Source organism: Nomascus leucogenys, chromosome 23 (assembly GCF_006542625.1).
Source record: "Nomascus leucogenys isolate Asia chromosome 23, Asia_NLE_v1, whole genome shotgun sequence".
Lineage (NCBI taxonomy): Eukaryota > Metazoa > Chordata > Mammalia > Primates > Hylobatidae > Nomascus > Nomascus leucogenys.
The window spans coordinates 28,740,899-28,872,399 of NC_044403.1; the positions used below are offsets into that span (position 1 = coordinate 28,740,899).

The 131,501-nt window shown below is 40.3% G+C and overlaps 1 protein-coding gene and 1 pseudogene across 4 annotated transcripts; one reads left to right on the plus strand and one right to left on the minus strand.

Moving 5' to 3' along the window:
* The first annotated feature begins 52,093 nt into the window (after nt 1-52,093).
* PARP11 (poly(ADP-ribose) polymerase family member 11) lies at nt 52,094-119,970 on the plus strand. 3 transcript variants are annotated; one of them, XM_003273698.3, is made up of 8 exons: nt 52,094-52,328; nt 99,108-99,236; nt 100,115-100,235; nt 102,895-102,970; nt 106,656-106,728; nt 106,810-106,940; nt 114,624-114,775; nt 116,362-119,970. In XM_003273698.3, the coding sequence occupies exons 1-8, from the start codon at nt 52,311-52,313 to the stop codon at nt 116,676-116,678; spliced, it is 1,017 nt and encodes a 338-aa protein (XP_003273746.2). In that variant the 5' UTR covers nt 52,094-52,310; the 3' UTR covers nt 116,679-119,970. The 3 variants fall into 3 exon arrangements, with proteins under 3 accessions (XP_003273746.2, XP_012357778.2, XP_030660499.1); XM_030804639.1 differs by lacking the exon at nt 52,094-52,328 and adding an exon at nt 52,916-53,024; XM_012502324.2 differs by lacking the exon at nt 100,115-100,235.
* LOC100603234 lies at nt 86,591-89,891 on the minus strand (annotated as a pseudogene). Its single transcript, XR_004028300.1, has one exon. The product of XR_004028300.1 is annotated as an OTU domain-containing protein 4-like (transcript).
* Nucleotides 119,971-131,501: the final 11,531 nt, after the last annotated feature.

Consider the following 131,501-nt stretch of genomic DNA (forward strand, 5'->3'; position numbering starts at 1 on the left):
CAGTAGTCCCACATTAAGTTGAATAACCTTTTATTATTTGCCAGATCCTATATTAAAAAGTCTTACCTATCCCAAAAGCTGCTGCTTAGGGTTGTGCAGGGTGTATTTAGACTACAATTTGAATGACTCCCCATAGGGTTGGGCAGTACACAAGCTACACAACTGTCCCTCAAGGCCCTCATTATCACTGCCCTCAGGTAGCTCAGGGTCTGGTTGGAGAAATGGTATCTAAACAAGCAACCACAAGTCCGTCTCATCAGCGTGATCACTGAGACACATCCAAAGAGCATAGAGAAGGAGGAAACCAGGACTTATCTTTTTGGGAACTGGGTAAGATTTCACAGCACGAATGTCCTTAAAGCTAAGCATTGAACAATGAATTGGAGTTCTCCAAGCAGAGCAGAAAGAAGGGGCATTCTAGGGGGAGGGACCAGAATGTGGAAAACCATAAGTGCAAGAGGACAGTTCATTGATGGGGAAGTGGGGTGGTGGGGAAGGGTGGGGTGTAGAGAGGGGGTGGGGCTGGTGAAAGTCAGCTCACCATCTTCTCAACCACACTGGTAATGCCTCGGTGGCTGCAGTTCGGTTAGGCCCCTTCCAAGAATCCTCTTGTCTGTGTCGCTCAGGGCTGTCTGGGAAGGAAAAGTCCCCAGAGACAAGCATGTCCAATGCAGAAAGGAGATGAAGAGATTTATTTTTTTTTAAGGCAAAAACCCCAAGCCTCAGCCCCACAGTACATCAGTGTGTAGAAGTGAGAGCAACAATTCACGGCCTGTTTGCACGGGCCAGGGCAGGGAGGCTTTCCGGGAGGGAGGTGAGGGCAAGGCTGCTTCCAGAGGCCCCAGTCCCTGTTTGTGCAGACAGCATGGACTCTTTTCAAGCCATGACCACGTGGTATCCGCTGCTTCCCTCCAGGAAAATCCAAGACATGTGAGGAATGGGCTGGCTTGGTCTGCCAGACATGGGGGCTCCTTGCCCATTGGGTCGGGCAGTCCACTCAAGAGACCACAGAGGTCACAAGGATCTTTCAGCTCAGTCTCAAGCTGAATGTAAAGACAATCTCCAGGGTGAAGAGAGGGAAGGGAGAGAGGGTTTGCAGAGAGCACTCCTTTCTCAAGAAAGCACTCCAAACACAAACCCACCTCTAAGCCAGATAGGTCCCCAGAGCACTAGGCTACAGAGAGAAGAGCCCAGCAAATCTGGCTAGAGTTCTTATTTCTCCTACAGCCTTGGGGAAAAAGTACAGAAAGTACCAGTAACCTTGAGCCACAGGACAAACCCTGGCTGGCCATCGGGGCCAGCACTCTCTTGTCAAAACTAGATGTCAGGTACATGTCACTGTTCCAGAAGCTTCAGTCACTATCCTTTGCCTGTGAGCAGAATCCACCGTCCTCACTGTGGCTTATTAAAATCCATCCCTCACTCCCTCCATATTGGCGCGGTTCATCTGCCAGCACCACGGCTGCCCCTGTGGCTGCTCACCCTTCCTGGAGCTCACCACACCTTCAGTGCTGTGCTTCCAGCCTGCGAAGCCCTTCCCTCCCTTCTCTGTCTATTGAAAAGGCAGCTACCCAGCCAGAGCTGACTCGCACACTGCCTCTTCTTGTACCAATAAGGTGTGATCTCTTTTCCTTTCCCTCCACATGCCTGCACTGTGTTGTCTGAACCTTGTTTTACTCTAAAATAAGAAGCAAATCTATATAATACAATGATAGGGGAATTAGGTATCTTTCATTGGAGTTCAAGCTCTGCAAGGGCAGTAACCATTCCCCCGTGGTGGCTTGTACAGTGCCCCAAGTGTTATTGTGTTCTTGTTGGACAAAGGGAAGGAGGAGGGACCGGACTGGGTGGGAATAGAAGAAAAGGAGGGAGGAAGAGAGGGAGGGAAGCAGGAAGGAGGAAGTCATATGGTTTTTTGAAAACAACTCTGTTTAATGAGGTGATTTCTTATTCTTGAAGGTGGACCTTACAAGTACTGCCTTCTGATGTGGATATAATAAATTCTGTCTGGAAGAGAAACCCTGAAAGCCAGATGCTTTTACAAAGAAATCTACATGTGAGGTGGCATTATGTATTTGAATACAAGAACAATATGAGATACTTTTAATAAAGTTTGTCTTTATTTTTTTCCCAGTGAAGATTTCTCAAGCATGTACCCTGTGACAGTCACTTCACTAAAAATCAGAAACTCAGACATGGAACTGGATGCTAGTTCTGTCCTCAAGAAGCTCAGAGTCTTTCAGAAAAAGGGGAGCTGTGAGACAAATTACCAAGTGCAAGTTCAGAAGCCTTGCGTTTGTGGTGAGAGATGAAGAGGGAGTTTGTGAAGATGTGAAAGCAGGGTCTTTCTGCTTCAAGTTCTGGGGAGGAATTGTAAATCTGTTTGTCTATTGCCAAAGAATACTTGCCTTGGAAACTAGAGAGAGCCTGAGATTCAGTCTCAGTGATAAAGTGCTTCTAAACTGGGTCAGGGACAAAAACAAAGGACAGACGACACCATAAATAATGAACTTATGGGGCAGAAAGTGTCAGCTCAAGTATTTAGAGGCTCTCTACAAGAAAGAGGAAACTAGGAATGTCATGATTTCATGAAAGGTTTTGGAAACCTTCAAAATCAATAAATCAATTATTTAGTTCAGTACTTTTCTTTCTTACCTAGCATATTATGATTTCCCCAACTTCAATCTCTCCCTGGTCTTATCTGTCCTCCACAATATTCCCAGGTTTATCTTCCTGGGATAATATTTTGATCTTGTTACTCTCCTTTTAAGAATAAAGGTAAAATTTGAATGGTCATTCAAGGTCATTTTAACTGTATTCTGTGTTTTAAGAAGCCCTCCAACTGATTCTGATGCATAGTAAGTTTTGGGAATTAATCACTATATGGCTTATCTCTTCCACAAAAGAAGTATATTCTCCCAGGACTAGAGTCTTCCCTGATGCACCCTCAGAGCCCCTCAGCTCAGTGGCTAGGCGCATGGCAGGTGTTCAAGAAATTATGGAAAGGTAAAATGCATCTTCTGAGCAGAGGCTGCTTGTCAAGGGGAAGGCTGGTTGCTGCGAGGAATAGAGGAGAATTAGATGAATTACTGTGCATCAGTTTAGATTCTACTGGAGGCGACAAAACCAAGACATACAGCAAGTGAGAATAACTAAGTGCTGATCCATATCGTGCAGTAACAATGCAACACAAGCACAGAAGAGGGAAAGAGGTGCTGGGGGGTTTAATTGTAGGTCCTTATATGACTGAACCCTTCCTTCGTGGGTGCTTGATCTATTTCTTATCTGCTCAGGAATAAGCAACCAGCAAACTAGAGGTTAATAATAATGATGATGATGATGATGATGATGACAACGACAATCTACTGCTGTTTATGATAATACTAGCTAATATTTACTGAGCTTCCACTACATGTTGGGAACTAGTCTGAGCATTTTATATATTAACTTATTTAATCGTCATGACAACCCAATGATAGAGAATTCTAGGCAGAGATTGAAGTGGGAGAAATCAGTTCAGGAGTTATTCCAATACGTTAGTTAACCCAATGAGATAATTATTAACCGATTTTACATAGTTGAAATTGAGACACAGAGAAATTAGATAGGTATGACTACTCTGAAGTGGCAGAGTCAGGTTTGAACCCCTCTTTGCACTAAGGGGGCTGAGAAAAGAGAGCTAGGGCCCTGTCACCTTGATGTGATCTGCAAAGTGCAGAATGGGATTTTAGATCAAACAGGGACATTCTTGGTGCCTTCAGCAATATCCTTCTTTCTGGATGCCTGCTGCTCCTTATTTGGCCCTCCAAGAGCTTTTTGGCTTGTGATTAGCTTGCTTTCTCACCTACCTGGGAGATTTCTCTTTCTCTTCATCCATTTATCTTTATTTAACATGTTTCCACCATCCTCCTGCCACACAGAAATCTCAGAGGCCCCTTGGAGTAGTTTACTAGTATCTCATCGCCCTCTTCCCTGACCCTGGCTTGGATGGTCTCTCCTATAATACTGAGGATCTTTGAGGTTTGTCCTCCACCCTTGAACATTCTTTTTATTTTCTCCTTCACCCTAGAAGGCATGAAATACGTAGATCATACCGCTCTTTTTAAGGCTAGATTTTAAAACCAGATGCACAGAGTTACAGTTCAGCATGATCCCAGAGGACTAATGCTTTCAGGGACTCACAACAACTAAGTTGTGTACCGTCTCTGACTTACTGTGCGACCTTGGGGCCAGCCACTTGCCCTCTCTGTGTCTCAGTCCCCTGCAGTGGGATCATAATATCTACCGCCAAGCAGTGCGCAGAGCATGAATGAATTATTATCCCGAACGCCCTCTGAGCTTCTGGGACAAAGGTGCTATGTTAATACACAGTATCCCTCTTCTTCTTCTTCTCATTAGTATTATTCAAACCCAGATGGCATTATTATTGTTGTTGATTGACAGCCCCGCATAGCCCCATTCACGGGTGTCAGAGAGCCAGGCGGTAGTTAACACAAGCAAAAACCATGTTTAAAACAAAGCCCAAGGAACACTCCAATAGTGTGTGCCTTGGGTTGCTATTAAAGCCAGAGCAGCTGCGGTGGCAACACGGAGGGACAGGGCAAGGAAATGCATCCCAGAGCACAAAGAGGGGAAAGTGGGTCTTGACACTGATCATATAATCGTGCTGGGCTTTTATAGACACTGGGAGGCCTCAAACAGAATAAATGCTTGAACTTTATCCACGGTTTACAGGCAGCGGCTGTAAAGGTCTTTGTTGCTGTTGCTGCCATGTTAATGACCCAGCTTGGGGCGCTGCCGCCGCCGCCGGCCGCTTCTTCCAAAGAAAACAAATCAAAGTGAGTAACTCGATGTCCGGCAATGAGTTTTCCATTATATAAAAATAAGTATAAATCTTTCGCAGTTGGGCAGCCACACTGCGATGTCGGAGGCTGGTGAAGGGGTCAAGGTAGCTAGACACTTTGAACCTCTGAACCAGCACATCAAAAAGGGGCCCCTTCTCTTTGTTAATTGCAAAATAAACAGATAAAAATAAACCGTGGTGCTCTGGCTCTGGGGATGGTATTTGCACCAAAGGAGAGGGGATCAGGAGGCAGCTGGGGAGGGAGAAGGGGGGCCCTTGATCCTGTTCTGCATTACCTTTTCCAGTCTGCCCACACTGATAAAACTCCATGAGTCATTGACCCTCAACAAGCGGAGACATTCATCTTCAGCTACAAGGTATGCCTTGCAACCTTAGAGGAGATCGGTCAAAGCAGTATCTCGGGTAGATGCAATTTAGTGCCTTGGAGGTTTTAAAAAATGAGTATCCATAAATTCTCTGATTGTCTTAACAGAGCTTGAGAGTCCTTGGGAGTGTTAGGAAATGACAAAGTGGAGGCAGCACATGTTTGGTGGGGGGTTTGGACAAATGGATGAATAATAGCATGAGGTCTTAAGACATGGAAAAATGCAAGAATTGAGCGGTTGGGGTACGGATGGGTGGACATGTGAGGTAAGTCAAGGTGGGAGTGGAGGAAGAAAGTGAGGCCTCTGGAGTAAGAAAAATGACTGAGCGCTTGTTCCTGGTCTTGGGTGATGATTTAGGGATGCATTCAGGGTTGTGTTTGGAACAGAGTTAGCATCAAGGGAGGAAGCTAGACATCCAGAGGTCCAGGAGGGGAGGTCCAGCAGGAGAGGCCCTGCAGATGATTCCTGAGTGGTGTCAGTTGTAGGGTCAGAGACCCCTACCCCCTCCCACCCCCATTTCTCCTTCAGATGCAGCAGAAAAAAAAAAAAAGCAAAACAAACAAACAAACAAAAACAAAACCCAACATTTTGCTTGGATGTGGAGTTTTTCCCACTGAAATAGAAGTTACTACCCCCAGCAAAAGTAAATGTTCCCTCTACCCAAACACTTTGTTTTCTTCTTCATATATTCTCACACTTTTCCTCCTCACCAGACCTCTTTCCTTCACTGGATCTCTTGTGACGGCCTCTTCTTGGCCACCAAGTGAGCATTCATTCATCCATTCATTCACTTGACCAACATTACATAACTCCTCTTACATCTACATTCCAGAAACCACACAAGGCATTCTAGATGCTAATAATTAGGGCCTCTGTCCTGGAGCAGTTCTCTTCCTAGTGCCAGAGACAGAAAAGTGGGTGTCGAGATAAGTGCTGAGACAGAAGTGAGCCCAAGTGTGGCTGGATCAGCTTTGGTGAGAGAAAGGGATGAGAGTGGGAGTAAGAGCTTGTCAGGGGTGTGTGTGTTGGTGGGGTGGGGCAGCAGGGAAGGACTGCAGGAGAAAGAGAGTGGTTGAGAGGGAACATGGAAACTAAATGGGAATTAGATGAAGAAGAGGGAAGGATCTGATAAAAAGAGGAAATACCATGGCCAAAGGCACAGAAGTTGGATTGATGAAAGAGAAAGGACAGCGAGAAAGCCAGAGCAAAAGCAAACAGGTGAGGAAGCAAGGCCAGCTCTGGGAGTGACATGCTGCCTAGAGAGGGGGAGCAGAGAGAGAGGGAGAGAGAGAGAGATGAGGCTAGGAGGGAAGAAACGCACCACCATTATGAGGGCAGACTTGGCCTGAAGGCACAGGGATCTGCCTGTACCTGGGTTTTAAGCTTAGGGGTGGGTCAGGAGCAAGGTCAAACTAAAGAGAGGCCACTTGGGCTATGGAACAAAGAACAGATTGGTGGATCAGGGCTGTGGGGCATGGGGTGGGAGGACCAGTTGGATCAGAGGCTATTGCCCTCTCTAGGACAAGAGACAACATAGCCTGAGCTAAGCTGGAAGGGAGCGAAGAAGACAGAAACAACTATCTAAAAAGGTAGGATCATGTAAAGAGGTGGTGTGGAAAGAGCAAGAAGAGGAAGTTGTGGAGAATTCCAGCAGGTCTCATTAACTCCATCCTCTCAACTCACTCTTTCCACAGCCCTTTTCCGTGAAGCATCCTTCAAACTCTTCTCCTTCAGCCCCTGTGCCTTTGTATCTCTGCTTTCATTCAAGTCTTCCCCATACCTTCCTCTCACATCCACATGCCTCATTGCTTTTCCTCTCTGATATCCTAAAATTTATTCTCCTCCAAATCTCCTTTTCATCTTCATTCTGTCCTTCATCTAATTCCATGTCTTCTTCCAGCTTGACACCACATGGGAGTTGGGGCATGTTTCTTGTGACAGAGGAAGAACTGGCCCTACACTCTTGCAAGGGCTGCTTGGGAGAAAGAGTTGAAGAATTGAAGCTGCATGAGGGAGATCTGGGCTGGGAAAGAGAGAAACCCAGAGAGATTAGATCAAGAGTGGATTTATGGCAGAAATAAAATGAAGTTGATATTGTTTCTTCACTGGAATAGTCAGTTGAGAAAAGACTTAATGGGACCCTGGAGAGTTGCACATTCCGTAGTCCTAAATGTGGGGTTTTTTTTGTTTTGTTTCGTTTCATTTGTTTTTTTTTTTTTCTGTTTTTCTTTTTTTTTTTTTTTTTTTTTTTATGGGAGAGAATCTAATTCCTAAGAGGGCAAGAGGGAAGCTGCCCTTCCTCCTACTCCTTTGTGGCCACCACATCCTCCCCAGGAGAACAGACTTCTGATTCCAAAACCTTCTGAAAAGCCAAATGGAGGCGTCTAGGAAAATACGAGGTTTGGTTTGTATGGTTTCCGTGTTAGTGAGTCCAGGATAATTTATTAATCATATGCTAGATGCTGTGCTTGGCTATTTCACATACATTTCACCTTCTCCAATCCTCACAGTAGCCTTGTGAGGTAGTTATCGTGACCATGTCCACCTTGGGGATGAGAAAGCAGGGCCTCCTGGGGATTAAGAAACTTGCCTGGGCTCATGGTCTAGGTCTGCATGCGTCCTCGGCTCCTGGCCTTTCCCATTTTGCCATGCGTGTCTTCCACTGTTGAGGTAGCAGTGCTTTAAAATAAAACTGGGCCAGGCCCAGTGGCTGACCCCTGTAATCCCAGCACTTTGGGAGGCCAAGGCAGGCAGATCACTTGAGGTCAGGAGTTTGAGACCAGCCTGGCCAACATGGTGAAACTCCGTCTCTATTAAAAATACAAAAATTAGCCAGGTGTGGTGGCAGGTGCCTGTAATCCCAGCTACTCAAGAGGCTGAAGCAGGAGAATCTCTTGAACTCTAGAGGCGGAGGTTGCAGTGAGCCGAGATCACACCACTGCACTGCAGCCTGGGTGAAAGTGTGAGACTCCGTCTTACAATAAATAAATAAATAAAAGCTCATGTTAGCCTAACATAAATTTAATCTCACATTTTTTCCTCTCTTTTAAAAAATATTTCTTGTTAGAAATAGATTTAATTCTCTGGAGCTTGCCCTCAAACAGCAAGTTGAAAATATTTCCCAGAGAATTTTGATACTTTTCTCTGGAGAAAACATTCGGTGTCCTGAAACGTTGTTTGTTTGTTTATCTGTTTTTGAAGACAGCATCGTTAACTTCTTTCTAGAACCCTATCTGTTAGCCCTTTACCAAGACAGCTCCTCTGGGGAACCCACCTTTGGGAGGAGATATTAGAATTATTTTCTGGGACCTTTGGAAGGGGCAGAAGTTTTGGAGAAAATTGCCTACCCTCTGCCTTGATGGGACCAGAGTGTGCCTGGTGGGCTATAGCTGGAGATGTAAATGGGCAGGGGGCTCTGAAGTGGGGGTGCAGAAGGCAAGAGGTGAGTGAGTTGCTGCTGTAACAGAGACCCCAAAATATGGAAGTGGCTTTGGGACTGTGGTGGGCAGATGCCAGAAGGTCCTTGAGGAGAATATTTAGTAAAAATCTATCAAGTATCTCATAGAGACTGTGAGCAGAAGACTGATGTCCCTCAAGAAGGCTGTTTGTCAAGGATTAAAGAAAAGTGAGGAAATCAGAGAAAAGAGGCTCCATGAAGAGGCAGAAAGTTTAGCAAGACTCTTGCCTGCCCTATTAGTCTGTTTTCATGCTGCTGATAAGGACATACCTGAGACTGGGTAATTTATAAAGAAAAGAGTTTAACTGACTCACAGTTCCACATGGCTGGGGATGCCTCACAATCATGGCAGAAGACGAAGGAAAGGATGTCTTACACAGCAGCTAGCAAAGAGACAAGGAGAGTCCAGTGAAGGGGTTTCCCCTTAAAAAACCATCAGATCTCACGAGCCTCACTCACCACCACAAGAACAGTATAGGGGAACTGCCCCAGTGATTCAATTATCTCCTGCTGGGACCCTCCCACAACACATGGGAATTACGGGAGCCACAATTCAAGATGAGATTTGGGTGGTGACACAGCCAAACCACATCACCTGGTAACCTGCAAAACAGATGTATCTAATGGACAGGTTGCTCTAGCTCAGGAAATTTCCAGGCAGTGTTAAAGACGCCCCTGGCTTTGTATTTTTGTTTATATTAACATTGGAGGGGACAGGGACAATTTCAAGAAAAAAATGGTTTACATACCTGTCTGTCTCCCACTGCCCAGTCAGTTCAAAAATGTCTTATCACTTTTATTTATTTTTAAATTTTTGCTTATCCAAACTCATTGAAACTCATTGAAAATGAATACAGGTACTCGATAAACACCTGATGGTAAACAAATTAATGTATACATTTTTATATAGATAGTACAAAAACCTTCAGAGGGGAGAGTGAATTAAGAAAACCTGGCCGGGCGCGGTGGCTCACGCCTGTAATCCCAGCACTTTGGGAGGCCGAGGTGGGCGGATCACGAGGTCAGGAGATCGAGACCATCCTGGCTAACATGGTAAAACCCCGTCTCTACTAAAAATACAAAAAATTAGCTGGGCGTGGTGGCGGGCGCCTGTAGTCCCAGCTACTCAGGAGCCTGAGGCAGGAGAATGGAGTGAATCTGGGAGGCGGAGCTCGCAGTGAGCCGAGGTCATGCAACTGCACTTCAACCTGGGCGACAGAGCGAGACTCCGTTTTTTGTTTTGTTTTGATTTGTTTTGTTTTTTTTTGGTGTTTGGGAAATCCAGATGCATTTTTCTAGTGAAAAGAGAACATGGAAAAGAAACAGCTTCATTCCTTTCGAGGAGGACTGGGCACTTTGTTCTCCTTGATATATAATTAGTGACCTTAGAACTAAGTCTCTTCAGCATTTAAGGACATTTTACAGAACATGCGGAGGAAACCAGTGATTTCTGAGAACCTGAACATCAAATTCCTAGAGACCATCTCAGACCTCAACTTTTCTGTTGAGAGAAATTCACCTAGAAACCCATGATAAGCTCTATGAGACCACAGAGCTTTTGTCACTCTCTCTTTTGTCACTGCTGGCACAGAGAATGCGCTAAAAAAAAAAAAAAAAAAATGGTTGATTATTGGCATATGGTAAGGAGGAGAAAGGGAGGGGAGATGAGTAGGGGATATTCTGGATTTTATAAGGGTATTTAATGAGTTTCTCTTTTAATTGACAGTGTGTTTATAGAGTGGGGGTAATATTGTGAGGAAGATTTTATAGCACCTGGACAGCAGTCTGCAATGGCCGTGTCCCTCAGACCTTTCTACAGAAGACCTCCTACATCTGGACATGACTCTGTTCTCCCCCAGTCCTTAGTAAGGATCACCCCTGAGATAGCATGAGACAGACGCCCCAGCCTCCTGCTGTCATGAAAAACTCCCACCTGAATGCCAGCAAAGCAGAGTCCTGAGGAGAGATGATTCACATTGGGCCCAAAAGAAGATTTATTGAAATGATTGATGTTTCTGTTCTTTTTCTGTTTCTCTTTGTAAGAATCTCATAGTCAGCACCTAAAATGGTGACAAATATGCACATTCCAGACTAAAAGATGTGTTTTGTTTTGTTTTGTTGAGAGATAGGGCCTTGCTCTGTTGCCCAGGCTGGAGGGCACTTGCACGATCACGGCTCACTGCAGCTCCAAACTCCTGGGCTCAAAAGATCCTCCCACTTCAGCTTCTGAGTATCTGAGGCTGCAAGTGCAGATCACCACAACTGGCTAAGTTTTTGTTTTTTGCTTTTTTTTAGAGATGGGGGTCTTGCTATGTTGCCCAGTCTGGTCTTGAATTCCTGGCTTCAAGAGATCCTCCTACCTCAGCCTTCTGAGTGGCTGGGATTACAGGCATGAGCCTGTAAAATGAGTTTTAAAAGGTTAAGTCTTCTTCTACCCAAAGCCCCCTTAAGCATAAAGCAGTACTAGAGTAGTTTTATGAAAATCGGCAAAGGGTACTCTTTCCTTCAGTGGGACACAGTTCTGTGTCAGGGTGTGTGGCTTGGTGAGTAGATCTCCTGACCTCGTGATCCTCCCGCTTTGGCCTCTCAAAGTGCTGGGATTACAGGCGTGAGCCACCACGCCCAGCGCTTTGTGTTCTTATAGTCTTCCTCACTACTATGAATTAGTTCCTCTATTAGGAATTATCAGCTGCTTAAAAATATTTGATAGTCTCCATTGACCTTATGATAAAGTCCTGATATCTTAGCATAAATTTTTAGGAACGCCATCATCTGACACCAGATAAACCTTCAGCCTCAGTTCCTCCCCTGTTGCTGTAGTTCACTTTGTGCATCAGCCAGACTAATTGTAACAGCTCTTGTTTATGGGACATTTGTTATGTGGCAGCACCTTCTGACACTTCCTTCTTAGTAGAGACAGGGTTTCACCATGTTAGCCAGGCTGGTCTCAATACTGACCACCTCACTCACTTCCTAGGTTTCACATCCTGTGTAGAGAACAATCTACACCAGGGGTGTCCAATCTTTTGGCTTCCCTGGGTCACTGAAGAAGAATTGTCTTGGGCCACACATAAAATACACTAATGATAGCTGATCAATAGCTGATTAGCCAAAAAATAAAAGTCCATGCATAAATCTCATAATGTTTTATAAAACATCTCATAATGTTTTATGAAATTTGTGTTGGGCCACATTCAAAGCTGTCCTGGGTTGCATGTGGCCTGTGGGCTGTGGGTTGAATAAGCTTGATTTATACAATTACAGATGACAGTCCTTTGATCTGGGAGTCTGGCATTTCACCATTTGGATCTCGTTCCATATGATTGGATGGAAATATAATATTATTCCCTATTTCACCAAGTGCAAGCACTCCTGGTTATTGAGTACACATCCAGCTCCCACCAGGCATCAGCGCATTGCTCTTTACCACATGACAGCTATCAGCCATCAAGCAAAGAGGGAGACAGATGGAGGGGAGGCCTGGCAGAGTGGTGGCATGGCCCCACGAGGGCAGGCTGGTAGGTTTAGCTAGAAGGCGACAGGATGACAGAGGGCAGATAAGGATGCTCACAGTAGAGGAGAAGAGTAAGCCTCACTTATTTGCCAGTTCGCCTCAGATCCAGCCTTAGGTCTGGGGAAAGAAGCCCAGGCATCCAGCCTTCAGAGCATTAGGTTCACGGTGCCCATCCAATAAAGCACCTGACCTCTCAGGGGTATTTCTGCCTAACTGTCATGTTTCCTCCCCTGCCTGGGCCCTCAAGCTTCTGCACATGGGGTTTCTGGAACTCCCAGCCTGGTAGCAGGTGTCAAAGGGGAAGAGAGAGGGAAAAGAGCAGAGGAAATATAAGAACAATGGCTGAAGACCAATAACCCAAATACTACTGAAAGGGTGCTCAGCTGGGAGCCTAACTTTGAAAATAATTGCTGTATTAGTCCATCTTCATACTGCTATGAGACTGGGTAATTTATAAAGAAAAAGAAGTTTAACGGACTCACAGTTCCGTATGGCTGGGGAGGCCTTACAGTCATGGCAGAAGGTGAAGGAGGAGCAAAGGCATGTCTTACATGGCAGCAGGCAAGAGAGCATGTGCAGGGGAACTCCCCTTGTAAGACCATCAGATCTTGTGAGACTTACTCACTTTTGCAAGAACAGAATGGGAAAAACCCACCCCCATGATTCAATTACCTCTTACTAGGTCCTTCCCATGACACGTAGGGATTGTGGGAACTACAATTCAAGATAAGATTTGAGTGGGGACACAGCCAAACCATATCAGTTGTCTTCTTAAACTTGACTTAAACTTGAGAGAACTATAATGTGTGAAAGTTGTGTGGGCTCCAGGTCAAAAGTTAAGCCACAATCCTTACTGGAGACATGGTATGGATTTAACCTGTGGTGGGAAGGGGGATACACCATATGTGGACTGGAGTAGTCATTTTGTTGTTGGAGTTATTTGTACGGTGGCCCTAGTATAGATGTCAAGGACATCCTCCACCCTATGCTGACTCCCACCTAGTAGAACAGGGTCCAGGATGGGGAAAGGATGAGGGATTTACTACTTGATAAGATCTGAAAGTGGACATTCAGTGGTTTTTTCATAAGACATTTTCTGCTGCTGTCAAAAATATCTTAGTTATATTCTTTTTTCATCCTGCATATCAAATTGTCCTTGAGATCAAAATGGTCCTGACAAGATGGAAAGATGAGCATCCTGTATCTCTGACGACGGCCTCTCTTTCTGCTCCCACGGCAAGACATAAGGGACTGGGACCTGCACATCTCTACTCTCTCACTCTCAAGATTTGCCCTCACAAATTCTGCTCACCCTTGTGTCAGCATCATTATCTTAGGATTTACTTATTATATACATACAATAGTTTTAAATACTTAATACATTTTAGCTCTGTGTTTAACATTTCTTGTCACCAGTGTGCATAAGCTATGCCCATAGATGCCTCAACAGGCCCCAGGCCCCAGGCAAAGTTATTTATTTATTTATTTTTTTAGATGGAGTCTTGCTCTGTTGCCCAGGCTGGAGTGCAGTGGCGTGATCTCAGCTCACTGCAAGCTCTGCCTCCAGGGTTCATGCCATTCTCCTGCCTCAGCCTCCCAAGTAGCTGGAACTACAGGTACCTGCCACCACGCCCGGCTAATTTTTTGTATTTTTAGTAGAGACAGCGTTTCACCATGTTAGCCAGGATAGTCTTGATCTCCTGACCTTGTGATCCACCCGCCTGGGCCTCCCAAAGTGCTGGGATTACAGGCGTGAGACACCGCACCTGGTCCTTTTTTTTTTTTTTAACTTGAACAAGATAAAGGAGTTAGATAAGCAGGAAAAAAGCATTGAAGAAACGATCGTAACAGAGATACCAAAATAAACTAGACAAAGAGAAAGTTAAAATAGACAAAAAGCCTGTCGAGGAAGAGTTTAGTTATCATTTTCCAGGAAGGCAATGAAAGACACCGACTGCATATCCAAAACCCGGTGGACTGTATAAGACGATATCCTCCAGGGCCTTGTGAAGCCTATTAGCTCCGAGACTGCTAATGACAAAAGCCATAGCGTGAAATGCGGGCCTTGGGCAGCAGCATCTAAAAACAGGAGGTCCTTATGCATCTGCGGTAAGATGGCCACACTTCTGTTGGTGGTGGTCACTCCCCATCTACATTCCCATAACATGGGCATGTGCAGATACTACACCCACACTGCTACCTTGTGCATTTCTGTTTCTTCCCCTGGGGCACTGGTTCTTACAAGGGGACCTAGATTGCTCAGCAACTCTATAACTAGCACGCACTGTCCTCACTAATATTTGCATCTCTGGATCTATGCTGCTCGATGTAGGAACCACTGCACACATGACTGCCGAGCACTCAATAGGTGGTGAGTCCAAGTTAAGCTGCGCTGTTAAGTGAAAAACACAACAACAGATTCTGAAGATGCAGTATTAAATAAAACATCTCATTCATTATTTTTGTATTGATTATATGTTGAAATGATACAAATATTTAATTTCACCCATTCTCTTTAATGGCTTTCATGTGTCCACTTTAACGTTACATAGGTGGCTGGCGTCTCTTTCTAGTGAACAGAGCTGGTCTAGAATTTGATACAGTACCTAGCTCATGGCAGATGCTCATAGTGTGACTGGAAATGAAATGAAATGCAACATACCACAATTAGTGTCTAGGAATTGTCACTGATAACATTGTCTTCAGATAATATTCTTTCTTTTTTTTTTTTTAAGATGGAGTCTCGCTCTGTCGCCCAGGCTGGAGTGCAGTGGCGTGATCTTGGCTCACTGCAAGCTCAGCCTCCCGGGTTCACGCCATTCCCCGGCCTCAGCCTCCGAGTAGCTGTGACTACAGCTGCCTGCCACCACGCCCGGCTAATTTTTTTTTTGTTTGTATTTTTAGTAGAGACGGGGTTTCACCGTGTTAGCCAGGACAGTCTCTATCTCCTGACTTCGTGATCTGCCCGCCTCGGCCTCCCAAAGTGCTGGGATTACAGGCATGAGCCACCGCACCCGGCCTCCTTCAGGTAATATTTCCTTCTTTTAGTGGCGATTTTTTTGTTCTCCCTTTCAAACATTCGTAGTTGTTTAACATAAAAGATCAAGATAGTAAACCAAAGGGCACTTCCAGATACTAATTCTGTAAATAAAAAATCTCTGTGTCCCTCTGTGTTATCCCCTTCTCCAGGATGTAGCAGTCTCGAGGACAGTGAGATGGCTCACCATACAGGGAGAAGTGGCAAGCTATCAACTTTGTATCTTTTCTGGAGACACTGAAATTGGTTCCAAATTCTAAATTGTCTAAATTCTAAATTCTTTTCAAGGTCATACAATGCATTCAAAGTCTATATCCATAAGAAGTACTGCATCAATCAGAGTACATAACTAAAAATTATGTGTTAAATGTGGTTAAATTCAATAAAGCTTTGAGCTTGAATTAGGAATGTGGGGGAAAATGGCGATTTGGAGAAGAATTTCAGGCTTTTGTTTGCTGAATCACTAGGGAGAAGAAACGTCACGTACATTACATTTCAGGTTTTCAGAAAACTGTGACAACTGCTGGAATCAGAGGGCAAAGTTTGAAGTTCAACACAGTGATAACTTCACATTCATTTTCTAGTTCTCTTACCCACATTTTCCACATATAACTTTCATCCAACACATTCCACCCACCACGTTGATCCCGGGACCAGGTGGGACTGGGCTAGTGCGGAAGGAGATGGGGGAAGGGGTCTGGGGAGGAGCGGGTGTAGACTGGCGCCAGGAGAAGGCTGTGGTTTTAGGGTATTTGTTTGTTTGTTTAATTAGTTGTTAGAATGGATTTAGTTTCTCTCCCCAGAAGAGATACAGATTTGAGATGAATTTTAGATGTTTTTAGAACAGAAATTCTACTCAGTTGAATTTCTGTTTTTGCCATAGACATGCAATCGAGCTGGAGGGAATGAAAGCACAAGTAACTCCCACCAGAATGAAAACCTTTTTGTTTCTTCCATGTCACAGAGCCTTTATTCTGTTTCTGAGGAAGAAATAGTATCCTGAAGGATTCCAGAAAAGTTGGATGGTTAGACAAATATGTTTGCTCACACAGCATGCCATTTGGTACCAAAATTATATCCTCTTTGTAAAAAAAGGAACAAAAAAATGTAACCCTTCTCCTGAGATAGAATTATAATTGATAGAAAGATAGAACTGAATTGTTATAGCTGTAAAAGCATTTAAACATACTAGAGCTTTTTCTATCGTATTTTTACTTTGCTCAAAAGAAAGATAACGGGCCGGGCGTGGTGGTTTATGCCTGTAATCCCAGCACTTTTTTGGGAGGCCAAGGCAGGCGGATCATGAGGTCAGGAGTTCGAGGCCATCCTGGCTAACACAGTGAAAACCCGTCTCTACTAAAATTAGCCGGGCGTGGTGGCGGGCACCTGTAGTCCCGGCTACTCGGGAGGCTGAGGCAGGAGAATGGTGTGAACCTGAGAGGTGCAGCTCGCAGTGAGCCAAGATTGCGCCGCTGCACTCCAGCCGGGTGACAGAGCGAGACTCCCGTCTCAAAAAAAAAAAAAGAAAGATAACAACTCGTGCTAACATCCTCCTCCACTCTTTTTTGAAGAATGCCATGAAATTGAGGAAGGAAATGAGACTGTTTGTCTCATGTTGCCTTAATAGTTGTAAAAACCACACTTTTACAAAAGGTGTATTGGAGTATGTCAATTGTCTTCCACACAGAGTTAGCTTAATGGTAGTTATATAAGGCAAACTTTAGGACAAAAATTTGTCCACTGCTTTCCCTTTATTTCTAAGTGCAGTGGATAAATATAGCACATTCTTGTTGCCCAAAGCAGACACTTACATAAACAGCAATTGTTATGGACATAACAATCTGGCAATAAACCACATGTACTATATGCTCACTTTATCTGCACATCATATGAATCATTCATTCATTTACTCAGTACATGCATACTGAGTGCATACTTTGTGCCAGTTCCTGTGCTAACTTCCAAGAATATGAATAGGGAAAAGACAGTGTCTGTCTTCAGGAAGCTCTCAGCCTAGCTGGGGGAGATTATAAATACTAAAATTCACAATTCGATGACATTAAGTAGTATATAGAAATAGAATATAGAGGAATACAGAAAGCACTACATAAAGGTATTTAACAATACCAGCTGCACAGAGAGGGAAGAAGTAACTTAATCTGTGGGATCTGGAGCCAACTTCCCGGTTGAAATGAGTTTTCACGAAGGTCTTGAAGATCAAAGGTATGGCAGGAGGGCTGTTCTGGATATGCACGTACCCCAAAGAATAAAAGCATGTGCTGTGTTCAGGAAACAGGAGGCAATTTGATGTGAGTGAAGTGCGGGGTGCCTAGCGGTGGGAGTGGGAAGCGGATCTGAATTGTGAAAGATCTTGCATGCCAGCTTAAGTTTATATTTAATTTTTAGATAAAGTTATATGAAATGGACCTCCAGTCAAACAGGGTCCCCTTAATTTCACACTTCTTCACATTCCCTATGTTCTAAGTAAAAGGCCATGAATGACAAAGTATAGGAAAGGAAAAAACAAACCTAATAAAATATACCCAAACATGGCTGGGCGCAGTGGCTCACATCTGTAGTTCCAGCACTTTGGGAGGCTGAGGTGGGTGGATCATGAGGTCAGGAGTTCAAGACCAGCCTGACCAGTATGGTGAAACCCTGTCTCTACTAAAAATACAAAACTTAGCCGGTCGCAGTGGCTCATGCCTGTAATCCCAGCACTTTGGGAGGCTGAGGCGGGCAGATCACAAGGTCAGGAGATCGAGACTATCCTGGCTAACATGGTGAAACCCCATCTCTACTAAAAATACAAAAATTAGCTGGGCACGGTGGCGGGTGCCTGTAGTCTCAGCTACTCAGGAGGCTGAGGCAGGAGAATCGCTTGAACCTGGGCAGCAGAGGTTGCAGTGAACCGAGATCGTGCCACTGCCCTCAAGCCTGGGTGACAGAGTGATACTCTGTCTAAAAAAAAAAATGATAATAATAAAATAAAATATACCCAAACTTGAAACCAAGAAGAAAACATCTTTATGGATCACTGCAAGCATGAGTGGGGATAAAGCCATGGGCTTGCAGGGCTCTGGACCCCAAACCAGGCAGCAATGGGTAGGAGTGTGGCTTGGCTAGTATAATAGAAAATAAGTGTCCATGAAAGAAACGGTAGAACCAGGCTAATTGCTGCAAGCCAGGCGTTCTCAGAAGCTGTGGAACTAGAGCAATCCAAGACCAGGCCTTCTAAACAGGAACGGATTAGAACTTTAAAGCTGATATGAAGCCAGCTGATTCAAGGCCAGCTCTGTGACTGGCTCTGTAATATTCTCAATATCACTGTGGGGCAGGAGCCCCAGAAAACTATCTTGAGACTCAGCTGTGGACCAAGAGTACAGTGTGCTGGGTGAAAGCATCTGCAAAACTTCTCAACTGGTACAAGAAAAAGCAAAACAAATGAAACAAAACAAAATGCCTTCCATTCAAAACAAGCCTGCAGACTTTCCAAAATACATGTAGAAAATAAGAGCTAAGAAAAACAGTCAAGAAAGTCAATAGTTCACTCCAGTTGAAAATAATTTTATGAAACAGTATGTGAAGGACTTAAACGGTAAATTAAACAGTAAGACTTGAACAGTAACACTTAAGGTGACTAAAGACATGGAAAAGGAATTAGATGCCTTAAAAGTGAACAAATATTGAGAAACAAAACAGGGAGAAACTGAACAAGACAGTATATCAATTACCTTTGGCTGCATCACAAACCACCCCCACAACTTAGTCACTTAAAAAACCAACCTGCATTATTTCTTTTCTTTTTTTTTTTTTTTAAGACGTAGTCTCACTCTGTCGCCCAGGCTGGAGTGCAGTGGTGCAACCTCAGCTCACTGCAAGCTCCGCCTCCCGGGTTCACGCCATTCTCCTGCCTCAGACTCCCCAGTAGCTGGGACTACAGGCACCTGCCACCACGCCCGGCTAATTTTTTGTATTTTTAGTAGAGATGAGGTTTCACGGTGTTGGCCAGGCTGGTCTCGATCTCCTGACCTCATGATCCGCCCGCCTCAGCCTCCCAAAGTGCTGGAATTACAGGCGTGAGCCACCGCACCCGGCCCAACCTGCATTATTTCTTAAGATTCTGTGAGTTGGCTGGGCGCGGTGGCTCACGCTTGTAATCCCAGCACTTTGGGAGGCCGAGGCGGGAGGATCACGAGGTCAGGAGATCGAGACCACAGTGAAACCCCGTCTCTACTAAAAATACAAAAAAATTAGCCGGGCGTGGTGGCGGGTGCCTGTAGTCCCAGCTACTCGGAGAGGCTGAGGCAGGAGAATGGCGTGAACCCAGGAGGCGGAGCTTGCAGTGAGCCAAGATTGCGCCACTGCACTCCAGCCTGGGCGACAGAGCAAGACTCCGTCTCAAAAAAAAAAAAAAAAAAAAAAGATTCTGTGAGTTGTCTGGACACTTCTTCTGATGCAAGCTGGCTTGGCTGGAGCTCAGTGGTCTAGGATGGCCATAGTTGCATGTCTGGGGACTCAGCTCAGATCATTCAGACAGCTGGGGTCTTTCTTTCTGTGATTCTTTAGGAGGCTAACCTAGGTTTGCTTCCATGGTGACAGCAGGGTTTCCTGCAGCCAAAAAAGGGCAAACTCCAATGCACAAGAACTTCTCAAGCCTCTGTTGAATTATATTTGCCAATGGCCACTGCTCAAAACAAGTCACATAGACAAGACCAGATTTGAGGATGCAGAGATACATGCCACTTCTTGAGAGTCAGAGCCTCAAAGTCACGTTGCAAAGGGGCATGTATGCAGGGATGGGGCAAATTTGGGGCAAACAACCACATGTAGATAGGGAAAGCAATCAACTGAAAATTTTTGAACTTAAAAATATATTCTGGAAATAAGAAAGCCAATATTTAGGATATTTAGGATAAACTCTGGACTAGGCACAGTTTAAGAGATAATTGGTAAATTGAAAGGAGTACTGACAAATTTCACCCAGACCTAGTACAAAGAAACAAAGAAATATAAAATTCAAAAGAGCAGAATAGTCATGAGCCCTGGAGGACAGACTGAGAAGCTCCAACACATCGCTAATTTGAGTACCAGAGAAAGGAAAAGAGACTGAAATAAATAAGAGAGAAGTCATTATTTGAAAAGATTGTAGTTTAGAATTTTCCAGAGTTAGAGAAAAATATGAGAACTCAGATCAAAAGTGCACTTTGATGCAGGTCCACATCACAATGAAACTGCAGAGCATCATTAATAAAAGGAAAAGCTGCCAGAGGGGAAAAATGGATTACTTACAAAAGATTAGCACTTAGACTGAAGTTACATCTTACATTTTTCTATGAAAAATGTAAGGTGTAATAGAATAGAAACCAAGAAGGTAATTGAACCCAAGAAGATAATGAAGCCATACCTACAAAGTGCTGAGGGAAATTGTTATCTAGCTAATTCTCATTCAAGAATGAGGTGTGGGCCAGGCGCGGTGGCTCTCACCTGTAATCCTAGCACTTTGGGAGGCCAAGGCGGGTAGATCACGAGGTCAGGAGTTCAAGACCAGCCTGGTCAAGATGGTGAAACCCCGTCTCTACTAAAAATACAAAAATTAGGCAGGCTTGGTGGTGGGCACCTGTAATCCCAGCTACTCAGGAGGCCGAGGCAGAGAATTGCCTGAACCCAGGAGGCGGAGGCTGCAGTGAGCTGAGATTGCGCCACTGCTCTCCAACCTGGGTGACAGAGCCAGACTCCATAAAAAAAAAAAAAAAAAAAAAAAGGAATGAAGAGTGAAGTTAAAATTAAAGAAAATAGTAATAAAACAGAGGAGGGAAGACTTTAACAGATACAGAATATGTATGACCAAGAAGGGAATAACATTACCAAAAAAGTTTAGATTTGTTCACACAAATAAGTGTATAACTGTTAAATATTTAAAGATAGGGATAATCTTTTTTTTTTTTTTTGAGACGGAGTCTCTCGCTCTGTCACCCAGGCTGGAGTGCAGTGGCACAATCTCAGCTCACTGCAAGCTCCGCCTTCCAGGTTCACGCCATTCTCCTGCCTCAGCCTCCCGAGTAGCTGGGACTACAGGTGCCCGCCACACGCCTGGCTAATTTTTTGTATTTTTAGTAGAGACAGGATTTCACCATGGTCTCAATCTCCTGATCTCGCGATCCGCCTGCCTTGGCCTCCCAAAGTGCTGAGATTACAGGCGTGAGCCACTGCGCCCAGCCCTAAGATAGGGATAATCATTTAATGAGAAGTGCACAATATAGATTTCAATCCAGGCAGAGAAAAAAGTAATTATAAAAACTTTATCACTCCAAAAGCGCAGAGGAAAACAGGGAGAAAAAAGTGGCAAAGAAAAACATAATAAACAGAAAATATAAAGGAAGATAATATAGTCAGCCCTCCATATCCACAGCTTCCACATCTTTGGATTCAACCAACATGAGATTAAAAAAAATTTTTTTAGTTAAAAATAAGAATACAGCAATAAAAATAACACAAATTTAAAACATACAGTACAGTAAATCTTTACATAGCATTTACATTGTATTAGGCATTATAAGTAATCTAGAGATGGTTTAAAGTATACAGGAGAATGTGCATGGATTACATGCAAACACTATGCCATTTTATATAAGGAACTTGAGCATCTGTGGATTTTGGCACCCACAGGGAGTCCTGGAACTAATCCCTTGTGGATACCAAGGAATGACTGTAATGACTCACAATACTTGCAAGTGGATTAAAGCCAACCACTAAAAGCAGAGATTATGAAAATGAATGAAAGAGAAAGACCCAACAGTATGCAATTGAGAAGAAAGACACACAAAACAATATCAGTCTGAAGGTTTGAAATTGAAGGGTGAGAAAAAAAAAATCATGCAAATTCCAAATGAATGTTGAGCAGCAAGATTAATATATGACAAAGTAAATTATGTGGCAAAAAGAACAAATAGAGAAAAAGATAGTTACTATACCATAATAAAATGAATCATTCTCCAAGATGATGTAGCAATCATGACCTTGCACGCACCTAACAACATAGTTTCAAGTTATATAAAAGGCCAAAGCAGATCATTTTATACACATAGTAGATTTTTAATATTCTTCTAACAGCAAATGAGAAATCTAACAAAAAAAACTCTGTAAGAATATTCAAAGAAAATATCTATAAATTTATCTGTTTTATATAGAACCCTGTACCCAATAAAAATTATGAATTTTTCTTCTTAGAAAATTTACAAAATTGGCCATATTGTGAAGAATTTAGCAATTTTCAAAGAATTTATATTATGCATATTTGTATCAATATGCAATTAAATTAGACATCTACAAGCAAAGAGGAGAGGTGTTTTTTGTTTCTGTTTTTGTTTTGAGACAGTTTCACTCTGTCACCCAGGCAGGATTACAGCTCACTGCAACCTCTGCCTCCTGGGTTCAAGTGATTCTTGTGCTCCAGCCTCCCAAGTAGCTGGGATTACAGGCATGTGCCACAGTGCCTGGCTGAGAGTTTTTTTTTAAAGAAGTTAAAAAAAAAATAGAAAAAGTGCATGTTTGGAAATTTAAAAATATCTTTCTAGTTAACTTTTAGATTCAACAGGAAATAATAATGAAAAGTTGAAAATATTTTAAACAAAGTGAAAATAAAATAATCACATAAAAATGTGTGATGCAGTAAGGTGGTATTAAAAGATGTGATTAGAACCTAAAATTTATCTGTAAAATAAAAGAAAGATAAAAAGTAAATGAGTTTGCAGTCAATTCAAGAAGGGAGAAAATAAACAAACAAACCAGAAGGTGCCACAAAGGGTAGAAAAAAGGAAATAATAAAGGTAAAGTAAAAATCAATAAATTAGGAAAAAAATTACAAAAAGTTAATATAGTCAAAATTTGAGTTTTTGAATGAAAGAAAAATTTCCAGTGAGGCAAATCAAGAAAAAGGGCACAAATAAATAAAATATTAAGAACAAAAAAGGGAACAAAACACATTAGAATAGCAATTAAACGAACCATAAGAGAAAATGGAAAAATTTATGCAAATAAATTTGAAAATTCAGAATAAAAGATTAAGGTCTCATTTGCAAGGATACAGGAATAATAGATACTGGGATGAAATTAGCAATCTTGGCCACACCTTCTAGTCCTACTTTATTGAGTTTTTTTAAATCATAATTTGATAAATTATAAATTGAATGTGCTTCCTTTATCTTTTGAGGAAAGTGTATGTTTTCCCACCTGAAGGTGGGAGACGATTAGGATGGTGGAACAACATGATAATAGGATTCTGGATCTCTGAGACTGCAGCACACTAATTGTGTCCTGAACTGACTACCTCTGGATATCTTGGGCATGAAAAATAAGTTTCCATCTTGTATAATCTACTGCTATTCAGTCTTTTTATGTTGCCTGCAACCAAGCCTAATCCTAACTGATACATAAACACTTTAATAGAGACTATTTATAAAAATATATTACAAAACCACTCATAATGTCAAAGTACTAAGAATGGTGCCCCCTAGAGTTGTGCTATGGAAAGGTCCTGAAAGCTGAAACTTGATAATTATTCCTATCAGAGTCAGGAGGAAACAGGGCTGCTTACTATATCTACTCCTTTTCAATATTGTATCTGAAGTATAAGTTAATGCAATTTGGCAAGAAAAATACATAATAAATATAAGAATTTAAAAGCAGAAAGAAAGCTGTTCTTATTTTCAGATGATATAATAGTCTGTAGGACACTTTATAAACTATTAGAATTAATGAGTGATCACTAAGCTGGATATAAGATCAACAAACAAATCAATAGCCTACTTAATCACTAGTAATACACAATTAGAAATGTAATCTTTAAAAATGTCATATTCACAAAAATGTGAAGATGCCTGTGAAGAAAATGATGAAATTTTATTGAAGGGAATAGAAGACATGATATATTAATTAAGGTGTTTTTACATGCAAGTAACATATATCCAACAGGAAGTGCCTTGAAGTAATATTTATTACTTCACATTACATGAAGCCCAGCATGGGCAGGTTCAGGGTTGCTTAATCCTGCAACTCAAGGATGTCATCAAACACTCAGGATCTTTCCATCTTTCTGCTGAAGCATCTCCAACAAGGCTTTTATCTCAGGTTTGTCCTCTCCCAGTTTCAGGATTGATGTCATAGTTAGAGTCTATAGAGGAAGTAAAAGAAGTATCTCTTTACACATCTATTTTTTTATCAGACTTTTCCCATAAACCTTTATCTCATGTCCCACTGCAAGGATTGAGTCATGAGGCCATGCCAACGGGAGGATGGGAAAATCTCTCATATTTTCAGTCTCTAATATGGGAAGCATTCCCTGTAGATAAGAAAGGAAGTGGAGTGGGTTTGTACTGATGAGTAGGCAACCTAGAGGTCCTGTCACATCCAAATATATGGATGGGATGACTCAACATCATTAGGTTGTCAGCTGTCCTTCAATTTTAATGTATTAATCAAGTGCAATTACAATCAAAATCAAAATACTTTTTTTATGGAACTGGAAATGCTCATATTAAAATTAATATAACAGAACAAAGGTTCAAAAACAATTTTGGAGGAAAAGAAGTGGAGGCAGCTCTCCGACTAGAGAGCAAAACATTTTATAAAGCCATAATAATTAGACGGCATGACTGTGGCACAGAAGCCACAAACTAACAGAAGACGAAAGAGAGTCCAGACGCAAGCCCATACATATATGGAAATGTGAGATATGAGAGATGGCATGTTTTCACTTTTGAGATTGTGGTTCCACAAACAACAACAAAATTCATGGCTTCTTTGATAAAAATGAAAGTCTCATGCACCCTCAGAATAATGTGCTCTCCTAAAAGTGTCGAGAATTATAATATTGCCTATATATAGCTCTGGTAAGCAAAACAAACGTATCCATGATCAAATTGCTTTGATTTTTCTTTTCAAATAATTATTCTATTGCTTCTAGCTGCTATAAATCGTACTTCACTTCCTCCCAAGATTCTGAAATGTGCACCACTCTTGGATCCACAGTCCCTCCCAAATGAGTTGGCATCTCTGTGCCAAGCAACAAGAAGCCTAAGAGGAATTCAAAACGGGGTGCTGGCATGATCGGATGTGCATTTTAGAAAGATCACTGGGCGGTGGGAGGATGGGATGCAAAAGAAAAATAACATGCCCTTAAACCCTTGCCCTAAAGTGTTTAAAAGTGTAGCCAAAGAGACATCAAATACACAGAGCGTAAAGGACAAAGAACCTTCACATGACAGCCCATCAAAGAGTGCACTAGGAACTCACACAGAGAACAGCAGCATTGCATCCTGGGAAGTGGCAAGGAACTAGAGGTGGATGGCTGGGTTTTGTCCCTTCAGCACGTTGGGCCTCAATTTTCCCATCTTTAGTAGTGGGATGATGTCAATATCTACCTCCCAAAGCTGTTACAAGAATTAAACTATAAGGTCTACCTGCAAAGTGCTTTGCTGACTGTAAAAAACTACCTAGATGTGAGCCAATGCCAAGTACACAGACGTATGTTCTAGTTCTGAGCTACAGTGCTTACTCTAGCAGTGAAATTAATGTCATTGACTTCTTTGCTCCATACCTGACTTGGATTTCTACGTGTGAGCAAGGCCAAAGGAAGGCAGTTTGATAAGTCAGAATCACCAAATCTTCTGATTGGAAGGCATCTTTGAGGTTATTATTGCAGTCTCCCACTCCATGGAGGAATCCTCTCTACAAATTCCTGACCCAGGTGGTTGTCTTATCTCTGCTTGCACGTTGCTGTGATGGAGACGTTGCTCCCTCACAAAGCAGCTCAGCCTGTCTGTGGACAGTGGGCATTGTTAGAAATAGAGCTGAAATCAGACTCCCTCCAGCCTCTCTCCACTTGTCTTAGTTCAGCCCTCTGGAACAACACAAAACGAATTCACTCCCTTTCTCATTTGACAGCTTTTCAAGGGTTTGAAGACAGCTATCAGAGCTGTCTATGTGTGCCCTTCTCTGGAATAAACGTTCCGGTTTTCTGGACTGCCCCTCTCAGGTCGTGGTTTCTAAGATGCTTCACTCGTCCAGTTATCCTCCCTGGATTGATCACTGCTTTGTCAGTATCCCCTTTTAAAATCTAGTGCCACCTTCCTGCCACCACGTCTAAGTGGAAACAGCCTAAATGTCCAAGAGCAAGTCAATTCAAACAAATTATGGCATATCTACACAATAGTGTGTTGTATAACTATTAAAACTGGGTTTCAAAGAATATATAAGTTGAGGAACTAATTCAGGACATAATGCTAGTTTTTTAATGTAGAATATAAACACTACATAACCCACATTTTTAGTACTTCCATGTGCCTCATGGAACACAAGTCTCCAGAAGAGACTTGAAGGACATATACCAAAATGATAACAGTAGTGATCTCCAAATGATGAGAGCTAATTTTCGTTTTCTTCTTCATACATTTCTGTACTTCTAAGTTTTCTACTATGAATTTATTTTGCTTTCATGATTTACAAAATACAAAGACCACAAAGTTGAATGTGAAGAAGAAACATGGTACCAGGAATAAGCCCTGATGCTCTGAGGCAGATGGGCCAATGGCACACTCATCACCCTTGCTCTGCCTGTTACACTTCCCCTTATGCTACCTGGCAAACACTAGTTGTTTTGTAGCCATGTCAGATTTTTTTGGCTCATGTTGGCCTTTTTGTTAACTAAAATCTTCAAGACTTTTTCCCATTAGCTATTGTCAATAATTTGAATAACTGAGTTTTTTTTTTTTAAATCAATATGAAGAACTTGCATTTTCTCCATTAAATTCCATCATGCTTATTTTGGCTCCTTGTTCAGGCAAACCACCATATCCTGTTTCTGTCATGCGGCATATTACTTAGACTTCTTCATTTTGTGTCAGCTCACATTTATATGTTGGCATCTCTTTCATGTCATTAAAGGATCTTCACAGAACCGGGCACCAAACAAGGACTAGCGGCATCTGGTGCTACACCTCTCTCTGAGTTGACTTGGCCCCGCCTGTCCAGTGCTTTTTGGATACAATGGTTTGCCCAGCTGTGCCTTCACCAAGCCATGGATCACCCAGGCCCTATCCATTCATTGTACCATAAAATGTGTTGTCGGAAGCCCTGTTGAAAGATTCACTACTTCTGGGACAATCTTGAGAGTTTTGGTAATCTTTCAAAAAAGAAAAAAAACGTGAAGTGATGTTAGTATGACATGGTTTGTTCTATATAACCTGTGCTGGCTTCTTGAGATTACCACTTCCTTTTCAAAGCGATTATAATCTAACTCCTTAATAATGCAGCGTACGGTTTGCTGGGGATCAAAGTTAAATTCAACAGTGCAAAGTTCCCCAAACCTACATATTTCCCTTTTTGACAACTCGGACAGTTGCCCATCACTAATCTTCTGGCATCACTCCTGAGATTCCTGAAAGATTACTGACAATCATTCTATGATTAAATCTACAAATTCTTTCAGTCCTCAGGGATGCAATTTGTCAGGGCCTGGAGACCTAAGCTTATTTAGAGAGCCCAGGTATTCATTTTCTAAAGAGCTTCATAACTAGGGCTGCAATTGCTTCTTTGCAGTGTTTATACTGTTCTTTCCAGTTTGAAGATCATTCTGAGAGATAGAGATGATGGAAGCTAAGTAGGAGTTGCATAATTCTGCTTTGTATCTGTCATCTGCTAGCATTACACCATCTGCCCCAAGCACAGGATCTGGCCCTTCCCTATTCTTCCTGCTCAGAATATACTTGCACAAAGCTCTTTTTGCTGTTCCTGAGCATTTTTTGCAAGTCTCAGCTCATTCTGAGCCCCAGCCTTGCTAACACTATGGCTACAAGCCTGTGACACTCTTTGCTTTTCTTCTCCGGTGATGTGCCCTGCTTAGTGCTTTTGTAAAGGCTCTTTGAAAACCTGAGAGTGCTGGAGGGCTTCCCCTGCTGGCTCGGGGTCTTCCCTTTGCTTCCTAGTCAGGATCACTGGAGACCGTATTGCCAGAATTTAATTTTGGAAAGAATGTTGCTTTAATGCTTCTTCTGTCCTCTCATTCTTTGAAAACAAAACAACAAAACAAAACAAAATAGTACAACAACAACAACAAAAATCACAGCTGCAAATGAGGTCTGATTAGCAATCAGTACAGTGTATTTAGGCTCATCATGGTAAAAAAAATCTGACAAATGATAAAAAGCATTGCTTAATTTGCTTTAAATAAGAATGTGGAGGAACTGTTCTTTCTAGTTCGTTGTGCAATGAGAAAAAAAGGAGGGAGCAGAGATCCAAAAAACAAGGACAATTAATATTGAGTAGCAACTGCGTTCTTTCATTTAATCTTCATGTCAATCCTGGAAGCACTGTCCTGATTTAGAGATGGAGAAAAATGAAGCTTAAGTGACTTGGAGTAACTTTGTAAACCAGTGGGTAGAACCAAGGGTCAAACTCAGGCAGTGTGATTAGACTGCTCATGCGCTTTTTCCTACATTACAGGTATAGATAAGCAGCTCACAAAACCTTTCCACCCAAAGATGTGTTTTTTGGACCCTATGGCATTTTAAAAAATGTTTAGATTTATTGCCGACATTTATAACTTAGGAGATTTTACATTCACTTCTAGAATCCTAGCTACTTTTGAGAATCTCTGGCCCTACATTTCCCCCACGGAAACCATTGGCCAAGTGGAGTAGTGGCGATCTGCCCTCTCCAGGTTGCCCTAATCCCCACCTTCCCCCTCATTTATATTCCCCACTTGGTCCTGTTAGATGTTTGAGTTTGCACTGCCCTAGGCTATGCTGTTACTCCATTGTTTTTCCTGGTTTCTGAGAGAAAGCCTTCTGCCATATGGAAAAGAAGGGAGCAAAGGTTATGAAAATCAAAGATATGTCTCTTGCACTCAATTCAGCCTTATTATTCCCCTGGAAAGGGCCTCCCAGAATCTTAAGAGGTTCCGAAAAAGAGTGTGCTTGTTCCACTCAGCTTGTCCCAGGATCCTCCATTCCCAATAATGGACTCCCTTTTGCACCGTGTTTCTTAAACCACAGAGTGTAACAAGAACATCATTCAAGTTTTTAAAGCCTGTATGTATGGGCAAGAAAGCCTGTTCATATGACCTTCTAAATAGGACTCTTGGGCACGATCAGAATGTCTGGCTAAGCCTGCCTTCATGGTTGAGCACTACTAACAGACCATTGAAAATATGCACATCGTAGATCATAGAGTGGACAGAACCTAGGCTGGGATCAGGAAACCTGTTTTTTCATCTTGGTTCTGGTGTTAGAGGGATACCCGGTGCATAGAACATCACAGAAACACAGACCTCAAGGGGTAAGTCCAGAATGGGGGCTGGTAGTTAGAGTGAAGAATATAGAGGGAATCTGAATATCATTTTGAAGGGAGAGATCCATCCATTCATTCAGTCACTCTGTGAATATGTATTTATTATGCACACACTACAGGTCAGACACAATTTAGGCAATGAGAATTCAGAATTGAACCAGATAGACAAAAATCCCTGCCACCATGGAACTTACATTTCAGTAAGGAGAGATAGACAAGTGAAAAAAACCAAATAAGTAAATATCTTTGGTCAACTGGTAGTAAGACTGTGGGAAAAATCAAGCAGGGTAACTGATGGTTAGGAAGCTTTGAGGCTGGGAGAGGGGGTTATTTAAAGAAGGTTATCAAGGCCTCTTCACAGCAAAAGTGAAATTTCAATTCAGGCCTGAAAGAAGTAAGAAAGCAAGCCACGTGGATTTTTTGAAGAAAAGCATTCCAGGCAAAGGAAAGAACAAGTGCATAGACCCCGAGATGGACTGTGCCCAGCATGTTTTAGGGGGAGCAGAGGCCAGCATGGCTGGAGCAGAGTATGCAAAACAGACAGCCATTAGACATGGGGTCTGACAGGTGACAAGCACCTATACTGTGGAGGGACTTGCAGGACATTGTGTTGAACACTGATTTTTGCTCTGATTATCCTGGGAGGCAGGGAAGCGACATGATCAAGCTTATAGCTGAACAGGATAACTCTGAGAATTCTGTTGAGAATAGTATGTAGGCAGCTAGGGCAGAAGCGGGAGAGCAGTTAGGAGGCTGTCACATGGTGGCTGGGCTAGGGAGTAGCCTTGGAAACAGCAGAACATGGTTCTATTCTGCACATAATTGGAAGGTAAAGTGAACAGGATTTGCAGAGGCATCAAAAGAGAGAAAGCACGTGCGAGGGGAAGATCTAAGGCTTTAAGCTTGAGCAACCCGACTCATGGCCATTAACCGAGCTGGGAAAGGCTGTGGAAGGAGCAGGTTTGGCATCCAGACCAGGAGTTCAGTTTTTTGATGCATTCGGATACCAATTAAACATTCAAATAGAGATTGTGAAGAGGCAATTGGGCATGTGCATGTGTAATTATAAACATGGGCATCAAAACCATATTGATTATGTTCAAAACTCATAGACTGAATGAGATCACCAAAGAAGAGAGTATAATTAGAAAAAAGAAGAGATTGGAGTACTGGGCTCTGGGCATTCTAACATTACAAGGTGGGGACCTGAGATGGAATCAGCAAAGGAAACTGGAAAGGAGTATCCAGGAAAGCTGGAGGAAAACCCGAGGAGGGAGGTTTCTCAGAAGCCAAGTGAAGAAAACGTATTCCAGAAGAATGGAGAGATCAACTGTGCCAAGTGTTACCTGAGGTGTCCGGGATGATGAGGACTTAGAAATGATAGGATGTCGTGGTGAAAGGACGATTGGTGACCTTGATAAGAACAGTTTTGGTGGTGGTGGTTTGTACGTCGGAGAGAGAGTAGGAGGGTCTGGGTGCTGTGAAGTCCTAATTAGAATGACTCCAACAGAGGATGTGGGAGAAGAGAGGTCTGACATGGTGAGCATGAACAACTATTTAGAGGAGTTTTGCTGTGTAGAGAAGGAGAGAAACGGGAGGAAGTGGGGTTAAGAGCGGTGTCCTGTGTGTGTGCGTGCGTGCGTGCGTGCGTGTGTAAGATGGGAGCAGGTCTGAAGGCTCATAGGGTTCATCCCGTATACAGAGGAGAGCTGATGATTCAGAAGAGAGGGGAGAATGCCAGGATAGTGGTGGGATCTGGCGCGCACATGGACAGGGTGGTCTTTGTCAGGAAGAGAGCTACCTCATCCATGGTAATGGTATAAAAGCGAGATACAGAGTGACTGGTAAGTGGATCGACAGAAGCCGATAGCAATAGCTGGTCTCCTCAACAAGCCAAAAATGGGGTGTGGTAGGATAGAACTCAAAGGGCCAAGTCCAAAGGCTCATGGAGCTTTTGGTTGGTAGGGAGTGTATTTCTCCCTCCTAGTAACTGAATCTGAAAGACATCAAGTGGAGGAATGCTTTAAACCACGAGACAGGGCCAGGTGCAGTGGCTCACACCTATAATCCCAGCATTCTGGGAGGCGGAGGTGGGAGGATCGCTTGAGCTTAGGAATTCGAGACCATCCTGGGCAACATATTGAGACTCCATCTCTACAAAATATTAAAAATATTAGCCAGGTATGGTGGCACATGCCTGTGGTACCAGCTACTCGGGAGGCTGAGATGGGAGAATCACCTGACCCTGGGAGATCCAAACTGTAGTGAGCTGTGATTGAGCCACTGCACTCCAGGCTGGGGGACAGAGTAAGACCTTGTCTCAAAAATAAATAAATAAATAAACAAACCATGACACAGAGTGCACCTGAGAGTCACAGTTACGAGCAAAGACTGGGAGTTGCCATCAGAACTGAAGGCTAAAATCATGAGACTGGATGAGCCAATTGAGAATGAGGAGAGCACAGGCCAAGGAGTGAGCCTTGCAGGACACCGACACTCAGGGACTTAGGGAGAGAGAGAGAGAGAGAAAGAGTGAGCGAGAGAGAGAGAGAGAGAGTGTGTGTTAGGGTGGAGCAGGAGGCAGCAAAGGCAGAAATAGGGCGTTGCTTTGCTAGTTCATAGCCTACTTTCTTCCCTAAAGAAGGGAATACAACTAAGCATGCAAGAGAGGACCAGATGTAGACAATTTCCTGAAGGAAGGAGCCATCAGCTGGGCCACCTGCTTCAGGGAGGCCTGGGAAGAGGGGAGGCTTGGAAATATCACCAGATTTGGGAAGAAGAAGGCCACTGGTTTTTGAGGGAGCAGGTACAGAAGAGGAGTTTGGGCAGATGCCAATTGCAAGGGGCTTAAGATGTGATTAAAGGAAATGGAGACAGGAGGAGGGTGTGAGGCCATACCCATTGAAACAGTGCTCCTATGGCATGAAAGAAAAACATACGGAGGCTCTAAGGACCAAGCACACAATCTTACGGGAGTTCTAGCATGACATCAGAAGGACTCATGGAGTGGACGAGATCACGGAGAGAAAGGGCTGAGACTCCGGAGGTGATGGTGCACCCACGTGGTTCTCAGGAGTGTCTGTCTAGGTTTTCCTTATAGCTCAGCTGGAAGCTTCACATGGCAGGTGGAAGAACATTTCCAGACCCTTCATTTCTTCCGTAGCCTTTTGGAAAGATTGCATGCAACAAGGGACAGGGAAGGGTGATGTATTGTGTCCTAAAAACCCCTCAGGAGAGACAATCTGAAGCAGAACATATAAATGACGTCTCGTGTTGCTTTCCTCATTCCCTTTCTTATTTACTTTTCCCACATGCCTTTAAGTCTGGATGCAAGTGTGTGTCTCTGAGAGGTGTTCTAACAGGCTTCTAGTCACCATGAGAAATCTTAGAGTCTCCTCTTGGGGCTGGTGACTTCAGGTCTAGACCCTGAAACATAATATCCTACTATTCACAGTAGAATGAAATGGCTTCAAGTCCCTGCATGTCCCATGTATTACAGTATTTAGTATGTAATATTTACGAGAAACGTGACCCTGGACAAAGGGTGAGGCTTCCCTGGGCCCAGGTTTTCTCAGGTGGAAGGAGAGCATGGTCTCACCTCTGCTGCCCAGCTTCTCGGGGAGCAGGCTTTCTTCCCGAGGGATGCAGCAGGAGAGCGAGGAGGAAAGGAGATGACAAGGCAGAGAAGAAGAGGAGAAATCGGATGGGGAAGCCAGAGTCCAGGCAATGGACTGGCCTGGGATTTGTAACTGGACGGAGGCAGAGGTGGGATGAGGGTCTGGTGCTCAGGCATGGCAGGGCTAAGGGTGGCTTCACAGGGAGGACTTCCCAGGGCAAGTGCTTTCCTTGACTCAAAGTGACGAGCTTAGACAGGGCTTTGGGAAAAGGGGGAGATGTGGCTTAGGTGATATGCTTTCTGGATGACTGTCGATCACGAGGGAGCTAAGGTGCAGGAGTTTACATTCCCAGGCCTGATGATGGGGACAGCCCCGCACGTGGCCGAGCAGTTTCTTCACACACTTTTAGTTTTGCTTTCTTGTAGAGTTCCAGTGTTATCGTTATGTTTAGCAGTTATAAACACTCCCATTTATTACAAACTTACTAAACACCAGCTTTACGTATATTTGCTCGGGAAATTTGTACTTATCACCCCCAACCAAGCCTATGAAAGCACCGTACAAACACTGCTTTGTAAGCCTTCGACTGACTTATTAGTTTGTAGCTTTCCTTATAATGGTACACGGTTTGGCCTTTCAACTCCTGACTTTTTCTTGGTGATTGAAGACTAGAGGTAGTGACCACAAAGGAAGCTAGAGCCTCTTCTCATGTGTGTGAGGAGGACTCTGGAATAGGAAGAAGGGTGTTTGTGAGTGCTGGACTGGGCATGCCGCCTAGGAAATAAGATCCTCACTTTGCCCTGCATTTCTCCTTTGGTATCAGCCCCTGGCCACAGTAGAGACGCAAATCACTATTGTAGCACCTGTCATCCCACGGAGTGTGATCTGTTTATTTGATTGTCTCTCCCTTAAGATGGCATGTGACCTTTATGTGAGCAAGGTCTATATCTATATCTATATCTATATCTATATCTATATCTATATATATTTTTGAGGCGGAGTCTTGCTGTGTCCCCCAGGTTGGAGTGCAATGGCACAGTCTCAGCTCACTGCAAGCTCCGCCTCCCGGGTTCACGCCATTCTGCCTCAGCCTCCCGAGTAGCTGGGACTACAGGCACCCACCACCACACCCAGCTAATTTTTTTTTGTATTTCTAGTAGAGATGGAGTTTCACCGTGTTCGCCAGGATGGTCTCGATCTCCAGACCTCGTGATCCGCCCGCCTTGGCCTCCCAAAGTGCTGGGATTACAGGCGTGAGCCACCGTGCCTGGCCTATATATCTTTTATATAACTCCACATCCCTAATACCCATGTTCTCAACAGGGTTTGGTACACAGTAGATGCTCAGCAGCACATGTTGAACAATTGAATGACTTCTTGTCTCTGCTTTGTTTCTGGCACGCTTTGTGAGCTTGTGCACTGTTGATTTTTGGAAAGATATTATGTTTCCTGTGTTACAATCTTATCACAAGTCTTTTCTCACAGCTATTTTACTATTAGGACAGTGGTGTGATTCTAAGGTGTTCTGTTAACATGACTTATTGCAACTTATGATTTACTAGGAACAAGCATTTCACAATGTTGGGGGTCAGGGAGGCCAATCCTCCCTTTCCACGCACTCACATATTTAAACAATCCATGTCTGCTGGGATGTATATCTGGTATGATATCGAACACACCAAAATAATTTCTCTATTATTAAAAACTGTAACGGCCGGGCGCGGTGGCTCACGCTTGTAATCCCAGCACTTTGGGAGGCCGAGGCGGGCGGATCACGAGGTCAGGAGATCAAGACCACGGTGAAACCCCGTCTCTACTAAAAATACAAAAAAAATTAGCCGGGCGTGGTGGCGGGCGCCTGTAGTCCCAGCTACTCGGAGAGGCTGAGGCAGGAGAATGGCGTGAACCCGGGAGGCGGAGCTTGCAGTGAGCCGAGATTGCGCCACTGCACTCCAGCCTGGGAGACAGAGCGAGACTCCGTCTCAAAAAAAAAAAAAAAAAAAAAAAAAAAAACTGTAACTATGCCACTTTTTAGATAAAATATAAACCTGGCCTCCAACCCAAAGATTTAGGCCATCTTGGCCAATATAGGGAAAGTTAGATTAGGATAGGGTTGGCATCGATGAGTTCAGTTAGTGATTGTGTGTATTCTGCAACTTTTCTCAAATCCCTTATCTATGGTGACAGGGGAGGAAAGTGAGCTAGTTTAAACTTCATTATCAATTGTATAATAAATGCTTTTATTCAAATAAAGGATTATTATATGTTTTAAAATAACATGCTTTCTAGTATTAAGCTACCTGAGCAATGGCGCACCTTTCTGTTACTCCTAAATTGAAAGAGAAACTACCATGTATTACATAGTTACCTAAATGCTCTGATCAGAAAAATTATATATAATGGCTTCAAATTCATTCAGTATTTCTCCATGTTTATTAAGCACCCCCAGAACAGTACTCAATGTGGGAAAGGCAAGGAGGGCTGGGAGAGAGGACCCCCCAAGACATGCAGATCAATAGCAATACAATTCAACATTTCCACACCCAGATGCCACAGATAATGTTATTATTTAGTATCAGATGATCTGCACTGAACGCATTAGAAATTTAGAGAAAGGAGGGCCGGGCGCAGTGGCTCACGCTTGTAATCCCAGCACTTTGGGAGGCCGAGGCGGGCAGATCATGAAATCAGGAGATCGAGACCATCCTGGCTAACACAGTGAAACCCCGTCTCTACTAAAATACAAAAAAATTAGCAGGGCATGGTGGAGGGCGCCTGTAGTCCCAGCTACTCTGGAGGCTGAGGCAGGAGAATGGCAGGAACCTGGGAGGCAGAGGTTGCAGTGAGCCGAGACCGCGCCACTGCACTGCAGCCTGGGTGAAAGAGCGAGACTCTGTCTTACAATAAATAAATAAATAAAAGCTCATGTTAGCCTAACATAAATTTAATCTCACACTGCAGCCTGGGGGACAGAGCGAGACTCTGTCACAAAAAAAATTTAAGAAAAGAAAAAGAAAGAAAGAAATTTAGAGAAAGGGGTGTATCATGACATGGAATAGTTAGGAAACACTTCCCAAAAGAGAATTGATAAGTCAATGGGGCTTTAAAGGAAGGGCAGAATCTGACTGAGAGACGTGGCTGGGAGATATTCCACTTTAGGGAAGTAACCTTAGCAGAAGGACTGGGAGGGACACGCACGTGCGAATTCAGAAAGAGTGGCTGAGTCCATCCGCAAGGAGAGCAGGTTTGAACCTGGGAGGGGTAGGAGATAAAATTGGACTAAAAAGTGGGGACCGAGAGTGTTGCACCCTGAGCGTCACACTGAGGTATCAGAATTCTAAGCCAAAATGCATTTCAAAATAAAAAAAAGGGTAGAACACATTTTATTTAGGGGGAAACTAAAAGCCAGGATAGATGAGAAAACTTAGTAGGAAAATGTCAGATTACTTGAGACATAGAACATAGGCCGTTAGACCTTGAGGGGACCTTCAACTTCATCTGATACAAATGCTTTCTTTCGCAGATGGGGATATTTAGGCTACAACAAAATCAAAACCTGCCCACGCTCACTCAGCTAGTAAATGGCAAAGCCAGAGCTAGAAACGAGTGTGGTGTTCTTTTCACCCCCCTTAATAAATTCAAATCTCCAGACTTAGACAAATCACGTCCCAGGTTACTCAAAGAACTCCCAGAACCATTGTCAAGAATCCTTGAAAAAGCATGGAGAATAGGAGAACTGTTAACAGACAAGAGAAGGGCAGAGTTGTCCCCTTTTTCAAAAAGCGGGAAAGGGGCATATTATAAAAACTATAAGCCAGTCAGCTTGACAATTATCCCTGGCAGAATTCTAGAACAGAATTTTAAAAGGCTATTTACTCCACAAACATTATTATAATAATAGAAAGAAGGGGGAAATAACCCACAATTTCACCACTTTAACCCATCAACTGAACAGATTATTAAATAGACTCTTTGTAAGTCTTTAGAAAAGCAGAGATCACTCAGAGCCAACCCAAAACCTCAGAAACAAAACATGTCTTCATTTATTCCTTTTTTGATAAGGATATTAGGTTGGTAGAAAGAAGAGGCATCAAAACCATACTTTCTTTCAGCATGGCCTTTGACAAGAACTTTTATAATTACCTTGCCATAAGACATGAACTGGCTGATAGCCAGTGGGTACAACCGTGGCTGGGGTGGGAACTATACCTACATGGTGCTGATTAGTTCGTAGACCAGCCTGAAGGGAAACTATGGTGGCGGGTCATGGAGATTCTGTCTTTTAAATTTCCCTGGCAGTAATTTTTTTCTCTGCCTTAGAAGACATGCTTGTCAGATATTCCTATGACATGGACAAGGAGGGATAGTTGATTTGAAGGATGATGGGCTAATAACTAATAATAGTAACAATAAACACTTATTGAGAACTTACTTCGTGCCATGAATTGTGCTAAATATACTTTTTGCACAAAATCATCACATATAAATTGTACCACTCTATGAGAAAAGTAGCAATATTATCTGCATTTTAGAGATGAGAAAGCTGATGTTTTAAGAGATCAAGTCAATTGTCCAAGATGACATAGCTTATGAGGGAGGAACAAACTTTTGGATCCAGGTATGTCTGGCACCAGAGTCTGAAGGAAATTACTCTAAGTAATTTTCACAGCCCACAACTATGAACTGAAATCCTCATGGTATCACAGGGCGTAACATCTGCATTTTAAGTCTAAACGTCAACTGCATGTGTAAGGGCGGGTAGATTTTGCTACATCCACATTCGTGGCTTGGGAGTTTTAGTTGACCAGAGGCTTTGAAGGGAAAACAGTGTGACATAACTGCGCAGAAAATTAACCAAATTTCAGCTGCATTCATAGAAGCATAGTACTTATATCCAGGCAACTAACATAGGCCCACTGGCTGTGAGATCAGAACACATTTTAAGATAAATCAAAGAAAGGTATCCAAGATAGATCTAGAAACGATGTCATATGAGAAATTACTGCAGAAACGGATGCTGTTTTTGACTGAGAAGGCCCAAGTCATCACATATTTGAGGAGCAGTCATATTACAAAGGAAGTTTATACTGCATTCCCCTAAAAGGAAGAATGGAGATATACGAGCACAAATTATAAAGAGCCATGCTTTGGCTTAATCTAAGGAAGACTATTCTAACCTTAGAACTGTCTAGAAATAGAATGGGCTGCTTCTCCTGAGTGGTCAGTTTGCTGTTACTACGAGATTCTAAACAGACTGGCCGACCACTTGTTCATGTGGAGGAGATTATTGTGGGGGTTAGGAGGCAGACAGATAATAAGTTCCTTTCCCAATAAATTCTCACTTTGAGGGGATGAGGCAGGTGGATCGCTTGAGCCCAGGAGATTGAGACTAGCCTGGGCAACACAATGATACCCAATCTCTACAAAAAATAAAAAATTAGCTGGGCGTGGTGATGCACACCTACAGTCCCAGCTACTCGGGAGGCTAAGGCAGGAAGATCACTTGAACACAGACATTGAGGCTGCAGTGAGCCATGCCACTGCACTCCAGCCTTGGTGATACAACCAAACTCTGTCTCAAAGACAAACCAAACCAAAACAACAACGACAAACTACACTAAAACTCAACTTAGGTGTTAGCTGAACAGAACTTGCCTGGTGGTTCTGTGACTTATTTACAGAATAGTTCCAACTGTGAATTATTCCTCAATTGCTTCATCAAATAATCCTCAAATAAGTGCAAACAAGTTAAAACAATCTGCTGTATTATGAAGTAGAAGAGCTCATTTAATTTTAAATTAGGCTGGGCATGGTGGCTTATACCTGTAATCCCAGCACTTTGGGAGGCCAGGAGTTTGAGACCAGCCTGGGTAACATAGTGAGACCCTGTCTGTAAGAAAAAAAAAAGAAAAAAAAGATAATTTTATTAAGGCACCTGAATTCATATCAGAATTATTCAGCTGTTAAAGACCCAACCTATATCAGAATAAGAATTTAAGACATCACTTTTGATGATAGGGTTCAACTAAGTCCCCTGACCATTTATCTCTGGTTTTGACCCTGCATAGTTAAGGGATTTAGAGTTCTTTTTAAATACTTTATTCCTAAGGATACACTGTACTACTTTAATTCAGTCCTGACCATTTGGTTGATTTAAGGTAAAGCAGCTCAATTAGATTATTGCTACACTAGAAAGCTGTTCTAAAATGTGCTCGACAAAAGCTGGTCTTGTCCAGAAACAAAATAATTCTCTGGCTTATTAGAACTTTTGTGCTCATGGATTGTTTTGCTTTGTGTTTTGTTTTGTTTTGTTTCATTTTGTTTTGTTTTCATCAGAAATGTTCTTCCCTGTGTCCCAGCGCCATCTTGTGTTAGAAATGAGCATATTTTCCAGTCAGGGTGGAAAAAACCCATTTTGGACGATCCGTGAGGGACCACTACTCCTTTCTGCACCCTAGAATATCTGGATTGGAAGAAACCCCAAAGGTCAAATATCATCTAGGCAAGACTTCCCCAAGATGCCTGCCAGAGGTAGAGGTTTTTAGTCTAGTCCCCAGAATAAGCATAAATCCAGGAGACTAGGGCTGAAAGAAATTCTCCTAGAACAAATGAAAATGAAATAGTTGAATGAGAGAGATCACAAGCAGGTTTTCCTTTCTATTTCCTTTTAGTTTCACTTTTATAGATCTCCTGGTATGTTAAGAAAAGCAAAGACATGTGACTGGAGACCCACGGAAATGCTCTGCAGTAGCTTTGGGAGCAGGAAAGGATCTGAAATGATGACATAAGAAAATGCATAAATACCCTACAATGAAGGGTAGAAGTTAATTTTCTTCAGAGCAATGCTTTTCAATAAGTGGCTGCCAGGCAGATCTTGTTCAACCCTATGTCATAATAAGACTTGTCTTAAAATCATTCCATATTTAATTCATTGGGCTTTGAAGAGAAGGATATTATATTTCTCTTCTCTCTTGTGTTTTGTTTAATGATTAAGTTAATTAAATAATAAGTTATTATTTGAGTTAATGTTAAGAACCTTCTATCAAATAAAAATACTATAAGTGGGATGCAAACATTATCCCAAATCCTGAATGTAGATGGAGGGTTTTGGATTGGATCATAGCTAACATCCTTTTCCTGCTCTGAGAGTTTCTTACTTTGTGATTTGGGGCCACCCACAAGATCAACAGCAAGTGCCTTTGTGTCAAGGTGTCCTGGCCCAAAGAACCCAGGGGTAGGCAGGGCAAGAGTCTCCTTGTCATTTAGCTGCACAGTTGATTCAAAGCAAGTGATCTGCACCAGATTTCTGATCATTCATGATTCTCAGCTGCTTCTTGCCTCTTGTGTCCTTTGGATGGTTTGTAAATTCACTTCATAGTCTCCCTCAGTAGATGAAAAATTCCACAAAGACAGGGACTGCATCTTTTGCTTCCTACATCTCTGGGCATCTTGGTGCTGATGAATCTGAGCCCAGAATCTGATTTGTGTCAGTATGACACCAAATCATGGACTTTGAGAGATGGCAGCAACCTTGGAGATCACTTGGTTCAATCATCTAATTTTTTAGTTGGGAAACTGAGGTCCCAAAATGGGATGTTATGCACAATATCATATAATTTAGTGGTACTGAGCTTGGATCAGTCCCTGAGTCTCCTGTTTTAGCCACTAACGATGTATCTCAATCTCTCTCTCTCCACAACGGCAGAGGACATACGCTGTTCCCACTCTAGCTTAAAGCAGCTAACCACACACAAGAACCTGCTTCAAACCCGGGAGGTGGAGGTTGCAGTGAGCCGAGATCACGCCATTGCACTCCAGCCTGGGTGACAGAGGGAGGCTCTGTCTCAAAATTTTTAAAAAAGCCCTATGTAAGTGAATATTGCCTTCTACTTCATAATATACACATTTGCTTTAACATTAAAAATAATGTTAGAAGCTGGGCACGGTGGCTCACGCCTGTAATCCCAGCACTTTGGGAGGCTGAGGCAGGCGGATCACGAGGTCAGGAGATCGAAGCCATCCTGGCTAACACAGTAAAACCCCGTCTCTACTAAAAATACAAAAAAGTTAGCCAGGCGTGGTGGCGGGTGCCTGTAGTTCCAGCTACTCGGGAGGCTGAGGCAGGAGAATGGCGTGAACCCGGGAGGTGGAGGTTACAGTGAGCAGAGCCGAGATTGGGCCACTGTACTCCAGACTGGGCAACACAGCAAGACTCGGTCTCAAAAAAAAAAAGAGTCAGATTTTTTTTTCTAATAAGGAAAATTGGTACTGAAGATCTAATGGTAAAGAGTCATTTATTTTCCTTGGCATACTGCTGTAATCCCTGGAATTAAAACAAAGTTGTAATGTTGGGTGGAGTGCTTGGGGTTCCGGAATGGTGGTCCTCTTTCTGAGATGGTTCTGTGCCCCCTCAAGGTATGCGAGGGAGGATGGAAGTCAGGCAGGGAGGTCAACAGGGGAGGTAAAAGCCAACATCTTGTCATTTACAAAAATTATTTAATTGTTTTAACAGCTTTGTTGAGGTGTAATTCACGTATAACTCATCCATTTAAAGTTCAACGGCTTTACATTTCAATGGTTTTCAGCATAAAAGTGCTGTGTCTTGAGAAAACAGGACAGAGATCTTGAGAAGCTGGAGCTGGTGATGGTTGTGTTAAAACACACCCCTCCACACAGTGCCTTTTGGAGTATAAGAAATAGTGACATCTAGCTTTTAACTCAGTGTATGCTCTGTCCTGCCTTTTAGTTATCTGTAGGGCGTTATTAAACCAGAGAAGCACCACCCCTACTCCCTCACAAACTGAACTGAAGTTCTATCCATAGACATTTGCTTTATTTGCTGGGCAGAAATAATGGACTTCAGGGATAAACTAGCAGAAAATAGTGGCTCCTGAATTGGTAGGGGAAAGGAACAAAGGGCCAGGAAAGGTCATGAGTGATAAAACAGTGAGCCACACTGCTTTTTTTTTTTTTTAAGAGAAACATAAATGTATCCTAGGGAGTACACTTGAATCCAATCGAGGTTAAGTAATCAGAACTGGAATCAGAAGTAGATGGCTTAAAACCACATTGAGAGATGGCATGAGGCAGCAACTAGGAGCGTGGGCTCTAAATCCACGCACCAAGGCTCCAATGCTTGACCTTGGACAAGCTAATTGATCTCTTTGTGTCTCAGATCCCTTACACGTAAAACGAGGGTAATAAGAGTAGCTACTTCCGTGGGGTGCTTGTGCGAATTATATTTGTTAACAGAGCTTATAACAGTGTCAGGCACATACTAACTGCCTGACATTGTTATAAGTGTCACTTATAACACTGCTTACTAAATGTATTTGTTAATTATTATACCACACCCTGTTCAATCTGCATATCATCCCCCCACTCCTAATTTCCCAAACACACATAGACACACACACACACACACACACACACACTCTCTCTCTCTCTCTCTCTCTCTCCCCTCACTCTTCCTTATCACATCAGGCATACTGCTGCTTGGGAAGCTTGTACCAGCTGCTCCCTCTGCATGGAATACCTTTTGTCTAGATATCTATTACTTTTACTTCCTTACCTCCTCCAAGTTTTTCCTTAAATGTTCTCTTCTCAGTGAGGGGCATCCCGAGTACTCCCAACATTCCTTATCCTGATCTATGTGTTTTTCTATAGTTCTTATCACCTTAGAACACACTATACAATGTACTTATTTATTATCCATTATTGTCTATCTCCACATGTCCCTACCCCAAGGCCTGCCCACCCACTAGCATGTAAATCCCATAAAGGCAGAGGCTTTTAAAATCTATTTTGTTCCCTGATCTATTCAAGAGGCTACAGACAGTGCCTGGAACATGGAGGGTGCTTGCTAAATATTTATTGAATGAAGAATTGAAGGCTAATTCATATTAGATAGTCTGTTGTAATTTCTTGACACCCCTGGGTGTGCTCATTAGAAACAGGCTAAACCCTCACATGTCTGGAGTGACCTAAGTCCAGGCAGTATACCTTTTGGCTGCCCTTTCCACCACCCGAGGCTTTTACTTACCTCCCTCTCTCCTAATTTTAAAAATTATTTCTTATGGAAGTCTTTTCCCGTTTTCTATTCTGAACCTCAAAGCTTCTCACGCTCTTTTCTAAGTCATTTCTGTTGTCCCTTTCCGGATCATTCCTATTAAGTCCTTTTTTTTTTTTTACAATGTGATGACCAAAACCCTAATGTGGCATTCCTGGAAGGAAAGCCCCAGCCAGGAATGTCACAGCTCCAGAGTCTTTTCAGAATTCTCCATCCTCTAATTAGCATGGCCACACATCTCAGCTGCTGCTTTTGACTGCCGCTGTGAGCTGAATGCTGATGTCCATCATTGTGCGTAGATAATTTCCTGGAGCAGCGAAAACTAATAATCAGTGGTATTCTCAATAGAGCCTTTCCACTTAGTGTGGGTGAGTTATTTAGCACTTCATTTTTTTTTTAGGTTGAATTTAATTCCTTGTCATGTTTCCTAATTAGGAAGATTTGTGAGATTCGTTTTGATTTTTTGAAAAATTCCTTTCCAGGAATGCTTATCTCGGCTTCGGTGAATGTTTCATCTGCTTATTTCACCTCTTAATTCCTGCGGGGGTTGTTAACGTGTCAGACTTCAACAGCAGGGCTGGTTCTGGGGCTGCCTCATTGTTGGCTCTGTTTCAGACGGAGGCTGGGTCTTTATATTCAAGGCGGATGGGCACAAATGCAGCTTTTTCTCCCCTTCCTCCCTCACCCTCTCCTGGCCCCCTTGGCTTTCCTTTTGCGCCTTCTTCCTTTCTGTCGAATCCGGCCTGTCTCCCATATCCTTTCCTAAAGCTCCCCAAATTCTGGTTGTAAATGTGGCCTTTATGGATTAAAAACAGTTATGATGATAACACTGAAATGACAGATAATACTGTATCCTGCATCTCACCACTTACTCCGTTCTCTTTCCTCCTTCTATTGTCTTAGAGGAGATTGATTTTTTTTTTCTTGCGAATTCACCTTGCTGCTCTCTTCATCCATCTACCCGTTTTCTCCGTCTGATGATTTTCATTTCCCCTTGGGAATTTCCTCCTAACTCTCTCAGCATTTGAAAATCTAACAAACTTCATGGGGTTCCAGGGTGGGCTGCCATCACTCATGATTCCTGGGCTGGGTTTAGCGTGGCTTAAGATATTTCCACCCAGAACACATGTAGAAAATATGAAAGATAAAGTAAAATGTTTACTTTTCTTGAGAAAACTGGTGACTGTGGTCAGTATGCATAGTTTCTACTGCAGTGGCTCTTTGCCTGGAACTATGAAGCAGAAGGAACTATGATGATACATACCCTGCGTTAGGCTATGTATCAGGGGAAATTGCAGGCCTTGCACGCAGAGAGTACAGTCATCTCTTGATATCTGTGGGGAGTTGCTTCCAGAACCCTCCTCGGATACCAAAATCCTGGGATGCTTAAGTCCCTGATATACAATGATGCATATAACTTACACATATTTGCATATAACCTACACATATCTTCCTGTATACTTTAAATTACCTAACAACAGTACAGATGCTATGTAAATAGTTGTTATACTGTACTGTTCAGGGAATAATGACAAGAAAAAAAATGTCTGTCCATGGTCAGTACAGACACAACCATCTATATTTTTTCTCAGTATTTCTGATCCGTGGTTGGTTGAATGCATGATTGTGGAACCCATGGAGATGGAGAGGCAACTGTACAATGGTATTCCCCCAGCCCCAATGTCACTTTCTGCGATTTCAGTTTTCCGCTGTCAACCATCACCTGAAAATATTAAGTATAAGATTCAAGATATAAATAATTCATGTTTAAAATTGCATGCCATTCTGAGTAGCATAATGAAATCTCATGCCATTCCCTTCCTGTTTTCCCCGAGATGTGAATCGTCCCTTTAGTCACTATTTCCATAGTGTCTGCAGGCACACCTTCTTTTATTGTGCTTTGCTTTATCATGCTTCACAGATGTTGCTTCTTTTTTCTTTTTCTTTTTCTTTCTTTCTTTTTTTTTTTTACAAATTGAAAGTCTGTGACACTCTGCTCAAGCAAGTCTATCAGTTCCAATTTTCTAACAGCATGTGCTGCCTTTATGTTTCTGTGTCACATTTTGGTAATTCTCACAATAATCCAAATTTTTCATTATCATTCTATCTGTCATGGTAATCTGGGATCAGGGATTTTTGATGTTACTATTAGAATTGTTTCAAGTCGTTTTGAAACGCACTCATATAAGATAGCAAACTTAATTGATAAATGTGTGTGTTCTAACTGCTCCATCAACCAGCCCTTTCCTGGTCTCTCTCTCTCTCCTCAGGCCTCCTTATTCCCTGAGACACAACAACATTGAAAGTAGGCCAATTAATAACCCTACAATGGCCTCTAAGTGTTTAAGCAAAGGGAAGAACACACATCTCTCACTTTAAATCAAAAGCTAGAAATGATTAAGCTTAGTGAGGAAAGTGTGTCAAAAGCCAAGATAGGCCAACATCTAGGTCTGTTGTACCAAACAGCCAAGTTGTGAATGCAAAGGGAAAATTCTTAGAAGTGCTACTCCAGTAAACACACAATGATAAGAAAGCGAAAAAAACTGTATTGCTGCTATGGAGAAAGTTTCAGTGGTCTGGATAGAAGATCAAACCAGCCACAACACAGCCTAATCCAGAGCAAGGCCCTAACTCTCTTCAATTCTATGAAGGCTGAGAGAAGTGAAGAAGCTGCAGAAGACGCTTGAAGCTATCAGAGGTTGGTTAATGAGGTTTAAGAAAGAAGAGATCTCCATGGGACGGGCACAGTGGCTCATGCCTGTAATCCCAGCACTTTGGGGGTCCGAGGCCGGCAGATCACGAGGTCAGGAAATCGAGACCATCCTGGCTCACACAGCAAAACCCCGTCTCTACTAAAAAAATACAAAAAAATTAGCTGGGTGTGGTGGCGGGCGCCTGTAGTCCCAGCTACTCGGGAGGCTGAGGCAGGAGAATGGTGTGAACCCGGGAGGCAGAGCTTGCAGTGAGCCGAGATGGCGCCACTGCACTCCAACCTGGGCGACAGAGTGAGACTCCATCTCAAAACAGAAAAAAAAAGAAAGAAGCCATCTCCATCATATAAAAGTGCAAGGCGAAGCAACAGGGCTGGTGGAGAAGCTGCAGCATGTGATCCAAAAGATCTAGTTGAAATTATTGATGAAGGTGGCTCCACTGAACAACAGATTTTCAATGTAAGCAAAACAGCCTTCTATTGGAAGAACATGCCATCTAGCACTTTCATAGCTAGAGAGTAAAAGTCAATGCCTGGCCTCAAAGCTTCAAAGAAAAAGCTCACTCTTTTTAGGAGCAAATGCGGCTGATGACTAAGTTGAAGGCAATGTTCATTTACCATTTCTGAAAACCTTAGAGCCCTTAAGAATGATGTTACATCTACTCTGTCTGTGATCTCAAAATGGAACAACAAAGCCTAGATGACAGCACCTCTGTTGACAGCATGGTTTACTGAATATTTTTAGCCCATTGTTGAGATCTACTCATCAGAAAAAAAGATTTATTTCAAAATATTATTGCTCATTAACAATGAGCCTGGTTACCCAAGAGCTCAGATAAGGATGTACAAGGAAATTAATATTGTTTTCATGCTTGCTAACACACCATCCATTCTGTAGCCCATAGATCAAAGAGTTATTTTGACTCTCAAGTCTTATTATTTAAGGAATACATTTTGTAAAGGTATAGCTGCCATATATAGTGATTCCTTTGATGGATTTGAACAAATAATTTGAAAACCTTTTGTATATAATTTACCATTGTAAATAATATTAAGAATATTCATGATTCATGGGAGAAGATTAAAATACCAACATTAGCAGGAGTTTGAAAGAAGTTGATTGCAGTCCTTATGGATGACCTTGAGGGATTTAAGACTTCAATGGAGGGCAGTCACTACAGATGTGATGGAAATAGCAAGAGAACTACACTTAGAAGTGGAGACTGGGCCGGGCACGGTGGCTCATGCCTGTAATCCCAGCACTTTGGGAGGCCGAGGCAGATGGATCACGAGGTCAGGAGATCGAGATCATCCTGGCTAACAAGGTGAAACCCCATCTATACTAAAAAAATACAAAAAAAGAATTAGCCGGGCGTGGTGGCAGGCGCCTGTAGTCCCAGCTACTTGGGAGGCTGAGGCAGGAGAATGGCGTGAACCCAGGAGGCGGAGCTTGCAGTGAGCCGAGATCGTGCCACTGCACTCCAGCCTGGGCAACACAGTGAGACTCCGTCTCAAAAAAAAAGAAGTGGAGCCTGGAGATGTGACTGAATTGCTGCAATCTCATGATGAAACTTGAACCAATGAGGAGTTACTTCTTACGGATGAGCAAAGAAAGTTTCCGAGATAGAATCTACTTCTGGCGATAATGCTGTGAAGATTGCTGAAATGTCAGCACAGGATTGAAAATATTTCACAAACTTAGTTGATAAAGCAGCAACAGAGTTTGAGAGGAGAGTACTGAGTCCAATTTTGAAAGATGTTCTACTGTGGGTAAAATGCTATCAAACCAAATCACATGCTACAGAGAAATCTTTCATGAAAGAAAGAGTCAGCTGATGGTGGCAAACTTTGCTGTTGTCTTATTTTAAGAAATTACTATAGTCACCCCAGCCTTCAGCAACTACCATCCTGATCAGTCAGCAGCCATCAAGATCAAGGCAAGAAACTCCTCCAGCAAAAAGATTATCACTTGCTGAAGGCTCAGATGATTGTTAGCATTTTTCAGGCTGGAGTGCAGCGGCATGATCTCGGCTCACTGCAACATTCACCTCCCAGGTTCAAGCGATTCTTGTGCCTCAGCCTCTCAAGTAGCTAGGATTACAGGTGCCTGCCACCACACCTAGCTAGTTTTTATATTTTTAGTAGAGATAGAGTTTCACCATGTTGGCCAGGCTGGTCTCGAACTCCTGACCTCAGGTGAACTGCCCACCTTGGCCTCCCACAGTGTTGGGATTAGAGGCATGAGCCACCACGCCCAGCCGATTGTTAGCATTTTTAGCAATAAAGTATTTTTAAATTAAGGTATGAGCATTTTTATAGACATGATGGTATTACACACTTACTGGACTATAGTATAGTATAAACAGAAGATTTATATGCATTGGGAAAGCAAAAAACTTATATGACTTGGTTTATAATAATATTTGGTCTATTGTGATAGTCTGGAAGTGGACTGGAAATATCTCCGAGCTATGCCTGTATGTTACCTGCCCATTAGTTTCTTGGTAGCTGTCTTGGTTATCAGGTTGGAAAAAAAAGTGTATACTAAGTTTGGTACTTTCTGTGGTTTCATGCGGCCACTGTGGGTCTTGGAATGTATCCCTTGCAGATAAGGGGGACCTGCCATCATCTGCTAAAGACCACAAGAGTTTGGGTTACAATGATGGAGCTCACTCTTGAGTAAGTTATGGCAGAGTTTGGTAAAGTTGTTTTCTGTGGGTATTTCAGAAAGCCCTAGATCTATTATGTTGCCTCAGCAAGATAAGAGGTCTCATTGGGTATAAGCCCAAATACCTAAAAGAGCCTAGGGAGGTAATTTAAATGAGACTGACAGCCCATTCCCAGTCTAAAGGAGTCAACATGGCTTCAGTCAGTTGTTGACATACAGGAATACAGTGTGAAAGCAAAACTGGAGGCCCAGATTGTTAAATTTGAAATTTCCCAGTTTTAAAATAGCGGCCATTTATTTTAAAAAGTTTAAATACTTTGTGTGTGCTAAATAATCATTAAGGACTCTTCCAATAACTTGCTATTTAACTCAGTGGTCCTAAAGCAGTAAAAATAAGCAAAAAAATCACTAAAATTCTTATAGCCGTTTTCACTTCCCTTCACGTTACTTAGGTGTAGAGCAGTATATCTTAAGGAATTGTTCACCCAATATGTACTCAAACCAGTTGTGTTCTCTCCATCCCACTCTCCTACCACCAGCTCAGGCAACTCCACATCTTCAAGAAAACAAAGTATAGCTCCAACCTCACAAAAGATTGAGGACCTGGCTCTAACCTTTCTAGTTAAACCTGCTTTGTAAAAATTCACTTCCAACTTCAAGGAAGAGCTAGTTCCTAAATCACTTAAACTGCTACTGTTCATTCTTCAAGGCTAGCATTACTCTGATACCAAAACTTGTTAAAGACAAGCACAAAAATCAGTAACAATGGACCAATTTTGTTAATTATAAATACATTTTAATCCTAAATAAAAGATTAGCAAATCAAACCCAGGATGGCTTTCATTCGATCAAAAAATAATAGAACATGACAAAGCAGAGTTTATTTCAGAAATGTAAGAATGTGTTGAACACTGGGAAATCAATGAGCATAATTCATTATATAAAGGAGTGAGAGTAAGAAACAAATATAGTGATACAGGCTAAGAGACAGTTGGTAAAATTTTGCACTCTTTCCTGATTTAACATCATGCAGTAAAACAGGATAGAAGAAAATTTCTTTAAAGATACTAGTGTATTTTCAGAACACCAACTAGCAGGCGCGGTGGCTCACATCTGTAATCCCAGCACTTTGGGAGGCCGAGGTGGATGGATCACCTGAGGTCAGGAGTTCGAGACCAACCTGGCCAATATGGTGAAACTCCATCTCCACTAAAAATACAAAATTAGCTGGGCATGATGTCATGTGCCTGTAGTCCCAGCTACCTGGGAGGCTGAGGCAGGAGAATCGCTGGAACCCAGGAGGCAGAGGTGGCAGTGAGCCCAGATTGTGCCCCTGTATTCCAGCCTGGGCGACACAGTGAGACTCCATCTCAAAAAAAAAAAAATACCAACTAGCACTAGCACCTAATGGGCACATGCTTGCCTTACTACATTAAAGCTGGATATCCATTATCTTGTCCTGTAGTCTTAAACATTTTTCTGAGGTTTTGACCAATGTAATAGGAAGAAAGAAACACATTATTTGCAGGTGATAATGATTGTCTGTGTACAAATTCAGAGAGACGAGCTGTCAAGCTATTAGAACTAATAAGCCATTTTTTCCTGTGTGGTAGGATACAAGGTAAATAAACAAAAATCAATAGCTTTCCTAAATTACAACAATGAGAAATATCTCACAAAAAAACTATAAAATATCTAGGAACAAACTTCCCAAGAATTATGCAAACCTATGTGATTTATTTTTTTTTTTTACAGATTCTGATGCAGATCTGAAAAAAATTTGTTAATGCCATCTAAAGGTAGAGAAAACACGTATTTATGAATGGAAAGACCCATGATATTGAAAATTTTGAAAAAGAAGAGAATTAGGAGAGAGGTTCCTTTATGAAAAGGCAAATACATTAAAGAGGTAATGATTATAACTGTGGCATATTTTAGGAATAAGCAGATAATTAATAGAGGAGAATGTTCAGAAACAGATATATACGTGTATGTATACCTATATATATGTATATGTAAATTTAGGTTGTAATTAACAGTGGCACTTCAAAGTAGTGAGGAAAGAATATTCAATAAACGACATGGGGGCAACTGGTTAACCATTTGGCAAAAATAATCTCTTATTAAACAATTTTTTTTCCAAGAATTAATTCCAAGAAGTAAATGGACAAGTGTGAAGAAATGCCTGTTGAAGCATTTTTTTGGAATAGTGAAAAATAGAAAACCACTCAAATGTCTATTCAGTAGAGTATTTCAAATGTGTGTGTCTATTTATGTGTACGTAGTATACACATAAGTATGGAACGCCATGAGTCTACTTTAAAATATGGTCGGGTGCAAGATGGCTCACACCTGTAATCCCAGCACTTTGGGAGGCCGAGGCAGGTGGATCACCTGGGGTCAGGAGTTTGAGACTGGCCTGGCCAACATGGCGAAAACCCGTTTCTACTAAAAATACAAAAATTAGCTGGATGTGGTGGTGCACATCTGTAATCCCAGCCACTCAGGAGCCTGAGGCACGGGAATCGCTTGAACTCCGGAGGCGGAGGTTGCAGTGAGCCAAAATGGCGCCACTGCACTCCAGCCTGGGCGACAGAGGGAGGTTCTGCCTAAATAAATAAATAAAATGATGAAACAGATTTAAACTTAATGGAATGGAAGGATATCCACATAATCTTTAAAGTGAAAAGAAAAATCCGGTTCCAAATCTATAGGTATTCTTTGATTACATTTCTTTTTTCAATGTGTGGAGGCATAGAAAAGTCCAGAAGGATCTATAATGAGCTGTTTAATTTTCATTTCCTATGGGGTAGATCCTTTGTTGCATGGAAGATTATTTCACTCTGTTAGCTCTCTTTACATCAGTAGGAATACATCCTCATGGTTTTAAACTTCTTGAGGGAGCTTTCCTGACACTCTACCCTAGGTAAACATGCTAGGATAGCACTCTCTATTCACCATATTACCTATAAATCATATTGCACTTTTTAACTTTTCTAAATTACTTTTTGCTTTCTTTTCTAGATTATAAAATCCGTGAGGGCAGGGACAGTATGTAAAGGTTCCCTTGTGAGCAAATAACCATCACTTATCGAACTCTGTGTGCCAAATACTGTGCTAAATGCTTTCAATAATCTCACTCTTAGGGAGATATTAACTACCATCTCCATTTTGAGGATGAAGATATTGAAAGATTATGAAGTTTCTCCCAAATGCCATTGCCAGGCCTGTGTGACTCTTGGCCGTTACACGGTGATCAATAAAAATTTGTTTCATAGGAAAGAAATACAGCCAGCCGTGGCTTTAAGATCAGTGGGTGATACAGTTGGACTAGAAACCCTTTAAACTCCTTCGTCACACAGATACTCGCAAGCCCCGCCCAGGACGACCGCCCGCGCGCGTACGGTTAAGCGTGTAGGGGCGGGGCGAGCTTGTGGGAGTGGGGCGGAGACAGATCTGACTGGCCAGCGTCGGGCGGAAGTCGGGAGGTTGGGTGGTCTGTAAACGCTCGCTTGTGACAGGGAGGGGGAGAAGGAAGGCCTTCGTAAAGGTTGCCTCTCCGTCCCTTCGCTCCCGGTGACCCGCGGGAAAAAAAAATCCAACACCCAGGCCCCGCGGCTAGCCCCTTCCCACAGGCTCTCTCCGCTCGATTTTGTCACCGTTATGTGGGAAGCGAATCCAGTGAGTAGCCGGGCGGGACGGGGCGGGCCCAGGGGGCGGGGTTGATGAGAGAGGGGCGGGAGGGGGTCACCGGAACTGCTTCCCCGCGCTCTCTTCAGTCTGGTTGTTGAGTTCCGGGACCGGAGTTCCCGGGCCTTTTGGCTTCTGTAGTCTGTACCTTTTTAAGCAGTGGAAGTGCCTCGGTGGATTCTCCAATGCTTTACTGTTTTCTTGTTACAATTATTTATTTTACTTCCTGTGACGTTTCAGCCTCATCCCTTCACCATTTGTTGTTGTTTTTGAGACGGAGTCTCGCACTGTCGCCCAGGCTGGAGTGCAGTGGCGTGATCTCGGCTCACCGCAACCTCCGTCTCCTGGGTTCAAGCGATTCTCGTGCCTCAGCCTCCCGACTCCCTTCACTGTTTTTTGAAACTTTGTGTTTTGCTTTCTAATTGGAGTAACTGGCCTTGGAACCTGTAGTCAGTCATTTGCCTCAGGTTTACCTGCCAGTCCCACCAGTCTAAAGCAAGGGAATTGGACCCCCTTGTCTTGAATGGGCCTAAGAGGAGCCATCAGTTCTCCTTCTCCCTTCTTGGTGGGCAGTCGTTTAAAACTTGGAGTATGGACTGTATGTTCTTAGATGTTTTCGTTCAGTGGACAAAGTGATGATCTGGAGCATTTCAACTGCAAGTCTGCCTTCTTCCTTGGTTGACCCTGGTATTTTCATTATGACTTCATGTATTTTTGTCTACTTTGCTTTTATAGATTTATTTATTTGAAGTGCAAGGTAGGGGCGGAAAAGTTTAGTACCCTTCCTCACCACCCATTGTAAGGATCACAGCCACCACTCCTTAAAACAGAAGATAGGTTAACAAGGTAAAAGCATAGCAAATCTAATCAAAGTTTTCCACCACCAGGCACTTCAGAGACCAGGGAGATCTCTGTTTTTATGCGTAGGACCCATGAAGAATAGACAAGTGTGTAAAAATGTGATTGGACAAAGGATATACTCTAATGTTAATAAACTGAGGGAGGAAACCCAACAAGGTCTGTTTGTTCAGATTCTTCTTGGCCTCTCTGTGTATCATTTCTTCCTCCTACGGAGGAGGAAGGACCCTTCTGGAATGAGGGTCTTAGCGACCTACTATCAGGCAAGGTAGGTTAGAGAATTTATGGCCAGTTCCTACAGAGAATGGCAGGGAAAAGTTACAGTAATAGTTCCAGTTTTTATGGCTTACTTTGTAGGAGAGGGATCCTAGTTTCTGTCACTTACCTTGGGGAAGAAGAATTCTGGTTTCTGTGACTCACTTCTGTGACGAAAGATGGGCAGGAGACAGAAGGGCAAAAGAAGATCAGAGGGAGAGACTGCTTCCGAGGCTGCTTCTGAGGCCTTCCAATCTCTTTTAGTTCGAAGTACTCAGCATGCCAAAGTGTCATACTTTGGCGTAGTATTTTTCTGAGCCCCAACACAACCCTCAGAGAGTGGGATCTATTTGCCAAGAGTATTCTTCTGTTATGGTTGAAACTGCCTGGTAAGGTGGCAGATGTACGGTATTTACAACTTAGGAGTTGACTGGAAAAATGGCAGAATCACATTTCAGCAAGTTGTTGGACTAAATACAGTCGTGCGCCTCTTAAGAATGGGGGTATGTTCTGAGAAATTCGTTGTTGGGTGATTTTTTCATTGCGCCAACATCATAGAGTGTACTTTCATAAGCCTGCTACACACCTAAGGCTATATGGAATAGCCTATTGCTCTTAACCTAGAAATCTGTACAGCATATTATTGTACTGAATACCGTAGGCATTTGTAACATAGTGGAAAGTATTTGTGTATCTAAACATAGAAAAGATACAGTAAAATAAAGTATTATAATCTTTGGGACCACTGTTGTATATGCGATCCATGGTTGACTGAAAGCTTTTATACAATGCATAATTGTATATGAAACATATGAAACTGCTCCTATGCTGAGATAACTGCGTAAATTTACTTTAAGAACCCCTAATTTCCATATTTGCAATAATTTCCTATAATCAGTATTCTTCCCCTCTCATCTGGAATATATTTCCAGGTAAGTTAGAAAGTTTATCAGTACATTTCCCTATGTTTTTAAGTTAAGTTTTTATCCAGTAGAAACTAGTCGGTTCGTCTGGATTTGGTAGTTGCACATTATCGTTCCTTTTTGTGCATCATATAACAATAGTCATCATCTTAGTATTTTCGATTCATACGTATAATACTCTCTTCCAGCTGCATTAGAGGAAAGTAATTACTTGTATTTGATTTTAGCAAAAATAATTTAGAATAATGAGAATGTGCTCTCTGCTTATATATTCAGTTTCACTATCTGTCATCAACAGCCTTCATTTTGTATTTATATCTTTATGTAGCTATTATTCCATTTTTGTTATCCGTCTTTCTTAATTTTTCCATAACAAACCCTTTAGCCACCCAAGTATATGTCTTACTCAAGGTTTTAAATCTTTCACTATATTGTAAACTTCACAAGGACAGGGGTTTTGCTCTGTTATTTTTCCTATAGTATCTTCAACTAGAGAACAGAGCCTGACACATAGTAGGCACTCAATAAATATTTGTTGAATTCATGATGGTGGTTGCACCAGCATGGACTAAAGATAATTCTTTGCTCCTACTATGAATTTTCCCTCCTGCGTCACACATACATCAGAATTTGCTGTTGGATTATTTGTGTGTTTGTGAGAATTATAAAGGCATTAATGAATGTCTTATATACTTGGTTTGTTATATCATTATCTCATTTATTTGTAAGAAATGGGTTTTCTTTGAAATCACCTGTGTGATTTTGCTAATTTCAGCAGAGCAGGCTGACTTTTGTTAAAAGTGGGGAACCCTCCACATATCATCCCACATTCTTCTTTTGCCACCCAAATAAGACATATTTGTCTTATTGCTACTGTATTTTATTACTACTAATAGTTTTTCTTCCTATGAGAATGTGGATGATATCAATAAGCACAATTTGGTTTTAAAAATCGACATTCTACATGTGGGTTTCTCTAGTAATTTGTTAGTTTATTTTAGTTTCGCTTTCCTGGTTTCACTTACCACAATTTCACTTACCAGAAGTCAGCTGCGGTCTGAAAATATGAAATGGAAAATTCCAGAAATGAACAATTAATAACTTTTAAGTTGCATACTGTACTGTGTAGTGTGATGAAATCTCATGCCATTGTGCTCCATCCTGCCTGGGGCCACGAATCATCCCTTTGTCCAGCATATCCACACTGCATATACTCTACCTGCCTGCTGGTCATATAATAACATGTAATGTCACTCACTTATTTATTGAGCACCTATTATAAGCCAGTTAGTGTGAAGTCCTGGGGTTTACAGTGGTGAACAGAACAGACTAGGCCCCAGCCTTTATGGGTTTGCAGTCTGGTGCAGGCAGGCAGATATTAAACAAATAATTATGCAAATAACATTTAATTCAAATTGTGATAAAAAGATATGAAAGAAAAAGAGTACTATGACATTGTAGGGGGAGCTAGTACTAGACTGGGCAATCAGGAAAGGCCACCCTGTGAAAGTAACTTTTATAGAGATCTGAAGGATTGAGCAAACATTAGCCAGGTAAAGGTTGGCTGGAAGGTGGGGAGAGCTGTTCAGACAGCAGAGATAGTGTGAGCAAAGATCCTGAGGCAGAAAAGAGCTTGGTGCTTGAGAAAAAGAGAGAAGCCTATGCGGCTGGGACGTAGTGCGCCGGAAGACAAGCCCAGGAGGTAGGAACCAGGCCATGCGTGGATTTGTGGCATATATTTAGGATTTTGAACTTTATCCTTAGAGGAGTGGTAACACATTGAAGGAAGTGTCATGAACATATTTATGTTTTTAAAAAGATTACTCTGGCTGCTGTGTGGAAAATGAGTTTATGTATTAGAAAATATGGTAGACATAAAAATGGCCTCCCAAAGATATCCACATACTAATACCCAGAATCTGTGAATATGTTGTTACATGGCAAAGGGGAGGTTATTAGCTAATTGGCCGACCTTAAGATAAAGAGATTATCTTGGATTATCCAGGGGGGTCCCAGAGTAATCGCAAGGGTCCTTAAAAGTAGAACATGGGGACAAAAGACATGGAGTGACTATGGAAGAATGGTCAAAGAGATACAACATGGCTGGCTTTGGAGATGAAGGAAGGAGGTTACAAGCCAAGGTATGTGGGTAGCTTCTAGAAACTTGAAAAACCACGGAAATAGATTCTCTCCTACAACCTTTAGAAGGCAATCAAACTCACCTTGATTTTAGCCCATTGAGACGCATGTAAGATTTCTACAGAAATGTAAGAAAATAAATTAGTGTTGTTTTTAAGCCACTGCGTTTGTGGTAATTTGTTCTAGTAGCAAAAGAAAACTAATACTGAGGGGGATAAGGGGCTGTAGGAAGACTAATTAGGAGGTTATAGTGTAGTCCAGGGTAGAGACGAAGGTGACTTCGGACTATGTGGGGAGACTGTGAAGTCACTTATGAAGGTGACTACTAAGTGGGGAGAGAGAAGATCAATTCAAGCTGCATCTTAGATGATGACTTAGCTTTCTGGCACGGGCAGCCAGGAACAAGATGTTTTCACTGAGCTTGGAAAAGGGAAAGCCATATGGAAGATAACAGGAGTTTGGTTTTGAACTCACTATGTTTAATGTGCTTATGAGGCATCAAGTAGTAACGTTTGGAAGGCAGTTGGTTAGGTAGGTAAGTCTGGAGCTCAGAGAAGAAGGCTAGGCTGGAAATTGAAATTTGAGCCTCAGTGTCTATAGATAGTCTGTCACCCAAGCTGGAGTGCAGTGGCATGATCTCGGCTAACTGCAACCTCTACCTCCTGGGTTCAAGTGATTCTCGTGCCTCAGCCTCCTGAGTAGCTAGAACTACAGGTGTGTACCACCACACCTGGCTAGTTTTTGTATTTTAGTAGAGACAGGGTTTCACTGTGTTGGCCAGGCTGGTCTTAAGCTCCTGACCTCAAGAGATCACCCTTCTAGGCCTCCCAAAGTTGTGGGATTACAGGCGTGAACCACCATGCCCGGCCCCCAATAAAACAGTATTTTAGAAATTAATGTTTTTATTATCATTGAGAAGGATGATTTTTTTTTGCAACTTCTTGCAAAGTACGTATATCTCATTTGATGATAGATAGTTTGAGAAGTAAGTTAGACCACACTTTGATTACTCTGTATGTCTGCTAAATTAGGAAATGTTGTGCCACGATTATATATTGTCAGGAATTGCAACTTGTGTTTGCTGGCGCTGTCAGATGTTTTGGAATATCAAGGTCAAATACAGACTGAGAAATTATCGGAAGATTTCTCCCTGAAGATTATATCTTGTGCTCTTTCAGTTGCATTATTGACAAGCCTATAATATTAGGGTGAATGTTTCAACCAGCCTGAATGTTTGGAAGGTAGTAACAAATGGATTCTTAAGTCATTTTTTGACTTCTTCAGTATCTGGAAAGTATTTTCCCATGTTTTGTTTTAACATTTAGTCATGTTCTTTATACACAAAATAGTGTAATCAGTCTCCTCTGAGAAGTGAAGAAAACCATCAGGTTTTGGGAAGGAGTCACATCCTAGCAATTGAGCCATTTGCAGCATAGCTTGGTGACTTTGAAAAATATGGTATCTTATTCTCAGCATTAAAAATCAGGTATTGAAGTAGTAGGTTCATGCTATTTAAAATTCTAGATGTATCTCTGCTATACTCCACTTAAGCAGGACTCTAGAAAACATAGAATTACTTTTTGGTATTGTCAGCGTTATGAAGAATTTTTTTGTTTTTTAAAATCTCATCCCTCGTTTCAGAAAGTTGTCAGCACCTTTTTCCTTGACAGCCAGCAAACTTGCGTGGGAAGAATAATCTTGCAAACGCTGCCATTTCCTTCTGCAACATCTGAGAGCACGTACTCTGAATAGTCAATATTTGATGATGTTTAATTTCCATTATTTCCTTCAACACTCAGTTATAATCAGGAGGCATATTGTTGACTCCTGTTTCATATAAAGAATCTTTCAGTAATATAACAGTGTATGTTTTTGCTATTTGTATACTTCATGATCTGTCAATTTTGAATGTGTTGCACCTTTTTCAACTTATGTCATAGCTCACAAAAGTATCATTGTCTAAATAAAAACTGTCTTCCCTGTACTATAAGTTTTCACTGATATGTAGAACAAAAAGTTGTTGAGTACTTTTACCTTATATACTATATATGTGTCAAGGACTGATTTATATTTTCTCCACAGGTAGTTTGTCCAATTGTAAAACAAAATATATGCTAAAACACTCACATGATAGTAATTGCTCTTCTGTATTGTGTTGCATGATAATATATGACATCCAGTAGAATCATTTAATAAAGAATTTTGGTCAATAGCTTGTTTATTCTCAGGCATTAAATTTGACTTGACTAGCTTCTCAGCAGTATCAATAATTTTTACCTGTTTTAGCTGAGGAATGCGTCTTTTCTCCTGGTTTCTTCTTTGTCCTTATCAACAAAGCAAATGGACTTTGTGCTTTGCGTGAAAATAATCTGAAAGTTTACTTGAGTTTTATACTACTATATTTAAGTAAATGCTAACTATGGTTGATATGAATGTATCAACAGAGAGCGAATATAATGGGATATTATAGTGAATGGTAACTTTAAAGAAAATAAAGTGATTTTCATGCAGATTATCATTAATCTTACATTTCAACTTTTCAAAATGTATGTAGACAAATTTATTTCATTACTTTGCCCCTGAAAATGCCTGTGAAAGATCTCATAGTCCCTGAGGACCGTCTTTTGAAGATTCTGAGAGAAAACAAGAAGGGCTAGGACTGAGTCATGAGGAACTCTAAAAGTTACAAGCTGAGGAGAAGTCAAAGTGCAAAGGAGATTCAGAATTTATGGACAAAAAAATAAGATGATCTGGAGAGTGTCATGTCATAGAAACCAGGAGAAGAGTTATTCAGGACAGAGGATAAACTGTGAAATGTTACCGTGAGATAAGTAAGATGAGGACTGAAAAGAGCGTAGGATTTAGTAATGTGAAGCTCATTAGACATCCTAGGAAGTGTCTTTTGTTTGTTTGTTTATAAGTGATGATGGGTGGGAAAGATTGGATCAGAAGCTAGAAAAGTTAAATTGGAGTGGGTGTTAGCATAGAAACTGAAGAAATAAACATAGTGTGTAGACAAAGAGTTACAGTTAATAAGCCACCAAAGGAGACAAGATGAAATCCTAAAAGCACTCAATCTGAAAGAAGATAGAAAAAGAAGAAAAACAGAACAAAGAGCAGGTGGGACCAAAAAAAAAAAAAAGCAAATTACAAGATGGTAAACTCAAAGCTAACCATATCAATAATCATACTACATATAAATGGATCAAACACCCCAATTAAAATATAGAGATTTTCAGATTGGATTAAAAAAAAAGACCCAAGTATAAGTTGTCTGTAAGAAATACACTTTGAATATAAAGACATGAATAGAATAAAACTAAATAGAGAAAGATACACAGTGCTAACACGAATGAAGAGAAAGTGTGAGTGGTTTATTATTGTTAAGGTAGATTTCAGAGATAATGATATTATCAAGGATGAAGAATGTCATTTCTTAATGATAAAGAGATCAGTTAACCAGAAACAATCCTAGATATTTTAGACATCCAATATTAGAGCTTTAAAATACATGAAACAAAATTAATAGAATAGCAATAAGAAATAGATACCCAGTTAACTGGAGATTTCAGTAGTTTTCTCCAAATAATTGATGGAATGAGCAGATAGAAAATGAGCAACAGTATAAAGAACTTTAACACCACTATCAACTAACTTGATCTGCTTGGCATTTATGGAACAATTCACCCATCAACAGCTGAATACATGGGTTTTCTTTTTTTCCAACTACATAGAGAACGTATAAAAATATATACCATATTCTGGCCCATAAAACATACCTCAGTACATTTGAAAGAATTGAAGTCAAGCAAGATGTGCTTTCTGACCTAAATGGAATTAAGTTAGAAACCAGTAACAGAAAGATTGTAAAATTCCCAAACATTTGGTAAATAAATAACACTTTAAGGTAACCCACGGGTTAAAGAAATGAAAAGAGAAAATAGAAAGTATGAAAACAACATATCAAATTTGTAGGATGGTGCCAAAGCAGTACTTAGAGGGAAATTTGTAGCTAAATTAATGGCTGTATTGGAAAAGAAGAAATGTTACAAATCAATAATCACAGCTTTCTAAGAAACTAGAAAAAGAAGAAGTTAAACAGGAGCAAGGAAATAAAGGTTAGAGTGGAAATCACTACAACAGAAAACAACAGTGAAGATCAGTGAAACTGAAACCTAGTTCTTTGAGAACATCAATACTATTAATAAATTTCTAGCCCAGCAGATCAGGAGAAAAAGAAGACACAAATTACCAATATTAAGAATGAGAGCGGTAACATCACCACATATTCTAAAGACATTAAAAGGATAATAAAGGAATGTTATGAACAACTTTATATCAAGCAGTATGACGACTTAGATCAAATGGACGTATTCCTAGAGAGATACAAACTGCTAAAGCTCACTGAAGAAACAGATAATACAAATAGTCTAACATCTGTTAAATAATTTGAATTTGCAGAAAAAAATCATTCTAAAAGAAAATTCTAGGTCCAGATGGTTTCAGTGGTGAATTCTACCAAATTTTTTTTTTTTTTTTTTTTTTTTTTTTTTTGAGATGGAGTCTCGCTCTGTCACCCAGGCTGGAGTGCAGTGGCGCGATCTCGGCTCGCTGTAAGCTCCGCCTCCCGGGTTCACGCCATTCTCCTGCCTCAGCCTCTCCGAGTAGCTGGGACTACAGGCGCCCGCCACCACGCCCGGCTAATTTTTTGTATTTTTAGTAGAGACGGGGTTTCACCGTGGTCTCGATCTCCTGACCTCGTGATCCGCCCGCCTCGGCCTCCCAAAGTGCTGGGATTACAAGCGTGAGCCACCGCGCCCGGCCTATTCTACCAAATATTTAAGGAAGAAATAATACTAATTAACACAGTTTTAGAAAATGGAAGAGGAGGTAATACTTCACAACTCATTTCATAAGGCTGTCAGACCCTTATTTCAAAACCTATCATAGAAAACTACAGACCAATATCCTGCATGAACATACGTGCACAATTTTAAACAGAATTTTAGCAACTCAAATCTAACATATATAAAAGGATTAATACATCATGACCAACTGGTGTTTATTCCAAGAATGCAAGGTTTAATATTTGAACAGCAATCAATGTAATTCACCAGGTAAACAAACTAAAATGAAAAACTATATGGTGATTCCAGTACATGCAGAAAAAGCCTTTGGCAAAATCGAATATCGATTCCTGATTAAAATTCTCAGCAACCTAGGAATAGAAAGGAACTTGCTTAACCTGATGGAAAGTATGTGGAAGGGAGTTAACTCAGCAGGCTGGGGTTGTTCAAACCTTGCCCATTCTTAAGCTTGTTTCCATGACTGTCCTTTGCTCACCTCCAGGGAACTAAGCTCTTGAAATTTTTTGTCTTAATAGTGTATTTGCATGCCTGAGTCTTTGAGCCGTGCTATACCAGCTTGTCCAGATTGTTTATACTAGCAATGCAGTTTATGGTGAAGACCTGCTTTCCCTCTGGGAATCTGGAGCTTCAGTAACAGGTCAGTCACACAGGTGCTGTTATGTTTATATGACTGATACCCAGTAAAAGCCCTGTACACTTTGGCTCAAGTGAACTTCCTTGGTTGGTAACACTTTGCACATACTGTCACACATAGTTGGGAGAATGAAGTGTGTTCCATGTGACTACACTGGGAAGGGACACTTGGAACCTTGTATGTGGTTTCTTCTAGGCTTCACCCCATATGCTTTTCCCCTTTGCTGATTTTACTCTATGTTCTTTCACTGTAATAAAGTGTAACCATGAATAGAGCAACTTTTGAGTCTTGTGAGTCCTAGCAAATCATCAACCCTGAGGGTTGTCTTAGGGACCCCTGACACAAAGGGCATCTTCAGAATGCCTTTATCTAACAACTTAATGGTGAAAGACTCCTTTCTCCCAAGGCAATGATGTCCATTCTTTATTCAGTATTCTACTAGAGGTTCTAAGGAAAAAGGCAAGAAAGGAAAAAGGCATCTAAATCTTAGAAGAAGTAAAGCTGTCTTTATTCAGATGATATGATGCCTATGTAAAATCTAATGGAATCCTTGAAAAGCTCTTAGAACTAATAAATGAGTTTCATAAGGTTGCTAGATATGGAATTCATATATAAAAATCAATGTATCTCTATACAGTAGCAACATATAATCAGAAATTGACTTTTAAAATGCAATTCCACTTACAGTACTATCAAAAATATGAAATAAGCCTGAAAGTAGCAGAAAAGATTCGCAAGATCTGTACATTGAAACCTACAAAACATTCTTGAAAAAATTAAGACCTAAATAAGTCGAGAGATATAATTTATTCATGGGTTGGAATACTCAATATTGTTAAGATGCCAGTTTTCTCCAGACAGATTGATAATTCAATGCAATCCCAGTAAAAAAATCAAAGGACCTAGAATAGCCAAAGCAATTCTGAAAAAGAAGAACAAATTTGGAGAGCTAATGCTACCTGATTTAATGATTCCATGTGAAGCAACAATAATCAAAACAGTGTAGTATTGGCATCAAGTTAGGGAAGTTAATTAATGGAATGGAATAGAATAAAAAATAGGGCCACAAACAAGTGATTTTTTAATAAAGGTATGATTCAGTGGGAAAAGAACAGTTGTTTTAACTAATGATGCTGAAACAATTGGATACCCATATGCAGAAAAATGAACGTCACTCCATACTTTGCTATACTGTAAAAATTATATATTTATATAGTATTTATATTAGTATATAAAATATACTAATATAAAATATATAGTATAGAAAAATTTATAAACTATAAAATTTACTACAAATGGATCATAGATCTAAATGCAGAATCTAAAACTACAAATTTCCAGGTGAAAAAAATAGAAAAAATATATATATTTATTTTTTTGAGACAGAGTCATGCTCGGTTGCCTAGGCTGTAGTGCAGTGGTGTGATCATAGTTCATTGTAACATTGAACTCCTGGGCTCAAGCAGTCCTCTTGCCTGTCTCCCAAGTAGCTACAGGTGCATGCTACCATGCCCAGCTAATTTTTAAATTTTTTGTAGAGATGGGGTTTTGCTATGTTCCCCAGGCTAGTCTCAAACTACTGACTTCAAGTGATCTAGTCTAAAACTCCTGGTCTCAATCTTCTGGGTGCAGCCTCCCAAAGTGCTGTGATTACAGGGATGAGCCACTATGCTTGGCTGAGAAAAATCTTTTTCAAATTTTAAAATTTGTATTTCTCTAATGACTAATGATGTTGAACATCTTTTCATGTATTTTCCATCTGCTTGTTTTCTTTGGTGTAGTTTCTGTTAGCATTGGTTAGGCACGGAGTCTCGCTCCATCGTCCAGGCTGGAGTGCAGTGGTGCTATCTCGGCTCACTGCAAGCTCCGCCTCCTGGGTTCACGCCATTCTCCTGCCTCAGCCTCCCGAGTAGCTGGGACTATAGGCACCCTCCACCACGCCCAGCTAATTTTTTTGTATTTTTGGTAGAGATGGCGTTTCACTGTGTTAGCCAGGATGGTCTCAATCTCCTGATCTTGTGATCTGCCCACCTCGACCTCCCAAAGTGCTGGGATTACAGGCGTGAGCCATCACGCCTGGCCACAAAGGTTCTTTTTAGCTACAATACCAGCACTATGATTGATAAAAGAAAAAAGTGATAAAACAGACTTTATCAAAATTAAAAACTTCTGCTGTTGAAAACATGCTTCTAGGAGAATGAAAAGATAAGCCACAGACTGGAGAAAGTATTTAAAAAACATATAACTGATAAATGACTTGTACCTGGAATATATTAAGAACTCTGAAATCTCAAGAGAAGGAACTCAATTTTTTAAAGTGAGCTAAAGATATGAATAGACACTGCACCAGAGAAGATAAGCAGATGGGAAATAACAACATGAAAAGATGTTCAACATCATTCTTCTTTAGGGAAATGGAAAATAGAACCACAATACTGCCCCTCTATCAGATTGGCAAAAATTAAAAAAAGCCCTAATGCCATTTATGAGGACTTTGCCTTCCTGATCTAATCACCTCCCAAAGGCCCCATTTTCATATATCATCACATTAGGAGTTAGAATTTCAACATAACAATTTGGCAAGGACACAAACGTTTAGTGTATAACATTCTGGCCCTGGCCCTTCCCTCCACAAAAAATTTGTGTCTTCCTTGCATGCAAATTACATTCATTTTATCCCAATCACCCGAAAGCTTAACTGATACCAGCATCAACTTTAAAGTCCAACATCTCATCTAAATATTATCTAAATCAGATGCAGTTGAGCCCAAGGTACGATTCATCCTGAGGCAAATTCTCCTCCAGCTGTGACCCTATGAAACCAAATATGTGCTTCCAAAATGCAATGGTGGTCTGAGTTTGGTGGCTTGTGCCTGTAATCCCAGCTACTTGGCAGGCTGAGGTGGGAGGATCACTTGAGGCCAGGAGTTGAAGACCAGCCTGAGCAACATGGCAAGACTCTGTCTCTGAGAAAATTGAAAAATTAATTAGCCAGGCATGGTGGCATGTGCTTGTAGTCCCAGCTCCTCAGGAAGCTGAAGCACAAGGATCACTTGATACTAGGAGTTCGAGGTTGCAGTGAGCTATGATGTGTCACTGCACTTTAGCCTGGACAACAGAGCAAGACCCTGTCTCTAAAAAAATTAAAAAGTTAAAAAATATAGTGGTGTTCTAGTCATAGGGTAGACGTTCCATTCCGAAAGGGAGAAAAAGGAAGGAAGAAAGGGGTGACAGGTCCCGAGCAAGTTCCATGAAATCTTAAGGCTACAAAGTGAATGATGGGCTTGACACCCTGCCTTCCAGAGAAGTGGAAGTGCTGCCTTCTGGACCCTCTGATGGGGTTGGTCACAATCCCTGGGCTTTGAGAGGTCCAGCCCTCATGAGCCATCTGGCCTATTGAAAGCAAGGCAGTGGTCCTCTCTTTTGTTGAACCAAGGAGGCATCCCGAATGATCTCTGAATTGCTTTTAGGGTCCTTCCTTGTCTTAAAGAAGAGCACACATTTGCAGCTGAATTGCTCTATGGTCCCATCCTGAAAAGTCCAAGAAGTCTACCAACCCTCCTTCATTTCTTCCCATCTACTATTTTTTCATTTCAAATTGGCAGTTTTCCTGCCAGGGCGGTCCACATCCATACTAATCTTATCAAATGATCATTTGGCCACAACCTTAGTGTTGTCCTCTGAACAGACTTTCTCGTTCTTTTCAATATGGGTAGGTTGAGAATTTTCTGCATCTTTAAGTACTGGTTGTTTTTTGCTTAACAATTCTGTCTTTAAGTCATTCTCTCTTCTTGCGTTTTATTTAAGCAGTCAGGAGGACCCAGGCCACTCCTTCAGCAAATTGTTTAGAGATTTCCTCAGCCAAATATGCAATTTCATCACTTGCAAATGCATATACCTTTGTAACTGTTGTATCTTTATGTTGGATTAACCCTTTTATCATGATAAAATGACCCTACTTTTTATAGTAACACTTTTTGGTTTGAAGTCTATTTTGCCTGGCAGTATAGCCACTCCAACTTTTTTATGACTGTTGTTTGCATGGTATTTTTTATTTATCCTTCTACTTTCCACCTATTTGTATCTTCGAATCTAAAGTGTATTTCTGTGGACAGCATATAGTTGGATTTCAAAAAAATCTAATCTGAAAAATCTACCTTTTGATTGGATTAGTTTACTCACATTTAATACTATTATTTAATTGCATGTTATATTATTATTTACATCAGCCTTTTTTTTTTTTTTTTTTTTTTTTTTTAGCAGAGTCTCACTCTGTCACCTAGGCTGGAGGGCAGTGGCGCAATCTCGGCTCACTGCAACCTCCGCCTCCTGGTTCAAGCGAAGGTTTACTCACATTTAATACTATTATTTAATTGCATGTTATATTATTATTTACATCAGCCTTTTTTTTTTTTTTTTTTTTTTTTTTTTAGCAGAGTCTCACTCTGTCACCTAGGCTAGAGGGCAGTGGCGCAATCTCGGCTCACTGCAACCTCCGCCTCCTGGTTCAAGCGATTCCCCTGCCTCAGCCTCCCAAGTTGGGACTACGGGCACGTGCCACCACGCCTGGCTAATTTTTTGTATTTTAGTAGAGACAGGGTTTCACCATGTTGGTCAAGATGGTTTCAATCTCCTGACCTTGTGATCCACCCGCCTCGGCCTCCCAAAGTGCTGGGATTACAGGCGTGAGCCACCGCACCGGCCTACATCTGCCATTTTACTTTTTGTTTTCTGTTTAATTTTTTTCAAATGTTGGAATATTCACATCTATAAAATAATGTATCTTGGAGATAGTACCCAAGTCTAAACATGAATTTATTTATGTTTCATATATGCCTTCTACACATAGTTCAAAGGTAATTTCATATAATATTTTTCTTTTTTTTTTTTTTGAGATGGAGTCTTGCTCTGTCGCCCAGGCTCAAGTGCAGTGACATGATCTCGGCTCACTGTGAACCCCCACCTCCTGGGTTCAAATGATCCTCCTGCATCAGCTTCCCAAGTAACTGGGATTACAGGTACCTACCACCACACCTGGCTAATTTTTGTATTTTTTTTTTTAAATAGAGATGGAGTTTCACCATGTTGGCCAGGCTGGTCTTGAACTCCTGACCTCAAGTGATCCACACACCTGGGCCTCCCAGGGTGCTGGGATTACAGGCGTGAGCCACCGCACCCAGCCTGAATATTCATATATAAATTCTCGACAGTAAAAAGTATGACATACATTTAATACAGTGAAAAGATAATGTGTTCAGGATAACTAAGCAGTGCAATAGCATCACCAAAATACCTTTATCAGATGTTAACAGCAACAGCAAACAGTGGCAAGCTTTGTCTCCACCTGTGATGCTGTGTTTTGATTAAAATGTTCCTATACACTGTATTTTTTGACTTTAGGTAAAACATCAGAAGCGATTGAGGGACCAAGTAGTGGCTCCTATAGGGGTGAGGAAGCATTTTGCTGGATGGCTTTTAAAAATGTTTCCTTTAGAGTCATCTACCTCATTAACAATGGTTTTTGTCGGCCGGGCGCCGTGGCTCACGCTTGTAATCCCAGCACTTTGGGAGGCCGAGGCGGGCGGATCATGAGGTCAGGAGATCGAGACCACGGTGAAACCCCGTCTCTCCTAAAAATACAAAAAAAATTAGCCGGGCGTGGTGGCGGGTGCCTGTAGTCCCAGCTACTCGGAGAGGCTGAGGCAGGAGAATGGCGTGAACCCCGGGAGGCGGAGCTTGCAGTGAGCCGAGATTGCGCCACTGCACTCCAGCCTGGGCGACAGAGCGAGACTCCGTCTCAAAAAAAAAAGAAAAGAAACAATGGTTTTTGTCTTAGAAATCTTTCTTTGATGTTATAAATTGACATGAATTCTTGTTTGGTATGAATGCACACTGCTCCAGACCTTTAATAATCTATTACATCACATGTTTTCATCGTGTTATCTACAGCCACTTTCTCTGCATTGTTAATGTTATCTTCATCACTGTTATCAAGTCACCTTGATTCAGAACCATTTTAATTATTTCACCATTGATACTGAATGAACAACTGGAGCCTCATTATCAATATTAGAAACATCTTTGATATTCACTTCTTCCAGCTTACTGATAGACTCTGGAGGTACATTTTTTGCATATGTCAGGAGGTTATGTATCTTTTTTTTTCCCTCGGATGATATACAGAGTCCTTCGAAATCACCAATTGTTCATCATCAACACTGAACATAGTCTCAGGCCAGAGGTTGTGTCAGGCACGACTGTGTCTTCAGTCATTGTTTTACAAGTGTTGGCAACTGCATTAATGGCATCCTCCATGCTAAACTACTTTTGAAAACTTTCTACACCCTTATCTCTGTTCACTGTTGCTAGCATGCTATTCAAGAATATATTTTTATATTTACTCTTTATTGATCTAAGGATATCCTGGTCACATGGCTTAATTAATGAAGTCACATTTTGGGGAAAGTACATGGTAGAAACATTATTTTTTATGGGAATTTCAGCTGGAGGATGAGCAGAACAGTTGTCAAGGAATAACAAAATCTTACAGTCTAGCTTCACTGCAGTAAGCATGAGCCACTAGTACAAAATGTTTGTGAAACTAGTCAGAAAAGAGGTTTCTGGTGATACATGCCTTTTCTTTTCCTTTTTTTTTTTTTTTTTTAGCATAATGACTGGTAAGAAATTCACTCCTTGAATACAGTGAGGACATGAGGTTTTGCCTGTCAAAGCAAGTTTACACTTATATGTGTATTAGCACATCCCAGCACAGTTATTCTGTCCTTGCCATCCTTAATTCCTGTAAAGGGTGTCTCAGCAGCTGTAATTGGTGTCTTTCTGGGATAATAATATCAAAATAGTGATGTTTCATTGGCATTATAGACTTAGTGTCAGATGTTTATCAGCAATGACCTTGGCAAACTCATCAATGAATTTCTCTGTTGCTTCATGATCACCGTGTTTTATCCCTACATGTCTTTAAAAATTTAATGCTGTATCTTTTTTTTTTATTATTATACTTTAAGTTCCAGGGTACATGTGCACAATGTGCAGGTTTGTTTCATATGTATACATGTGCCATGTTGGTTTGCTGCCCCCATTAACTCGTCATTTACATTAGGTATTTCTCCTAATGCTATCCCTTCCCCAGCCCCCCACCCCCCAACAGGCCCTGGTGTGTGATGTTCCCCGCCCTGTGTCCAAGTGTTCTCATTGTTCAGTTCCCACCTATGAGTGAGAGCATGTGGTGTTTGGTTTTCTGTCCTTGCAATAGTTTGCTCAGAATGATGGTTTCCAGCTTCATCCATATCCCTGCAAAGGACTTGAACTCATCCTTTTTTTATGGCTGCATAGTATTCCATGGTGTATATGTGCAACATTTTCTTAATCCAGTCTATCATTGATGGACATTTGGGTTGGTTCCAAGTCTTTGCTATTGTGAATAGTGCCACAGTAAACATATGTGTGCATGTGTCTTTATAGTAGCATGATTTATAATCCTTTGGGTATATACCCAGTAATGCAATCGCTGGGTCAAATGGTATTTCTAGTTCTAGATCCTTGAGGAATCGCCACACTGTCTTCCATCTTCCACAATGGTTGAACTAGTTTACACTCCCACCAACAGTGTAAAAGCGTTCCTGTTTCTCCACATCCTCTCCAGCACCTGTTGTTTCCTGACTTTTTAATGATTGCCATTCTAACTGGTGTGAGATGGTATCTCATTGTGGTTTTGTTTTGCGTTTCTCTGATGACCAGTGATGATGAGCATTTTTTCGTGTGTCTGTTGGCTGCATAAATGTCTTCTTTTGAAAAGTGTCTATTCATATCCTTTGCTCACTTTTTGATGGGGTTGTTTGATTTTTTTCTTGTAAACTTGTTTAAGTTCTTTGTAGATTCTGGATATTCGCCCTTTGTCAGATGGGTAGGTTGCAAAAATTTTCTGTAGGTTGCCTGTTCACTCTGATGGTAGTTTCTTGTGCTGTGCAGAAACTCTTTAATTAGATCCCATTTGTCTATTTTGGCTTTTGTTGCCACTGCTTTTGGTGTTTTAGTCATGAAGTCCTTGCCCATGCCTATGTCCTGAATGGTATTGCCTAGGTTTTCTTCTAGAGTTTTTATGGTTTTAGGTCTAACATTTAAGTCTTGAATCCATCTTGAATTAATTTTTGTATAAGGTGTAAGGAAGGGATCCAGTTTCAGCTTTCTACATATGGCTAGCCAGTTTTCCCAGCACCATTTATTAAATAGGAAATCCTTTTCCCATTGCTTGTTTTTGTCAGGTTTGTCAAAGATGAGATGGTTGTAGATGTGTGGTGTTATTTCTGAGGCCTCTGTTCTGTTCCATTGGTCTATATCTCTGTTTTGGTACCAGTACCATGCTGTTATGGTTACTGTAGCCTTGTAGTATAATTTGAAATCAGGTAGCGTGATGCCTCTAGCTTTGTTCTTTTTGCTTAGGATTGTCTTGGCAATGCGGGCTCTTTTTTGGTTCCATATCAACTTTAAAGTAGTTTTTTCCAATTCTGTGAAGAAAGTCATTGTGTAGCTTGATGGGGATGGCATTGAATCTATAAATTACCTTGGGCAGTATGGCCATTTTCACAATATTGATTCATCCTATCCATGAGCATGGAATGTTCTTCCATTCGTTTGTGTCCTCTTTTATTTCGTTGAGCAGTGGTTTGTAGTTCTCCTTGAAGAGGTCCTTCACATCCCTTGTAAGTTGGATTCCTAGGTATTTTCTCTTTGTAGCAATTGTGAATGGGAGTTCACTCATGATTTGGCTCTCTGTCTGTTATTGGTGTATAGGAATGCTTGTGATTTTTGCACATTGATTTTGTATCCTGAGACTTTGCTGAAGTTGCTTATCAGCTTAAGGAGATTTTGGGCTGAGACAATGGGGTTTTCTAAATATACAATCATATCGTCTGCAAACAAGGACAATTTGACTTCCTCTTTTCCTAATTGGATACCCTTATTTTTTTCTCTTGCCTGATTGCCCTGGCCAGAACTTTCAACACTATGTTGAATAGGAGTGGTGAGAGAGGGCATCCCTGTGTTGTGCCAGTTTTCAGAGGGAATGCTTCCAGTTTTTGCTCATTCAGTTTGATATTGGCTGTGGGTTTGTGATAAATAGCTCTTATTATTTTGAGATATGTTCCATCAATACCTAGTTTATTGAGAGTTTTTAGCATGAAGGGCTGTTGAATTTTGTTGAAGGCCTTTTCTGCATCTATTGAGAGAATCATGTGGCTTTTGTGTTTGGTTCTGTTTATGTGATGGATTACATTTATTGATTTGCGTATGTTGAACCAGCGTTGCATCCCAGGGATGAAGCCAACTTGATTGTGGTGGATAAGCTTTTTGATGTGCTGCTGGATTCAGTTTGCCAGTATTTTATTGAGGATTTTTGCATCGATGTTCATCAGGGATATTGGTCTAAAATTCTCTTTTGTTTGTTGTTTCTCTGCCAGGCTTTGGTATCAGGATGGTGCTGGCCTCATAAAATGAGTTAGGGAGGATTCCCTCTTTTTCTATTGATTGGAATAGTTTCAGAAGGAATGGTACCAGCTCCTCTTTGTACCTCTAGTAGAATTCAGGACCGTCTGGTCCTGGACTTTTTTTGGTTGGTAGGCTATTAATTATTGCCTGAATTTCACAGCCTGTTACTGGTCTATTCAAGGATTCAACTTCTTCCTGGTTTAGTCTTGGGAGGGTGTATGTGTCCAGGAATTGCCTCTATTGCTTCTAGATTTTCTAGTTTATTTGCGTAGAGGTGTTTATAGTATTATCTGATGATAGTTTGTATTTCTGTGGGATCAGTGGTGATTTCCCATTTATCATTTTTTATTGTGTCTATTTGATTCTTCTCTCTTTTCTTCTTTATTAGTCTTGCTAGTGGTCTATCAATTTTGTTGATCTTTTCAAAAAGCCAGCTCCTGGATTCATTTATTTTTTTGAAGAGTTTTTTGTGTCTCTATCTCCTTCAGTTCTGCTCTGATCTTAGTTATTTCTTGCCTTCTGCTAGCTTTTGAATTTGTTTGCTCTTGCTTCTCTAGTTCTTTTAATTGTGATGTTAGCATGTCGATTTTAGATCTTTCCTGCTCTCTCGTGGGCATTTAGTGCTATAAATTTCCCTCTACACACTACTTTAAATGTGTCCCAGAGATTCTGGTGCATTGTGTCTTTGTTCTCATTGGTTTCAAAGAACATCTTTATTTCTACCTTCATTTAGTTATTTAACTAGTAGTCATTTAGGAGCAGATTGTTCAGTTTCCATGCAGTTGTGTGGTTTTGAGTGAGTTTCTTAATCCTGAGTTCTAATTTGATTGCACTGTGGTCTGAGAGACAGTTTGTTATGATTTCTGTTCTTTTACATTTGCTGAGGAGTGCTTTACTTCCAACTATGTGGTCAATTTTGGAATAAGTACAATGTGGTGCTGAGAAGAATGTGTATTCTGTTGATTTGGAGTGGAGAGTTCCGTAGATGTCTATTAGGTCTGCTTGGTGCAGAGCTGAGTTCAAGTCCTGGATATCCTTTTTAACCTTCTGTCTTGTTGATCTATCTAATATTGACAGTGGGGTGTTAAAGTCTCCCATTATTATTGTGTGGGAGTCTAAGTCTCTTTGTAGGTCTCTAAGGACTTGCTTTATGAGTCTGGGTACTCCTGTATTGGGTGCATATATATTTAGGATAGTTAGCTCTCCTTGTTGAATTGATCCCTTTACCATTATGTAATGGCCGCCTTTGTCTCTTTTGATCTTTGTTGGTTTAAAGTCTGTTTTATCAGAGACTAGGATTGCAACCCCTGCTTTTTTTTGCTTTCCATTTGCTTGGTAGATCTTCCTCCATCCCTTTATTTTGAGCCTGTGTGTGTTTCTGCATGTGAGATGGGTCTCCTGAATGCAGCACACTGATGGGTCTTGACTCTATCCAATTTGCCAGTCTGTGTCTTTTAATTGGGGTATTTAGCCCGTTTATATTTAGGGTTAATATTGTTATGTGTGAATCAGATTCTGTCATTATGATGTTAGTTGGTTATTTTGCCCATTAGTTGATGCAGTTTCTTCCTAGCATCGATGGTCTTTACAGTTTGGCATGTTTTTCAGTGGCCGGTATGGGTCGTTCTTTCCATGTTTAGTGCTTCTTTCAGGAGCTCTTGTAAGGCAGGCCTGGTGGTGACAAAAATCTCTCAGCATTTGCTTGTCTGTAAAGGATTTTATTTCTCCTTCAGAAACTTAGTTTGGCTGGATATGAAATTCTGGGTTGAAAATTCTTTTCTTTAAGAATGCTGAATATTGGCCCCCACTCTCTTCTGGCTTGTAGAGTTTCTGCGGAGAGATCCACTGTTAGTCTGACGGGCTTCCCTTTGTGGGTAACCCAACCTTTCTCTCTGGCTGCCCTTAACATTTTTTTCCTCATTTCAACCTTGGTGAATCTGGCAATTATGTATCTTGGGGTTGCTCGTCTCAAGGAGTATGTTTGTGGTGTTCTCTGTATTTCCTGAATTTGAATGTTGGCCTGCCTTGCTAGGTTGGGGGAAGTTCTCCTGGATAATATCCTGAAGAGTGTTTCCAGCTTGGTTCCATTCTCCCCATCACTTTCAGGTACACCAGTCAAATGTAGATTTGGTCTTTTCACATAGTCCCATATTTCTTGGAGGCTTTGTTCATTTCTTTTTACTCTTTTTTTCTCGAAACTTCTCGCTTCATTTCATTCATTTGATCTTCAGTCACTGATACCCTTTCTTCCACTTGATTGAATTGGCTACTGAAGCTTGTGCATGCGTCACATAGTTCTTGTGCCATGGTTTTCAGCTCCATCAGGTCATTTGAGGTCTTCTCTTACACTGTTTATTCTAGTTAGCCATTCGTCTAATTTTTTTCAAGGTTTTTAGCTTCCTTGCGATGGGTTCAAACATCCTCCTTTAGCTCAGAGAAGTTTGTTATTACCAGCCTTCTGAAGCCAACTTCTGTCATTTCGTCAAAGTCATTCTCCATCCAGCTTTGTTCTGTTGCTCGCGAGGAACTGCGTTCCTTTGGAGGAGAAGAGGTGCTCTGGTTTTTAGAATTTTCAGCTTTTCTGCTCTGGTTTCTCCCCATCTTTGTGGTTTTATCTACCTTTGGTCTTTGATGACGGTGACCTGCAGATGGGGTTTTGGTCTAAATATCCTTTTTGTTGGTGTTGATGCTATTCCTTTCTGTTTGTTAGTTTTCCTTCTAACAGTCAGGTCCCTCTGCTGCAGGTCTGTTGGAGTTTGCTGGAGGTCCACTTCAGACCCTGTTTGTCTGGGTATCCCAGCGGAGGCTGCAGAACAGCAAATATTGCTGCCTGATCCTTCCTCAGGAAGCTTTGTCTCAGAGGGGCACCCGGCTGTATGATGTGTCAATCGGCCCCTACTGGGAGGTGTCTCCCAGTTAAGCTACACAGAGGTCAGGGACCCACTTGAGGAGGCAGTCTGTCCATTCTTGGAGCTCAAACACTGTGCTGGGAGAACCACTGCTCTCTTCTGAGCTGTCAGACAGGGAGATTTAAGTCTGCAGAAGTTTCTGCTGCCTTTTGTTCAGCTATGCCCTGCCCCCAGAGGTGGAGTCTACAGAGGTAGGCAGGCCTTGTTGAGCTGCGGTGGGCTCCACCCAGTTCAAGCTTCCTGGCCACTTTGTTTACCTACTCAAGCCTCAGCAATGGTGGAAACCCCTCCCCAAGCCAGGCTGCTGCCTTGCAGTTCGATCTCAGACTGCTGCGCTAGCAGTGAGCAAGGCTCCGTGGGCATGGGGACTGCTGAGCCAGGCACGGGATATAATCTCCTGGTGTGCCATTTGCTAAGACTGTTGGTAAAGCACAGTATTTGGGTAGCAGTGTCCCAGTTTTCCTGGTACAGTCTGTCACAGCTTCCCTTGGCTAGGAAAGGGAAATCCCCCAACTCCTTGTGCTTCCTGGGTGAGGCAATGCCCTGCTGTTCTTCGGCTTGCCCTCCATGGGCTGCACCCATTGTCCAACCAGTCCCAATGAGATGAACCAGGTACCTCAGTTGGAAATGCAGAAATCACCTGTCTTCTGTGTCAGTCACGCTGGGAGCTGTGGACCAGAGTTTTTCCTATTCAGCCATCTTGGAATGGACCCCCAATGCTGTATCTTTTCTTAAATTTCTGCAACATGCCTGTTGAACATTCAGTATTCTTTTTGATTTTCAGTTCATCACGATCTTTGATTATTTCATGATCAGCAAACTATTAAGTGGCATGGATTCTCTGTGATGCTGATAGACTATCCTTTCAATACATGAACAAGATTTTGTTTTTAGCTTTATGCAGGATTTTTCCATTTTTATTAACTTCTGTTCATTACTTTCAACATAGAACTTTTATAGTTGGTCCTTCTCTTTCTTCAGATCATATATATAATGGTCATTTCAACACCATACTCTTCTGTAAGATATTTCAGACTTAACATTGCTGCCCAGTTGCTATAACAGCTTGACTTTCTGTTCTGTAGATAAATATAAATGCTTTCCTTTTTTTCTTATCACTATTATCCACAGTGATATCTGCAGGCCTTTCTGACCTTGTCAACAGTATCTTTATACTGCAGAGCAGAGAATAAGAAAAAAACACAGTAATGCACATAGATACTGGCCTCTTGTGGGGCATTGTGAGGAACCTGCCATTGGCACATCCAGCCTGCACATATGCCATTTTATTACCCTTTGTGGACATGCTTGTGTGGGGGAATCTGGACATGTGAGGAAAATATATATTGCAGCTGAAGGGGCCTGGGAAAGTCTTTTTTCCCTTGAATAAACTGTATATTATACTCTTTCATTTTGACTGTGACCCATCACATGAGGTCAGGAGTAGAATTTTCCACTTATGGCCTTATGTAAAGCCCCAAAAAGTTTCAGATTTTGGAGGAATTCTGATTTCAGATTTTTGGATTGTGGTGTTCAACTGTTATATATTATGCTATATATATAATGTCTATATATGTTACCAACCCAACTATACATTTTTATTATTACTTTACATAATTGTATGTCTTTTAAAGAAGCTGATAGAAAAAAGGGGAGAACAAGTATGTAGCATCTATATATTTAATTTATTACATATACTGTCTTATTTACTGTGATTCTTCTTGTGGATTTGAGTTACCATATGGTGTTACTTCCTTCTCCAATATAGCTTTGTTCCCACCTGCCTTCTTGGTGCTGCTATTGTATATTTAACAATTCTGTATATTATAGGCATAATGCTACGTATTTAATTAAATACATATTTTAAAAATTGATACATAATCGATATACATTATTTTCAGGACATGTGATAATTTAATAAATTCACATAAAATTTACGTATGAAATCAGGGTAATGGGATATCTATCACCTTAAATACTTGTCTTCTTTATGCTAGAAACCATTCAAACTATTCCCTTTTAGCTGTTTTGAAATGTACAATAGATTATTGTAAACTACAGTCACCCTACTGATCTATTGAACACTAGGTCTTATCACTTCTAGGTCTTATTTCTTATATCTAACTGTATATTTATACCCGTTAATCAACCTCTTTTAATCACTCTCTCCCCCTGCCCTTCCCAGCCTCTGGTAGTCACCAATCTACTTTGTCTCTTCATGAGTTCCACTTATTTGGCTCCTACATATGAATGAGAACAGGTGATATTTGTCTTTCTGTGCTCGGCTTATTTTACTTGACATAATGAATTCTCATTCCATCCATGTTGCTGCCAATGCCATGACTCTATTCTTTGTTACAGCTGGATAATCCATTGTGTATATAAACCACATTTTCTTTATCCATTCATCCATGGATGGATACTTAGGTTGATTCCCTATCTTGGCTATTATGATTCATTCTGCAATAAACATGGGAGTGCAGATATCTCTTCAGTATATTAATTTTTTTTCTTTTAGGTATATACTCAGTAGTGGAGTTGCTGGATAATATGGTAGTTCTATTTTTTTTTTTTTTGAGGTACCTCCATAGTTTTCCATGGTGACTGTTCTTATTTACATTGCCACCAACAGTGAACGAGGGTTCCATTTTCTCCACATCCTTGATAGCATTCATTATTCTTTGTCTTTTTATAAAAGCTATTTTAACTGAGGTGAGATGATGTCTCATTGTGGTTTTGGTTTGCATTTCTCTGAAAATTAGTGGTTTTGAGCATTTTATCATATACCCATTGGCAATTTGTACGTCTTTTGAGAAATATCTATTCAGGTCTTTTGCCCACTTTTAAATTGGATTGTGTTTTTTTTTTTTTCTGTTGCTGTTGAATTGTTTGAGCTCCTTATATATTCTTATTATTAATCCGTTGTCACATTGATAGTTTGCACATATTTTCTCCCATTCTGTGACTTGTTTCTTCACTTTGTTGATTGTTTCCTTTGTTATGTAGACCCTTTTTAGTTTGATGTAATTCCAGTGATCTATTTTTGCTTTGGTTGCAGTGCTTTTGAGGTCTTACACAAACAATCTTGCCCAGACTAATGTTCTGATTTCCCCAGTGTTTTCTTCTAGTAGTTTCATAGTTTCAGATCTTAGATTTAAGTCTTTAATTCATTTTGATTTGATTTTTTAATGTGGTTAGAGACAGTGGTATAGTTTTATTCTTCTGTGAATTGGATAGTCTTTATTCAGTTTTCCCAGCACCATTTATTGAAGAGACTGCCCATTCTATGTTCATGGTGACTTTGTTGAAATGAGTTAGCTGTAAATGTGTGGATTTATATCTGTGTTCTCTATTCTGTTCCATTGGTCTATGTGTCTGTTTTTATGCAAGTATCATGCTGATTTGATTACTATAGCTTTGTAGTATATTTTGAAGTCAGGTAATGTGAGGCCTCCAGCCTTATTTTTGCTCAAGATTGCTTTGGCTATTCAGGGTCTTTTGTGGTTCTATATAAATTTTAGGATTTTTTGTTTGTTTATTTCTGTGAAGAATGTCATTGGTATTTTGATAGGGATTATGTTGAACCTGTAAATTGCTTTGGGCAGTATTGTCATTTTAACAATATTAATTGTTTCAATTCATGAGCATGGAATATCTGTCCATTTTTTATGTCTTTAATTTCTTTTATAAGCATTTTATAGTTTTTCCTGTACAGATCTTTCATTTTAGTTAAATTGACTTCTCTGTATTGTATATTCTTTGTAGCTATTGTAAATTGAATTGCTTTCTTGATTTCTTTTTTAGATTGTTTGCTCTTGGCATATATAAATGCTACTAATTTTTGTATGTTGATTTTGTATCCTGCAGTTTTACTGAATTTGTCAGTTCTAATAAGTTTTGGTAGAGTTTTTAGGTTTCTTTACAAATAGGATTATGTCTTCTGTCAACAAAGGAAATTTAACTTCTTTCTCTCCAGTTTGTTTGCCATTTATTTCTCTTTCTTGCCTAACTCTTGCCAGGACTTCCAGTATCATGTTGAGTAACGGTAGTGAAACTAGACATCCTTGTCTTGTTCCAGATCTTAGAGGAAAGGCTTTTAATTTTTTCCCATTTAGTGTGATATTAGCTGTGGGTTTGTCATCTGGCCTTTATTATTTTGAGATATGTTTCTTCTATATCCAGTTTGTTGAGGGTTTTTATTATAAGAAGATGGTGAATTTTATCAAATGCTTTTAAAGCATCTATTAAAATGATTATATGGTTTTTCTTCTTGGTTCTCTGTTGTTGTGATCTGTCATGTTGATTGATTTGCATATGTTGAACCATCCTTGCATCCTTAGGATGTGAATCCCACTTGATCATGGTGAATGATTTTTTTAATGTGTTGTTGAATTCAGTTTTCTAGTATTTTATTGAGGATTTTTGCATCTCTGTTCATGGGTGATATTGGCCTATGGTTTTCTTTTGTTTGTTGTGTCCTTATTGGGTTTTGATACCAGGATAATGCTGTCTCGTAGAACTGAGTTTGAAGTATTTCCTCCTTTTCAACTTTTTTGAAGAGTTTGAGTAGAATTAGCATTAGTTCTTTAAATGTTTCGTAGAATTCAGCAGTGAAGCCATCAGGTCCTGGGCTTTTCTTTGATGGGAGACATAATTACAGCTTCAGTCTTGTTACTTATTATTGGTTTGTTTAGGTTTAATTTTCTTTATTTTTCCTCTTCTTTCTCTTCTTCTCTTTTCTTTTTCTTTCTTCCTACAGGATCTCTGTTGACCAGGCTGGAGTGCAGTGGTGCAGTCATAGCTCACTGTAGTTTTAAATGCCAGAGCTCAAGTGATACTCCCACCTCAGCCTCCCAAGTATTTGGGACCACAGGCACATGCCCAGCTAATTTTTAAATTTTGTGCAGAGACAGAGTTTTGCTATGTTGCCTAGACTGGTCTTGAACTCCTGGCCACAAATGATCCTCCTACCTCAGCCTCCCAAAGTGCTGGGATTACAGGCATGAGCCACTGCACCCAGCCTGTTCAAGTTTTCTATTTCTTTTTTTTCTTTTTCTTTTTCTTTTTTTCTTTTTTTTTTTTTTTTTGAGACGGAGTCTCGCTCTGTTGCCCAGGCTGGAATGAGCAATCTTGGCTCACTGTAAGCTCCACCTCCTGGGTTCATGCCATTTTCCTGATTCAGCCTCCCGAGTAGCTGGGACTACAGGTGCCTGCCACCACACCTGGCTAATTTTTTTGTATTTCTAGTAGAGACGGGGTTTCACCGTGTTAGCCGGGATGGTCTCGATCTCCTGACCTCACAATCTGCCCACCTCAGCCTCTCAAAGTACTGGGATTACAGGCATGAGCCACTGCACCCAATCCAAGTTTTCTATTTCTTTATGATTTAATCATAGTAGATTGTATATGTCCAGGAATTTATCCATTTCTTCTAGGTTTTCCAATTTGTTGGCATGTTGTTCATAATAGTCTCTAATAATTCTTTGTATTTCTTGTGGTCTCAGTTGTAACTTTTTCATTTCTGATTTTCCTTATTTGGATCTTCTCTTTTTTCTTTTTTTTTTAATATATGCACACAGTTTTATATATAATGCAGCATCACACCATGTAGGGCATTTACTCTTATTTTATACATTCAGATATGTTTGAAACACTTCTTTTTTTTTAATTTTAATTTTTATTATTATACTTTAGGGTTTTAGGGTGCATGTGCACAATGTGCAGGTTTGTTACATATGTGCCATGTTGATTTCCTGCACCCATTAACTCGTCATTTAGCATTAGGTGTATCTCCTAATGCTGTCCCTCCCCCCTCCCCCAACCCCACAACAGTCCCTGGAGTGTGATGTTCCCCTTCCTGTGTCCATGAGTTCTCATTGTTCAATTCCCACCTATGAGTGAGAACATGCGGTGTTTGGTTTTTTGTCCTTGCGATAGTTTACTGAGAATGATGTTTTCCAGTTTCATCCATGTCCCTACAAAGGACATGAACTCATCATTTTTTATGGCTGCATAGTATTCCATGGTGTATATGTGCCACATTTTCTTAATCCAGTCTATCGTTGTTGGACATTTGGGTTGGTTCCAACTCTTTGCTATTGTGAATAGTGCCGCAATAAACGTACGTGTGCATGTGTCTTTATAGCAGCATGATTTATAGTCCTTTGTGTATATACCCAGTAATGGGATGGCTGGGTCAAATGGTATTTCTAGTTCTAGATCCCTGAGGAATCACCACACTGACTTCCACAATGGTTGAACTAGTTTACAGTCCCACCAACAGTGTAAAAGTGTTCCTATTTCTCCACATCCTCTCCAGCACCTGTTGTTTCCTGATTTTTTAATGATGGCCATTCTAACTGGTGTGAGATGGTATCTCACTGTGGTTTTGATTTGCATTTCTCTGATGGCCAGTGATGATGAGCATTTCTTCATGTGTTTTTTGGTTGCATGAATGTCTTCTTTTGAGAAGTGTCTGTTCATGTCCTTTGCCCACTTTTTGATGGGGTTGTTTGTTTTTTTCTTGTAAATTTGTTTGAGTTCATTGTAGATTCTGGATATTAGCCCTTTGTCAGATGAGTAGGTTGCAAAAATTTTCTCCCATTCTGTAGGTTGCCTGTTCACTCTGATGGTAGTTTCTTTTGCTGTGCAGAAGCTCTTTAGTTTAATTAGATCCCATTTGTCAATTTTGGCTTTTGTTGCCATTGCTTTTGGTGTTTTAGACATGAAGTCCTTGCCCACGCCTATGTCCTGAATGGTGTTGCCTAGGTTTTCTTCTAGGATTTTAATGGTTTTAGGTTTAACATTTAAGTCTTTAATCCATCTTGAATTAATTTTTGTAAAAGGTGTAAGGAAGGGATCCAGTTTTAGCTTTCTACATATGGCTAGCCAGTTTTCCCAGCACCATTTATTAAATAGGGAATCCTTTCCCCATTTCTTGTTTTTGTCAGGTTTGTCAAAGATCAGATAGTTGTAGATATGTGGCATCATTTCTGAGGGCTCTGTTCTGTTCCATTGATCTATGTCTCTGTTGTGGTACCAGTACCATGCTGTTTTGGTTACTGTAGCCTTGTAGTATAGTTTGAAGTCAGGTAGTGTGATGCCTCCAGCTTTGTTCTTTTGGCTTAGGATTGACTTGGCGATGCGGGCTCTTTTTTGGTTCCATATGAACTTTAAAGTAGTTTTTTCCAATTCTGTGAAGAAAGTCATTGGTAGCTTGATGGGGATGGCATTGAATCTATAAATTACCTTGGGCAGTATGGCCATCTTCACGATATTGATTCTTCCAACCCATGAGCATGGAATGTTCTTCCATTTGTTTGTATCCTCTTTTATTTCATTGAGCAGTGGTTTGTAGTTCTCCTTGAAGAGGTCCTTCACATCCCTTGTAAGTTGGATTCCTAGGTATTTTATTCTCTTTGAAGCAATTGTGAATGGGAGTTCACTTATGATTTGGCTGTCTGTTTGTCTGTGATTGGTGTACAAGAATGCTTGTGATTTTTGTACATTGATTTTGTATCCTGAGACTTTGCTGAAGTTGCTAATCAGCTTAAGGAGATTTTGGGCTGAGACAATGGGGTTTTCTAGATATACAATCATGTCATCTGCAAACAGGGACAATTTGACTTCCTCTTTTCCTAATTGAATACCCTTTATTTCCTTCTCCTGCCTGATTGCTCTGGCCAGAACTTCCAGCACTATGTTGAATAGGAGTGGTGAGAGAGGGCATCCCTGTCTCGTGCCAGTTTTCAAAGGGAATGCTTCCAGTTTTTGCCATTCAGTATGATATTGGCTGTGGGTTTGTCATAGATAGCTGTTATTATTTTGAGATACGTCCCGTCAATACCTAATTTATTGAGAGTTTTTAGCATGAAGGGTTGTTGAATTTTGTCAAAGGCCTTTTCTGTATCTATTGAGATAATCATGTGGTTTTTGTCTTTGGTTCTGTTTATATGCTGGATTACATTTATTGATTTGCGTATGTTGAACCAGCTTTGCATCCCAGGGATGAAGCCCACTTGATTATGGTGGATAAGCTTTTTGATGTGCTGCTGGATTCGGTTTGCCAGTATTTTATTGAGGATTTTTGCATCAATGTTCATCAAGGATATTGGTCTGAAATTCTCTTTTTTTGGTTATATCTCTGCCAGGCTTTGGTATCAGGACGATGCTGGCTTCATAAAATGTGTTAGGGAGGACTCCCTCTTTTTCTGTCGATTGGAATAGTTTCAGAAGGAATGGTACTAGTTCCTCCTTGTACCTCTGGTAGAATTCGGCTGTGAATCCATCAGGTCCTGGACTCTTTTTGGTTGGTAAGCTATTGATTATTGCCACAATTTCAGAACCTGTTATTGGTCTATTCAGAGATTCAACTTCTTCCTGGTTTAGTCTTGGGAGGGTGTATTTGTTGAGGAATTTATCCATTTCTTCTAGATTTTCTAGTTTATTTGCATAGAGGTGTTTGTAGTATTCTCTGATGGTAGATTGTATTTCTGGAAACACTTCTTAAGGCTACAAAACAGAAGATAGAAAAATAAACAGGAATATATTCAACACTTACAAAAAGTGATATGATAAAGAATATAAAGTACTAGTTTCCTTTTAACACTTGAAAAGATACGTATATATAGTTTTTTTACAAGTAACACGCAAATGATTACATCTTCACATGCTCTTAAAGTATTATTTGTACTCAGTGTGAGGCTATTATCATTTTTCATACATAAAATTTTCTAGCTCTGTAACACAGTGCAATTTTTAACCCATTCAAGTAAGTTCAACCCCAAAGTTGCTGCTTCCCAGCATTAAGACATGCACCCACTCCTCTTCTAAGATTTTCTAAAACTTGTATTTCGGGGAGAAAGACCTCTTTTAAAAAATAATCCCAATTAGTGGGAGAGTAAATGGCTGACAATAGTAGCAAAACCTTAGTTATTTGAAAATAACATATTGGAAATGAGACATTATTAGGATTTTAAACAAAAACAATAGCATTTAGACATAAAGTAGGAAGCAAAACACAGTAAACAGAAATAGTGTAGCCAAATACGCATTCTCTTCAGCTACACTAGAGTGGACCTTGCTTAGTACCCTTAAGTAAAAGACAAAACATTTACCTCATCTAAAAATGAAGGTAAAAGAAAAGAGGCCAAAATAAATATTGCTAGTTTCTAGGATGGCTGAATGTTTTCTAAACCAGAAATGGTTAGAAAGGAACTTTATTGCACCAAGTCAATCATAAGCAAGTTTGCAGTTCACAGGCATTTTAATTCAACCTTGAGTCACAAAGGAAACAACACACTGCAAGAATACAGTCTGCATTAAATAAGATATATTGGCATTGTGGTCTGGGAAAACCTACTCTTGCCAGGACAAGGCAGGGTCTGAGCTCAGGTCTGCCATGAAAATGAATTTGTGGGTTATCAGTAAACAATATGAGGACTATATAGATGCCAGCCTCCTGCTGCCAAGGAGACATGGGGCAAGAGTTGAAGATTTATTTGAGAGAAAATGAAGAGACATACACAACACCAAAGGGAAAATAGCGCTGGAATCAAGTTCAGCCAAAGCACCTAACAAAAAAACAGGTGAGCTTTGGTCAGTCTGTTCTTCAAAATATGTGTGATCATAATATGGTGAAGTTTCATAATTTCCAACTCAAAAATACAAATGATCCTCAGTTCTATACTTTTGCCTCTATTCTCTTATAAAGAAATATGTCAACATACAGTATGACATAAACAGTTAAAATGAAGGACAAACGCTTGCTTAGCCTTAGTTTGACCTCAGCATAAGGCAAAATCCCCTCAACTAATTAATACATTTAAAAACAAACTTAAAGGAAAAAAGCGAAACCAACCTTCATGCAAAGATTAATTTTAAAACTATCAAAAGTCAGTTCTCTTATTCCAGAGGTCACTGAGAAAAGTACCATCTGCTAAAATTCTCTTTCAAGCACTTCTTCCATCATATCCTAGAGGTGAAATATGGGAAACAGAAAGCAAATCAGTGTTTCCTTCAGGAGCTATATATTCTGTTACTCAATTGAGGTAAGACAAAGTGACAATGAAGATATGAATAGTATTTCCTTCCAATTTTTAAACATTTTCAGAAGCTGAGATCAAACCCCAGTCAATAAAATGCAAGACACTAGAAGCAACAACTTATTTTGGACTCCTGAGATCAAACACATTGAACTTTCAAATCTGGTGTTTATATCAAAATGTGATTTTCATTAAAATCAGGTAAGCTAGTCCTACATAAAAAAGCATAAGCTGAAAGTGGAGGACCCTCTATCTTCTCATTCCTTAACTGAGCCACCAATGTTAAGAAAAAAAATGGCTTAAGCGGTACCTTCAACAACTATTCTAGTTTAGAAGGTGACAACAAATTCTTTCAATAGGTTCTCTCAAAAAATGTTTGCCACACAACCATCCCAGTCTTTACAATTTTTTACCTAGCACCATCATAATAAAATGTTATCTTTCAAAGTGCTCTCTAAAATCCTGTTACATTATCTAAATGCTAATCACTACTCAAATCAGCAGTTACACAGACGTTAGGTAATTAAAACAGCACAGAGGTAAATAACCATTATTACAGTACAGTGGCGATTCACTGAGCCCAGCTGGCATCCAAACATTCCCATAGGTTATCAGAGAACCCAGAAAACTCATGTTTCAGTTTGTCAAATTCAAGTGAATTGTATTTTCTTAAGTAATTTGCTTTATAAAAAAAGTCACCGCATCTGGTTTTGGCTAGGTATATTACACATGGCATGCAAAGAGAAATTACTACTATGTTATTTGCATAGCACTCAAATTTCCTGATCAGAAGATAATCTCAACATAATAACAGAGTGGATTTTCACATTGGTATGTACAAATAAGGAATATAAGCTACAGTTATTTTTACAAAATAACAGATGAATGAATACTGTGTTAATTCAGAGTTCAATCTCCAAATAAGAACAGAGTACAACATGCAAAGGGAACCTCTAGTGAATACTGCAAAGACTGGAAGAAAGCAGAATGGAAGATGTTACCTACCTAAGGGTAACAAGCTATAAAATACAAAGCAAAACCATTTTCTAGCAGCATCCTCTAGAAAAGAACTAGAAGTCACAATCATATTATCTTCTATACAATAGTTCCAGCCCTGACAAGTAGAACATGCAAGTGTAAAGTGAAAGTGATACACAACCAATGGTGCAAGGGAGAAAAAAACACAATAACTCTAGAAACCTGTCAAGCTAAAAATTTTTAACATTTCTTCTCACAAAATATTTAGAATCTGTCAGTGCATCAGTGTTAAAGTGGCATTAAAAAAACTTCTGCAGTTCTAACTGATGCAGGTTATTTTCAAAATGCATGGCATCTACATTTCTTTCGAGTACGCACCACGATATTTACACCAGTGCTAAGCATTCTTGGTGGAACCAGCCATTTCATTGGATTTCCTACTATTCTTCTATGCAATCTCAACAAATACCAAAATTCAAAAATATACCTTATGAATATTATAAGAACTATATACAACATTGCTAAGACACAGTTAATAGGCTGCCTTATGTGAATATTAAAGAGAAGACATTCAAGTTTGACAGATACTGAGATGAAAGGCCTTTGGGTTGGAAGCATTTTAAAAGACAACAGTGTTTTAGGCTGAGAATTGTTTGAGGCCGTTTATGACTAAGTCATTGCATAATAAAATACACATTTCTATTTGGTGCAACGTTATGTTTGGAATCTATAGTGTGTCAAATGGTGTATTTTCTTGTCATTTTAGTAAACACTATAAAGCACACATTTCCAACATTTGAACAAACTTATAAACTTATAAGGAAAAAAGCCAAACACTAAATCTATAATGTTTTATATTAAGCTGTTTATAAAAAATACTTTAACAAACATCTTCTACTTTTTACGGGGACAGTCACTTGATAAATAAACAGATTCCGAATGAAGAAAACTGGCAATGCCAGGAATTAACCTGCCCCCTTGAACTCATATCCAAAATGTCTTGTCCAGTATGGGAGTGAAAGTAAGGGGGCTGGGGAGAGGAAAGAGTTCCAACTGGGGTTTTTACTTTATTGTATTTTTTTAAAGCCTTCAGAAACATTCCACCTAAGAGTTTCTGTTAGAAAATACTTCGGCAACAACCATCAAGTGTGCTGTCCCCTATGGCCATCTCCCATCCCTGATCTCCTCCTATCTCCCCTAAATAGCCGTCCTCTGACATTTCAATGGTACTGACAACCTTCATCCCGACTTCTGCTTGGCTGTCCTTTCCAGGACTCCTCACTTCTCACATGTTGATATCCGCCCCTACCAGAATAGCCCCAATCACTTTTGTACTTCCTGCTTCCATAAATTTGATTATAGAACTGCTTGGATCTACCACTTCTCAAAATATTAGACACTTCATTTTCATCTTCTAAACTCTCTTCTTTTGGTCTTTGCACTCTGCTATCCACAGAGTTGGCCCCAGGGCTGACCACATCAGCAGCAGTCTTAGGATCTTTTACTTTTTCTGTTTTTTCTTTCAGACTTTGAATGGTCCTTTTAGGTTCAAGTTCAACAGGCACAGTTTCTCTCTCTCTGTTTAGAATCTGAGTGGGAGGATGAGCCTTTCCTTCTGCTACAGGAGGGATGGAAGCCAATGCCATATCTGCCTTTCATGTCTGGGAAGATTGCTCTGTCCGGCCTTCGTCCGGCTTACTGCTCACACTTGCTTCAGGGAGAGAATGTACATGTTCACCCCTGGCTTCTGGAAACTCATCTACTGTTGAAACTGAACCACAATCTTAGACAGATCCAGATTTTCCAGAGACAGATCCAATTCTCCTTTCTCATCAGAGGGCAGGACAATATTCTGCCTCATTACTGGATTTTCTATGAATCCCTGAAAAGGGTACCCATACCAAACATGAGGAAAGAAAGGAGGTGCAATAGGAACTGGGCCTAAGAATGGATTGAGTCCAAAGGATGGTTGGGGGAACATATTCTTGCCACTTCGCGACTCTTCAGAATCAGCATGCAGAAGCTGCCCAGAGGCCTCAGATTCAAGATCAGCCTGGTAAGACAATTGTCCATGACTTTCGGACACCTGAGATGGAGGGATAACCAGAGGTGAAGAAAATGTCGGCGGTCCAATCTCTGGCTGTGGCATTTGACCATTAACACTGGCCTCAGTCTGCATAGGAAAGTGGGCATCAGTACAGGTACAATCACTTTCATTCTGAGCAGCAGGAGCCTCTTGGAACCAGGGATTATGAGGATAAACAGGGACAGGGACCTTTGGGTACATCCTGCAGGCTGCCAGGTAGGCCTGGTGCAGAGGGTACAGGTAAGAATGTGGGGCCCACATAGGACAACTGTATGTCCTCACACCAAGATTGAAGAAGAATCGAAGAATATTCTTATCTTTGGGTAAGTCCTCCCCACAATGGCTCGATCTCCCTTTTCATTACAAGGAAACCCGGGATAGAGTGGGTCTTGATAAAGTCTCAATGTCTGAGGCAAAGGCATCAAGGGCTGGTTAACTGCCTGTACTGACACAGGAACTGGAAGGATGTTAAATGAGCTTGGGATACAGCAGAATCAGGTCCAGTGGTCAAAGTCTGTGTCACTGACAAAACGGGAATCGGAGCAGGGACAACTGTTGGTCCAAAAGTTTTAGGTTCACTTGGCCAGGCTGGCACAGTGGCTGGTAAAGAAGGCACCGCAGGAGTTAGATGTATCTCTGGAGAAACTAGAAGGGGAGCTGGATTTGACAAAGACACATGTTCTGCTGGCTTTTGTTCTGCAGGAGAAGGGCACTCTAACTTCTTTGACTTTGATGGTGATGAAACTTGCATATTTATCATCAGTAATATTCTCCAATGTGCTTGGTTCGGGTCTTTTATCCAACTATGTCCATGAATAGAGTCTTTGTCTTTTTGTTCTTCTGTATCCATTCTCCGCCTGCTTCCTTTTCTGTCACTTACATGTGATGACTTTCTCTGGACACATGGATTGCTACTCTGAGAAGCTGACTGACGGATGAGCTGGAAAGGGCTGGGAAAGCCTGTTCATCTCTGTTCTGAATCTCACAGAGTAAACAGGATTCTTCTATAACTTGGTTCTCTCTGCGCTCTTCTGGGGAAAGGCCGAAATAGATTCTTGACTTGTGTGATCAAAATCCTCAACTCTTTCACGATCAGGTTTTCTTATGATCTGTGAAGGTGTCCGGCTGAGATTTTTGTGCTCACTGGAGAATTTCTGAGACTGTGACCCCGAAGAATGACTGGAGAACGCACGTTGTCTTACTCCTGAAGGATGCTGCAGTCGAGGAGGTAGTGCTGATGGGGCTTTTATTGGCTTGCTTGGATTCTTTGGCCCTCTGTAATCCATATCAGAGTGGAAATTTTGTTCAGAAGTGGAAGGTTTTTTCATCTTCTTCCCTGACACTGTGTTCCAGCTTTCTGGGGGAGGTGCCTTGAGGTTCTTTGATGTGTGCTGCTTTCCCAGTTCTTCAACCAAAACTGGTCCATTCTCAGAATGAACTCCTTGAACATCTGCATTCAAAAATTTTCCATTGTGATCCAACCTAACTTGACATTTGTTTCCAACTTCATATTGTAAGCCAGCAGCAATGGAATAATCACGTTTTTGCTGAGCTTGTTTAGACTTCAGCCAAATTTCATATTCCACATTTCTATAGACTGCAGGATTGAGTGACTTCAGAACCTTTCTAGACAAAGGCAGGCTAGTAGAGTTCCCATTGTTCTTCAGCTGCTCACTGCCTGACAAAGGTTTAAATCCATTCACATCATCAGCAGCAGCAGTTTTACTCTTGCAGCTGTCATCCTCTGAATCCGATATTTCACTGTTGTCTTCAGCAGCTACTTCCAACGTGTCTAGTTCCATCACAATTTTACTAACATCAGTTTTAAATACCTTCTCATACAGCAATTCATAAAGGAGAGACTGACACATAGAAGAGCTTTCTTTATACTTTATGGGATACACAATAGCATAATGATTTCCATCTGAAAAACACAGTAACACCTTTTCAAGAAAATTATTTTCAGTTACTTGTGAAGGAGAAACATTTGGTTCCCAATAAATTATAAAATCTTTCCTGTACATAAGAGGAAGGGCACTTATTTCCATTTGTCCTACCCATTCCTGTGGATTTTCCAAACGCTTTAAATATTCTTCAAATGATCCTTCTATAAACGCTTCAAATTTCTCTCTGTTCTCTCGAAGACAGTGAATACAGGCCATTCTGACTTCAACATGGCGAGACTGAGAGCGCAATACCTGCTCCGCCACGGCCCGGAACAGGCACGACCCGTCCTTGGCAACCAGTTTCCGATACAAGCCCAGTTTCCGCAGATAGGCGTCCATGGGTGTCGCGTCCTCACGGGACCCCGCGCCGCCCTGGTGCCCACCGTCGGGGACGCCGACGGCCGCCTCCATGTTGCTGGTCCTGCTGCAGGCCAGGCCCGGCGAGGGCTAGCCCCACATGGCCAGGCCGCCGGCTGCTCGACGCCCCGGCCTGGAGCAGGCGGTGGCTCGGGCTGGGGCTGGGGCTCCGCGAGCGGCGGCAGGCGGCGCCGGCCCGAGGCAGCGGTCCCCTCTCTCCGGGCGCATAGGGGAGCCCTGCCTAATGCATGGCTGTCCGCACGCGGCCGCCTCCTCGGAGCGAACACGCGCCCACGACAAACTGGGGGAGCGGGATTAAGGAAAACCCCGAGAGTGAGTAGTTACTTCCCGACGGCCTCGCTGCCTGACTCAGGACCCAGGCCGGGGGTCGCCGCCCCCACAGGTTTCCTCGTCCGCACCGGTGTGAACCGAGAAACCCCCCCGCCCCTGGCGCGCACGCTGGGCTGGCTCAGGTGAAGCGGGGCCTGTGTTCCCCGCCCACTCCCCACGCTGGGAGCCCAGGAAACCAAAAAAGAAAGACGCGGCCTTACGTTTCCCCACCTGGCTGGAGGGCGCCCGAGGGGCGGGGAGCGGGTGGGGGCGCCCCCTGGATCTTTTTTTCTTAGTCTTAGCAAGACTTTGTCAATTTTTGTTTATCTTTGGAAAAATGCGGCTTTTTGCACCATTGATCTTTTATATTGATTTTAAGTCTCAATTTTATTTATTTATGCTCTGGTATTTGTTATTTCTTTCCTTCTATTAATTTTGGATTTGGTTTATTTTTGCTTTTCTAGTTCCCTAAGGTGTGCATTGTTAGATTGTTGTTGATTTCTTTTTTAAAAGTGTACTTTTTTGATACAGCTGTTTATTGCTATAAACTTCTCTCTTAGTACTGCTTTTGTTGTATGCCATAGATTTTGGTATTTTGTATCTCCACTTTCATTTGCTTTAAGAAATTTTAAATTTCCTTCTTAATTTCTTCATTGGCTAGTTGGTCATTTTGGAGCATGTTTAATTTCCATGTTTTTGTGTAGTTTCCAAAGTTCCTCCTTTCTTTGGTTTCTAGTTTCATTGTGGTCAGAAAAGATAATTGATATGATTTCTGCTTTTTTGAAATTGTTGAGACTTTTTGTGGCCTAAGATATGGCCTCTTCGGAAGAATATTTCCTGTGTTGATGAAAAGAATGTGTATTCTCCAGCAGTTGGATGAAATGTTCTGTAAATGACAGGCCCGTTTGATCTACTATGTAGTTTAAACCTGATGTGGTTTTTGTTTTTGTTGTTGTTGTTGTTGATTTTCTGTCCCTTACTTTTTATTATTATTATTATTATTTTTAAAATGTCTTACTTTTGCTGTTTTGCAGTCTACCCCTCACTTGAAGTCTATTAATGTTTGTTTTATATACTTAAGATCTTGGGTGTTGAGTGCATAGATATTTATAATTATTATGTCCACTTGCTTAGTTGACCCCATTATCATTATTTATTGACCTTCTTTATCTCTTTTTACAGGCCTTGTTCATAGTCTATTTTATCTCTTTATAAATATAGCTACTCTTTGCTCTTCTTTGTTTTCCAGTTGCATGGAATATCTTTATCCCTTCACTTTCATCCTCATGTGTGTCTTTATAGGTGAGGTCAGTTTCTTGTAGGTAGCATATATTTGGATCTTTTTTTTTTTTTCTTCCCCATTCAGCCACTCTGTGCTCTTTAATTCGAGAATTGAGTCCATTTGCATTCAGGGTTATTATTTATAAAGTCATCCTTACTAGTTTATTTTGTTGCTTATTTTCTGGTTGGTTTGTAACTGCTCTCTTCCTTTCTTACATCTTCCTTTCTGGTTAAGTGATTTTCTTTGGTCGTATGTTTTAACTCATTGCTTTTTATTTTTAGTGGGTCTATTATAGGTTTTTACGTTACGGTTACCGCCAAGACTTACAAAAACATCTTATAGATTCAACAAGTTGTACTATGGAGAGATTAGAGATCTTTGTAATTTAGCTGTTGAGTATCTTTTTTTACCTGCTAGGCCTGCCTCCTTTTAAGCACTAGATAGTGCCTTTCACTCAGGTTTTTCTCAGCTCCAGTAAATAATTAGAACACTGCCCATGCTGAGTGGGAGAGGTACCAAAGAGGTTATCCTGGCAGCGTGGGAAGGCTGACTTGGAGTTTGTGCTCCTACAATGTGGTGTTGCTGAATAGCCACTCTGATTTGGTGTCTCCTTTGATTGAGTTACAGAGCAGTTTCCAGGGTTAGGGACTGTAGTCCTACTTGACTCCTTTGTCTCTGGCTGTTTTCAGGGGTAGTTCTCCCTTCAGGTACTCCCAGTGCTTCCTGTAGATTGAGGTAGGGACAGGTCTTCTGTCAGGGAACCCAAGATGGTAGGAAAGCTGGTTGGCCACCTTAATCTCACTTTTTCCAGTGTAGAAATCATGAATCAGGGGAAAGTTTTCTGTATGCTTGATGCTGGGCTGATTTTGTGGTGAGGCATCGTGGGTAAGGAAATGCAATTCCATTACTGTCTGCTCAGTTTTTTCATTCCTCTGTGTCCCTGGGAACTGCCTCTCCCTACATAATATTTGCATTCTGGGATATTGCTGGTGATAATCTTGGTGCTGTGTACTTGTTTTTGGTTTTCTGTGGGGGCAGGGAGCGAAGCCAGCTTTCTTTGGCAGTTCATGTGTTGGTTTATGTAGTTACTTTTAAATCAGTCAAGAGATGAAAGGAGAAATCAGCAATTATACCTTTTACCAGCACTCTTTTGTTCTTTTTTATCCCCCATGGATTATTATTAATGCCTAGTATCATTTCAGCCTGATAAACTTCCTTTATTATTTTTTGTAAAGCAGGTTTGCTAGCAATGAATTCTCTCAGTTTTTATAATTGTGGCAATATCTTTATTTCACCTTCATTTTTGAAAGATAGTTTTGCTGGTATAAGATTCTTGGTTGATAGGCGCTTTTTTTTTGTTTGTTTTTTACTTTATGTATTTTGAGAATGTTGTCTCCTAACTTTTGGCCTCTAGGGTTTCTGATGAGAAGTCAGCTGTTAATCTCGTTAGGATTCTCTTATATGTGATCAGTTGTTTTTCTCTTGCTGATTTCAAGATTTTCTGTTTGTCTTTGACTTTTGAAATTTTGACTTTGATGTGTCTGCATTTGGATCTCTGTGTTTTTCCCTTTTGGAATTTATTGAGCTTCTTGGATGTGCAGATTTATATCTATACACACACACACATATAGATGTGTGTGAGTGTGTGTATATATATGTGTGTGTGTGTGTGTGTATATATAAAATTTACAAATTTGGATAGTTTTACTTTCTTTGAAGTTTTTCCTGTGCCTTTGTCTCTCTCCTCTGCTTCTGATACTACAGTTATTTATATATTGGTGCACTTAATGGTATCCCACATTTCTCGAATGCTCTGTTTATTTTTCTGCAATTTTTTCTTTCCTTTCTTACATTTCATCTATTACATAATGTCTATTGATTTATGTTCAAGTTTGCTGATATTTTCTTGTTCACAAATCCACCACTGAGCCTTTCTAGAGTTTTTCATTTTACTTACTATACTTTTCAACTCCAGAATTTCCATTTGATTATTTTAAATTTATTTCTCTCTTTATTGATATTATTTATTTGATGAGACATTGTCATCATAATTTCGCTTGACCTGTTAAGCAAAGTTTCATTTAGGTCTTTGAACATATTTGTAATAATTGCTTTGAAGTGTTTGTTCAGTCTACCACCTGTACCTCATCCAGAGGCAGCTTCTTTTGGTTTTCTGTGTGTATTGATCACATCTTTATGAAGTTTTTTTATGTCTCATAATTTTTTTGTTGAAAACTGGATATTTTAAGTAACATAGCAACTCTGGATACTGATCCCTATTGTGGTTGTTTGGTTATTGGTTTATGTGTTTAGTGATACAGCTGAACAAATTCTGTAAAGTTCATTTTCCTCACGGTGTGTAGCTTCTCATATCCCAGCTTAGATTTTTCCCTATTGTTTTTAATCTCTTAGCCTGACTACTTACGTGGCATTTCTGGATCGGCATTAGACTATGTACTGGTCACAGGTTGTGCTTGTGTTCCCTTAGGTAGTTTTAGATTTTTACCCTTAAGTGTTAAATGTGCGTGTGGCTTGGTGGCTGCTATTATAGTTCAGGGAGTTTACATTTTTTTTTTTTTTTGTCCTACATTTAGCCAGGTGCTAGTAGCTTGGAAGTTAGTTCCTGAGAGGGCCCAACCTTGAGCATGTACACAGTATTCCAGACTGTCAGGGATGATAGTGCTGTTTCATTTAACCCTGGCTTCATAGGAATTACCCCTGGGTCAGAGTAGATTCTGTTAAGTTGTGTTTGGCCAGAGGTTGTGATTAAGACCCTTGTGCCAGTGAAGTTTCTACCCTGTGTTGATGGGTGTGTGTATAGCTTAGAGAATGTTTTCAAGACTGCCCCATGTTCTGCCCTGATCATTCCTGGGTGGATACAGCCTAGTGTTTTTATACTGCCTTTCTGACTCCTCTATGATCTAAGAGGGCTCTTCTTGGCTGTCTCTGGTTCTCTGCATTAAACTTCTGCCTGCTCTGCCATTCTGCTTGTATTGGATCTCTTAGCCTTTCTTAATTGTTTTTCATTAAGATTTCCATGTTTTCTGTCTTTTTTTTTTTTTTTTTTTTTGAGATGGAGTGTCACTCTTGTTGCCCAGGCTGGAGAGCAATGGCGTGATCTCGGCTCACTGAAACCTTTGCCTCCTGGGTTCAATTGGTTCTCTTGTCTCGGCCTCCTGAGTAGCTGGAACTACAGGTGCACGCCACCACACCTGGCTAATTTTTTGTATTTTTCGTAGAGTTGGGGTTTCACCATGTTGGCCAGGCTGGTCTCAAACTCCTGGCCTCAGGTGATCTGCCCATCTCGGCCTCCCAAAGTGCTGGGATTTGTAAGCCCCAGCCCCCTGTTTTCAATAATGCCCTTAGGCATGGGGTTCTCTCTTTTCCAAATAAAGTCAATCCTCTCAGGTGGAAATGTAGAGCTCTTTGTCCTTATGGCCTGCCTTTCCTCCTGAGCAAAATCTCCATGCCACTGCACCTGGGGCTGAAGGTGAGAGCCTTTTTTCCCCAGAGTAACTAACACTCCATTCTTAGAGTGGGCACTGGAGTGGTGGTAGCAGCCCTTGGTCTTCTTAGCTGACTGCTCCTGGCACAAAACCTCTACTCTGGGAGCAAGTTGGGGCAGTGGCAGTTAGGGCCCAATATTCTCAGCCTGCTGTACCTGGAATAGAAATTCTACCTTTTGAATGGGGGCTGTGTAGGGAAAGAGAGACCGGTCCTCTGTGTCACCTCTCCAGAACAGAGCTTCTACACCTCTGGGCTGAAGGAAAGGAAAAACACCAGCAGCCTGTCCCTCCCAGGGTGAAACTAGCCACAGTCTGGAAGCCTGAGGGAGAGGGAGCCCTCTGCCTGTCTTTTGGCTACATGTACCATAGGTAGAGCCTTCATAATACGGACCTGGTGGGATGTGGGGAATGGTGCAGTTTGTAACTCAAACGCCACAGACTCTGACTTGTTCTGAGATTGAGTAAGTTTTCTTAAATGAATGTTTCTCCACTTTTTGTATGCCCTTAGTACAATTTCCAGAGACTTTAAATGTTTGTTTTTTAAAATAATTTTCAGCAGTTTTTAATTTTTAATTAACTAATTTTTGTGAGACAGGGTCCTGCTGTGTCAAGCTGGAGTGCAGTGGCATGATGTTAGCTCACTGCAGCCTCAAACTCCTAGGCTCAAGTAATCCTTCCATTTCAGCCTCTCAAGTGGCTAGGACTACAAGCATGCATCAGCATGCCTGAGTAATTTTTATTTTATTTTTTTTGTAGAGATGGAGTCTCACTATGTTGCCAGGCTTGCCTCAAACTCCTGGCCTCATGCAAACCTCCCTTCTCAGCCTCACCAAAGCCCTGGGATTATAGGTGTGAGCCACCACGCCCGGCCTACTAGTTTTTAAAATGTAGTTTTGCCAGTTCCACTGAGTTCATTATTCTGTCATTCTGGAAGTTCTCATTCATTTTTAAGCTCTTAAGATCAGGTTTGAGATCTTCTTTATATGTAGAGGCAAGGAAGTTATTATTACCAAATATAATTTCCTCAAGATACTATACTCATGCCAACAAAATAAATTATACTTTGTTATAGTAAACTAAAATTTATATCAGAAAACTTGAAACCAGTCTGGAAGGCAGCCTTATTTTCCTTATATAGACCAGGATTTTGACTTTAAACTCATTTTCCACACAGCTTTTCAATTTGATGATTCAGACTGACTGTTTCCAGGCTCTGTAAATAAAGATTCTCTTTGTAACAGATAACATTACAGACAGGTTCTACCAGCATACCCATTGCCCTTGAAACTTTACAGAATGCTTTGCTGCTTTGTACTAGCTTTTTCTTCTTCCCAGCCTGCTTCTAATTACGAACAGGAAAATCAGACAGGATATGGCATTGTGACTGAACAAGTTCATTCATCTAACATTATTAAATACCTACTTCATAACCGATAACTGGTGAATATTCTTTTTATTTCCTATAAATGTGTCCTAGCCTAGAGCCATTCTTACTATGGTTGCGGTATTTTAAAGTTATTAATTTAAATTTGACTTAACTCTTTGAGCATAATTATGCAAAATCATCATTTCTTTGGAGAGAAAACTTACTGTAGAAAATTGAAATGTTTAATCTTATAAAATGCATCTTTTGAAAGAAACCCAGAGCATCTGTGAAGCAAAGCAATTAAATTAAATGTTAGCAACATAGGAGAGGAGAAATACCTGTCCATGTGTGAAAAGGAGACAGTGGGGCTTGGTAACTTAGGGGAAGAAGTGATGTTCAGGAGGCCTTAGGTGTTTCTTTAATATTCTCTGTACTGCTAGCTGTGAATCTAGACAAAAAATTATATTATTCTCTGCTTTTTTTTTCCTGACTTTAATTGGAAAATAATCACTTATCTCTCCTGCACATTGAATTGTGGAAGAAAAAAAATAGTGTAATTTGATAAGGAATTTTATAAGATTTGAAGTGCTTTAGGAATGTTCAATACAATGGTACCTGTCCCATCCAAAGCTATTTATAACAGAAAGCTCTGAAAGGATGTTGCTGAAACACTTTCATTTATAATCTAGCCTAAAGCGAAGTCTTAGGTAAGGTGTTTTATAGCGGAGCACACATGTTATATGTATGCTGTATAAAGGGAACTTTCCTATTTTCTATTCTCTTTTCTAATAGAGAAAAGATAGAACTCGTAAGGCAAATATTTTTCTGAACTATTAGCTCCAATCTCATTCTTCCAAATTTTTCTGGTTATTTTCAGAAGAAAAACTAAATTTACGTCACCCTTTCTTTCCTTCTGTCTTTCTCACAGTTAAATGGCCCAATGAAATGAACATTAATGAAAAAAAAAAGCAGTAGGAATTGTGAATAGTTTACTGGACAGTTTGATCTTAAACTTTAAATCATTGTCTTTATTATGTGGTTAAAATATGTAAAGTAAATAGTGGGTCCTAAACCAGAAGACTTTGATCCTAGGGTGTTCTATTTTTCATTTCTTAGAAGCCAACCAGATTTAAAACATGAAGAAAAAATGGGAAATAATCGTAAAGCATTGCTTGAGTTTCCAAACATATATAAAACATAACAAACCCCCTTCACTGGGGTCAGGCACTGTACTTGGTACTTTACTGCACTGTCTCATTCATTTATAGCAACAACCCAATGAGGAAGGAGTCTATCATTTTTCATTTTGTAAAGAGCCAACTGTGGCCTAGACAAGGTAATAGAAACTTATTCCAGGTTACTACAGCTTCTGAAAATAGGATGGACATTTTAAATGATGGAATTAAAAGGCAAATATTTTCTGAATTACCCAGTAGCACATATTCTTTGTTAAAAAAAATCAATGATACAAGAAATCAAATTTTTAACAAGTCGTCAGTAACTCTATGTTTTTATATGTGTATAATTATCCACACACAAACACAGAGTGAGAGAGAGAGAGATCTGAAAGATATGCAGTGAAATTATAGCATTGGCTAACCCTGGTGAAGAAAGGTGAGAAGGTACCAGGAATGGAAGTGACGGTTAAAAAAGTCTTTAGCTTTATTTTGAATGTTCTGATTTTTTGCAAGAAGAATATGTTTTATGTAGTGGTTGTATAAACTTAATAATTTAAAAACCCTCAAAGAATGAGGACAGGAAGCCGAATTCCAGATTGAGTTTAATTTTCTTTGACCAGCCTCTTTGTCTCCTTTCTAGAGACTTCTTGATTGCAATACCCAACCAAGAATGTTTAAAACTTTTCAAAGGTAATGCATATGTGAGTGAATTGGTGCAGCTAAAGTTATGAAATCACTGATAATGAAGTATAAGACAGTATGTGATGGTGGCTAAGTGCATAGACCCTGAAACCAGGATGTTGGGTTTGAATCTTGACTTCCTCATCGTATGACCTCTCTATGCCTTAGTTTCCTCATTTATAAATTTGGGGTACTGATAGTACCTGTCTCTAGGTTGTTGTGAGACCTAAACGAGGTACCATCTGTGTAGTACTTAGAACGGTAGCTGGCACATAGCAAGCCATATAAAGGTTACTATTATTGTTATTTTATCCTGACACTTAGAAAAAGTGGTGGTAGATCGTTATATATACATCGAGACTTTTTTCTATATATGTGTGTAAACATTTACATACACTTAATATACACACACATTCACAGGAGTAAGTATATTTTTATTAAAATTGGATTATACTATTTCTATTTTTTTGTAATCTTTTACACTCAACACCATATAAATATCTTTCCATGCCATTAAATGAAATGACTGTCTAAAATAAAAATTAGATGCATTTGATCTTAACCAGTGTGATAGCATGGGTCCTTTTGACCAAATACATCAGCATAAGATAAAATCGAAAATGCCTGGGGCTATGCTGAAACCTGAAGTGCTTATTGATGTTGATCTAGCTTACTTAAATGCTTGAAGAGACACTGGCGTATTCTACCTAAGATGATTATTACTTGCCTAAATTGTTAAGCAGTGATGTCCAACATTTTAAATGTTTATCTTCAGAGCCAATATGAAAGATGGAAAGCTGTTTTTAAAGGGTCATGGGAGGAAAGACACTTGAATACCACTCTTTGTAAAGAAGTAAAATGATCTGTAAAAATTATACTTGTTATTAATAGGAATATTTCTTCCTCCACCTCTTTCTGACTTTTCAGGAGATGTTTCACAAAGCAGAAGAATTATTTTCCAAAACAACAAACGATGAAGTGGACGACATGGACACGTCGGATACCCAGTGGGGCTGGTTTTACTTGGCAGAATGTGGGAAGTGGCACATGTTTCAGGTACCTCCTTTCCTTTAATTTAGCAGAAGTGTTTTCGATTCACTTAGCATCACCTTGCTGATGTATGTAAAATGAGTATAAATATAGAACTTGAAGTCAAACCTTAAGGAAATAAAATTGTTTAACTAAAAGAAAAGTTAGAAATTCTTCTAGTCCTTTTCCTTTTCTTTTCCCCAAGTTTTCACACTCATGTATTTAGAAGAAACAATATGTGTTTACTGTGTGTACAGAGGGCAAATGTGACTGAGAGTTGCTGGTGTCAGCACATCTGAGCAACTCCAAGTTTGGTTTGGTGGACAAAGAGAAAGGGAAGAACAAATCCATATTAAACACTTCTGTATGCCAGGTATTATGTTAGGTGTTGTACATTTATTTTCTCCCTTATCCTCACAGTAACTTGGAAGCAGACGTTAACATTCTGTCTTACAGTCAAGGAAAGTGAAACTCAGAAAAGTTGACGTAATTTGTCAAGGGTCACACAGCTAGTTAAACTGAGATTTGAATCTGTACTCAAAACCTGTAGTCTTTTTTTAACTCTACTAAACTATATAAAGAAGATTTAATTTGAGGCACTTAGAAAGTATAATTATTGGAATAATCTGTAAAAATTGTAATTATCTGGAAAAATAACTCTATTTCTATATATATCTAGTTATTGAAGGGGACTCTAACCAGTTGTTTCTTCACTGGAGATCCTTAAACCATTTTCAATATGCTGGCTTAGTTGTGATTCTCCCTGTGTGTTGGGAACTAGAACAGGTGATTAGTAAGTTTCCCTTGTCCCTCCATTCCCTGTCTCTATGACCACAGTACCACCTCTGTGGCCAAGTCATTAATGTGAACAGCTGGTAAATGAAACTTTCTGGTTTGTCTTAAAGCCGGATACCAACAGTCAGTGTTCAGTTAGCAGTGAAGATATCGAAAAAAGCTTCAAAACAAACCCTTGTGGCTCCATTTCTTTTACTACTTCCAAATTCAGCTACAAGATAGACTTTGCAGGTATGTTTTTTTCCCTAATAGTTGTGTGTTTTTAGTATATTGATATGATAAAATCTACAGCTCTGAAGGTCAGGATTAGTGGATATATTTGCAAACAGTGAAGTATATCTTTTTTGTTATATACAAAAATACCTCTATAAAAATTCAAGTTTTAAAATCTTGAGCAACATTGCCTTTTATAAAAGGTGTTTATATGTTTGTATATATTAATGTATGTGAAGATTGTCTTATATATTAAGTGCATTTAATACTTGTCTTCTGAGGAACACAAAACACTCTATCAGTTGTTTTATTCATCCCATCAGTCTTTTGAAATAGGTAAGAACATTTTTACTTTTTTTTTTTTTTTTTTTTTGAGATGTCTCGCTGTGTTACCCGGGCTGGTGTGCAGTGGCATGATCTCGGCTCACTGAAACCTCCGCCTCCCGGGTTCAAGCAATTATCTGCCTCAGCCTCCCGAGTAGCTGGGATTACAGGCACCGGCCCTCACACCTGGCTAATTTTTTTGTATTTTTAGTAGAGACAGCATTTCATCATGTTGGCCAGGCTGGTCTTGAACTCCTGACCTCCTGATCCACCCGCCTCCACCTCCCAAAGTGCTGGGATTACAGGCGTGAGCCATCTTGCCTGGCCAGAACCTTTTTACTTTAAGGATCAAACAGATGTTAAGTGAGAAAGTCATAGGTAGCTGGCAGTAGTTTGAAGAACAACTTTTAGCTGAATGACCTTTCTCTTGATGTCTTTGTCAGAAAATGATTTCTTTAATGGACATTGCCTTCTGTCATTTTCTGATTGATTTGGCTCTTCCAGAGATTAGCCAGATAATCTGGAAATCAGCCCCACTTTGGATTTCATCTGTGATATATGGGCATGTTTTGGGGTATCCCGTGAAAAACCTGATGAACTGAGCTCCTCAAGTTTCAAGGTGTTAGTTACAGCTATTTATTGCTTAGAGGCAAACAAGACCTGGATGGGAGGGTTTGTTAATATAAGTACGTTATGTTTGCTGCACAGCTTAGTCCTTTAGCTGTTCTTTCTCAATTGCTGTGAGTAGTGTCTTTATGACTGTGTTAGTAGTGTATTGTGGCTGGATAGGCTGGTGAAACGTTAGGAAATCCCCTTGGATGAGCCAAGGCCCAGAAACAGTGAAGGGGATTTGTCCAGTAAGGGATTGATGGAGCCAAATATGCAATAATTATTATCCCACCAAAGTTGTTTTTCTTGCTTTTTTTTTTTAATTATCAAGAGTTAAAAACCATTAGAGCCTTACTCGTGACAAGCCATAATTTTTTAATGCCATTAGGCAAATAAGCAGGATTTAAGAGGCCCTGACATTTGTCCCTCTGTTGCAGTCTAGGCAGAAGGTGTCTGGTAGGCATTTTTGGTCATGTGTCCAAGTATTTTTGAGGAAGAACCAAAACCGAAGGATATGCACAGACAGCAGACCTCATGTAGAGGATGAACTGTATCAAAGCATTTGGTAGATAATTCAGCAAGCCACATGTTTCGGAAGGAATTTTTTTTAGTAGATTATACTTTTTGGAAACTTGCTCTCAGAAAAAAGTTTATTAAAAATATCATTATTAAGGAATAGGAGTTACATATAGTAATAACTCAAGTTCCCCAGCCCTCTATGTAATGATCCTGTTTCAGAGGCGTGGATATTAGCATTTCACATGTACTCTTTGCAGTTATCAGCTCCAGCCATTCTGCCACTAGCCAACTCAGGTTTTCTTTATAAAAATGGTGAAAAGTAAACTCAAAATGAGACGGTCCAAGAAGATGGCATCACAGGTCTTGCTCCACATGCTGAGATGATCTTGCTTTCTCCCTGAACAGTGGTAAATCCAGTATGTATAGAGTCTAGGAGAACACAGAAAGGACAGAACACACTTTATACTAGCCTTGGCCTGGGTGGGTAAACCTAATCATTTTGAAATGGAATGATGTCAATTAGATGAGATAAACAGGCTAGAATCTTACATTAAGAATCACTGCTAAACTTTGAGGAATGAAGAAATGGACCTGGTAAATATTGGTATGACTGAGGCATGGATGAAAGCAGAAAATGATACCTTTAAGTACTTAGTCTCTTATCACTAGAATCTTTTCATATAAGTTTGTACTGGGTCTAGCCAGGTTTCCTATTTTTTAGGTTTAGTTATATAATTAAAGAGAAATCAGGAAATGTAGAAATTTTTGAAATTCTGTGAGTTGTACAAGTTTTATAATAATTTCCAAAATTTTTGGAGAGATGAAAGTACATTTTTCTTCTTAATAAACCAACCACATTTAATACTGTAATTTCTCTCTTTCTAGTACTCTTAGCTTTCCTAAGTTTAGAACTCTCCTAGTTTAGTGTCTGTTTAACCTAAGTGTGATACAGAAGGGGAATAGACCGTGCATACTGAGCAGTGGATGAAATTAGCATCTTTATGTGTGAGCTTACATCAAGCAATGAAGCTGTGCTTCCTTGAATAGCACCTTCACAACATGCTACATAGCTGTATGGTAAAGTGCCCATAATATACTATGCTTGCCAGCTACTCCCAAAGCTCCGTGATTCCTGATCATCGCATAGCGTGGCTATTAATCTTCATGACACTTTATAGTACAGTGTGTTTTTATGACTCACCTAATATCTTGTCTTTGTATACAGAAATGAAGCAAATGAATCTCACCACTGGAAAGCAGCGCTTAATAAAAAGAGCCCCCTTTTCTATCAGTGCTTTCAGGTATGGTAAAGAGAATAGGGGTGGAAAGAGTGGGCTTTTTTTTTTTCTTACTATTGGACAGAAAAACAAATAGACTGGAAATATTTTGGTAGGTCATTTAATAATATTGATCTTTTAAATATCAAATCTTGGGCCAGGCACGGTGGCTCACGCCTGTAATCCCAGCACTTTGGGAGGCCTAGGCGGGCAGATCACGAGTCAGGAGATTGAGACCATCTTGGCTAACACACGGTGAAACCCTATCTCTACTAAAAATACAAAAAAATTAGCCAGATGTGGTGGCGGGCGTCTGTGGTCCCAGCTACTTGGGAGGCTGAGTCAGGAGAATGGCGTGAACCCGTGAGGCAGAGCTTGAAGTGAGCCGAGATGGCGCCACTGCACTCCGGCCTGGGCGACAGAGCGAGACTCCATCACAAAAAAAAAATAAATAAATTTAAAATAAATAAATAGATATCAAATCTCTCATTTGTTGACAAAATAGCAACATTTTTAAGTGCTTCCTTTCATGTTATCCTTCTCCTTCTTGTATATTTACATTTTATAATTCTTTAGAACAGTTTTCATGTTAGTTACAAAATACCTTATGGTCTGTGCTCTAAACTCACAAAATAACCCACTGAGGTAAGTTTAAATTGTTAACTTGGAAATACTCTCTCAGAGCCATACAATTATTGGGGCCATAAGAACTAGGTAGTTGTTCACTTTGTTTCCACCTACATTGATCTCCATTGGTCAACTTCTGGGAGTAATTTCAAATTTGCAGAGACTAAGGGAGTCCTAAGGAAGATGGTAGAACAGTGGACAACCGTATTGCTTTCTGTTCCCTGGAACTTGGTTGCAAATTTTCTTTTTTGCTTGCTCTGGCCATAAGAAGTCTGAAAAAGGAGGTATAAATGTCAGAAGACAATAAATATTTATTATTCATGTGAATGGACTTGAAGGAAAAAATCTTAAAGCATATCTCCTATTTTCTAAAATGACTCTTCAAGCAAGTATTGAAATTCTTTTTGTTCAAATAATTTAAAATGAGACTGGAAAAAAAAAAAGGTAGCATGTTAATTGCAGGGAATGCCTATTTGCTCCTTCCAAGGAGATTTTTGAAAGGGTTAAAGAAAGAAATATTTGAAGTTTCTGTCAGTTTGTTTTTCAAGACTTTTGGTTTTATTTTAGCATTTATTTTGGTTTTATTTTAGCATCACAATTTAAAAGTTATTCCAAGTACTTATAAAATGAATGCTCTAGTACTTCTGTGGAATATAGAGAATAGTATTTCCTCACTAGCTGCACCATATCCACATTCTTTAGTACAAATAATATAATAAAAGAATCACTTATCTTCAGAAAGTATTTAATCTGGGAGAAAAATGAAAAATGAGACATAATAATGGAAGATGTTGTTGTAATTGTACATTGTATCTGCTGTGCTTTGGTGGAGACAAGAAGCACTGTGATGGGATCAAACACTTTATTCTGTCACAGACTGTACAATCCGTAGAACAAAGACAGGACAAGGAGAGAATTAAGCAGAATGGAGGACAATAAGCAAGATAATAATAAAAGGAGAGGATTGTTTAGGTAAGATACAATAGGGTGTTGAAGGTCAGTAGGTGCTGATACAGAAATATTTATTTACTGTGGGAATACATTGAGCATTTATCACATGCAAGTTAAGTAATACATGCTTCCTATTGGCAGGGAGTTGTTTAAGGCTGTTGACTACATAAAAACTAAAAAAATTTTTTGGTCATAGCAAAAAGATACTTTAGGCCACGTATGTTTTAGGCATTTTTTTTTTCTCACAGAAAATTGGGAAAATATTTTTATTCATTGTTGTAGTTGAAGGGATATTCTCCATATTATATGAAGTACTTTTAGGACTCTCTACATAGAAGATCAACATGGGCAGACAATTTGAACAGTTCATACAACCTCTCTCATAATAAGATAAAAACAAATTAATACCAGACTAAGTTTTACTATCAGATTGACTACAATTCAAAAGTTTGATCACACACCTTTTTGGAGTGGTTGTGGGAAAACAGGCAATTTCTGTATTTCTGGTAAGAATGTCAGTAGGTACGTTCACAGACAGCATTTGGTTGGTGTCTGTTAAAATCATGAAAAAATATATTCTTTGACTCAGAAATTCTATTTCAAATATGTTATTTTACAGATAGACAAGTGGACATGTAACATGACAGATGAACAAATGTGTTCCTGCAGCATTTTTTTTTTTTTTTTTTTTGAGACGGAGTCTCACTCTATTGCCCAGGCTTGAGTGCAGTGGTGCCATCTCGGCTCACTGCAGACTCCGCCTCCCGGGTTCAAGTGATTCTCCTGTCTCAGCCTCCCGAGTAGCTGAGATTACAGCCGCACGCCGCCATGCCTGGCTACTTTTTTGTATTTTAGTAGAGACGGGGTTTCACTGTGTTGCCCAGGCTGGTCTCAAACTCCTAAGCTCAGGCAATCCATCTGCCTCGGCCTCCCAAAGTGATGGCATTACAGGCATGAGCCACCGCGCCCGGCCAGCATTCTTAGTTGGAGACAAGCTAAATATTATTATGGTATATCCATACAGTGGAATGCTGTGCATCTGTAAAATAGAATGCATTCATTCATTCATCCAGTACTTATTGAGTGTGTACTATGCACCAGGCTCTGTTGTAAGCACTAGGAATAATGATACTCTCTATGTACTGTTACAGAAAGATCTCTAAGAATCTATGAAGTAAAAAACAAAAAAAACAGGTGCAATAAATGTATGCTTTATGCTACCATCTGTGTGACCAAAAAGCTTGGCTTGTATTAACCTAAAGAAGCTCTGAAAGAATACCCAAGAGACTAAAATAATAATTACCAGGAGATGGGGCAAAAAGTGAGACTTGGACATACCAGGGACTGGAGTGGGAGGAAAACGTCTCACTGTATATTTTTTTATACATATTAATTTTTAAATCACGTATTTGATTTTTTTCTTTAAAATAAGTTTCAAAAAGGTAAACTAAAGATCGGTTTGAAATTTATTAATTTATTTAGTAACCTCCAATCACTGGAGGCGATTGGTGTGTTATGTTCAGCCTTTTGCTATTAAATCCCTCAACATCACTGTGTTTTTCTGTATTCGCATCCGGTGGTTTGAACATGTTTGATAGTTTTTAAGATTTACTGACTGACTGTGCTAATAACCCTTAAAGTTAGTGGACTGTTGGAGAGAATAGTGGGCAATTAACAGAGAAAAGTTTAGGTTTGACTTAGATCTTGGAGAACATTGAATGAATGGTTGAGGAGTTTTGATTTTATTCAATAGACAATATAAATACGAGTTTCGGCCTTTTGTTTTCATCAGGAGCTTGATTTTATTTTTAATTTCTTTGCCTAAAATCTTCTTTACATTTTAAAGAAATTTTGGAAATTTCAAAAAAACAAGACAGAACTAAGCAACTGTTTTTGAAATTTTTATGATATGTAGGGTTGGATATTTTCCATCAAAAGTTCACTATTCATCACCTAAAAAGTAGCACACATAGACATTCAATAATTTTTAAATAAAGAAACCAAAGGCTATATTTAATTGCACTTGTCACAATACCCTGAAAATGAAAATTAAGCTTTGAAGAAAGGCTAAATTCTTGACAGTAATTATAATCGGCTTCTGATATTTTGTTTTGTCTTTTGCTGTTTCAAGTTACATCTGTGAAAACGAGGCCATCCCTATGCCACCACACTGGGAGAATGTGAATACTCAAGTACCATATCAGGTAAGAGTAGAATTGACTGAATATACCAATGAAAGAAACCGGAAAGGGCTGCAGTAAATCTATGCAGATTTATTTTTCCAGCTTATTCCTCTGCACCATCAAACACATGAATATAATGAAGTTGCCAATCTCTTTGGGAAAACGATGGATCGCAGCCGAATTAAAAGAATTCAGAGAATTCAAAACCTAGATTTGTGGGAGTTCTTTTGCAGGTGAGATGATTTCTAATCTGAAACTTCTCTTTACCACTATGTCTTTTATGGTTAAAACATAAATATTGAATTGTATTAATTTTCAGTGGCGTAGACATGCCGTTTTTCTCGTGCCATATTTTGACCTGGTCTCAGGGCTCTTCCTCGGCATTCTCAGGGAGTGAAAGACTTGCTCTGTAAACTTTGCTTGTAGCATTGCAATGCAAGAAGCTCCTTCCTTTCAAGGTTTAGAGCTATGCATCTTGGCTGAAATCAGCATTACAGAGGAGTGTCAGAGCTGTTTAGCTTTGTTGATATGACTTCCTTGGCTAAGCCTTTTATTAGAAGTCTCTGCAAACACTGTTTTGTTTTTAAATCATACTATCTTGCCAATAGTCTTTTGTCTGTTTTATTTTAAAGAACACTTTAAAACATACCTTCAAATTTCCTGCTTAACCTAAAGTTTATTTTGTAGATTTAAAATCTCAATTCCTTACTAGATTTAAGTGGGAAATGACCCATTAAGTTGGGTGACTCAGTGTTCACTTAACCAAAATAAAGTCCATTACAGAAAACTTAAAGCTATTAAAGGTATTATCCAAATTAGCCTGTTCTGCTGTATTTTTTATGACATGTAAAAAAATTAAAATAAGCGGTTCTCTGAAATATTTTCAATTAACATTTGTAGATGAGATTTGGTGTCTGATATTTTTAAATACATAAGCTGACTTTTAACTTTTTATTCAGAGAAATTGCAAATAAACACAAAAGTAGAGTCTAATATAATGAACCTCATGTATCCGTCATCCTGATTCAACATCTATCAAGATTTACCACACTTTAATAAACTATCTCCTTTTTTGTTATTATTGTTGTTGCTGAAGTATTTTTAAGCAAATCCCAGACCATAACTCATTTCATTTCTATATACCTGAGAATTAGGCTGACTTTTGTTTGGTAATGATACATGGAATTCTTTTATGGTTCTGACTAGTTAATATGGCCTGCGTACACTTCAGGTTTTATTCTCATAATAGTTTACGGTAATAAAGGGCTTTCAGCTTGCGTTCTTTATAGTCTTGGGTCTACTGGCCAAACCAACTTTTATTTCTGATAATAACTGAGTTTAACTGAGTTTAGACAGTTTAATTTAGTTCTTGTTTAGATGATTCTTTTATAGAGGAAGACAGAAGCCTCTGCCTCCTTTGACTTTATTCTCTCAGTGAATAAAGTAAGTTTTTCTAAAATAGTCTGATGAAAATTTAATTCATTATTCTTCATCAGCCCTCTGAAGTGGAGATCAAATTGGTCTCCCTCATAACTTGAGTCCCCAATTAAATCATAGTGGTGAAAACGTACCAGTGATTCCCTAGAACATTTTATACTAAGAATTTCACTGGAAACAGTTTGACTCTGGTGATGCCCTTCATGGTTTTATGTAATGTCAGCCTATAGAAATCTGTGATGGTAAGTGAACCTGCCACCTGAAATGACAGTACAAAATACTGAGTCTCATTATAAGGGCAGCATGTCATTTTGACATCATCCTGAATAACTAAAATAACTTGGTCTGTCTCACTGTCACAGAACCTACAACTCACCATATAGGTAGTCAGGCCTACATGAGTCCATCCAGCAATAGTTTTCACATTGCCTAGGCCTCTCTTACTTCCCCCACTTCTTCTAACAAAAATGTCTCAGTACCTACTTTATGACAAGCACTGTTCTGGGCACTTGGGATATAATGGTACAGAGAACCATAGCTTGGAGAGCCAGACCATTGTAACACAGAAATGTAGGGGTCAGCACAGGGCGTCATGGGAGCACAAAGTGAGGGGATCCATCCACCTTTGCCAACAAAAGTAGGGGATATGGAGTGGAGTGGGTAGAATTAGGGAGCCCCAGACACCAGTTGGATAGGAGAAGGGCATCTCAGGCATCAGGGACAGTAAGAGCCAAAGTCTGGATATAAGAGGTAGCACAGAAAATTGAAACAGCTTCAGATTGAACAGAAATTAGGTAGAATGGTGAGAGAGGAGGCTAGAATGGTATCGAGGCAGAGCATGCAGGAGTTTGTAGTAGCACCACTGGGGTGGCTGTGTGATCGTCTTTAGTAGCCTTGAGTTGGATTGAACCAGAGTGGAAGTCAGAGAGTTATTGGGGGCTAGACCACGTGGGGCCTTATAAGCTAAACTAAGAGGTTTGGATTTTTTTCTGGGACAGTAGAATGCCATTGTAGAACTTTAAGCAAGAGAGTGATGGATCTGATTTGCATTTTAGAAAAATAATTAGGCTGTGCGGTGGAGAAGGGATTTAGAGCAGTGGTTCTCAACTGGGAGTGATTTTACCTGCTGGGGGACATTTGGTAATGACTGGAGTCATTTTTGATTGTTAATGTGGCAGGGTGGGGGTGCTACTGGCATCTACTGGATAGACGCCAGGATGCTAAACATCCTACAGTGCATGACACAACAAAGAAGAAGCCTTCACAACAAAGAAGTGTCCAACACAAAATCTCAGTAATTTAAATCACAGTTCACAGCAGGAGACCAACTTGGGAAATTGTTTCAGTAATTAAACTGAGACACATTGGGTTGCCTGATCCAAAGTGGTATCTGCTGTGTTGGAGCAAAGAAGACAGTTTTGAGGCATTAGGGTTATAGAATGGTAGGGCTTGGTGCCTCACTTACTGTATGCGATGAAGTGGATAAGGGAGATGAGAAAGATAACTCCCAAGTTTTTGGCTTGTTTTACTTAACTAAGGGAGTATCAGTAGGAACATCTTTAGGGATGATGGAAAGGGAGTATTAGTTGATATACAGCAGTTGACATATGGGTCAGGAGTTTAGAAGAGTGGTGTGGACTAGAGACAAAGGTTTTGGAGTTGTTAGAAAATGTGGGGTAATAGAAACTATAGGAATGAAGAAGGTGACCAGAGAGTGTATGTACATTAAGAAAAGAAGAAGGCCGAGGGTCAAATTCTGGAAGGGATGAACAGAGGAAGAGAAAACCCAAGGAGGAAACTGACAACCACAGAAAGTGGGAGAAAACCAATAGAAGATGTAGTCACAGAAGCTGGAGGGAGAATGTGGTTTACACAAGTAGGTGCCATCTGTACGATTACATACTGAAAAGATGTCAAGTAGGATAAATTTGAAAAGTTCCTTTGCATTTTTCAGTAAGAAGGCCATTGGTAACTTAGATGAAAGCAATGTTGGTAGACATCATATTGTGTATACAGCAAATGTTGACAACTTTTTCAAGAAGCTTGGCAGTGAGGAGGATGAGAGATGTGAGAAGACAGCTAATGTGGGATTATTGTTATGTTACGTTTTTAAAATTTAATCATGGGAGAGAACTGAACATTGTAATTGGAAAGGACCTATGGAGAAGGAGAATTTAAAAGACTCTTAGAGAAAGGGTGGAAGGGCAGTTGATGGATTCCAGCTCCTGAAGAAGTGTGGTGAGATGAAATTCTGAGAACATATGTCAGAAAAGGAGATAGAGAAGGGTGGTCCAGTTATGTTTACAGGTAAGTAGCGGTAGAGGATGAAAAGAGGAGTTAGGTTAAGGAGTTCCTTCCTGATACCTTCCATTTCTTTTGTGAAGGAAGAAGGGAGGTCACCTACAGAGAATGAAGTGTAAGGAGGTGTTGATAAGAGGGAAAGAAAAGGGGAAAGAGGAGATTTGAAATGGCCACTGTGGAAAATGGGGTAGAACGAGCTGTCTTGGGAACCATAGGATTTCTGTCAGTGTTGAGGGCTTAGCTAAAGTATGTGAATTTATAGGGCAAACCATGTTATGTAATGTACTTCAGCAGTACAAAAGTAAGGGCAGATAGTGGAGATGGTTGGATTGATCCACAGCTGGGAAGTATAAGGCAGCAAGGAAATAAGAGCATCTTGTTAATAATGTGAATTTAGATCAGAGATTCTCAAACCTAGTTGCAGGTCAGAATCGCCAGTGGAATTTACTAGCAAATAGAGATACCTGTCACCCGCCACAGATCTACTGAATCAGAACCTCTGGGTTCTGACATTTTTACCTTAAGAAATTCCGTAAGTGGTTCTGATGTTCAGCAGGGTGACATGTGTTCTAAATCTAGGCAAATTTATTTTAATCCAGAGCATGGAAGTATTCTTGCTCCAGTGCAGAGCTTGTGGCATACACACTTTAGCCAGTTTGGCACTCTAGTCCCTAAGAGATGGATAATTTTGAGACATCTTTGAGAAGTGGGTGCGACAGTACTTTCAGTAAGTTCCGGAATGATTGTGGATCTGGGCAAAGGTGGGCAGGGTTGTGAAGAACTTAGTGTAGTTCTGTGACTTTCCTTGCAGATGTTACTAAAGTTCATGAGGCCCTGGAAATCATCTTTAGCCTTTCTGGAGCACCAAGGTCATAGTCTGTGAATGTCCACATTTCATGGCTGCCTTAGTAGTAGAAGGTAGTGGGCGCTAGAACAAACTGTGCTGTGGGGATACAAAGCTTTAACCACCATGCCCCTGCTCTCTGCCTTCAACTAGTATATATGCACCAAGTAAGCATTGTTTTCCATGCCTGCCTATGCCCATACTCCATGCCCTTTAGCCCACAGTTTATTTATAATATCTAAGAGAAACTCCAGTGAATTTTCAAACCGAAATTCAATCGAATTTGTGCCCGAAAAGTGGTGATAAGTGAATTTTTTTTTTTTTTTGAGACAATCTCTTTCTGACACCCAAGCTGGAGTGCAGTGGCGCGATCTCGGCTCCCTGCAAGCTCCACCTCCTGGGTTCACGCCATTCTCCTGCCTCAGCTTCCTGAGTAGCTGAGACTGCAGGTGCCCGCCACCACACCCGGCTAACTTTTTTGTATTTTTAGTAGAGACGGGGTTTCACCGTGTTAGCTAGGATGGTCGGGATCTCCGGACCTCGTGATCCACCTGCCTCGTCCTCCCAAAGTGTTGGGACTACAGGCGTGAGCTTCCGCACCCGGCCTTCTTTTTGAGATGGAGTCTTGCTCTGTTGCCCAGGCTGCAGTGCAGTGGCGCAATCTTGGCTCATTACAACCTCTGCCTCTGGGATTCAAGTAATTCTCCTGCCTCAGCCTCCCTTGTAGCTGGGATTACAGGTGTGTGCCACCACACCCTGCTAATTTTTGTATTTTTTAGTAGAGACAGAATTTCCTTAGAGTGGATTCTAGTCGTTACAGATCATGAAGCACAACATTGACAAGTTTGACATTACAGACCATGAAGCCTGGCGTTGCGTATGATACTAATGTTTCTTTGAGAAAACCAGTATGGATTCACTAAAGCCAAACTAACTAATAGGATTACCATAGTGGTAGATGGATAGGCCCCTTAGACAGTCTAGCTTGGTTTCTCACTTTATAGTTGTTGAGAAAGTTTCTTTTCATGAAGACAAGATGGAGAAATATGTGCTGGTTGGTATTTCAAAGAGAAAAACTAGTAGACAAAAAGTCTTATGCAAAGAGTAACTCGAAAGGCATGCATGCTTTCTTCTTGGGTCCTTCAAAATTTTTATCAGAAACTTGGATGAAAATGTAGAGGGCTTGCTTATCACACTTGTGAGAGATTCAAAACTAGAAGGGGTTGCTTATTTGTTGAGCGAGTGAATCAGCAGTCAGAAAGACCTTGGAAGATTGAAACAGTGGGTCAAAACAAGTATTATCTTCTTTTTTTAATTTAAAAAACTTTTTTCCTTTGTTTTTATAAAGGGAACAAATGCGCGTTGTTTAAAAAAAGTGAGAACATAAAGTTCTAAAGAAGGAAGTTCTTAGTGAAACCATGCTGACTTTTTGTAAAGTAAACATTTGCTAAATGCACAACCTTCTAATGTCATGCTTAATGGTCTGAAAAGACTATCACAAATAGATCAAAGCATATACATTTAAATTTTGATACATACTGCCAAGTCACTCTTGAGAAAGACCATATGCATTTTCATTTCTGTCGCCATTTAAATGCAAGTATCTATTCCCGAACATATTCATCAAGCTGCATATCATTTATAGAACTCAGTCTGAGATACGGATATTTTACTGTTATTTAATGTTTACTTTTTAAATTACTATATTAAGTAAAGCTTAACTGAAATAAATCTATTGCATTCACTTTATAAAGCAGTTGTACAAATTTAGCAAGCTAAGAGAGGTCTGGTTTGAAAAAGTCCTGGGAGTTTTAACTGACTACACATTTGATTATGGATGCAGTTTGCTGCCCTGTTACCAAAATGCATTCAGTGGTGTCGGTGGAGTCAGTGCTGTCTGATGATATCTGGACTGTTTCTATTTCATGCCAACATTTATAAACTAGAAAGTGTCCAGCAGATTCTTGTTAACTAAAGACTGTTGGGATAAAGAAAGACCTAGAAGCTATGCTGTGTCAGGAGTGGTTGAAGGAATGGTGTATATTTAACCAAGAAAAGAAAGCCTAGGTAGGTGTTCATAGTTATTTTTGGATATTTGCAATGTTGTTTTGTGTAAGAGTGATTTGAATTGTTAGTGTTCATGAGAGAATAACTAAGACCAATCAGTAGAAGTAACGGAAGGCAGATTGGGTTTGGCATTGGGATGGATGTACTTTCCAACTATTACAGCTGATCACAAATAGATTTGCAAAGTGAGCACGTGATGCTGTGAGTACTTGACACTGGATGAATTGAAGCAGGCATTAAATAGCTATCAGAAGTTGGGGGAGGAGAGTCTTTAATTTTTAAAATATGATTTTTATGAAATGTTTCAAGAATGAAAATGCAGCAAATAGTTTACAGACTCCCATGTATCTACCAATCAGATTTAACATTTTGATACTTGTCACATTTCCTTCCTCTTCACACAGATACAGGTGAAGTGTTTACTCCATCCCTGTCCTCCTCTCCTTCTTTCCTCCTGAGATTGGTATGGTGCCTTATTGTTTGTATTTTGTATTTTTTACTACCTGTGTATGTATACCTACATAATACACAGTATTATTTTGAGTTCTCTCTTTTTGAAAAATTCTTTTTACATTCAATATTATTTTTCGAGATTTACTATGTTAATACACATAGATCTACTTCATTACTTTTAACTTTTATATGTAAATACATGACTATATATTCATTTCTCTGTGGAATAATTTTAGGCTGTTTTCAGTTTTTGTTTTCTGTTACAATCAGTCCTACATTAAATATGCTTTTATGTGTTAGGATAGATTTATCCTTGGGAAGAGGATTAAACTGGATGGCTTAATGTCCCTCCCAACCCTGTGGTGCAAAATTTAGTCAATTGAACCAACATTTTCTAGTTTCTGAGGATAAAAAGCATATGACATGATCCCCGCTCAAGGAATTTACTGTCTAAAGTCTCTGCGAACTTTGTATTACTTGTTTGTTGTCTCATTTTTAGGCATCTATAAAGCTTAGCTGGTTTAGACAATCAATTACCTTTATGATTTTTGGGCATAGCATGGAATAACTATAGTTTTTGGCATAATTTTCAACCTTAAGTTTCAGTGTTAACTAATAATTTTTGATGAGATGATTTATATGTCCAAGAACGTTTGAAATTATTTCTTTTCTAGACTTGCTTTGTCCACTTATTATTTATATTAAAGTATTTTCTGTTTTACGCTTTCTATTGAATCTTGCTCATTAAGATTAATACATGCTACTTATGGTATATTTCTGTGTGCTTTTGTGTCTGTGTACATTGTGTTTTTAGGAAAAAGGCTCAGCTCAAGAAAAAAAGAGGTGTGCCTCAGATTAATGAACAAATGCTATTTCATGGTACCAGCAGTGAATTTGTGGAAGCAATCTGCATTCATAACTTTGATTGGAGAATAAATGGTATACATGGTGCTGTCTTTGGAAAAGGTAATTATCAGAATTCCAGGTCCAATTTGAGTCCTAGGAGAGAGTTTCCTCTTTTTAGAGGAATATAAATATAAATATAAATGTGAACTGCTTTATGGCAAATATGTAGAGAATGATAAAGCAAATGGATTATAATTGCATTGTGTACCAGAATAGGTACTAGTGTTTTTGTTTTATTTGATAGGTAAGAATATTAGTGAACAATAAGGAATAGTGGGAGAAAACTTCACGTTATTTATAATGTTGTGAAAATCCAGATTTTTCAATTTATGTCTGGTACTCAGGCAAATTAAGGAGAGAGGTGAGGGGAAAAGGTACGGGATGTACATTTCATTTTCTGGTCCTTACTTTGTACCTTACCTCCAGCAAGAGAACTGACTACTATTTAGGATCAGGATATGCTGCATTTTGAAAATGTAAATTAATTTTAAAAATAACTACTAAAAAGGCCATTCCACTTATTTAACTGTAAGGAGGTCAGAAGGTGTTACATAAATCCCATCAGTGTTAGGTAAATATGAGACTTTGCAATTCATTTCCACATTTTTTCAGAGTAAGAATGCCCTTAATGATGTCTATCTCTTGTGTCTACCATTTCAGAAGAGTTGGCTGCGTTATCGAGTTTTCATGTGTAGGCAGTGAGCCAGTAAAATCATTTTTGTTTTGGAATGCTCAGATATGAATAGCATTATACTCTCTCAGAAATCTTCATGGATATGGGATTCTATTGTTTCCAGAAATATTACTGAATTGTTATCCCATATCATAGAAATATGGTTTCTTGGGGTTTAAAAGAATCCCTGTAGGCCATCAGTTTCCACGGTGCTCTCTAGAGCTTTGCTGGCTGTTGACAAGGGAGCAGGGTGAGGAAGTGGTGGAAGGAAATAGAAACGGGAGGGAGGGCCAAGCAGTAAAACTCAGGGCTGGGCATGGTGGCTCGTGCCTGTAATCCCAGCACTTTGGGAGGCCGAGGCAGGCGGATCACCTCAGGTCAAGAGTTCAATATCAGCCTGGCCAACATGGTGAAACCCTGTGGGTACTAAAAAAATATAAAAATTAGTTGGGCGTGGTGGCACGCGCATGTAATCCCAGCTACTCAGGAGGCTGAGGGAGGAGAATCACTTGAACCTGGGAGGAGGAGGTTGCAGTGAGCTGAGATCGTGCCACTGCACTCCAGCTTGGGAGACAGAGCAAGACTCCATCTCAAAAAAACAGAACAAAACACAACTCAGGTCCAGCCACACTTTTAATCATTGAACCAGTTTTATCTGTTTTATTAATTGGTTTCTTTGTAAGATTTACTTTAAAAGCAGAAGTCTGGTAGCTGTATTTTGGTGGGGGCAGGGGATGGTGGTGGTGGTGAGGACTGGTCTGTACCAACAAATCTATTCCTATGGCAATCTATACCACAGCTGTCTGTAACAGATGGATTTCTATTCTTCTTTTAAAGATCTGCAGATGAGGAAATTCCACATCTATTTTTATTATACAATTCTATGCATTTATTCTCCTGACAAAATGTTTTTGCTTGTTTTTAATATATTCTTCGGAGTAATCTTGGCTTTTCTTGGTCCTCTTTGTTTAAGGAACCTATTTTGCTAGAGATGCTGCTTATTCCAGTCGTTTCTGCAAAGATGACATAAAGCATGGGAACACATTCCAAATTCATGGTGTCAGCTTGCAACAGCGGCATCTGTTTAGAACATATAAATCTATGTTTCTTGCTCGAGTGCTAATTGGAGATTACATAAACGGAGACTCCAAATACATGCGACCTCCTTCCAAAGACGGGAGCTATGTGAATTTATATGACAGCTGTGTGGATGATACCTGGAACCCAAAGATCTTTGTGGTTTTTGATGCCAACCAAATCTATCCTGAGTACTTGATAGACTTTTATTGATTTCACTTCCAAATCTCAGTGGTCAAGGAAGCTTTATTCTTTTTTGCAGGCAGATTTGCTCTTCAGTCATCTAGCCACTAAATGTTAATATCTGATACTTTTGAAACAGATATGAAAAAAAAGTGGCCTCCATATAAAAAGACATACTGACATAAAGGTTGGTTTTTGTTGATTTGTTTTTGCCTGTTTCTTGTAGTCTTGTTTGTTCAAAGTTGGTATCATTGATGTTTTAACACATAGGGGTGAAAGATACCATTCAAAATGGAATCAGCTCAGTCTCAACTAATGTGGTCATTGAGATCTTTAAAGTTTACACGTGTGTTATCAGGATAAATGATTTTAGTTTAAATAGACTTACTCGTATAAATGTTGAAAAAAATACAGACATAAATGTATCCCTTTAGAGGAATTGATCCTTTGTAAATTGAATTCAGGTAGTAGTATCATCCACCAATCCATTTGTTGCTTTGTTGGTCTTCTGAAGGGGGGATTTAAAACTCTGAAACAGTTGAGCACCTTGAGAGAAATCAGAAACAAGACAATTGTTTGCAGTGCTGTCAAACAAGCCAGAAGGAGAAAATCAAGGTAGAGTGTCCTGCTTCCCAGTTGCTTTAGGATAGCAGGCTGCAGCCTCAGACTTGCTCCTGTCATTCTCTTCTGTCTCCTACATCTGAATTGATAATTGCTGCAAAATATCATTAGCCTACACTTCATCCATCAGGGCTCTTGGATTCTTACACCACGACTTGCTGTGCAAGGTGTTTATTGCATCTTCAAAGTGAAACTTTAAATTATTATTCAAACATTTATTTTCCTTTTGTTTTAAAAAGAGTCCCTACAATGATCACTTTTAAGATATTTTTTTACCTTCCGCTCTGCAGCACACACAGCTATTCAACAATGATTTCCAAAATTCATATTTCACATTTGTATCTCTCCATTTTGAAACATTATAGAAAGCATGGGATGCTTGAGACAAATCTGTTCTCTCCTTTGAAGTAGCTATTGACAACCTACTCTCTTGAAAAGTTAGATATAATTCTTAATCATGTTTAGTGGAAATTTGTTTACCTGTTCCATCTGTTTTGCTGTTCCGTTGTAAGGAAGATGAGAAGGGTTGGAACAGCTTCCTTCCCCTAAAGGTATTCTAGCAGAGGCGAGACAGCAACTTGGGCAGGCATGTTGTATAGGAGTTAAGTACTAGATGGGGAATTGCCCATGTGATGCTTAAGAGTCTCTCACATTGGTTTTCTTTCTTTTCTCCTCTTCTCTCCTCTTTCTCTCCTCTTTCTCTTCTCCTCTCTTCTCTCTTCTCTCTCTTCTCTTCTGTCTTCCTCTTCCTCTTCTCTTCTTCTCTTCCTCTTCTCTTCCTCTTCCTCTTTCTCTGTCTCTTTCTCTCTTTCTCTTTCTCTTTATCTTTCTCTTCTCTTCTCTTTTCTCTCCTTCCTTCCTTCCTTCTTTCCTTCCTTCCTCCCTCCCTCCCTCTCTTCCTCCCTCCCTCCCTCCCTTTTTCTTTCTCTTTCTTTTTTTTTTCTTTTTTTTTGTTTGGCAGAGTCTTGCTCTGTTGCCCAGGCTGCAGTGCAGTGGCATGATCTCGGCTCACTGCAACCTCCACCTCCTGGGTTCAAGCAATTCTCTTGCCTCAGCTTCTCCAGTTACTGGGACTACAGGTGCATACCACCATGCCTGGCTAATTTTTGTATTTTTAATAGAGACGGGGTTTTGTCATGTTGGCCAGGCTGCTCTCAAACTCCTGACCTCAGGTGGTCCGCCTGCCTCAGCCTCCCAAAGTGTTGGGATTACAGGCGTGAGCCACTGTGCCTGGCCTGATTTTCTGTGATTCTGCCTTTAAAAGACAGCACATGTACCAAGCCTTTTTCAGAAAGCTTTTCTCTTAACTCTTTCTAGTGCTGAATTTTCTCTCTATTATCCTCACCCAATTTTGGCTGAGAATGTACACAATTTAACTTCTTAAAAAAATTCCAGTGTCTATGCATATATTGCTCACTTAAATTATTTGAATTAGAAAGGCATCTACAAATAATAAAAGCAAAGAGTGTAGACAGGTTAGGGATAGTAATTCTTCAAGTGCCGTCTATCCCAGATTTCCATTGTAGACCAGCATATGTGTAATTGTGCAGTAGGAGGTGAGTAGTACCCAGGACATTGCATGTATAATACTTTGAAACAAAGTAGCAACAAAGATTTCCTGACTCAGGTATGCAACCCAACTGCTGGTTTAGATGAAGTGCTGAGAATATTTAGAAAAAGCACTTTAAAAAGCATCTAGAGATTATCATGAAAATAATTGGAGACAAAGTCACTAGGCTGCCTTGTGAGAGGCAGCAGACCGTGGCCCTAAACCTGTTCACAAAAAACAGTGTTAGAGACATTAGGAATTCAGGTTTTGAAAATCTTTTTTTCTATGTATTTGTTATTTACATATCAAAAAACCACATTAAAATAGTCCTCCCTTCAACATGGCTATCTTTTTTCAAGTTTTATATGCATACCTCTCTCAGCACTTGAATGGAAAAACTTTTACAGCATTTGGGAGTTATTTTTCTTTTAGACATTTGCAGGTCTTATCTCAAGGTGACTAGGAGCCCAGGGCTAAGTATTTGTGAGGCAATCTCTGCGAACGCTGAACTTACCTGGTTGGTTTATATGAAATATGTAGAGTGCACTGCAGTAGCCATTGTAAGAAGGTACTGTACCAGTTTTGGGGGGTTTGTTGTTGTTGTTGTTGTTTGGTCTGAGAATGTACCGCCAACCCCTCTTTTATAAGAGAGAACTGATTTTGATACATATTTTAAAATATGATAGTATAGAGTTAATGGATGTTAAAATTTTATTTCTTTGTTTTGGTAAGTAGATTAAATCGAGAATCATATGATCAGTACATTTGAGAATTATATAACCAGTATATAATAATACTGGACACAACCATTTGCCATCTTTTCCTGTTATCATTCCATAGAGTGGGTGGGGAGAATGAATAGAAATAAATCTAGAATAATGATAAATGGTTTTTAAAACTCTATATTGAATACATTCCAGCTGATAATGACTTTTCTTTTTCACTTTGGTGATATCAGCCTCAGGGTAAAAAAAATGTGTTTATAAAAAACAGTTTCATAAATCTTTTAGTTACAAACAGGAAAGTTTTATATTAGTGTGTCATTTCATTTCTAGACTGTCGATGGTGATGATGATAAAGAATTTGGAGCCAATTTTGGTATATGAATGTATTGCTTTTACATGTGATGATTAAAGCTCTCCATTAGCAGTTCTTGGTTGTCTGTGTATATCATATATTTGTTTCTGTGATTTATGTATCTTATCTCCACCTTGTATTATTTAAACTTAAGTTTTCAGCTCAATCTTAGTGGACCCAAGGAGTTTGTTACCTGTAACTCATATGCACCCCACTGCAGTTGGGGAAGTCTCTTGTTCTTAGTTTGAATCATCATGAGCAATAGCTAGTCAAATAACCTATGGGGAAAATCATTTACCGTGTGCTATTATAAAAAAAAAAATCCCCAAACAGGCCAAGAGTTGGCATCTGCGGCATTTTTTATTCTTGGTGTGCTCCCCTGGCTCAGAGGAGCAGCTCTGTAGGGTGTGTCTGCCTTCACCCAAGGAGTATCCTTCCTACAGCCCATCTAACCTCCAGCCCCTCGCACTGTGTCTACCGTCATTCCTGTTGAACTGAGTTAAACATTCCGTTCAACCTTTGGCAAGAAAGGATGGTATCAAAGGCTATCCTCATGTTAGAACTGAGAGAAATGAAGGGCAGAATGATTGACTCATTGTGATAAAAATTCAGTTGAGCTTTGATTGTTGATCTAGAAGTGCCACATCCCTCCAAATTCTGTTCCCTAGCCATTCAAGTGTTTGTGATTACCTCCCAAATTGCTAGGAATAACACGAGAAACAATCTGATGGTGATCCTAGTTGTGTCGCCTCCAGATTTTCCGCTCTCCTTAAGGATTGTTTATTTTAAAATGTTTTCTTTTGCTTAAAACAAAGAGACAGTCAATTTCTAGATGAAATTATACACTCTGTACTTGTAAAAGAGATAAAAGGTAATGAAAAATAGCAAGGAAAGGAAAAACAAAACCCTTGTCAAAAATTAGTGTTGATTAGAAACTTTAACGAAGTGATTTTAGTTATTGTTATCCCTTTGCACTCTATGCAGGAAGAGTTTTCGTGATACGAGATAGTCTGCCACACTTTCTTATGAATCATTTCATGATGTTACTTGGGGCAACACAGATGGAAGAAATGAACATTTCAAAGAACTATGAACTACATAATTATTTGTGGGCTGCCTGCTTAGTGTGAGTAATATATGCTGGGAGAGGTGAGCCCTAAATATCCAGGAGAGAATTTGAAAGTTGATCTTTTAACCTTCACTTTTTAGCAGTGATAGTTTACTTCTCATGTTTTCAGAAACTCTAGGATGGAAGGTGGTTTGGGAACTCATGTCTCTCTCTTTCCTCCTGTCTCCTTCCTATATTGAGCTTTACGTGATCCATCTCAGGTAAAAGGATGTCTCAGTTATTTCTAAACCCAAACAGTAAATTCCTCGTAACTGATCTGAGTCTCCTGCTGTAAGATTTTGTAATCCATTTTCTTGCTTTAATTGCTTGGCTTCCATTTTTCAGCACTACAGGCCAAGAACCTGGCTATTTGAATTCTCTCACTGTGTGGCTGTGTATCTAAGAATTTAGCGCTGTCTTACTTATTTTTAAGTGGCTTTTTGTAAGATTGGAGCATAGGTTTTATGCCAAAGAAATTTGTGTTTTTTGCAGCTTCTTAGCATTGCTGGGCCCTCTACCAAGAGGTTATACGGTAAGCTGATTCTGATTCTGTGGCTTATGCTGACTTCATGATTGTAAAGCAGCTTAAGGAGAGTCACCATCCAGAATTTAATTAAATCATCTTTGCAATATTGATGATACATCCAGACTGCACTTGTGTTTTCCTGTTCCTTTTTAAAAATACCTTTTCCTGAAGGGCTCATTACGCTTTAATGTCTCCTAGAGAACATGTGGAAGCTGTAGGCATTATAAGCCCACGTTTGATGAACAGTCTCAGAGAATCAGCGTGCAAGCTCATTTCCTCCACTTTATTCCCTTAAGAAGAAGATCAAGCCTCAACTTGGTAGCCAGTTGATCTGAATTTTATTCCTGGCTTTGCTGTTTGATTCAGTGTGACCTTGGATAACTCACCAGTGAGGGAAGATTCACTTTTCAGAAGGTGAAGTTTATGAAAGACCAGTCAGACTCTCGTTGAAAGAAGAAGACGTGATGGAGCACAGCTAGGTTTTTCTAGGCAACATCTGACCTGACTGAAGATGATTTTTGAGTTTGGGTCAGGAAAACACAATAGCAGGGATCGTGATGCATTGAGAAGAAGCAAGGGTTGCAGTAGGAAGGAAAAAGAATGGACCTGGTTGTCCCAGAAACTCTGCCACTAATTAGTTTCCCCACTCCCCTTCCAGTTCACAGCTCTGAATTCTTGTGGCGTGCGAGGGACTGAACAAGTCAGACATGGCCTCTGCTCTCATGGAACTTAAAGTCTAGCAGGGAAGACATAATGAACTGTAATGACAAGAGTGATGAACTTTCCTGAGGGGGAAGTTCAGGCCACTGTGAGGCTCTGAGACAGAGGGATTCCGCCTGTCCTCGGGAATTAGGGAAGGCTTTCCTGGGGAGTGACATTTGAATGTGAAGATAGAAAGATAAGGAGATGTTAATTAAGGGAAGGAGGATTTTATGTCCCCCAGCCACACCCATCTGTGCCATATCAGGCTTTGGAGAGATGAGAAAAACAAGGTATGGGTAGAAGCAAAGTTGGAACATTGTTTTTATCATTAAAACAAAGATGACAGAATCAAAGCCATTCAAATTGTGTTGCCCCAAACCCCTGCACCTGGTCCTGGGGTCAGCCTTAAGGGAACCAAGACCCAGCAGTATGGGGTATGTGGAGAAGGGATTGTGAAGATTTTTCTACAGTTTAAGGGAATCAAGAAGCTTTTTGGGTAAAGGAGTTCCTTCTTGGCCCCCATGCCTTTGCTTATGCCTTTCTGCGTCTCCCTAGAACACACACTCGTATCTCTCCCTCTTGAAAACTCTGTTTGAAGCATGGGCTCTGGAGTCAGACGCCCAGGTTGATTCCTGGCACCACCATTTACCACCTGTTTCACTTGAGCAGGTTGCTTCAGCTGTCTGTGCTGCTGTTTCCTCATCTGTAAAATTGCGATAATAATAGTGTCTACCCTAGAGGGTTGTTATGAGAACTGGATGAAGTAATACTTGTGAAGTGTTTGGGATGATGCCCAGCACGAAGCCTCAGTAAATGCTGGTGGGTGTTAATATGTAAGGCCCCTCCTCTTTCGAGAAGTCTTCTGTACCTAATACAACCCTCACAGGCTAGGATTCATACGGTATTTATAGTGTACTTGGAGGTAGGGACATAACTTTTTTTTCTTAGCATTTACTTGGTCAGTGCCCTTTGGCCAAAGACCACCAGGAGCAACCCTGTAAGTTAAACAAATTAGGTTTATTACTTAACGGCAGCCAGAGAGCACACACACCCTGAGCAACTATGGGGTGTCCCGGTAGGAGGGTGCAAGAAAGAAGTTTTTGTAGGATTTGGGCTTTGGGGATTTGGGGGAGGGTCTGAGGAGTTAGGATTTCACTCTAATTGGATGCTGTCAGAAAGCAGGGACAATTCTATGATTTGGCATGTTTGTAAATCTTATCTATAGAGAGGGAAGTCTAGCTGAGGATAAGCTGTAATTAGCAAAGCAGAAGCAGTTGCTCATCTGGCTGAGAGAAGTGGTTGGAATTCTGTGGGTGGCACAGTGACCTTATTTTTGTCTGTTCTTAGACACAATTATGAAATGACCTTGTTTTGTCTCATTTTATTGTAGTCTCAGAATAACCTTGTCAGAGGTTGGTTTTTGATGAGATAGTTTAGGTTCATCAGAATAACATGCCTTAGCTGTGAGTACCAGGCCAGTTTCTAAATGTCAGAGGCTGTTCTTTTTGTTCTCAACTTGTCTAGCTTTTATTTGGGCTACTTTTCTTCCTCCTGGGAAATTGTAAGAGAATGTATTTACTCATTCAAACCACCAAGTGAGTACCTGTACTCCATACCAGGCACGATCCTAAACACAGGACACAATAGTGAAATCTCTGCCTTCAAGGTTCTCCAAGTCTTGGATAAGAAGTCTTGGATAAAATTGTGTTTCAGTTAACCATTTTGCTAGTTTAAATGCCTTCTTCAGCTTTCCCACAAGTATTCCAGCTTGTACTGGATACTTCCAGTGATTAGGAAATGCTACATACTGTAGACAATTCTGAATGCTAGAAGACTGGTTCTTACCTTGGTCTATAATTTCTTTTTCTTTTCTTTTTTTTTGTGAAGTGGAGTCTCGCTCTGTCACCCAGGCTGCAGTGCAGTGGTGCGATCTCAGCTCACTACAACCTTCACCTCCTGGGTTCACACCATTCTCCTGCCTCAGCCTCCCGAGTAGCTGGGACTACAGGCGCCCGCCACCACGCCCGGCTAATTTTTTTGTAATTTTAGTAGAGACGGGGATTCACCGTGTTAGCCAGGATGATCTCTATCTCCTGACCTCATGATCCGCCCACCTTGGCCTCCCAAAGTGCTGGGATTACAGGCTTGAGCTACCGCGCCTGGCCTTGATCTGTAATTTCTTTCCTCGTATATTCCACTGCTTGGGTCTATGTCTATACATTAAAGACACTCAGAACGAGTTCTCTGCATGTTCTGTAGCTGTTTACATAGTTGACCCACAGGCAACGTAGGTGAACCCTGGATTTTCATGATTCAGTGCTATGCTGACTGCTCTTACATTCTTCTCAAAAGAATATTCTAGTTTAACAAATAATTCAATGTTGATTCCATTTTCCACATGGCTTTAGTGTTTAGGCCTATTTTGTCCGACTGAAGGACAGACTACATTATCAGGGCTTTTCTAATGAAAGTGTATGTAGGCAGTTAGGTGCTACTGCGTGTGACAACAGCAGACGCTAGGTGGCAGCATCTTGCTTCGGAACTGGCACAACAAACTGGTCGCTGAGTTCATAGCTACATTTTAGAGAGCAGGGTCAAAGGACCTTCCAGAAGTTATCTAGCCCCTGCCACCAGGTGGGACAACCCCTGGTCAAATCCACCGACATAAGTATTTATCCCGTTTATAATAACTGCTAGGAAAAGGGCACATCTTCCCAATAGGAAACTAGTCTAATCTTTTAGAATTTTGCCTGGTGAAAATTCTTCTTAAATAACCATACCACATACTGTCATCTAATCTGTTTTCCTTCTTTCCTCAGATGAAGTTGCATTAATTTAACTTAATCTAGAAAAAGATCGTTGGCCATTTTCTGAGGCCGTACACAAAAAGACTGTTACCAGTGAGTTCCCTGTCAACCTTACTTCTTCAGCCCACCCATCCCTCACCTTGCCAGAAAGATTCTTAATCCCCTAACGTTTTTCTGGCTGTACTCCCCAGCTTCTTACTCACCTCTGGCACTGCCTCCTGGCTGTGTTCTCCATCATGCTTAAGTTGTGGAGCCCCCAAGTTTTGCCTGCCTTCTTGGCACAAATAAAAACTCGGGTTCTCAACATTCTGAAGTTAACACCTCAGAACACAATATGCCCTCTGAGATATGATATTCTATGCTCTTTTTAAAAAAATGTGTGTCAGAAAAGATGGGCCATAAACTTAGCTTCAAATTGAAACACAGGACGTATCAGCTCCAGATGTTTCTGAAATCCTTCTCTCAAAGTCTTAGGACTTGAACTGGTATACCACAAATATTTTATAGGTATATTTTTTATACTCTTCCTACAAAATTGAGGTGAGGCCAAATAATTTGTGACTGTGGAAGACAGGAGGGACTGAATGCCTGCGATCATGTTTCCATGTCAGAACCAGGCAGAGACCCCAGGCAGTGTGATTCCCAGTCTAGTGATCTGTCTTCCAATGTAATCGTGTTGTGCTACCACCATATATGCAAGATCTTAGCACTGATATTGTTCATTTAAAGAATTTTTGTAGCAAGAGAGTAGCATCGTGAAAGGTATGTGTCAGGATTTTGTGTTTGAAAAGCAATGTGTTCTCATAAAAAACAGGTTTTAGAGTCAGGTGATGCTAGCAACAGACCCAGATTTGCTACTTTCTTTTTTTTTTTTTTTTTGAGAAGGAGTCTCGCTCTTTCACCCAGGCTGGAGTGCAGTGGCGCGATCTCGGCTCACTGCAGGCTCCGCCCCCCGGGGTTCACGCCATTCTCCTACCTCAGCCTCCCGCGTAGCTGGGCCTACAGGCGCCTGCCACCTCGCCTGGCTAATTTTTTGTATTTTTTTTAATAGAGACGGGGTTTCACCATGTTAGCCAGGATGGTCTCCTGACCTCGTGATCCGCCCGCCTCGGCCTCCCAAAGTGCTGGGATTACAAGCGTGAGCCACCGCGCCCGGCCCCGGATTTGCTACTTTCTAGCCATGTAGCCTTGGAGAAGTTGACCAGCTTCTCAGAACTGCTGTTTCCTCACATTTGAATGCAGTTGTGAGAATTACCTGAGGCTGTGTGAGTATATGGAGCACTTAGCACAATGTCTGCAATATGCTAGTTGCTCAATACTTAGATACAATAATCACTGCTGGCTGTCCTGTTCCAGGAGAAGGGCCTCTGTGGGGCCATGAGTAAACCCCTGCTAGGCTGGAAGAAGTCATACTGCAGTGGCATGGTATCCTTCGCTTCTCAAGAAACATAAGTAAGGAACTTGGCATGCAGGGGAGAAAAAACAAGCCACAGAAAGGCCAGGCAACATAAATGAGAACAAGTCTGTGATTTTGAGTTATTAACGTCCATTTCCCTTGGCTTCCAGGCATATCTGTTTCTCATCCATTCCAGAAAACCGTTAGTGGACCAGGGGGCCGGACAGGGTTATGGATAAGGATAGTATGATTTTGTATATCTCTTATACTTTTCATTGCCAACTTGAACAGAAGCAGCAATAGTCACCTGATACTTTTATAATATCTAGATTGTCATAGATTTAATGTATATTTTCAAACCCAAGGAAAATAAAATATATCTCCATTTTGGACTAATGACAGGGAAAATGGTTCAGAAGTTGATGACAATACTGGTGGTGGGTGCTGCAATAGAATTGGATAAATTTGAAATATTTTGGATAGAAATAATGAAAACAAAGGAAACATTCATTATCCATTAATTCACTCTCATTTCTGGAAGGAAGGAAGAAACAGAGAGGAAGGAAGTCTTAGTTTTGTTATTATGTGGTTGCAGGTATTAAAACTACCAAATGAATCTTAAAATTAGAAGTTTTAAATTATTGCTTTAGTTATTAAATATTTATTTACTATCTACTCTGTGCCAGCAGTTATATGCCAGGCCCTGTGCTGGATTAACATCAAAGATGAACAAGGTGTGGTCCTTACCTTCTGGAAGCTCTTGGCCTACTGAGGAGACAGTTGTGTAATCAAACAAGTAATTCCATGTGCTAAGTGCTCGTCAGACACAGGAATTCCCTATCATGGGAAATGCAAAAAGCCAAGGGATCAGCTATTCCTGGAGAGTAGGGTAGGTGTAACCTCAGGGTAATAAGGCAACATTTTACCTGAATCTTGTAGGAAAATAGCATGTGACGGAAGTGAAAAAGGACAATCCAATCCCTACAAATCACGGACCAGTGTGTAGAGCTAGGAGAGGGCCCTGTGTGTCTGAAGCGTGTGCCGCAGCAACACATGGTCGTGTGGGGAAAGCAGGGAGTGGGAATGGAACAGAATAATTTGGGGAGAGAAAAAATAATGTTAAGCATGGTTGGAAAGGGATTCGTATTTTAAGTTAAGGAGTTTGGGTTTTGTTTGAGGAACTGACCAGAGTTTTTAAGAAGTTGGGGCACAGTTTGTAAGACTGGGTGTGTAGAGACGTCATTAGTGGAGGTTAACAATGTGGAAGACAGAGCATGGTTGGAGAGTGCGGTGGGCACTGCTCTTTTTTCCTGGAACAGCAGTGGTAACCTGTTCTCCCCTGCCTCAACTTGTATATGTGAACCTAAGAAGAGCTGCTTTCTACCCCTGCCGCTGTTCTCACCTTTTAGAATACAGGGCGCTATCTCCTTATCTGTAGTGATTGTTCTAGGGGTGGCTACCAGATGCAAGCTGGTTCAGTCATAGTGTCTCGTACTCTACGCTGGTCCACAGGGTTTGGCCTAAGCATGGGTGCGTGACCCAATCTGACCTCTTCCCTGGTATTTTTGAATTTTGAATTGTCACTAAGAGAAATCTGATGATGGATCTGGGAAGTTGCAACTCTAGAGATGCTAGTGGTTTTGTCTTTTATATGTGTAAGAAGCTGGTATTCAGTAGGGAAAACTGAAACTAACACAGAGAGAAGCAAATATGAGAGATAGGAGAGTTCTGGTGGCCTTTCGGTTTCTGATTGCAAGCATCCTGAAGCTGGCTTAATTCCTGCCATGGTTTGGTAAAGACTTCTCTAGATGGTAAGGAACTCAAAGAGAAAAATCAGGGCTAGAAATATAGATGTAAAAGCCACCTTTAGATAAGTGGTTGTTAAAGCTATAGAAGTGGCTGAGTTCACCCAAGATAAGTGTGGAAAGTGTTGAGAGGTCAAGGATGGAACCTTGAAGAATGCTAACATCCAAGAATACGCAGAAGAGGAGGAACCAGCTGTTTCTAACTCATACCATTTCTGATTTTAGCCAGCCCTTCCAATCTTACAGTCCTCAGTGGGAAGAAGGTAGTCTATTAAAATTCATTGTGGTGTCCCTAGCTTTTGGAGGGTTTTTCTTTTCTTTTTTTTTTTTAACTGCTCTAGGCCACATCTGAAATGTGCCTTATATATAGCTCTCAGTCACTGGAGTAAATATAAGCTTCCCCAGCATATTCCTTCCTGTATTTGAAATCTAAGATCTTATGACCTAATGTCTTCTCTTCTTCAGTATTAAATCCCTCCCTTCTTTCAGCCATCCCTCATCTGATAAATTCTCAAATTGTATTGATGTCTTTTAAATATCTCTCCATGTTGCTTATGAAGGGTGACATCTGAAACAGATACTGTATTTGAGCTGTAATGTGACTATCACAGAGTACAGTGGAACTAATGTATCTTCCTGACATTAACCTCATACTGGTTGCACTATTGAGGAATATTGCACTTGTCACTAACAAAAAAATCACAGATTTTTTTTCTAAAAATTTCTAGAAGCCCAGAAAAATAGAATCTATAATTATATGATTGAGGTTTTGAGCCTAAACAAAGACCTTTACATTTGTCCCTGTTAAATTATTTTTTATACAAAATACTGTAGCCTAATATGTAATTCCAATAAATAATTAGAAGCAACATACATGGCCAAAAAGAGGGTAATATTAAATATAAACGCAAGATGGATTATCATGAGTCTGTGAAAATGATCTTTCTGAAGAATATTTAGTGACATGAGAAAGTGCTTAGGGTATAATGTTAAGGAAGATGCAGGGTTTAAACCATATGTAATAAATTTCAAAAGTCTTTTCACTGGGAAAGGGACTGTGACTCAGACGTAACAGAAGCAACGTCCCTATTAAATTTTATCTTACTGGTATTAACCCGTTATTCCAGCTTCAAAAAAATTGTTTTATCTTAATTCTATTACCTAACTATTAGTCATCCCTCTCTCGTTTGTGCTATCCAAAAATTGGTCTACCACATAGGACATAAAAGTATACTATTGGGCAAGTATAGAGGTCTGCAGTAAATATCCAGGGATGCACTTGAGTTTTGGGTTACAGTAACCATACCTGGATATATTATTTAATCACTAGATTACTCTTTAGCAGGATATTATTAGAAAATACATTCAGACTGAAAGGCTTCTTAAAAGATCATTTCATCCCATCTCTACACCTCTATTCAGATTTGGTATTATATTTTTTTAGGAAGAACATTGTCCTAGTTTGGACTACTATTAACAGAATACCACAGACTGGGCAGCTTAAGTGGAAACTTATTTCTCACAGACCTGGAGGCTGGGAAGTCCAAAATCAAGGTGCCTGCAGATGTGATTACTTCCCAAAAGTTTCACTTCCAAATACTGTCACATGGGGGATAAGATTTCAACATAGGAATTTGGGGGCATTTAGCCTGTAACAAATGTTATTGCCCAAGATTCCCATCGGTTGCCAAAAGTCAAAAGTCCTGAATTCATTGTGTACCTTGGTGTATGATTTTGACCAAGACACTTAGCCAAGACTCTTGCTTTCAAAATGAGATTTGCTGTCAGCAAAATGAGATTTGCTGTACATGAAGGTCCCCATGTCAATCTGGTCTGAGGAGACAAGCTACAATACAAACAAAAATGGGATTTGCTGTATGTGAAGGTAGATTAGAACAAAGGCCTTTTTATCTTAAAGGTTAAGTGCATGGAAAGAGCCTCTGATGGAAATCAAGGAGTACTGACAGCACGATGTGGAAAATAAGAGAGAAAAGAAAAAAAGGAAGATGGAAATTCTGACAAGGAAATTAAGATGCATGTCCATGGATGTTTTTTGTTTTGATGATAGCAAAAGAATGATGTATTTGCATACTATATAAATATTGTTTGTACTTAACAAAAATCTAGTTTCCTTTCATAGAGTTCTTAAAGGACAGAAAATATATATCTGTCTGAACACCATTAGACAGGTAAATGATGAATGAGTTACCTCTGAATACCTCCTGAAAGCTGATGTCTGTCAAATGTTGAACTTCTGGGAGAGAAGTATAACAAAATACAAGGAAGCTTAATGGTCAATATTTGCAAATAACAAAGTACTCCTTAGATTGGAAGTTACTACCTCAGCAATGGGCAATATTACCCCAACAATATTAAGTACTTTGTGGTTTAATATTACTACAATTTGAGGCATATTATCTAAATGATTTAAGATGTGATTAATTGTTTCCAGATTTTTACCCAGCACTGTGGTTTGAATGTTTCTGTGCCCTCCAAAATTCACATGTTGGAAACTTCATCATCAATACAACAGTTGGGAGGTAGGACCTTTTGGAAGGTGTTTAGGATTAATACTGCTATAAAAAGCACTCTAGGTAGTGGGTTTGCTCTCTCCTGTTCTTCTACCTTCTGCTATGTGGGGACACAGCAAGAAGGCCCTTTCCAGATGCTGGCACCTTGATCTTGGAATTTCCAGCTTCCAGAACTGTGAGAGAACTGTCAGGTTTGTTGTTGTTGTTTGTTTTGTTTTGTTTTTAATAGCAGCACAAAACAGGCTAAGATACTCAGGATTTGTTTTAATCAGGTACGATAAGGTGACAGACACAGAGTTTGAATGAAGTTTTCTTTCTTATACTTAAGAGAAGGGTCCATGCCATGCCATGCAGGGCCACGTGGGGGAAGTATCAGGGTCAGTCAGGAGGTAGAAGGAGGTGAGAGGGGAAAACATGGCCCAGAGCATTTATTTTGGTTTTCCAGGGAAGTAATGGATGAGACAAGGAAGGCAAATATGAGCAAGTTTGGGGGTTGGATAGTAGTTTTGGTAATGTCAGCAGGCCCTGGATTATAAAGGTGGTCTCTGGTTGTTTGACACCTGGTCCTGGGGTGGTTTAGGTCAGGGGAAATACTGGCTTGCTGTATGAGAGTTAAAGTTGTGGTTGGAGATATGGCCTTTGGATTGTTTGGTGTGCATATGAAAGAGACCCTCAGCAGAGTCCTTTGCTATCTAGGAATTAGCCAGCCCTGGGAGGGCCAGTCTGTCCCT

What these genes read in the sequence shown, in the direction of transcription:
- PARP11 (XM_003273698.3), top strand. An exon ending in CTACAAGATAGACTTTGCAG is followed by an intron (nt 100,236 to 102,894) that starts GTATGTTTTTTT and finishes CTTTGTATACAG; the next exon opens with AAATGAAGCAAATGAATCTC. An exon ending in ATACTCAAGTACCATATCAG is followed by an intron (nt 106,729 to 106,809) that starts GTAAGAGTAGAA and finishes TTATTTTTCCAG; the next exon opens with CTTATTCCTCTGCACCATCA.